The 144,179-nt window shown below is 39.1% G+C and overlaps 1 protein-coding gene across 1 annotated transcript; it reads left to right on the top strand.

Moving 5' to 3' along the window:
- The first annotated feature begins 27,660 nt into the window (after window positions 1–27,660).
- Window positions 27,661–112,899, top strand: PRKG2 (protein kinase cGMP-dependent 2). Its single transcript, XM_022599532.2, has 19 exons — window positions 27,661–27,986; window positions 28,266–28,739; window positions 50,529–50,695; window positions 54,515–54,628; window positions 56,050–56,155; window positions 59,671–59,734; window positions 67,052–67,129; window positions 68,743–68,837; window positions 71,810–71,878; window positions 76,152–76,250; window positions 77,592–77,745; window positions 79,624–79,760; window positions 80,715–80,804; window positions 82,879–83,020; window positions 98,770–98,933; window positions 102,401–102,523; window positions 103,516–103,578; window positions 110,579–110,645; window positions 112,657–112,899. Exons 1-19 carry the CDS (start codon window positions 27,910–27,912, stop codon window positions 112,750–112,752), a joined length of 2,379 nt encoding a protein of 792 aa, XP_022455240.1. The 5' UTR covers window positions 27,661–27,909; the 3' UTR covers window positions 112,753–112,899.
- The last annotated feature ends 31,280 nt before the right edge of the window (window positions 112,900–144,179 follow it).

Here is a 144,179-nt window from a genome sequence, read left to right as displayed (position 1 = left end):
AAATGTGCTGAAGGTAACACATATAGAAGGAGACAAAGTCTAGAGATAAGCAGGAGTAAACACATCCAAGGCTTTGTAGGTCATGTTATGGAGTTGGGACCTTGTTTGGCAGGCTGTGAGGCAGGGGGCAGGGAAAGGTTTTAGTGTGGATAAGCTGAGTCTCAGTAATATGAGATTGCTAAGTCTCACAGCAATAGGATCAGACTTGCATTCTGCAAAGAGCACTCCGGCTGTGTCATTGGAGTGAGTTCAAGTGCACCGGGGGATTGACTTGGTAAAAGGTGCTGCGACAATGACGCAGATGGGAGTGAACTAGAACCTTCAGTAAAGCAGACGCCATGGAAATGAAGAGGCCAGGTCAATTCAAGAGATGTATAAGATGATGCAAGACTTGATGACTAGATATGAGGATCTGGGGAGAGGGAGGTAACAGATTCATGGCTTAAGAGACAGGTAAATGATGGTGCTACCTACCAAGGTAGGGAATACAGGACTGTTTGTGGGGGAATGGGGCAAGTTGATAGTAAAGGGGACAAATCAATCCTTTGGGTCATTTTGAGTGTGGGGTAACTGCGGACCTTTAGAGTAGAGGACACTGCACCTCAGTGTCCTTGCATAACTGCCCAGGCAAAGGCAGTTTTTCACAAATATTTTTAATAACATTCATGCCTTTGTTATCCCTGTATAGCACCCTCTATATTGCATTGTTATTCACTTCACTTTTTAGAAAATCTGCATTTTCTCCTGTGCTTTCCATCCCCATTAATGGTGACATATTCTCCCCACTTAGCCAAGCTCATCACCTCAGAGTCGATCTCAATTCTTCTGTCTTTCTTACTAGTCACATCCAACATGCCACTCAGAATGTTCCTAATCACTCCCCTCCTCTCCTCCTTCTGGTCACTGTTTGGTCCAGCATACCTGTCCACTGCCATATACACCCATATCCCCAGCCCTCCCCAGTCAGTTTCTTTCTCCAGACTCTGGCAGTGATTTTCTAATTGCTATTTCTGCCTCTAAGATTTGCCCTGGAAAATTAATCATTACACACTATTGCCAGAGCAACCTTTCTGTAACCAAGTCTACTCATATCACCTTGTTACTTAGAAACATCAATGGCTCCTCAATCCCTAAATGGTTATGTACAAATACCTTGTTATCTCATAATTGGCCCAAACTTATTTTCTAGACATAGCAAATTATTCCTCACTTCACAAATGATACCTAAATTGACTTTAAACATTGTGAGTCAAAGGCACTCTGATATATTAGTTTTATGACTTTGTATTATTTCAGGTAGGTGTTGGACAGGTGAAAGAGGGACTCTGTCTCACTCCACCACCAGTGACACAGACACACACATACACACACACACGCGCGTGCACACACACACACTGTTAGATTCAATTCCAAAATTAATTCACCAAGGATACTGTTATGGGTTGAATTATATTACACTGAAAATGGATGTTTGAAATCCTAATCCCTGGTACCTAGGAATGTGACCCTATGTGGAAACTGGTCTTTGCAGATGGGATCAAGTTAAGATGAGGCCATTAGGGTGGGCTCTAATCCAATATAACTGATGTCCTTATGAAAAGGGGAAATTTGGACAACAGTCGCAAAGGGAGAGTGCTACATGATGATGGAGGTCCTGTAGCTACAAGACGAGGAATGCCAAGGATTGATGACCACCAAAGAAGGATTCTCCCCTTCCAGTTTCAGAGCGAGCATGGGACTGCCAACATCTTGGTGTTAGACTTCTAGTCTCCAAAACTGTGGGACGATATATTTCTGTTGTTTGTGGGACCTGGTTTGTGGTAGTTTTTGAAGGCAGCCCTGGGGAGCTAATACAGATTCGAGATTTCACAGGATGCAGAGTGGCCACAAAGCCTAGCTTCTCCCAGCCTCTAGCATTTCTGGTGGGCACAGCTGCTCTGGCGGCACTGTCCCTGCATGGCAGAGGTGCCTTGGATCTGGAAAAAGTGCCACCACTGCACTTTTATGTGTAAACTTACAGCACCATCCCTGAAGAATTTACAAACTCTGGCCTTCTGTTCAAGAGAATGTTTACAAACGTGGCATTCTACTGGTTCTTGATCCAGATTCAACGTTGACAAAGCCACAGCTTCATCCAAGGGGAGAAATGACAGTGAGTGTCAGGAATCTCTTAATCATATCTTTGCCTCTAGCTCCCTGGAAAGCCCATTTCCATGCAGACTCACTTTTTGATAAAAACTGTAAAATGTTACCTAGGCTTATACTCAGAAAGCTACTCCTATTTGTCTTTTTTCAGCATTGTGATTTACTGTATCAAAGGCTTTTATATCTTATTTTTCTTTGTAGGTGGTGTAGGGAGTGATTTTTGAGCAAAAGCAATGAAATCCTGACCTTACCTCAATAAGGACCTTGTGGCATTTTACTTGACCAACTTTATCAATTTTGTTCTATTTCATTCGTTTCCAGGATACGCTATGCTTTTTTTTACATCTCCTGGCTTTTGCATGTGTCATTTTCCTCACCTAGAACATATGCCTGATTCATTTCCAACTAAAGAATGCCATCACTTCGCTAATTATGATAATCAACACTGTCCTGGGTACTACACAGACATGATCCCATTCGTATTCACAACCTTGTGATTTAGACTGAGAGAGGTTAGAGTGACAAGGAGGTGGCATTGGAACCTGTCTCTTTCAGATCACAGAATCAATGTTCCTGTTTCTTAACCTCTTGCCAAGCCAGAAATCTTCCTTAACTTTCCTAGCCAAATATTCACTTTCTCCTCCAAGTTCCTGGAGAGTTTTGTACTTACTTTTGTTGTGATAAGTCACAATAATTTACATTTTAATTACTTATTTGGGTTTGTAGCCCCAGTTGGTTGAATTCCACAAGACAAGAAATGGCTTTTTGCCCACCTGCTTTAATCATGGCTCATAACAGATGCCCTCCAAATATTTGCCGAATGGATTAGAGCATGCTGAATAAATGCACGCATGGATTATAAGGCCACAGCATCTTCTATTTGACTGTGAATTTCTAGAAGACAGAGACCTTGCCTTTGTAAATTTTGAATCCCCAAAGTTGAATAAAAGTCTTTTGGCAGAATGAATGATTTAGTCAATGAATGATTTGGCTGAATGAATGATTATAGGTGACTAGAAGCCCAGCATGTGGCAGTTTTCCCTCCGTGCTTTATAAGATTTAGGAGCAGGACTTCCCTGGTGGTGCAGTGGTTAAGAATCCGCCTGTCAATTCAGGGGACACGGGTTCAAGCCCTGGTCCGGGAAGATCCCACATGCCACGGAGCAACTAAGCCCCTGTGCCACAACTACTGAGCCTGCGCTCTAGAGCCTGCGAGCACAACTACTGAGCCCGTGCGCCACAACTACTGAAGCCCGCATGCCTAGAAGCGCGTGCTCCACAACAAGAGAAGCCACCACAACCAAGAGTAGCCCTTGCTTGCCGCAACTAGAGAAAGCCCACGCACAGCAATGAAGACCCAAAACAGCCAAAAATAAATAAATAAATAAAAATTAAAGATTTAGGAGCAAGTGATGTAAGATCATACAAAAAGGCAAAAATTTGTCTAATCTCTGTTAATCTCAGATTGAATGCAGCTAATCCAGCTTCATGATGGGGACTATAATCTGATTTTAAGATCAAGAAAATGAAAGTACTAAAAATGAGGAACAGTTTCATTATTTCATTCATTTATTCATTCATTCACTTACTCACTTACACTTGGGAATTGAAAAAGCACCCGAGAGCTGAGTAATTCACATCCTTCTTTTTTTTTTTTTTTTTTTTTTTTGTCCAATTGTTGGAAGCCTGAGCTTGGGAAGCCAATTGAGCTGAATCCCAAAGACAGCCACTGTGGTAAGATGCCTTTGGGACCATCCATGACATATAAAGGAGTATGGGGCTTATAAATTAGAACAGTGGTTCTCAAAGTGTGGCCTGGCAACCCATGGGAGTCCCCAAGAGCTTTTCAGGGAGTTACAGATCAGAATCATTAGGACAATACTGAGCTCTTATCTGCCTTTTTAATTCCCATTCAGTGGACTTTCCCAGGCACTACATGGTATGTGGTATAACACCAGACTGAATGTAGAGGTCAGTATGCAAATCTAGCTATCTTCTATTAAGTCAAACATTAAAAAGATTTGCAAAACCATAAGACAATGCTTCTCTTCACTGTGTTTTGGAAACAGCTGTTTCTCATAAAATGATGTCATTTATGTTAATATTTAATGATATATACCAGTTATTTTAAGATAAATACTTACAAACATTTTCTCAGTTTTACTTTTGAACATGATGAATGTTGATAGCTATAACCCACATAAACAAAAGTATGTTGGGGTCCTTTAAGACTGTAAAACTCATCTGAGACCAAAAATGTGAGAACCACTGACTTAGACAAACGCGGGCTCATAAGAAGTTTCAGACCCACTGCCCTCTCAGGAAGCATTGCCTAGAGTGTGCTTCCTTCTAGCTGGTGTGTAGGTGGGGTGTGAAGGCAGAAGGTGAATCATTTACAAGGATCTGGACACCCACCCCCTTCACAACTTCATTCCTCTGAACCTACTCTCTCCACAAGGGCAATGTTATTTCTGCTTCATCAGGGATCTGCAACTGGAACCAGATATTTACTCTCTGGTCTGAGGCCAAACTCTGACGTCCATTCTCCCTACTGCAAGTCCCTCAAAGCCATCTTCTTCCAGCACCAGGGAGCCTCAACTCCTACAGAAAATCTGTTCAAGGGCGAGTCATTACAATCAGCTCCTGGAGAGTGGGCTAATTATGTACTTTCTGAAATGTTCTCTCAATAAAGGAGCCATTCAGTGATGGGGCAAAATAAAATAACTCTTAATCACAGTTGCAGAATTTCTAATAAAAATCTATAATTAAAAAAGAAATTGATCCTCAAGCATTTTTACTTTTATTAAATTGCAGGAAAACAAAGTCGTGTTCACCTCTGGTCTTACAGGAAGGAGCCTAGCAACATGTATACATCCACTCAAGAAATAATGATGGACCACCCATTCTGTGTTAGGGATACTGGGAATGTTTGCAAATACCTGGCTGAGAAGATACTGTGTATCCTATGGCCAGCCCCTGATAAATAGTTACGGAACCTTGGCCTTTATAAAATGAAATAGAGATCAGAACAAACGTAGGAACCTGTTTTAAATGGACCACACCGACAATTAAATTGGTGGTTTACTCCCAATTCGGGTCTCCAAAGGGAAGCTGGACATGTAAATTGCCAAGTCGGTAACAAAGAATAGCATGGTCAGAGAAAAGGAGAGGGTCACGTAGCTTAGGTTAATCTGTGGTGATCCCGATTGGCCAGATCATGAAATAAACAGTAACAGCTGACAGTATGCTAAGACAGAAGACTACGTAGTCTTGTTTTACCGGCTTCTTCATGCAACATGCCGGCTTGATACAGGCCTGGAGACGATTTATTATTTGCTTTCCTTGAGCAGCTGATTCTGCCTGGCATTATGGCATCCAATAAGCTCACTTAGCGGCACACTGTTTACACACACTGAGCAAAATCTGAAAAACAACTTGACCCTCTGAAGTACTGAAACTAAACAGGGATCTCAGTTACGCTTCTTTCAGGGAAGTGTTATTGCTGGCTGATTAAAAGAAACCTTCTGTGTCTGGAGGACTTTCTGAGAGGAAGCAGCAGTTACAGACAGTCTGGGTTTGGGAAATAGGACAACTTTATATCTCCACTGAGGTCCTAATGGCTTTAGTTCCTCTTGAATGGTTACATGGAAAGATAAATATAGTTCAAGCCAGGTTTTTGCTGTTTAAATGACAGGGTGAGCAAATAATAGCCCATATCCACATGGCACAATACTCTAAAAGAGCCAAATGAAAAACAATAACACTCAAGTTGTCTTTATCTATCTTTCATTACTTTGGAAGTTGTCACTATGTCTAATACAATTAACGTATTATATCTTTTTTTTTTTGCGGTATGCGGGCCTCTCACTGTTGTGGCCTCTCCCGTTGCGGAGCACAGGCTCCAGACGCGCAGGCTCAACGACCATGGCTCACGGGCCCAGCCGCTCCGCGGCATGTGGGATCTTCCCGGACCGGGGCATGAACCTGTGTCCCCTGCATCAGCAGGCGGACTCTCAACCACTGCTCCAACAGGGAAGTCCCAATTAACGTATTAATGACAACGACATAAACAACAAATGGAACAAACCAATAACAAAACTCAGCTACTATTAAGAAACAGTTTATGATATCCCAGTGTAACTGAAAGTGCAGTCTGGCTGCTTGTTACTCAAAAGCCAATAGAGAGGCAAGGTTGGTGGAAAGGAAAGTTTGCTTTATTTTGGATGCTGGCAGCCAGGGAGGGGGGAGGGTGGACGCCTGTCCAAAGGCCGACTCCCCACTTCCTACAACCAGTGGGCAAGAGTTTTATAGACGGAGGGAGGGGGCTACATGCAGAAACAGTACAGTTGGCTGTGACAGTCATCTTGAAATTGGTCACTGTTGGTCTGACCAGCATCATCTTGATTGCTTCAGGTACGGTTAATCTTCAGGTCGGTTTGTTTCCATTTCTTTGAGGCCAGTTCTCGGAATTGTGGCAGCTTATGTCATGGCTACAGCCTGCTCATGTAGTTAACTTCTTCCACCTGGTGCGGGCTTCAGTATCTTTAAGACAGCTCACAGGACATGGCTCAGAATATTACCTGTATCCCTTAAGGAGGAACTAAAGGTCCTTGACTATGTTTAATGACTAAACTATTATTATTTGGTCTCCTTTGACTGTTTTCCTTTGTTTCTCTACTATTTCACTTCTCTGATTAAACTTATTCTTTGGCTAAAGTTTTTCCACAGACAAAAGGCAGGCTGAGGACATGGGGTGCATAGACCACAGGGTCCTGCTCCATTTCACTAGATATTACTAGGTAGGCATGGGTGTTCTTTTTAAATTTATAGCAAGGGCTACCATTTATAGAGCTGTTGCTATTTCCATTTGTTGGGCATTTGGCAACTGAACGTCAAAACAGCCAACACATCTCTAGTTACTGTACCCAAGGTTGTCCTGTGAGATGGAATTATTTCCCAGCATTCCAGAACAATGTTGCCTTCTGGCTGGAAGTTATACTTGAGTGGGGATTTAACGTCCTTCTTTTATTAATGGACTTCTACTGAATGATTACCTCGAAGAAGAACTCATCTGGGCTGCATAGGAGTTTACAGTTTAATCCTAAAACAGGTACATAAACAGAGGATTATAAAACTGTTTGATAAAAGCTGTGACACAGGCAAAGCCTCAGTCAGATCCTAGCATTAGGGAAACAGGCTTAGGGGCAGACCCAGGGCTGTGTGAATGTCCACAGCACAAGCACACACAAAGGTAAGTGTATTTGCTTCTCCTGCTATCTCTCCCCTCACATTCAGCTCCAGTACTGCATACAGGAAAGTGTCGTGGTCTCTCAGCTTCTAATCCTTAAAATCACCTTCTTCTTCCACAAAACTTTTCCATCAGGTTACAAGCGTGTCCCAGCCCTTGAACCTCCAAACCAGTTGAGACGCTATGGAGCTCTTAGCATTACTGGAGTGGCCAGCAGAAGGAGGCAAGGCTGCCCTCGGGGGTCTTTCCACTCTAAGTGTGATTCGTGGACCAGCAGCAGCGGTGTCACCTGGGAGCTTATGAAAAATGCAATGCAGCATCTCAGCCTCCTCCCAGATCTACCGAGTCAGAACCTGCATTTGAACAAGCTCCTCGGGTGATCAGATGCACTGGTCTAGGGATGCCTAGGAGGCCAGTGTATTCCTTCAATATGGACACCTCCCAAGGCAAGCTACATAATTCAGCCTGACGTGCTGGAAAGCCACATTTGAGACTTTATAGTAAGCGCAGTGGGAAGGCCTTGGAGGTAGAAATGTTTGGGGATTTTTATAGGCCCTATGTACTCTGACTTTTGGAGGCTCCACTTCCACAGCATATTAAGCAAATATATTGGCATCACGAAAATGCAGACATATTTTTTTTTTAAAATAAAAAAATTTAATAATTTTTAAAGTTGTGTTTTTATATGGCTAAATTATTCCTTTTGTTTTCTGCTTTAAAATTGATAATATATATGCATATACTCACACGTACACTTGAATTGCTAGTTAGCATAATGTCATCCTTTGTAGATATTTAACTCAACACTTTGTATTTTTCTCTTTTGTAGCACGGGGGGCAATGATTTCTTTCCAGGTTCCATATAATTCCACAGGTCCTTGCTAACATATGGCTCTAAGCACTGTGGCTATATGCCTATTAGATTAATGGGCTTTGAGCAGAGAAGTGGCAAAGTCTGCTTTATGGTCTAAAAAGATCACTTGGACAACAGAGAGGGAATGGGCTAGGGCTTGGTGTGGGAACAGGGGTAGCCGCTGAGGAACGATGAGGTGACTCTCTCGGCAGCTCAGGCAAGAGAAGATGTTGATGGTGGTGACAGAGGGAATCTCCTGAATATTAGAGAGATGCGTGTGGCAGAATTTTCAGGACCTTGGGACACATTTCTTATGGGGAGTGAGGGAAAGAAGGAGACAGGGATGACTCTCTAAATTCCAAACTAAGAAATCTAACTGGAAAACAGCTTATTCGTATAAGAGACACTGAAGGAGTCATTAGTTCTTGGGGACAAGTTGTTCCTTTACTTTTGGACATGTTGATATCGAGTGACTTGTATCTTGGTCCCTGAGTGGAAATATCACAAAGGTAGCTGAACAATCTGCTCTGGATCATGGAAGAGAAGTGCCACGTGGAAATGTTGATTCGGGAGTCACCAGCACGCAAATAGGGAGGGAAACGAGGCGTTCTCTATGCTTCTCTGTCTTTACTGCAGAACTGAAAGGGGGCGCTACTTTTAAGAGGTCGGTCACTGACAAAGAGGAAAGACAACCTTGCTTAGGGGAGCAAGGACTTTCAACATTTACGGTTAGAGACAGAGTCATTGGCAAGGGAGACTGGGAAGGCAAGTCTACTGTTGTGAAGAAGGAAAGAAACTTGGGAGAATACATGGTCACTGAGGCCACTCCTGTGAGAAGTACCTGCATTCAATGCTGCTGAGAGGTCAACTAAGACACACGTATTTCTAAGGAAACTAGAAATTGGTGACCTCTGGGAAAGTATCTTCGGTAGGGTGGTGGGAAGCCAGATTACTGAGTGCAGTAGGCAAAAGGACACCTCCCCCAAAGTACACGCCCTAATCTCTAGAACCTGTGAAGATATTACACTTGCTAAAAAGGACTCTGCAGATGTGATTAAGGTAGGGACCTTGAGATGACGAGATTATCCTGGATTATCTGAGTGGGCCGAACGTAATGACAAGGGTCCTTATAAGTGAAAGAGGGAGCCAGGAAGGTCAGAGTCAGAGAGAGCTTTGAAGATGCTAACATGCCAGCCTTGATGATGGAGGGGACCACGAGCCAAGCAACATAAACTTCCAGAAGCCACAAGAGGCCACAGGCAACAGATTCTCTTCCACGGCCTCCAGAAGGAACACGGCCCTGACGACACCTTGATTTTAGCCCAGTGAGACCCATTTCAGAGTTCTGACCTCAAGAACTGTAAGGAAATAAGTGTGTGTTGTTGCTTGGTTTAAGCCACTAAGTTTGTGGTAATTTGTTACAGCAGCATTAAGAAACTGATACACTGAAGGTCAAAGGAAAAACAGAGGAAATGAAGACAGTGAGTGTGGATGCTGGGAAACTTGAGGAGGAGCTGTATAAGATATAACAACAGAAGGAGCCTTTGCTTAAGGTGGGAGAAACTTATAAGCCATAAGCTGAGAGAGACTTAAATTCCTAATGTATATAAATTAGCATATATATATATACACTAATGGAAAGATATCAGTAAGAACAGGAAGATGAAAGATTCAGAAGTAGAATCACGAGGTTGAGGAACAAGGAGGGGCAGGGAGGGATAAAGAGCACAGGTGGGAGCACAGACGGGATGAAGGATACATCATGCCAAGAGGAAGTGAGGGAGGAAAGGACACATCCTGGTGCAGATGGGTTTCTAAATCTGATGTGGGAATACTGGGGTAGCGCCTAACTAATGAGTTATACTTATTCTCTCTGTGCCTCAGTTTCCTTATTTCAAATAATAATAATAAGTAATAATGATAATAATAGTATCTCATAGGGTCTTCATGAGGATTAACTGCCTTAGCACATGTCAAGTGCAGTGCTCATATGCATTGTATGGGTTCCACACCTGTTAGTTATTATTATTATATTCGTTTTTCTAGGGCTGATGTAAAAAAGCACCACAAACCGGGTAGCTTAACAACCACCCGGGAGCTTTACTGTCTCCCAGTTCTGGAGGCTGGAAATTTGAAACCAAGGTGTTGGCAGGGTTCGTTCCTCCTGAGGACTGTGAGGGAAGGGTCTGTTCCAGGCTTCTGTCTTTGGTTTGTAGATGGCCATCTCCCTGGGTCACTTTACATCATCTTCCCTGTATGTGTGTCTGTCTCTGTGTCCAAATTTCCCCTTTTTATAAAGACATCAGTCGTATTACATTAGGGTCCACACTGTAGACCTCATATTAATTAACCACATCTACAATGACCCTATTTCCAAATAAGGTCATGTTCTGAGGTACTGGGAGTTAGGACTGCAACATACGAATTTGGAGCGGGGGGTGCGGGGCGCACGATTCATTTCATGACAATTATTATTACTCTTTTCTGTGCGAAGAGTCAGTGAGGCTACCTGCCATGAGTAAGAGTGGTGAGAAGAAGGTTTAAAGAAAGAGGAAAAAGTTGGCCATTTTTATTATAATAGAGAGAAAGAGCTGACCAAGTAAATTTAGCAGGATTGCTAGGGAGTCTTTAGCAACCAGAAGTGGTTGGTATCAAGAATTTACAGTGGCCAAAAACCCTAACTTTTTATTAGTGCCTCCAGGGCCTTGTGCAATCTGACTCCAAGCTTTGCCCCACTGACTTATCCTGCATCACACTCCTCCAAGCTCACATGTTCCAGCCACCGTGGCCTTCTTCCTGCCCCTGCACCTCATCAAGCTCCTTCTGGCCTCCTGGCCTTTGCTCTTCCCTCTGCTCTGCATGCACTTCCCCTGGAGCATCCTATGGTAGGTTTTATCTCATCACTTAGGCTTCACTCAAATGCTCCCTCCTCAGGGAGGTCTCCTCTGACCACCTCTTGGAAGTCGTCTTCCAAATCCAACCTATGTTCTGTTTTATGGTCTTTATAACACTTGTCAATATTGGAAAATATGTCTCTTAATTCTTTTTTTCTATTCTATCTCTCCTTCTCCAGAGTTTTTTTCTTTTTGCCTTATTCTTTCCTTTGTTCAAATATTCTACTCCCATTCCCCTTCTCCCACAGAGGCAAACGTTCCAATGTGCTAATTTTATATCTTTTTATTTGTATGTGTTTTTGCAAATTATTTTGTGCATATTTTTGATGTATGCAAAGAGTATCGTGTTATATATATACATATCTCAATTTCTTTCATTTTTCTATTAGATACTATATATTTAAGGTATATCATTTTCCCTTGTGAATATCAAATCTGTTGTTTTAAGTACTGTATAATATTCTACGGCATATCTCCATGAACAATTTACATATCCATTCTCTTGGAGATGGATACCTAAGTACCTTCCCTAACCACAATAACACAAAAGAAGCTTCAATAAATGTCCTTGTACGTGTCCCCATAGGGACCTGTGTGAGAATTTTTCTGGGCTATATAGTATACTCAGAAGCAGAATTGCAAGTGAGCTGTACTTAATCTTAATTTGAGTAAAGATGGCTCTCCAGAATGGCTTGACCAGTCTAATATACTACCATTGACCCAGAACTTCAGTTCCATGAGGACAGGGCTTATATTTACCTTGTTCCACTAGCACTCACTGTCCAAGTATAAGAAAACGAAGATTAAAAAAGAAAAAAAAAAGAAAAAGAAGGTGAGAAGTGGGATTCCTCCAGGATGGGGGCTTCATCTGGCTGTTGCAGAATACATCGTTGGGGAGAAATACCAAGAGTGTGACATAATGGACTGCACACTAAACTGAGTAAGAAGCAGCGTAAAGACAGGGAGGAAGAAAACAGAGGGTCAAAGAACTAGAGGTCACTTTAAGGTCAAACACACATGAAGAGAAAATAACTGAGCAAATAAGCTTGAAGGATGGAAAGTTGTGGTCACAGAGTATAAGGGCTTATCTTAGCCTGGGTTCTCTAGGAAACAGAGCCTGAGGCAAAGCTCACATGCTAATTCTTAATGGGGGGGGTGTTATCCTAAGGAAACAGGAGTGAGGGAGAAAGAGAAAATGATGGAGAGGAGAGAAAGCAGATTCAAGGTGATGCATTACCAATCTGTCACAGCTTCTCTAGAAAATAAAGCTGGTTGCTGAGTCATGCCTGATTAGCCAGAAGTACAGAACCATTGCATCTCTGAACAGCTCCTGGATGGGCAGGAAGGGTGAGCAATTACCTGCTGGCTTCTTCCTTGCTGTTGTCTCTCAATGGTCAGAGTCAGCTCCACAGCACATTAATTCCACTATATCTCTAGGGTGAGTTTTGGGCCCCTCCAGGCAGCAGCTAGGGAAGCCAGAACGTCTGTGGGTCCAGCCAGGTCAGACCTGGGAGCTGGAACCACTGAGGCTCCCTCTCCGGTGGGTGTTATGGAGGCCATGCTGGTCTGGTCCTGACTCCAGAGGAGGCTGAGGTCGGTGACAGGATTCACCGGGGCTTTACAACCCCGGGAAAGGCATGAGCCCCTGCTGAGGCCACTGTGTCTAAGAAGAAAAGCAAAGGGCTAAAGCCTTGGGGGCAGGCAGGGCCAAGATGTTCTGGGGTGCACAAGCCTCCATGATTTTCGAGAAGATTCCAGGTCTAACTGTGGCAGTGAATGCCTGAAGCTGAGTGGACACGAAGATTATTGGATACGAGGTCTAAGGAGTTGAGAGGCCAAAGTGCTGGATGGATGGTCCACATGGATTTTGAAATAGTACAGGATATGGGATGCCAAACACTGTGAGCCTAGTGCATAGTTAGTGCACATTGGCTACACCCATAACTAGAAAAAAAAATCACTATTTAGGAACGTCAGTGCACTAGGGACTAAAACTCAGTATGTGCAGGTAGAAACAGAACATAAAATGTATTTGTATATTGGTCTTTTGTAGTAAAATTTACTATTACCTGCTTGCTAATTGGGCATATTATTAATTTCTAAATTGTGTCATTATTCCAAACAATTGTCTTTATTCCAGAAGGAAAATCAAGAACACATTTCAAATTCTTTCTACAGAATTTCAGAAACTTAAATACAATTCTTCTAGGTAGTAAGTCATAACTCTCTCTATCCCTAGGATTTGGACCTTCAGTGGGTGCTGTGAGAGACACAGGGGAGATGAATCAGATGTGAACCATGCCCTCCAGGTATTTACGGTCAAGTAGAGGAGATAAGCAATGTAGATAGATAACAATAATACAAAGTAGAATGTGATAAATACCACCAGAAGGGCTGAGATAAAGTGCAGCTCTGAAAAAAGGAAGTAACACTGAGAAGTGATAATTGAAGCTATGAGGAGAGGGGGGTGGTGGGTGGGGGGAGAGAGAGAGAGAGAGAGAGAGAGAGGGAGGAAAGGAAGGGAGGGAGGAAAGGAGGAAGGAAGGGGCTAAGGACAGAATCCTGGGAAAATTTAGAACGCGTAGGAGTGGGGTAGAGGAGGAAGGTCTTTCAAGGAGAACGTGGGCAAGAGACTGGTCAATTTAAAATGGGAGGCACTTGTAGGCTCCGGCTGCTGCCTGGAAGGGCCAGGAGACTACCCTAATGCGCTGTGAGTTAATGCGCACAGGGCTCACCCTTCTCCCCATCAGGGATCAGCAGGGAGGGATTTGGCAAATGGGAAGCCATTGTCCCCTTGGAGACACAAAAGTGGGATGGAGAACTCAGCACTAGGCCCAGAAGATTGTGTGATGTGTGTAATGGGCTCCCATAGGTTTCTTTCTCAAGTCTCTAGTATCCTGGCAAATAGTTTTTGTGCTTTTTGTTTGTTTTTTAAGAAAACAGAGACAGTAGATTAAAGAGTGGAATTGGGGGGGGGGGTTGTTTTTCGCATTATGAAAAGACTTCAGCTATGTATGTTCTGAAGATATAAGAGTTAAAACAACAACGTCCCTGATCTGATGTCCAGTAAAGGATGGAGACAAGCTGACGAGCCTTTGAGACTTGGGGCAGCACGCTCCTGTGGGGTCACAGAACCACCACTCTGCAGAATCAGGGAGACTTCATGGAAGGAATAAATGGTTCTGAAGTGAAGAAAGGGATGGTGGGCTGCAGGGAGGTTAGACAGCAGGAACACGGTGGTGGAATCAATTGGTCCTGTTTCATAAGCATATTGAGGATGCCGGCCCCTGGACAGCAGGAATGCCAACAGCAAATGGTAGTATTTCTCCTGGGTTAAGGTTTGGCAAAGCTGAAGTGAAAGAAGGGCACAGTGACCTAAGGTTCTGGCTTTAGAAATTGAAATGGCTTCTCACGAGGTCAGTCTGGTGAGATAAATAAGCATGCAGACAAATGAAAGAAGACAAGAGAGAAGGGAGCAGAACCAGAGAGACAGGGAGAAAAAACTGGGAACCAGGATGGTGGATGTGCCCCTCTCGTGTCCTTAGAAGAGCTTCTTCTGGTGACACAACAGAGAGAGCTCAGCTTGCACCCCGGGGTGCTCTGAGCTGGGCTCAAACGTTGTGAGCACAAAGGCTGATCTAATGGGGCAGCCAAGTGCAAGGGCAACTACAGAGTCTCCTGTGAGGGCATTTATCCCCAAAGAATAGTATTCCATCTAGGTGAACGTGAACCAGAACTCAGTTAGGCAGGGCCTTGGGAGTCTGAGGTCAGGGGAAGCAACCTGTTCCCAGCTTAGTCCCTCAGATGCATGTCCATGTGAGAAAGAAAGTACGAGAAACAGATTTCTCTAAAACACCAAGGCTGCTTAAGGGTTTCTTAACACAAAGATGGGCATTTTACTCTCCACATCTCCACAAGCCATCTCTGAGCTTTGACACCATGAGAGCGCTAGCGCTCTGGTGACAGTGCTTGGTGGGGACCATGACACCCAGTGGAGCAAGGGAACACCCAGTACTAGACGATTTATTCATGAACACGGGTCCTGCACTACCAGTGGGCCCAGAGAAACCTTGCAGAGGGGGCCTGGAGGTGGCGCTCTGTTCCTCAGTCAGTGGCCGGGAAAGGCCAGTGAATTCTGGCTTCTCACCATCTCCGTAGAGGCAGAAGCCAAGATTTTAGTCTCTGGGATTAGATTGATTGGCTCTGTGACTTATAAGCTCTGTAAACTGGATCACGTTATTTAACCCTTTGAGCTTGCTTCCTCAGGTACACTTACCTTTATGGGTCGACGTAGTAAATGAGGAATTTCATGTACACCTTTAACAGGTGGCGCGGTCAGACCACACACGCGACTCCCTCTGCCTGAAGGTGCGTCCTCCTTACTTCTTGCTGTTACTCATCTTAAGTTTAAATGTCATTTATTTCAGAGGCGTCATCCCTGAGCTCCTGTAGCAGACTCTGGATTGGCTACCCAGCATCCACTGCCGCCTTCTCCTTTTTTGTTTAAGTATAGACTCCTCAAAGAATGCAATCCTGAAAAATTCAAGGGCAAATCCTGAAGAGCCTTGACCAATTACGGTAATCCTCAACTCCCCGCCTCCGCGGCCCTCCTTCCCAGCATTTAGACATGCGTGGGTATGTGACTTAGTTTGGACTGATGACGGGTGAGAAGTCTGCTAGAAGCTTCTGAGAAAGATTTCCCCACTCTGGAAAAAGGACATACTCTGCTACCATGGGGCATTGTCAGGATTGTCTGTCCTATAGGGAGCTGCTCTGCCTTCCTGGGACCGTGGGTGGGGCAGACCCAGTACCATGCTGGCACGCTGGAGATGGCAGGGGGAATAACGGAACCGGCCCTGGGCCTTCCCTGACAGCACTGAGCTGCTCAATTCACTAGATAGAGCCTCTTGACCTTGGGACTTCTTGCCATATGCAACAATAAATTTCCTTATCATTGAAGACATTTTAAATTGGGTTACTTATTAATTGTAGCCTCCCTCATCTAAATTATGACACCATCATTTTTGCTCTCATATCATATTTTCCTTCATAGCATTTATCACATATATAGTTACTTTTGTGTTTAGTTGATTGATGTCTGTTTCCCCCAACGGATTCTAAAGTGCCGAGATCACATGTTGACTTTGCTCACCATTAAATTCCCAGATTTTAGCACCAGGCCTAAGGCATAGAAGCTCCTCAAGCACATTTGTGGGAAGAATGAATAAAGAGCTCAAACATGGTCCCTTTTCTTCTCCTCTTTCTCACCCTCCTCCTTGTTCTCTATAACTCTGCCCTGTTGACAGAGCACAGGATCCCTAGGAAGGAACCTAAGTTCTCCCTCAAACTCTGACTCTGGGCAGCAGCCTGCACTACATCCATGCCTTTCGAGTTTTACCTCAAGGAACAGTAAGAAAATACATATTACACGGTTGACCCAGTACACACACATTTACCTATTTAACCGAAGAGAAAGGTTTATAGAGCATATTTACTTGTACTATGTGTAAATGTCTCTGACATTTTTATCCTATTCTATTTCATTAAAAAAATGCAAGTTCTGGCCCAATACATCAATTTTTGGACCCATTAATTAGTTACCCACAGCACCACCCCCATGTACTAAATTAAATGTAAGGACTTTGAAAATCTCTGATTTTCTCTTTTTTTTGTTGCTTAACTGTCCATAAGGCCATTGACTTAAATGTCCATTATTACAGTGACTTAACAATGACTTAATTATTTTCCCTTTTCCTGTGGAATTCTTCTCCATCCCCATCTCCTCTAGTTGGGCTATTTCGAAGGCCTGCGTAAAATGGAAAGACTCTCTCATGTGTTCATGAAAAAGTACTTTGTACTTTTGCCGATGTTTTTCCAGTTAGCACACACACACAAAAACCAGGACTACATTTTCCCTTCTTTGAAATTTAATGGCCCTATTCAACATATTTTACGTGGGCCTAACTTCTATGTAAGTTTATATATGTACTAGTGCAGACCGGCGTTACATGAGTCCCACTGCCACCCAGTGGTTTAAAACCCAAGGGAGCTGGGTTCTAACATTCTCTAGAGGCACAGTGAATAGACCCTCACTGTAGTTCCCATTCCTCCGCACAGAAACTGCCCTTGTCTTCCGAGGATTTACCAGTGAAATTCCTCTGGAGGCAGGAGAAAAGGGGACAAGCCACACGGAGATCTCACAACTCCAGGGCACAGCAAATAATGCGGTGGGGTATATATATATTTAGAAAACCATAATGCGAGCCTCAGGGAAAAACATATAATCAGAAGGCGACGGGGAGAGGATTACCAGCTTGGGTGATCAAGAAAGCTCCCTGCCAGAGGACCTACAGATTCCGAAGGTCCCTTGAAACTCGGTTCAAACCACTGCCCCCAGCATCATGTGAACTGGCAAACTCGATGCAAGTTATGGCTCCAGAGTCCGGGAAGAGCGCGTCGCCAAGCTACTCCAGGGTCACATGTCTTCTAGAAGGGGACCGGTGTGACAGAGGAGAGCACGTCCGGGGTACGTGCGCCTGTTTGCGCTCTGGGAGTGAAGGCGAGGTGGGAGAGAGCCTGCAGTGAAAACGGACCTGGGGGCGGGGGCGGGGGGAGAGAAGGAGGGGAAGGAAAAGACGAACACCTCCCTGAACTTTCCTCTAGCCTCGTCCCACACACTTGAAATAGAAACAATAACATGAAAAAAAAAATGCTTACAACCACGACGCTATCTCCCTACTTAAGTTGTCTCACTCTGGGCGATGCTGTTGCCGCTAGCGTGTCTCGGGAGTAAAGGCTGGGGCCGGTGTGGGTGCGCGGGCGGGTGACCCCACCTTTAGGGAAGCCGGCTCCCTGTTCTTCCACGCCATCGCCCCGACTGACCCCCGCCCCCTCCCTTTCGTCCTCGCCTCTCCTCCCTCCTTCCCCCCTCCCTCCCTGCCTCTCTCCCTCTCTCCCAGCGCGTCTCCTCTGCACCGGCCCCCGCGGAGAAGCCAGGCGGCAGCACCGGAGTCGCCGCAGCCTCTGCGCGCAACGCCCTCGCCCGTGCCCCCCGGTCCCACGTAGCCCGAGCGGCGGCGCCGGCAGCCCCGGGCCCGCGCTACGCGCCCCGCGCCCGGCCTGGCTAAACTGACCTGCGCCCGGCTGGGGCGCCGTGGGAGGCTGGGGAGGGAGGGAGGCGAGAAAGCGGGCACGGACACGCAGGGGCGGCGGTGCCGAGGGGACGAGCTGCGCACCTGGAAAGTTACCGGCTGTCTGGTGAGGCTCGCGGGCTGGGGGCTCGGGCACCGAGGGGCGCCGGGGGTCCGCGGCCGGGTCCGCGCGGGTGTCGGCTGGGCGTGCAGTGCGTGCGGTGCGCCTCCGTTCCACACCCAGCCGCTCTCGTGCCTGTGCTGCTGGCGTGTGGACGTGTGCACGCGGTGCGTTCGCTCGGGGTGGCAGCCAGCAGGGAGCTCCGGGAGGCAGGGGGAGGCTACTGGATTTCCAGAAGCTCGGCTCGGGGCGGGAGGGGCGAGCTCAGCCCGGGTGGGGAGACGTCAGGTTCTCGTTCCTTTAGCCCCGGCGGCCGGGGAGACTGCTGCTCCGGGCTAGGGACTTGGCAATGCTCTCAGGGCGTGCGCTCCCGGCTTCGCTTCGCCAAGCTACGGGGAGCTGCTAGGAGACGAGGACTTGGGCGAGGACTTGTAAACTTGTGTGGGTGTCCTGTGTCACTCTCGGCACCGTGAGGCGCTTTCACATTTCTCGCTCTGTTTTTCTTGGTGAAGAAGCAAGAGTAAACAAACAAACAAAAACCAATCCGTCACTTTGGGGATGAGAGAAAAAGCAAGGGGTTCAAGTTTGAGAAGAACTAGGGTACGGATGCATAGCAGTTGAGACCCTGCAAAGGTACAACGCAGGCAGAATGAACAGGTAGAAAGGATGAAGCTCTGGTCTTCATCTCGTCGCTGCAGTTCCCAGGGGCTTCTCTATAAAGGAAGAGAGCAACAGACACCTGCCTGCGCTCCCCACCCCGAACGGTGCCTTAGAAATTGTTGTCTCTTTTCTTTGCAAGTTTCCATTTAACTCTTGGAGAAGACGATTACCTACATAACACACAGCAGGTGTTGCCAGTACTACTGTTCAGTTTTACACAGGAGGATAGGCGCTAATATGGTGGAGAATTATCTTTGGAGAATTAGAGGCCATCGTCTCCATTGGAACACTGTGTAACTAAGAATAAATGACATAAAAAGATGGTACATAGAGATCTTTCTCTTTTACCTGAAATGTTCCATTTCAGTCCTCTGAAATCCTTACAAGTGAGGGCTAATTCACCTCACAGTGAAGGCGTATGTTGCCTGGATGCTGCCCAAGTCTTTTGAGCCCATATTGTCTTGCTTCCTCTAGGCTATTTTCCTATCAATTATCCCCTCTTCTCCTATGTTTTCATTTTCTCTATATTCACTGATTCATTATTTGGGGCTTACAAATACTCTCAAGTTTTCACTATTCTAAAAATCCACTGCATGAACCATGGTACCATGTTGAAGTCTCCGCTCTCAGTGTCAGCTCTTCTCACCGTCCTTTGTAATCCGGTTTCTATCCCAACTCTTCTGTGAAAGGCTAAATTCAGTATATTTCCCTCATGTGCTTTGATATGTCTCTGGGATGTGAACTGCAGCTTGCTCACCTCTTGAAAATCTTATCTTTATGGTTTCCAATGTACTTCTAGATCTCTTATTGTACAACTGTTCCTTCACTGCTTTTATTTGCATCTCCTCCCCCTCTTCTCCTATAAATAATATCCACAGGTACCATCTAAATGTACATACGTAACCATAGAGGCATTCCTTTCTTTTTTTCCCTCAGTGATCTCATCTACTAGTGGGACTTCAGTTCTTACCTATGAAGTGTTCACTTGCCTTGACCTTTCTTCTTTGCTGCCATGTGTTAGACATTTCCACCTTGATGACTCATAGGCACCACAAACTCAACAAATATAAATCCAGATTCATGACTTTTTCCATAAAGCTTGCTTATTCTCTTGACTGTGGTCAGTGTCACAGTGCCTAACCCAACGATGGTGCTCTATTCATTTTTAATGAATGAATGAGTTCATAGTACTGCCTTCCTTCCTCCCCGCCTGCCAAGATCAAAACATTGGAATCTTTTTTGACTCCCCTTTTGTGTGCACCCACTTAATTACCACATTTAGAGATTCTGCCTCTGCAGTATTACTCCCACCATCTTGTCTTATACAGTTAATCCCTCCACATCCTTTCTCTAACACGATAGCTTCTTCTATAGAAACGATAGTTTTTCTCTCAAACTTCATATAGACCTAAACACTTTTCTTCTCTTCATTACCAATCTAATGGGCACTTTTATCTACTTCTTCAGCTTCAACCTTTACTTATGATTGCTAGGTATTTTCAGCTCCCCCTTTTTGATTTTCTAGTCCCTTGTTTCTTACTGCCTACTGAACTTCTTGACCTTAAACTTTCCACAGTTTCCTCAAACTGTCCAAAATTAAACTCACTGTCATATCCCTCAAACCTGCTCCTCAGTTTGGTTAATGACATCTTCTCTTACCCAGTTGCCACAGTGGAAACTTCCAGATCTTTATCTTTCTTCTTAACATCACTCAAATTCCATCAGCTACCATCTCTGGACCTACACCTATATAATTACATTTCTGTGTGTTTGCCTCCTTATCTGCTACTATGGCACCCCAAAATAGCTGAATGGAATGCCACTACATTTGGCAGTGAACATATGGGATATGTGGCATTTATAAGACTCCCTGTAAACATTCTGCGGGGTGTGTGTGTTAGGGCGCCATTACAAGGAGATAGCCTCGGGAGTAGCTGAAACTTTGGTACAATAAAAGCTCATATGACTGCCTGACAAGAGAGAATTACTCCACAAATTAAAATGCCATAGACAGAGAAAACAAGCAGTAGATTCAAAACTGAGCCCGAGGTCAACAGTCACAAGGTCAGATGGACAGACGCTTTCAATTGTAGAATCAATATGAAATGGAGCTGTTTCTCACAAGGACAACTCTTTGTGGTTGCTTCAGGGAGGAGCAGCAGGGGTTTATATACTCAATGATGGTTAATTATTTTCTAAAAGACATTTGGTGAGACAAAGTTAAGAGTAACACCAGATGCATCGGTTTCATATGTACTTAGAAAACTATCTTGAGAAGGCTGTGTCATTCATTTGACTTCAAGCTAACCTGCCCATATCATGAAAAAGAATCTATTCTACTTTTCATGATTTATTGAAGGGAAGGAAATTGCAGAGTTGCCTATAGCCATAGCTTTTGCCAGATGCCCTATGATATTTTTCTCTTTTGGCTACCATGGAAATGGTTCATTTTTTCTTGAGTTCAAGATATTAGAACAGGGTTGGGACGCTTTCTGATGTTAACCCTGTTCTCATCCTCTCTTACTTGGATTGGTGCAGTAGCCTCTTATAGCCTCTTATTTTGTCTTTCTTCCTCTAAGCTCTTTTCACTCCATTCCATATTTATTGCCAAAAAAAGTTGTTTATTTTTCCAAAGGACAGATCTGACCATATAACTTGAAAACAACTTGACCTACACTAAAATCCAGATACCGTAAATGGCAAATGAAATTTTTCAGTATCTCATTCTATTATCTTACTTTTTTAGCTTCACTTCTCATCACTCTCCTTCACCCATCATACATTTCAGCCTGTTCCTTAAATATGCCATCAGCTTTCTTGTGTTCACTCCTCGTACATGTTTTGTTTTGTTTTTAATTAATAGAATTTCTTTTTTCGAGCAGTTTTAGGTTTACAGAAAAATAAGGTGAAAACTATGGAGAGGTTCCATAGTCTCCCCTTCCCTTCCCTATTCTTAACATCTTGCATCAATGTGATACATTGATGGGCCAATATGGAAAAATTATTAACTGAAGTCCATAGCTTACATTAGAGATCACTTTTTTTGTTGTTCAGTTCTATGGGCTTGGACAAATATATAATGACATGTATCCACCATAACAGTATCATACAACATAGCTTCACTGCCCCCAAATTCCCCTGTACTCCACCTATTCATTCCTTTCTCCCTCTCCCCAATCTCCTGGAAACCACTAACCTTTTTACTGTCTCCAAGTTTTGTCTTTTCCAGAATGTCATATAGTTGGAATCACAAAGGATGTAGGTTTTACAGATTGGCTTCTTTCACTTTGCAATATACGTTTAAAGTCCCTCCATGTCTTTTCAGGGCTTGATAGTTATTGCTTCTCATCACCAAATAATATTCCATTGTCTGGATGTGTCACAGTTTGTTTATCCAGCCGTCCACTGAAGGATGTCTTAGTTGCTTCCAAGTTTTGGCAATTATGAGTAAAACTGCTGTAAACCTCTGTGTGGGCCTGTGTTTTCATATCAGTTGGATAAATACCAAGGAGCATGGTATCTCATTGCTTTAATTTGAGATTCTCTAATGACATAGGATATTAAGCATCATTTCATATCCTTGTATGTCATGTGTGTATCTTTTCGGTGAGGTGCTTGTTTAGATCTTTTGCCCATTTTGCAGCTGGATTGTTCTTGTTGTTGAATATTAAAGAGTTCCTTGTATATTTTGGATAGTAGTCCTTTATTAGATATGTGTTTTGCAGATTCTTTCTTCCAGTCTGTGTCTTGTTGTTTCATTTTCTTAACAGTGCCTTTTACAGAGCAGAAGTTTTTAGTTTTACTGAAGTCCGACTTATCGATTTTTCCCTTCATGGATTGTGCTTTCGGTGTTTTATCTCAAAAGTCATCACCAAACTCAAGATCACTTCCATTTTTTCCTGTATTGTCTACTAGCAGTTTTATAGTTTGTGTTTTACATTTAGGACCTTGATTCATTTTGAACTAATTTTTGTGAAAGATGTAAAGTCTGTTTCTAGATTCTTTTTTTTGCATATGGATTCCCAGTTGTTCCAATACAATTTGTTCAAAAGGCTATCTTTTCCCCATTGAATAGTATTTGCTCCTTTGTAAAAGAACAGTTGACTAAATTTTTGTGGGTCTCTTTTTGGTCTCTATTCTGTACCATTGATCTATTTGTCTATTCTTTCACCAGTACCACGTTTTCTTGATTGTTGAAGCTTTATGGTAAGTCTTGAAGTCTGGTAGTATCAGCACTCTAACTTTGTTCTCCTATAATGTCCTGTTACTTTAGTACATATTTTTTGATCAATAAGTTTTTCCACTAAAATGAGTTGTTTTATTGGCTAAATAATGTTAACAGTAATAACAATAATATTTAATATATATTGAACACATACTATACGTCAAGCCCTGTGCTAAATGCTTATCATGGTTTATCTCATTTAACCCTTTAACAATTCTAAATTATATGCAACATTATTTTATCTATCTGTCAGTCTATCTATGTGTCTATCCACCTCTTCTATTATTCACATTCACGCCCAATGTCAAGGCCTAGGGCTTATAAATACTAAGTGAAAGTGCTTGGATTGGGACTCTGGCTCTATAACATTAGCCAGCACTATACCATCTCCTGTATTTATAGATATATATATATCAGAATCCAGACGGGTAGAGAGAAAAATAGATACTATCTAGATCAGAGCCAAGATTTTGGTTTCAAACTACTTTAGAGCTGGAGGAAAAACAGACAACAAAGGCTAATTCCTCCCACATTGGCTGTCAGGCGTTAGTCTGCCTGCAAGAGCGTCCACAGTCAGTTTTGCTTTTCCTGTGTCTTTTCTAGTTACCTCTTGTATATGACATTTCCTAAATTGTGATTAAATTAATGTAACTTTATACAATTTTCCTCTCTTTTGCTAGATGCCACTGCTCATTGTATTCCTCGCTCCTGTCCCTGGCTGCAGAAGAATATCCCCTTCAAAGTGAACCATGTTTTTTGTTGCCTTTGAAGATAATTAGGTGGGCCCTTTTGGTTTAAGGATTTCAGTGTAATATGTGTAAATAGATAGAGGCTACATGAGGGAATGACAAAGGAGGAGTCCTTGCAGTCCTGGAACCTGGGCTGCGTTGCTTATGAAACTTTCTGGTCTTTATCTATTGGTGGGGCTTCGCTTAACTGGGAGGGTTTCCCAGGTTGTTAGTCCCAGAATGACTTTTTGTCTTAATGAAGACAGAGTAAGGATACCCCTGTCCCCTGCCCCCAATAATTTTCATCTTTAAAGACCTCTTGTCCGGAAGACATCCAGTCTACTAGACTTCTTCCCCACCCAGTAATGATGCCCTCTGGGCATTTCCTCATACCAAGTCATTTAGTGCCTTGTTAGTCACACACTATAAACGCTACTTGGTGTGTACTACATGCCTGACAATGCACAGGATACCTTACAAACATAATCTTCATAATAAATCTATGAGATGGGCATAATTATATCCACTTTCTAGATTAGAAAACCGAGGATTCTAAGTAATTTATAGAAGGTAACACAGCTGGGAAAAGGCAGATTGTTTTTCTACCCTGGCTGGCTTGACTCCATTGCTTATGTCAAATCCTGATCTTCGTCTCCATGCTCATTTCTTATTACTTCACTATACTTTGAAAACAAACAAACAAACTCATAGAAAAAGAGGTCAGATTTGTGGTTACCAGAGGTGGTGGTGGTAGGGGGGATTGGATACAGGCAGCCAAAAGGTACAGATGTCCAGTTATAAGATAAATATTAGGGATGTCAAGTATAGTATGATACATATAATTAACACTGCTGTGTGTTATATACGAAAGCTGCTAAGAGAGTAAATCCTGAGCTCTCATCACAAGGAACAATTTTTTTTCTATTTCTTAAATTTTGTATCTATATGAGATGATGAACGTTCACTAAACTTATGGTAATCGTTTCATGATGTGTATACATCAAATTATTTTGCTGTACACCTTAAACTTATACAGTGCTGTATGTCAATTATATTTCAATAAAACTGGAAGGAAAAATATCCTGACCTTTATCTCCAAGCTCATTTCTTATTACTTTGCATGCTGTTCTCTGATTACAAGAATGATTCTAAGAACCTATAGTTGCTAGATTGATGGAACAAAATCCTGTGGTTCAGTTGTGACTGGCAATACATATTTGAGAAATAGCTTGTCTCTCTTAGTGACTGATGCAGACAGGAAACAGAGGGAGTCTAATTAGGTTTTATGAAGCCAGACACTCGAAGCCTTGGCTTGAGGGACACCAGAATTGAAAGGGGTGAACTAAGTAAGAAATCAGACTTAGTATTGAGTCATTCAGTAGTCCTTACATATCTTAAATTAGTGACTTGAAAGATGGGTTAGTTAGTCTCATTTCATCCCTCTTTAGAATTCTAAATAGCTCGAAAGATGTATTCAGCTTCCAAACTGACTTCATTAAAGCCAGAGAATAGCTGTTGTTTTGGGAGAATTTAACCACCTCTGCCTAATTGTGTTTCAGGTTTGTAAAATTATTGGATTGGTACAGAATGTTTTGACTACCATACATAGAGCAAAAATGATTCTAAGCCTTTTCATATTTAGAATGCTAGAACTCTTCTCTGTGTCGAATTTGACTGCAAATTCATGGAGCTATGCCCCTGGTATAGTACGTGACACTTAGTTTAGTCTTAGTAAACAATTGTTCTATGAATAAAGAATGAGTTGTTAGTTTAATATTAGATTTTAAAATGTTTGTGCTTACTTTTGTTCTTTATAAGGCAATTTCTTTTCTTCCACCCATTCCCCTCCCTCTATCCTGCCTTGGATTAGGAATGCTTGTCCATGAACCAAAAAAGCACATCTAGGAGATGTCTCATTGCTGCATGTTAAAACTTGTGCGCACATGAATTTAAGATCCCATTGGGGGTACCCTTCTCATGCCTGTCATTCAGAATCTCATTCAAGTTTATTCTCAGGTCCCAATCTAACATCTTCTGAATTGCTTATTCAGGTTGCCACAGTGTCCTGGGCCACTTCTTTGAATCCTAGTCTCCTTAACCTTTTTATATATTCCTAATATATAAGAATAGTAAATGCTGCCGAGTCAACAGAAACTTAAAGGTTAAACCTGCCACATCTCTGCAACATATTACGGCAGTTCCCTGGAGGCTAATGTTTATTAACGACTACTTTGAACCTGAATTCTATGAAGAATGTCTGGGTATTGCAAGATTACTTTTATAAGTGCATTTATTTTCTGTTTCTACCATCCATCTTAGGTGACCTGCATTGACTATTTGGTTGCATCAGTTTGAAACTTAGAGGCTGTTTATGTCTCTGTCTTGGTTGTAAAGGTTCATGATGATTCCGGTAGAGCTAGTGAAATCAGTCTAAGCTTTTATTTGTCTCAGAGTTTGAAATTTGGGAAGAGAGAGAGGGCCAAGAATGTGTGAGATTTATAACTTCAAACTTCCATCTATCTCTTATTAGATAATAAGTGGTCATTCAAACTTAGTTTACAAGTTTCTTGGGTTATGGCTGTCAAAAATTACACGTGCAAAGGTATGAAATTTAAGTAGCTAGCTTAAAAAGGCTTAAACCTTATGATAATTAATCAAAGCGGTATTTTCCAAACTTCAGCCTTTCAAGTTCTTTTGGATTTTGCTCGTATGTGCTTATTAACTGCAGATGGTTTCTTCTCTATTTTCACTGAATTGACTCAGTAAATCTAACTATCTTACTGAACCTCAAAATTTTGTGGTGCCAATTATTTATATTTCTAATGAATGTTAAAATAAATACATAGCTATTGAACTAAAAAACATTTTAAAAAAAATAAATTTTATTTATTTATTTATTTATTTTTGGCTGCGTGGGGTCTTTGTTGCTGCGTGCGGGCTTTCTCTAGTTGCAGCGAGCAGGGGCCACTCTTCATTGCGGTGCGCGGGCTTCTCATTGCGGTGGCTTCTCTTGTTGCGGAGCACGGGCTTTAGGCGCGTGGGCTTCAGTAGTTGTGGCTCGCGGGCTCTAGAGCACAGGCTCAGTAGCTGTGGCGCACAGGCTTAGTTGCTCCGCAGCATGTGGGATCGTCCCGGACCAGGGCTCGAACCCATGTCCCCTGCATTGGCAGGCAGATTCTTTTTTCTTTTTTCTTGCGGTACGCGGGCCTCTCACTGTTGTGGCCTCTCCCATTGCGGAGCACAGGCTCCAGACGCTCAGGCTCAGCGGCCATGGCTTACGGGCCCAGCCGCTCTGCGGCACGTGGGATCCTCCTGGACCTGGGCACGAACCCGTGTCCCCTGCATCGTCAGGCGGACTCTCAACCACTGCGCCACCAGGGAAGCCCTGGCAGGCAGATTCTTAACCACTGCACCAGGGAAATCCCTAAAAAACATTTCTGAATCAACTAAAATCATGCCTCATATTCCCCAGGCTGCCTGTTACATCCTGAGACTCACTGGATTAGTAACTACTTTGGGGCCTACACTGAGGATATTCTTTACAGGAAAATAATAGAGTATTGTACCATAGGTTGTCATTTTTTGGACAATCTTGGCTTTAGGATATAAAGTAAAGGATGTAGAAGAACCCCCATGCCTCTGTTTTACCTTCTGGTAACTGCCATCCAGAAGTTTGCAACAGCGAGCGTTGTCAGAAAAGCCAAACTTAATAGGCACACACGGCTGGAGAAAAGTGCTAATACAGCAACACCAACTGTGCCTCCTCCGCCCGAAGTGCAGATGTGTTATTTTCTAAACCAGGGGGAGGTTTCTTAGTGTAGCCACTCAGGGAGCTGTGAGAGTTGTGACATTAACAAGCCTCTGCTGCGGTAGCTGCAGCTGCTCGTTGGTGTTTTATCTTTGCCATGCTGACATCCGAATCGCAGTTGTGTTGTGATGCTTTTGACAGCTGTCCGGAGAGAACGACCAAAGAGAAGAGCAGGTGACGCAGGCCGTTTGTGCAAAATGCTTTTTAGGTGGGATGCTTGGGCCAGCAAAGGGATGGGGAAGAACGAAACCAAGTGCCAGCTCCTCCTCATTGAGGGACAAAGGGAATCAATCCGTTGCTTTTCTTCTGGAAGCATGGGGGAATTTATTGTTTACCCAACAGCGATGAGCGCTGTGTTTCTCTTTATGAAACAGAGCGGATCGAGAGGGGTGGCGGTGGCGGTTGGGAAGTGAAACTCCGCTAGGGAATCCCCAATTCTCTGCCCTCTCTCAGGTCCTTGAGCAAAATGGGAAATGGTTCCGTGAAACCCAAACATTCCAAGAATCCAGATGGCCACTCCGGGAATCTCACTACCAGTGCCCTCCGGAGCAAGGTGACAGAGCTGGAGAGAGAGCTGAGGAGGAAGGATGCCGAGATCCAGGAGCGGGAGTACCATTTGAAGGAGCTACGGGAGCAGCTGTCCAAGCAGACTGTGGCCATTGCAGAGCTCACGGAGGAGCTCCAGAACAAGTGCATCCAGCTGAACAAGCTTCAGGATGTGGTACACGTGCAGGGAGGAAGCCCGCGCCAGGCGTCTCCGGATAAAGTGCCTCTTGAGGTCCACCGCAAGACCTCGGGATTGGTCTCCCTCCATAGCAGGAGGGGAGCGAAGGCTGGTGTGTCTGCTGAGCCCACCACCCGAACCTATGACCGCAACAAACCCCCTGAATTTTCCTTTGAGAAAGCGAGAGTCAGAAAGGACTCCAGGTAAGTTCCCACCCGCTTTTGGACTCAGGTGGCCTTAAATATTATGAAACATTAGAACGCTATTTATTGAGTCTCCTCAATGGAGAAGCGCATATTAACCCTTTCAGATTTTGGGATAGAGGGGCTTCTGAAAGGGTTTTGTTTTGCAACAGGGTCTCCCTTTAAGTAGAACTTCTCTTTAAAGCAGGACTCCTGCTTTACCTGGACTTTGATTTGTGATTTGCATAACTGAGGAACCGAGTTTACAAAAGTCATTTCTGTTATCTTGAAAACCCTAGGGGAGTGCAGAGGTGGTTGTAGGGAGTCTGCCCATCTCTCTTCCAAAGAAGTAGACTTAACGGGTGTACACAAATCACGCTGAATTATGAATATGTATAGCAAAAGCCACTTCTTAGCACTTAGTCTGCAAGTGTCATGAAAAAGGGATAAGCTGATGCCTCTGAGGGGGGTGCATTCATTCATTCATCCCACAGTTTTAGTTAAGCACTGCCTTCTCCCAGCCACTGTGTTAGATGCTAAGTATATATCAGTGAATAAATAGACACAGAGCATTTCCTGTGGGAAGATAGTATACACGGAAACAAGTAAACATTGTGTAATTATTAATTAAGATAAATGATATGATGAAACTGACAGTAGAGTGGGTGGTGTCTGGGATTAAGGGGGAGAGAAGGTCAAGGAGGGGACAGAATTGGGATTGTCATGGAGACCTGGTTGAGGAGGTGACCTTTAACTGAGACCCAAAGGAGAAAAAGGAGGATAGACCAGGTAGAAAGGGCACTTACTTCAGGCAGAGGGAACAATTAAAAGCTAGAATTAATTTTAAAAATAAGGATTTTTAAAAGAACATGTAAATATTTCCCACAGTATTCTTGTGTGTGTGTGTGTGTGTGTATGGGTACATTTCTTTTCTGGCTCAAGTTTGAATTTCCTAACCAGGAAAGATCGATTAGAAACATTATGAGTTAGGGTCTCTTTTCTGCAGTATTTTTAAATGAGTAAATATTTATTAGTTGAAATTAGATCTTTTGCCTTGATAATGTCTTGGCTGAGCCTGGGTCCTTCTTGCAAAATCCAAGATTTGTGAAATTAAAACAACTTTAATTTATTCACACACATAAATAAATCAAGATAAAACATCTGACTTAAACAAATAAATGATTAATTTTGGTAGCAGGATTATAAAGGGAAGTTTAATTCATCAATTTGTTGACAGTGCTTGGCACATAGTGAATGAGCAATCAATGTTTGTTAAGGAAACAAGTCATGCCGGATTATAAACGTATAATACTCTGTGGTTGAAAGAATCTGATTGACGTTAGAGTTCAGAAGACTTTTTTTAAGCCAAGAGTTTATTTATTAGTTGGCTTAGAAAGGTCTTCTGTATTCCCATTGCAAAAATAATAATTATTTATTTTTAATGGTGTGAATTCAGAAATTATAAATGTTGCTTACAAACTTACGCTTGTTTTTCAAAAATTGAACATCATAGTGTTCTCTTTTGATGTATAAGAGATATATGCACATATAATAATTGTATTATGCATTCTCTCTATATACGTACTATACACATACATATGTTATACATACTATATGTGTATACATAAGACAATATATTATTTACCCACAAAAATTCTTTCAATAACAATGCGCTTATATATCTAGGAGAAGTGCGAGAGAATTTAATAGTAATTCCTCTTCTTTGACCCTCTTCCTACATATTCCACCAGATTTCTCCTCTTGAATGAAGATTATTTTCAATTATTTTTTCCAAAGACTTATGCCCGTCTTGAGGCAAAACACTATTCTCCTGGTGCTAGGTAACAGAACAATCCAAGATAAGTACATTCTACTGTATTTTTTATTAGCTCTATTATAACGAGGTAAAGGAAATCAATAGCTAAGCACAGTTAGTTTTTGGGCCAAACCATCTGTCTGTAGTGAGTGGGACACAGGAGAGGAAAGACATTACAGCCCTTAGAAGGATGGATGAATAAGGATGAGCAATGATTCCCCTCATCCATCATAAAGGCAGGCCCAGTGGGTACAAGTTTGTGTTGGGGATACGATGAAGAAATGGGATAACTGATTCCTTAATGATTAAATCCTAAAGAGACCAAATTAGATTATTTATGCCTTCATAATCCCTTTATGCTTTCATAGAGCCTTTTAGTTCTAAATTGAAAAATTAATTAGAATATGGGAACCACTCTTTTGTCATTGACTGGTTTATATCTTATTTCCCCTTGCAGACATTTGTACCTGAATTTTCCCTGCAATTTCCCTTACAAAATGTCTTTCCCCTTAAGTCTGGAATAAGTGGCTAAACGCAGATAGCTAACATCAATTCAGAGATTTAAAAATGTCCAGTTCTCTGAAAGTGCTCAATATTACAATTCATTTTCCATCTTCAAATAGTTCCAGTCTTAGAGAAAGTCTGTAAGTAAAGTTTGGATAATTTATCCAAATATAAATTTTATACAGTCTTTATATAGTCTATCAAAAATTTTGGAAGAAAAAACTTTCTGGAAGTTAGAACATTAGAAAAGATGAGAGCACCATTCACTGATAAAAGGATAATGGACAGTGTCCATTGGTTTGGCTACTTTTCCAAGCAGTTCCCGTTAGATAGATATTAGAGAATTTAAGGTAACAGTCAAAATGGAGCCTTCATTTAGTTTTAGGTTCTCATGATTTACTTGTTGAACTTTATAAAGTTTCCTGGCTGACTTTATGAATAAATTTGTTTTTACTAATACGTGTCAACTACATTTTGGATCAGGGTCCCCCTCCACACTGGATCAGAAAGTCATTGAATGGTTTTTTAGTCTTTTTGTCAAACAGTATGTCTCTGATGAGTACTTACCAATGAGAAAGAAAGTGGGGGGAGATTCCAGCCCTCCTGCAATCAACAGCGTGGGGGAGATATGAAGTACTGAGATAAACCAGAGAATAACATTTGGGGGGATGATAGATTTCGAATTTGAGGATTCAGATTCGGTAATTCATGAGAGACTCCCAAGCCCATGCCACCGCAGTCTGTGAATTTGCTGAGGCCCCTGTGTTCAAATGTATTGTAAATGGCAAGTGAACCTCAGCAACTGCCAGGAAGCCCACTCATGCCATCTTTGTTGTCTTGTACCCAGCAAGTGTACTTGTAAGGTAGGAAGGGGGAGCTTAAATAGTATAGTTGCACCTCCCTGCTTTATTTGGAGGAACTTGTATGCTCTAATGGCATTGGAGAACTCTTTTAATTTGTCTCTTGCAAAATTCAAGGGGCTACTTTTTAAGATCAGGTTCTAGAATAACTCAGTGCTGTTCAAGAGAATTTTCTGCAATGATGGAAATATTCTATAATCTGTGTTGTCTGGTATGGTAGCCAACAGCAGAATGTAGCTGTTGAGCACTGGAAATGTGACTAGTGCCACTGAGGAATTGAATTTTTAATTTCAAGTTATTTTAAAATTAAATAGCCACATGTGTCTAATGGCCACTGTATTGGATGCTGCAGTTCTAGATTATGTGGTTTTGACTGTAACCGCTATCTTTTGAGGTGGGAATTGTGACTGTAGTGAAGTTTGAGAGAACTTACAGACAAAATAAGACCTGTGTTCGGTATTAGGACAATGTCACAGAAAATGAAAATGAGCCTGTCAGATTGAGGTGGGCGCAATGTGGAATCCCTCTTCAGCTGAATGGAACCTGCAGTCTATCATAGCCTTTTGTAGGGACTTGGCTTTGTGCCCACTGACCATTTTAGATCTTCAGAAGCATACAACCATGTGGGCATGTAGCCCGTTTTATTATAGGTACTCAGCCTTTCTGAAGTATCATAAATCATGATTAGTCAGAGCATTCCAGGATATCAAATACTCTGATCCCTGATTTAATCTATTATAGTAACGACCAGAAGACTTTACGGCTGGAAGAACCTTAGAGATTGTTTCACGCTTCTCCCCTATTGGAGGAGTGAGGAAACAGGTGCAGGGGAGTTGCAGAATAGGCCATGGTAAGTGGCAGAGCTAAGATTAGAACCCAAGATTGACTTTGAAACCAGTTCTTTCCCTCTACAATCCCAAAAACAGTTGCACAAAGACTGGATTTGCCTCTGGGTAGGTGTCAAGCCAAAAGACACTACCAAACCAAAGAGCAGGAGAAGGAAGGATTTATTACCTCCAGCAAGTAAAGAGAACACCGAAGATATTTCCCAAAGTAGTATGTCCCTGAACAGCAAAATTGGGAAAGTTTTAAGCTAAGGGTACATGCATATTTATGAAGGGGCTTGGGCATTGTATGCATATTCATGGAGGAGAATTCAGTGTAGAAGTGGGGCAAAGACTGACAGAGTCCTGGCTCTAGTTGACTGAAATCAATAAAGGTCAGCATGATCATTCCTTAGGTTCCAGTTAGTCGGGTGGTTGAGTGCTTGAGGGAGTTTTGGATCCTGCAGAATAGCTCAAGAATATGCTTCAGACTGATCTTTATCTTTGAAATAGAACTGGGAGTCTTTACAACTGACTTATTGTCTCCAATATGGTTATTTTCTGGCCCGATCAAGAGCAAGCATTGTGGCCAGACTTAGATCACAAAATGGCTTAGGCCTAAAATGGCTTCTCTTATGTCAAGAAAGATATGTCTGGTTCTCTTCCTCTGGGGGTCCCCCACCCTATCTACCTATACCAGTGTTCTTAACCCACAAAGATCAAAGGGCTCAAGTCAGGTTAGTTTGGGCACCAGTCTGCTTTATTTTGATACACTGTATTGGTTGGTAGGAAGAACAATGCTGCTTCCCCACTTCTTCCAAGCAGAGTTGAGCAGAGCTTACCCATTTCATTAATATTCACCAAGTGCTACATCCTCAGAGCTCAGGCCTGTGTGAAAAGGACACAGAGAATGGATTTGATCCATCTGATGGTACAGACTGATATACATGGAGGGGCACGAATGGGTTCTGAAACAAGTACAGAGCTTCTCAGGGCCGAGAACTGAATATCAGTGGCAAAGGTGGGTGAGAAAGAGCTCAGATCGCATTTCTGTCCATGTCTGACCTGCCTTGAGCACCAAGACAACCATGCCTGCAGAGGTCAGACCTTTTACTGAAATTAAATTTTCTGTTGATGTAGACATTGTTTAACAAACTTCAGCACCAGCAGAACAAAATTATGAGCTCGTGCAGAATGTCTGGTGGAACACAGGCAAATTAATCAGAGACATCTGGCAAGTCGCTGGTATGACTTCCTTTCACGGAGAACGCTTTAATTATCATCTGAAAGTATTGTTCTTCTTTGAAAAGGAGGAGGTAAAACAAAGACTTGCCATCAGACTTCAGATGTTGACTCTAGTTTTAGGAAGGACAATGAGTCTCATTTGTCACTCCCACCCAGAATAGGAGCAGAACAGGTAAAAGTGGAAAATGCTAGTGAATAACGCATTTAAACAAGATGTGGAAAAGCAGCCAGGAAGAAAGAGTATGTTTGTTATTATTTGTTCTTCCTTTCGAAAGCAGTGCCGAGCATTTGAATGTGCGTTACAGAAATACAACTCTTTTACTGAGCAGAAGTGTTTTCATGGAATGATAATGATAATAGTAATAACAACATTTACACATCGCTAATGATGTGCCAGGCACCACTCTGAGTGCTTCACAAATATTGGATTATTTAATCCTCACAACAAACGCATGAAATAGATATTATTATCACCATCATAATAGATGTGATTATGTATCATTTTATATATGAAGAAACTGAGGCTTACAGAATTAAATAACTTGCCTAAGGTTACGCAGCTTTTAATATTGGAACTGGGATTCAAAACCAAGAAATCTGCCATCTAAAGTCTGTTCTAAATAAGGACCGACTGTCTAGCACAGGGAACTGTATTCATTATCTTGTAATAACCTATAATGGAAAATAATCTGAAAAAGAATACATATATATAACTGAATCACTTTGCTGTATACCTGAAACTAACACAATGTTTAAACCAAGTATACGTCAATAAAAAGTCTCTTGTAACAACTGCAATGTCCCACTATACCAAAATGAAAATTAGAGGAGGATTCTTCATATTTTAGTTGGGAAGCCTCATAAAAAATTAAATAAATAATTAGAAATAGATACGTTTCTAATTTTTTTTTTCATATGGTTACAAACAGCTCCCTGCTGTTGATGTTAGGATGTTGGAAATCAGAATGTTTTATAGTAATAACGTGCATTTAGACACCCAGATCAGAGCTGGCTACTCAGGGATGGGGTGAGAAAACCAAGCGTTTGGGCAACTGCTAGACGTCTGTTGTTTTCTGTGTATTATCTCATGGAGACTTGCCTGGTGAGGTAGGTGTTACTTTAACCTTGGACCAAAGGTGAAACGAAGGCTCAGAGGCGTTCAACAGCTTGCTCAAGGTCCTCTGCTGAACCAGGTTTCCAGTGTGAGTCTGCCTGATGTGAGAAGTGTGTTCTCTACCGTTGTGTGCACGACTCTTAGAGCCAGAGCAGCCTGCAAAGTGAATGGCTCCCCCTTGGGGTTGGTGAGGGGTGTAGAGGGGATAGGCAGTGCTGTTAAACTTCAGAAAAAGGAGAGGTTAGGAGCACGGAGGAATTGAAGAACCTGCCTAGAATTCATTGGCAGCTGCCTTGACACCTCAGAGAAGTGAGATAGATTTTGGCAGATTTTCCAGAGTCTTGGCACCCAGTGCCCGGGACTTCCTGCCCCTGCCTTTTCTTCTTTCTCTCTAGAAGCCAAAGGGCCTGGGCTCTCCTCACTCTGCACCCCACCTAAGCCCTCTCTCAACCTCTCAAATTACCCTCTGCTTGGTTTATAGCCGTCCTCTGTTCCTTCTCACTTTATCCTCACATCTTCCAGTCTGTCAGTTGCTAGGTGTTAGGAAAAATGTGTAATTAAGCCTCAGGAAACACTCAGGACTCAAGGACTAATCGTTGTGAAAATCAAAAATCGAAGTGCTGACTTGGAACCACCTTTCCCTTGCCTGGTGGTCAGCGTTCCTGAGTTACAGCATGTTCTGTGATGTGTTTATACTACTGCACAATAACCACAGCCATTTTTGACCCCATAGGCTTGGCTAGAAACATTCCCTTTATGCCTTCAGATGAACACATTCAGTTCAACAAATGTTTATCGAATATTGAATTCTTTAGTTTTGTTTTCTTTCCTTTCTTTTCTGTAGTTCTTTCTGTCTCCTCTCCCCCATTTCTTTCACTTATATGTTTATTTTGTTTGCTCCTAATTTTCCTCCTCTCTCAGCATCAGACTAGTCAAGGGCCATCAGTACCAATTTCTAGTACCTAGTATAGGCCAGACACTGAGTTATCTCATTTATTTTCATAACAAACCTACCGGGTGAATATTATTGTATGAGGCTTACCAAGAGTAAGTAACTAGCCCATGGTGGTCCTCAGTAGTGCCTAAAGCTGGGCAACCTCACCTAGATCCCGAGACGGCTACCACTTAATTGGAACAACTCTGAAACCTACACTTATTATATTTTGCCTGCTCTCTTACTACTTTATGGGATATTTATAGCAGTTTGTGGATCTGCTTGCCTCTAAGTAAGTTACTCCAGGTGAATATAGCAGGGCTGGCTTTGAACAGCTGTCCTGAGAACTTGGGCAGAGCCTCCAGCTCTTCTTACTTATGGCTTTTAAGTGTCCCCTGAAATGGGTTACTCTTTCCTGACCCATTTTTTCCCTCACACACATTTCATGCCATTCTGGACACTGCCCATTTCCTTGCTAGATTCCCAGGAAACAGTGTAGTAGAAATAGTATGGCTGAGAAGACAGTGACCTTTTCTCCTTGCTTGTCCATTCAGAGGGAAGCATCATCACTGACCTCTGCCAGTGCAGTCAGTTTCCAGGGAGCCCCCCCTTTCTTTGCAAAGCCTGAGCAGCTCAGCTCATCACCTGACTTTTTCTGGGGTTTAAACTGCTTCTCAAGAAGGGGGAAAAAAATCTAAAGCCAAGGAAAAGCTTCTCAGTTTTTAGACTCTGGAAGTACCTTCTGTGTGAAAGATATATTTGTTGTAATGATCCTTTAACTAAACCTGATTTCGTTCTTTAAAATCTCATTTTAAAATAATTTGCTCTCCTCCATGCGGACTTTCCTTAGACACATTTGTGAGTTGTAGATTTTTCAGTGCAGTCTTGTTTGACAGGTTTTTGGTTTTGTTTTGAGATCTATGGCCAAGAATCCCTAATTTCCTTTGAATCGTTCCAGGAGTGTTTGTTTGTCATGACAAATTAATTTGAATTAGTAAATTTTAAGCATCAACTTTCGTAGTCTTTTTGGGGTTTACAAATCAAGCTCTGAGAAATATGAAGGAAAGAAAGATCTGTAGCTTCCAGTCTCTTCTCTCCAGGTAAGGTGAGAAAAAGGGAGGTAAAAAGGGATAGCCCTTGGAACCAGAAACTCAGGGAAGCCCAGGTGTGTTTGTTTTCTATTGTTGGATAACAAGTTACCACAAACTTAGCAGCTTGAAACAATGCATATTTGTTATCTCGGCATTTCTGTGGGTCAGGAGTATGGGTGAGGCTATTTAGGTCATCTGCTCAGGGTTTCAGCAGGTTGCAGTCAAGGTGTCAGCCGGCTGTGTTCCTTTCTAGAGCTTTCTAGTGGAAGAGGTCCTCCTCTAATCTCAAGTGATTGTTGGCAGAATTCAGTTCCTTGTGGTGGTAGGACTGAGGTCCCCATTTTCTTGCTGGCTGTCAGCCAGGGGCTGCTGTCAGCTCCTAGAAGTCTGCCCAGAGTTCCCTGTCATATGTCCCCCTCATATGACAGGGGCCCTCTCACAACATGGCTGCTTACTGCTTCAGGGCCAGCTGGAGAATCTCTTTAGTGTTGACTAAGATGAAGTCTTATATAACATACGCTGGGTGACCCTCCCATCACAGTTGCTATATTGTGTTGTCAAGGAGCAAGTCCCAGGTTCCATCTCCACTCAGGGAGAGGGGATTATATAAGAGCCTGACACCAGGTGGGTAGAGACAGTGGGGCCATCTTAGACTTCTGCACACCATACCGGCCCCTTTGCATCTCTGGTATGAGATTCTCTGACTAAGAATCTGGCCATGCTAGATATGTAAAGCCATATATAAAAAGCCCAGAGTCTTGTACATGCATATTCATAGCATATTCACAAGATGCAAACACTCACTAATGGATGAAAGGGTAAATAAAATGCAGTATATACATACAATGAGATACTATTCAGACTTAAAAAGGAGGGAAAGCCCTTCCTTTTTCATGCTACAATATGAATGAATCTTGATGACTTTATGCTAAGTGAAATAAGTCAGACTCAAATTATTCCACTTTATATTAGGTACCTAGAGCAATCAAATTTCTAGACACATCAAGTAGAATGGAAGTTTCCAGGGGCTGGGAGGAGCAGGGAATGGGGAATTATTGTTTAATGGGTACAGAGTTTTAGTTTGGGAAGATTAGAAAAGTTCTGGAGATGGGTGGTGGCGATAGGTGCAAAATAATGGGAATATACTTAATGCCACTGAGCTGTGCACTTAACAGTAGTTAAGATGGTACAGTTTGTGTTGTGCATTTTACCACAATTGAAAAAAAAAGCCCTGGGGCTGAGTTGACAGCATACCTCTAAGTGCCAGGCTGTTTCAAGTTCCATACAGGATGCTGGAAGGAGGTAGAGTGATGATTTTCTCATTTTTTTTTTTCTCTTATTGGTTATCTTGTAAAGGAGAATAAGATACAGCAAAGTCATGTGACAAACGAACATCAATTGATTATTGTTAATTAATCAGCCATTAATTACTTAATAGTAATTAATTGATTGCTTGTTGAGCCTTCAATGGAGGCTTGTTCCCAGTGCTGTGGGAAAATAGAGGGAATGAACAACTTCAAACTCCCTTGTGTTTTCTTGTTTACAGCTGTAATTCTTAAGCTTAAGTGCACATTGTAATCACCAGGGAAGTATTAAAAAATATTGATGTCCTGGTACGACCCCGAGGGAGTCTGATTAAATTGGTTTGAGGTAAAGGCCCTGGGTATCAGGATTTACAGAAGGTCCCTTGATGATTCTAATGTGCAGTGACAATTGAGAACCATTTTTTTTATAGGAACAGGCTTCCCTGCAGCTGACTCTAGAAATATGCAGTTTGACTCTCTAAGAGTAATGCTCATTACAGGCATCTAAGAGAACTATTTACCATTTCTACCTAATTACCATGCAGCGCAACGATGATTATGCATATCACTGAGTGTGTCAGATTAACTTCCTTATATGTTTTGGTTTTCAACATTTCATTATTAAGCTCTGTTCTTTGATGCTCCCGGAAATTGGATCATCTGCACACATTTAAGAAAGGGAGAGAGAAATGTTTGCTGTAAGCATGAAGTAACAGTAAACATGATTCAATTACAACTGTACTTAATTATGTGGGCAATAGGGTAAGAGAGTTGACAGGACAAAGTCATGCTCATTTTCTGATTATTCATGGAATGACCTCATCTTTTCATGCTGGTTTCTCAAATTATAAACGTGTGCGTTTATTAGCTATTTTTTTCTTGCTGGTTTATTACTCAAGAAATTTGGGGGAAAAGTAAATAGATGTTTATCGTGCTTATTTTCTGTGCCTGTTTAGTGGATGATGGACATTTCCCACCTCCACTCTTGTCTCTGTACCCAGGATTTTTAAACTAGGAGAAAGAACTTGAATGTCCTTTAGTATTAATTTTGTTGAGTCCCTATTTTGTGCCAGGTGCAATTCTGATTTTAGGTAAGAGGATGAAGAAAGTGTTGTCACCCTTGAAGATCTCGGTCTCTTTGGGGAAATTAAAATGTATTGCAGTCTTGTGTGATTGACATTCTAAGAGACGGGTGTACAAAGGACGGAGGGAGCATCCTGTGCTTGGTGGGATCAGGGACAACTCCATAGATGAGCCGATGTTGAGCTGGGTTTTGAGGAGATATGGATGGCTGGGAGACCAAGTGGCCTGACACATTTGGGGACCTGCAAGCAGTTCAGTGGGCCTGGGGTACCCCGAGCACAGGGAGGCTGGCCAGGTGGGGGACCTGGATTGTCAGGAGTTTTACTCACATTGTGAAGGAGTCTCCCTTAATAAATAGTGGCGGTTCACAAGTATAGAGTTTTTAGAGCTATTTTAACTCGAAGATTTTAAAGTTGCTGGTAATTTGCTGACATATAATAGTACAGCTATTCCTTCTGTAATATATTTTATGTGCCAGGCCATGTTCTTAGTGCTCAGTATTGTTAACTAACTTAATTCTCATAGAAATCCTATGACCTGTGGACTGTGTTTATTGTCATTTTATAGCTGAGAAAACTTGAGATTAAGTGACTTGCCCAGAGTTCCACCGTTCGTAAGTGGCAGAATTAGGAATCAGACCCTGGCATTCCAGCTTTAGATCTTGGGCCCTCGACAAATATGCCTTCTAATATACTTCCTATTTGTATATATAATTAAGTTATGATATGCCACACAAGTAAAGTTGCCTCGGCCTTTGTGCTCACAAGAAATTCTTGACAGATAAGAAAGTAGGTGGAGGCCCCTGGTCCCTGCTTGGCACTGAACCTTGTGCAAAGAAGTTTGCAAGACACATGCTTTGTCTGACCTGACAAAAAACAGTGAGAACACAGGCTTCTAGCAAACAGTTCCAGAGAAGGAAGATCGAGGGCCCAGCTTACCAAGAACCATCAGTGGACTTTGACAAATTAAACTTCCTGAAGCAACTGAGAGGACAGGAATTTATTGCTTCAAAGAATATTGATTATGTAAGTAGGGGGTGTAAAAGGATTATGGCACACTGCCACTGATGTACATACATTCGAGATCCAACCCTACTGGAGGAACTTTGAACTAAGCAGAGAGTCTTGGCAGTGCCTCTTTCTTTCTTCGTGGTTTCTAGAACTTTTCATACCCTTCCCCACAAAAAGCATACCATAACCACTACTATTGCCAACTACTACTATCACTGCCATTTATTAGGCATATATTAGCACCTTATCTGAGTTAATGTGCATAGTATCCTTATGATGCAGGTATGATTACTCAGCTCTATTCACAAAGAAGAAATCTGAGGTTCAGAAAGGTTAAGATCACACAGCTAGGAAGTGGCAGAGCTGGGATTTGAACCTAGGATCTTCTGCCTCCAAAGCTATGTACACATTTTATTTATTAAATGAATTTTTTATTGATGTGAACAAATCATAAAGTGAACACGCCCATGTAACCACCAAACAGATCAGGAAATCAGAAGCCCCTTCTGCTCCCTTCCAATCCCTATCCCTTATCTACTTCTAAGGTAGCCACTATTTGCACTAGTATTATCATAGATTACTATGCCCATTTTTGAACTTTATGTTAGTGGAATTATAGAGTATGGACTCTACAGACTCTGGCTCCTTTAGTTTATATAGTGAGAGTCATTTATGATATCGTGTGTAGCGATGGTTCATGAATTATCGTTGCTCTGTAGTGTTTGTTGTGACTATGCTACAACTTATCAGTTCTACTGTTGATGGACATTTGGTTGATTCTGGTGTTTAGCAATTTTGAATAATGCTGCCATGAATATTTTTGCACTTTTGATTTATATATCATTTATGATAGGTATATAACTAGGAATGGAATGGCTGGGTGGTACATTTTATCTAAGTTCACGTTTTTGTTTTATAAATTTATTTGTTTTTTACTTATCTATTTTTGGCTGCATGGGGTCTTCGTTGCTGAGCACGGGCTTTCTCTAGTTGAGGCGAGTGGGGGCTACTCTTTGTTGCGGTGAGCGGGCTTCTCATTGCGGTGGCTTCTCTTGTTGTGGAGCACGGCCTCTATGCACATGGGCCTCAGTAGTTGCGGCACGTGACCTCAGTAGTTGTGGCTCGTGGGCTCTAGAGCACAGGCTCAATAGTTGGGGCACATGGGCTTAGTTGCTCCACGGCATGTGGGATCTTCCCAGACCAGGAATTGAACCCATGTCCCCTGCATTGGCAGGCGGATTCCCAACCACTGTGCCACCAGGGAAGTCCCTAAGTTCACATTTAATATAGATTGCCAAATAGTTTTCCAAAATGGCTGGACAAATATATACCCCCCACCAACAGTGTATGAGTATTGCTACTCTCCATCCTCACCAGCATTTAGCACTGTCAGTCTTTTTCATTTTAGCCATTCTGGTGGGTATGTTTATGTTGTGGTATCTCATTGTGGTTTTGACTTTCTTTTCCTTGATAATTAACAGGGTGAACACTTTTTAATTTATGTGTTTTCCATTGATGTCTGCTTTCCCTCTGTAGCTCTGTAGTACAACCGTTGTCATAAGTCAAGTATCTATATATGTTTAGGTGGGTTTTAGTTCTTTCTATTCAGGTCCAAAGGTCTTTTTTGTGCCTCCTTGTGCCAAGAGTATAGTCTCTCAATTATTTTGATTAATAATAATTTTTTTTTTGGCCATGCCGTGCAGCTTGTGGGATCTTAGTTCCCCAACCAGGGATTGAACCCAGGCTCTCGGCAGTGAAAGCGCAGAGTCCTAACCACTGGACCGCCGGGGAATTCCCAATAATAATCTTGATATCCATTACCTTAAGTCTTCTAGTTTTGTTATTGTTCTTCAATGTTGTGATGGCTATTCTTGGGCCTTCTTATGATTGTAAGAATTTTAGAATTAGCTTGTCAATTTTCATAAAAAATTTTTTAGAATGTCGATTGAGATTTCATTGAACCTGATCAATTTGAATAGAATTGACATCATTAAAAAACTGTCTTCTCATTCATGACTCTGCTATATGCCTCCATTTATTTAGCTATTCTTTCATTTCTCTTAATATTTTGTAATATTGTTTGTAGAGGTTTTACACATTTTTGTTATATATAATCTTATATAGTTGATATTTTTGATCTTTTTAAAATGATGTCATTTAAAAATTAGCATTTTCACTTTGATACTGAGATATAGAAATATGATTGAGTTTGTTTACTGACCTTGAATCCAGTGAGATTATTGAAATCACCTATTAATTTTGATGGTTTTACCCTGTCCATTCTTTTGAGTTTTCAATTTACATAACCATGTCTTTTGGAAAGAATGACAATTTTATTTCTTCTTTTACTGTGTTTATATCTTTGATATATTTTTTCCCTTTTGTTTCTTTTTTTCTCAATTTATTAAGTTTGCTCAGACTTTTTATTCAGGGTGGAATTGAAGTGTCCCATTTCTGATATCTGGAGGAAAGCTTTCAATATTTCACATGTGATATGATACTTTCTGTTTTTGTTTTGTTTTATAGATTTTTTTATCAGATTAAGGAAATTCCCTTCTATTTCTAATTTACTAAGTGTTTTTTTTAAAATTTAAAACTCATATACAGGTGTTTAATTTTATCAAATACTTTTTCCTCATACAATAAGATTTTGCTATGTATTTTTCTCCCTTATTCTTTTCATGTGGTTAATTACATTAATTTTCAATCTGGTCTAGACTTGTTTGTTTTTGACTTTTGTACCTATCTTCATTAGGAATATTAACCTTTAGTTTGTCTTTGTTGTAATATGGGTTTTTGTTATTAGGCTATTCTGACACTCTAAAATAAGTTGGGAAAAATTTCTTTTTTCTATTTTCTGGAAAAGATTATGTAAAATTAATAATTTTTATCCTTGGGCTTCCCTGGTGGCACAGTGGTTGAGAGTCCGCCTGCTGATGCAGGGGACATGGGTTCATGCCCCAGTCCGGGAGGATCCCACATGCCGCAGAGCGGCTGGGCCCGTGAGCCATGGCCGCTGAGCCTGCGTGTCCGGAGCCTGTGCTCTGCAATGGGAGAGGCCACAGCAGTGAGAGGCCCACGTACCTCAAGGAGAAAAGAAAAAATAATAATAATTTTTATCCTTAAATGTCTGGAAAACTTAATGGTAATGTCACCTGGGTCTAGTATTTTCTTTGTGGGATAGTTTTTATTTCTTTATTGCTAATCCAATTTTCTATTTTTTTCTTATATAAGATTTGATATGCATATTTTTCTAGGAAATTTTCATTTAATCTAAATTTTTAAAATAGTTATTCATACTGTCCACTCATTTTTCCTATCTGTAATATCTATAGTGATATCCCTTTTCTCATTTCCAACACTGTTAATTATCCTTTCTCCTCAACCCCCCATTTGCCATGAATTTTTTGGTTCTATTTGACTCTTTAAATAACCTATTTAGGGCTCTCTTGATCTTCTTCATTGCACTTTTTTCTTTCTGTGTTATCTGTTTCTATTTTGTTATTTCCTTTTCCCTTTTTTGAGCTCAATTGCTTTTCTTTTTCTAGCTCTTTGAGATAGACACTTAGTCTTTCATTTTTAATCTGTTTTCTTTTGTGATGTATCTATTTAATACTGTAAGTTTTCCTCTTAGTATTGATTTAACTGCATCCCACAAGTTTTGATAATCACATTTTTATCATTTATTTCAAAATATTATCTGACTTCCCTATGATTTAATCTTCCTTTGATCAATGAGCTGTTCAGAAATATATTACTCAGTTCTCAAACATTTGAGGATTTTCTGATTATTTTTGTTACTGATTTTGTTATTGATTTCTAGCTTAAATTTTTAGCTTCTATTGTTTGCAAAGAATATACTCTGTATTATGCAATCCTGTGAAATTTGTTAGGTTTGATTTACAGTCCCCATAAGGTCAGTTTTCGTGACGGTTCCACGTGTACTTGAAAAGAATGTGTATTCTGAATTGGTTGAATACAACCTTTAAAATAGCTATTAGGTTAAGAGATTAAGTAAAGTTTGATAATCAAGAGTTTAGATCTTCTATCTTCTAGCTAATTTTTGTCTGCTTATTCTATTATTTCTTAGAGAGATATTTTAAATCTCTCAAAGTGATTGTGGATTTGTCTATTTCTTCTTTTAATTTTGTCAGTTGTTTTTTTGTCAAGTTGATGGTATCTAACTAGATGGATACACATTTAGAATATATGTATTTTCCTGAACATATCAATATAAAATATTCCTCTTCATTTCTAGAAATAACGTCTTTCTTTAAAGCCTACTTTCCTGTATCAAGGAAAATTTTCTTTATACAGGCATACCTTGTTTTGTTGTGCTTCACTTTACTGCACTTTTTTTTTTTTTTTGTGGTACGCGGCCCTTTCACTGTTGTGGCCTCTCCCATTGCGGAGCACAGGCTCCGGACACGTAGGCTCAGCGGCCGTGGCTCATGGGCCCAGCCGCTCCGTGGCATGTGGGATCTTCCCGGACTGGGGCACGAACCCGTGTCCCCTGCATCGGCAGGCGGACTCTCAACCGCTGCGCCACCAGGGAAGCCCTACTGCACTTTAAGATATTGCATTTTTTACAAATTGAAGGTTTGTGGCAACCCTATGTCCAGCAGATCTATAGGCACCCCATTTTTCTGACAGCATTTGCTCACTTCATGTCTTTGTGTCATGTTTTTGTAATTCTCACAATATTTTAAACATTTTCCATTTTTACTGTATTTGTTATGGTGATCTGTGATCAGTGATCTTTGATGTTACTACTATGACTTGCTGAAGACTCAGATGATGGTTAGCATTTTTTAGCAAAAAAGTATTTTTTAATTAAGGAGTGTACATTGCTTTTTAGACATAATGCTATTTCACACTTAATAGTCTACAGTATAGTGTAAACATAACTTTTATATGCATCTGAGAAACCAAAAAATTTGTGTGACTCACTTTATTATAATATTTGCTGTATTGTTGGGATCTGGAACTGAACCCAAAATATCTCTGAGGTATGCCTGTAATTGGTGTTTACATAGTATATCTTTTTCTGCCTTTTTACTTTGAACTTTTCTATATCATTATCTTTAAGGCATACCTCCTATAAGCAACATATACTTGGTATTTTCTTTTTTATTTATTTATTTTATCAGTCTGACAATCTGGTCTTTTAATTGGGGTATTTATTACATTTATATTTAATGTAAATACAAAATATTTGGGTTTAACATTAACATCTTACTATTTGTTTCTTATTTGTTTCATTTCTTTGGTTTCTTTTTCTCTATTTTCTTTCCATTTTCTTGAATTAATTAAGTACATACTATTATTCCATTTTCTCTTCTAGTTAAACATTCTATGTCTAATCTTGTAGGGGTTACCCTAAATTGTAACATGCATCCTTAACTTGTTCAATTTCCAATATAGATTAGTGCTTTTAAATTATGTTAACTAACTCCATTTACTGACCATGCAATTTTGGCTGTTTGTTTTCATACATTTTGTTTATCACATATTTCAAACTGTACAAGGTATTATTATTACACTTTTATAAAGACGAGCTTCCTTTAGTCACCCAGATATTTACTTTTCCCATTCTTTCTTTCTTCTAACATCTACTAGTTTCCATCCAGGATCATTTTCCTTCTCTGTTAAGTCTGTTGCCAACGGAATAACATTTTGAAAATGTATTCATTTTGCTCTCATTTTTGAAGGCTGTTTTCACTGGGTAAAGATATTGGAATAGGCACTCTGAAGCACTTTGAAGATATTCCACTGCCTTCTGGTTTCCATTATTTCTGTTGAAGAGTAAGTCAGTCCTGTTGTTGGTTGTTTGAAGGTAATATATCTGTTTTCTCCAGCTGCTTCATAGATTTTTCTTTTTGTATTTCAATAATTTGACTATGATGGGACTAAATAATTTTTAATGTATATATTTTGTTTGGAGTTTATTGTCTATGGCTTGATACATTTTCATTGATTTAAGAAAATTCTTGAATATGTTACCTTCATGTATTGTTTCAGGCCAATTCTTTCCCTTTCTTTGGTGGTCCAGATTACATATATGCTCAACTTCTCTATCATGCCATATGTGTCTCCTGTGTTTTGTTTTGTTTTTGTTTTTATTGTTCTATTTTCTGTCCTAGATTTTCTCCAGTCTTCTATCTGGATATATTCTACCTGCCCGTATTCAGTTTGTAATCATTTTCAGCTGTGTCTTATCAGATTTTAAACCCATCTATTGAGGTCCAAGCTTCAGATATTGTATGTTTCAATTCTAGAATATCTACTTGATTTTTAAAGAGGTTCATGTTCTCTGTTGACATTTTCTATTTTATCCTTGATTTTCTTAAACCTATTATAGTTGTACTAAAGTTTGTGCTTGATACGTACAATTTTTTTAATCTACTGTGGGTCTGTTCCTATTGTTTTTTTTCCTCTTGGTCTTCAGTCATTTGATCTTTTCTCCTGGTATGCCTGGTAGTTTTTGATATCATGCCAGATACTCCTTATGGAAAAATTATAGAGAAAATTTGAGTCCTAGATTTTGTGAACATCCTACAGAAAATATTCACCTTTGCTTCTCACAGGCAGTTAAGCAGGGGCAAATAATTTTAGCCAAAATAGGAATAGTTTCAAAGTTGGTTTGGGACTCTTTTTGCCTGTTTTTTGTTAGTCTTTACTTCTAGTTTACAGCCCTTTAGATGTCCCATCTGAAATTCTGAGTGTTTACCAGGATCCTCTTTCCTGGTGTGTCTTGAACACTGACCTGTGTCTTCCCAATCCTTTGAGACTGCCAAAACTCTGCTTCATGCTGCCTACAAATCAATAAATGCCTTGAAGGAAAAAGCAGAGGTGAATGTCAAATCATGTTCTCTTGTTGATCATCATTCATCAAGCTGTTGCTAAGTTGATAGGCCTCCAATGCCATCAAACAGATTTGTAAATATATATTTTAATCAACTTTTATACTTGTTTTGTGTAAGCAGGGAGAGTTGTGCTTATAATAGCTGACCTATATCATAGTTATAGGAGAAGTTGCAAACTTCATACTCTTAATCACTGCTGTATGCGGCTTTGTAAACAGAAAATTCCAGACAACACCCACTCCTCTAAGTATTTATGATTTAGTTTGGAGAAAACCTCATAGAGAGAACTCTTTTCTTTCTTTATTTTTTTAAATATATTTATTTATTTATTTATTTGGCTGAGTTGGGTCTTCATTGCTGCACACGGGCTTTTCTCTAGTTGTGGCGAGTGTTGTTGTGGTGTGTGGGCTTCTCATTGTCATGGCTTCTCTTGTTGCAGAGAGACTCTAGGCATGCGGGCTTCAGTAGTTGTGGCACGTGGGCTCAGTAGTTGTGGCTCATGGGCTCAGTAGTTGTGGCTCGTGGGCTCTAGAGTGCAGACTCAGTAGTTGTGGTGCATGAGCTTGTTGTTCCACGGCATGTGGGATCTTCCCAGACCATGGCTCAAACCCATGTCCCCTGCACTGGCAGGTGGATTCTTAACCACCATGCCACCAGGGAAGTACCAAGCACTCTTTTCTAATAGAATATTACAATGTGTTTATGGACTAAACTAAATTAAGAGGATCTGGGAAATCTTTGAGGCTATGGGCCATGCTTTACTAATTTTTAAGTCTTAAGTATTTGCTAGATAGATTTGGTGAGTTGGATGGACATGAAAACGAGTACTCTAGGAGTTTAGGGTAGAACAGAAGGATTGTGTGAGCTACAGTATCCAGGTAGGGTTGAGTAGGTCATAAGGGGTTTCTTGGTAGATGTCTAATGTTTGGGTAGGTTGAGGGGAAAAGAAGCTAAATTCAAGGAGAAAACATGTGCCAAGCCTGAAGGTAAAGCTGGCAAGCATAGGAGACAATGCGGAGACCAGTCTATCTGTAACAAAGGATTTGTGTTAAGGAGTAAGTGCTAGATGGATAGAGTGGAGGCATATGGTGGGAAATGGGGAATCCAGATTGTGGGAAGTTGTTTGTCTTCCATGGCAAAAGGGTTTTCATAATACTTCCATGGAATGTTAATAGAAGTTAAGCCAAAAAAAAAGAAATAAATAAAAAAGACACTGAGGTTTGGGAAACATTGGTTTAAACAGATTTGTTTACTGCAAGATTTCTTTGAACCGTTAAACTGTGCATGCGGAATTTCCAAAATTGTTTAAACTCAGCAAACTTTTGATTATAAAGGAACAGTGATTCTTGGAACATATTTTGGGAAATTGGGATATGTGGGCATTGAGGAAACTCTTGCTGGAATGTTACACTCGCATGAAAGACTCGTGAAATCTGGAACTTTTATGATATTGTTCACAGTTCTACCCTTGAGAAGAGTATCTTGCAAAAGTATTTTTTCGGTATATCTTAATTGAATGAATTGTTGGTTTTAGTGGATGAAGGAAGAATGAGATCAGGGTGAAGTCAAGATGAATTTACCAATGTGAATCTGATAGTGTGGTATAGGATGGACTGCAGGGGGAAGAGACTAGAAGCTGAAAAACCAAAAAGGAAGCTGTTAAAATTATCCAGACCTAAGATTTTTTTCTTGGATGTGGTGACCCTTGAAAATAGAAACTAAAATGGATAACAGTGATACTTTGCAAAGAGAATTGACAAGACATAGTGATAGATTAGATGAAGGAGGAAGGAAGTTCTCAAGGAACCCAGAGAGTTCAGATGGCTCTGAGGTTGATGGAGTAGGGAAGAAGGAATTTCTGTACAAGACTTTGCTCTGTTTCCTTCATGAAGCCTAATGATTTGATAGATAGGATCATAAAGTATCTAATTCCATGAACTTTTACCTTGTGTTTGAGAACTTTCTTTTTTTTTTTTTTTAATTTAGCCACGCCACCTGGCTTAGTTCCCCAACCAGAGGTCGAACCCAGACCCCAACAGTGAAAGCGCTGAGTTCTGAGTCCTAACCACTGGACCACCAGGGAATTCCCTTGAACACTTTCTGTGTAGAAAAGATCACAAGTTTTTAAACAGCAAAGCTATGTATGGGAGAGTTTGAATGAAAATTACAGGAAAATACCCATATTTTAAAAGAATCATACTGAATTTGAGTGAAAGCAAATATATTGTGCAAAGATTCTGACTTAGGCAACTTTTCTTCCAGCTCGTAATTCTATGATATCTACATATAAAGTATGCTAATTAGAACGTTAGAAATTTAAGGTGATGCAGATTAGGCAATTATTTTGAGCTACTTCTTTTCCAAAAGAAACTAGAGTGTTCTAGGATTACCAACAAGTGGGCTTCTGATTTGGGGAGTGAATAGGCTGGGAGGTTGGAAATGTAGGTTCTGTCTAGTCTAGACGTACTAAGAGTCAAAACACAGGCAAACCTGAACTATCACCATCACCCGCTATGTCTGATCAAACCTTATGAGTCCCAAGGGAGCTGACTTCTCCACCTCAGAAGGAGCAACAGATGGAATGGAAGCAGCACAGACTTCAGACTCACAGACTTAGATTTAAATCCTAGCGGAGGATAAGTTGCTTCTTAGCTTTTACTCTACTTATCTATAAAGTCGGAATAGTCATCTCACAGGATAGTAGTGAGGATTAAATAAGATATAAAAGGACTAGCACCGTAGGAATTAGGCACGCGTGTATACATCAGTGAATGAATACTGTGTTATAGTCCCTTAGATACACCTTCTACCTACCAACCAGACCTGCTTCCCATCTAAAAACCATATGTCCATTAGTATTGCACCTAGGGACCTTGAAGGATGCCACCTTTGTGATGATGACAATTAGGAGTGATGATAAAATTGGTTTAATAATGATTTTACTAGAAAAAAATATTCAAAACTGTTTTCAAAGGATTTCCAAGTAAAGCATGGTAGTTCTAAGGGTCAGATGTTGGTGGGGCTAGAAAAAAAATTTTTCCTTGCTGGGAAAGTTGTAAATACATAGGTAGTAATATCAAGAATAAAAATGAAGTGACTCTAAACAGCAAATCATGGTTTTCACTAATTGTAACTAACATCTTCTTTCCATTATACCAGTGAGAAGAAGCTCATTACAGATGCCCTTAATAAAAATCAATTTCTGAAGAGACTGGATCCTCAGCAGATCAAAGACATGGTGGAATGCATGTATGGGAGAAACTACCAGCAAGGGAGTTACATTATTAAGCAAGGAGAACCAGGAAACCATATCTTTGTACTGGCAGGTGGGCTTCACAGATTTTTCCAGTCACCATGTAATAAATATTTGCCTATAGTTTAATGATTTTTTGCAAACATTTACAAAAATGCAAAATTGGTTGCTCTATTTGTAGAAAACATAACAGATTGAGCTCATGGAATAGTAACCTTGTTGATCATGTTGCTAATACTCAATATTTACAGAATGCTTTCTCTATGTCCAGCATCCTACTGAGAACTTAATAGAAAGATCTCATTTCAACTCACCGACTCTGTTAGGCAAGTGCTACTATCTTCATGTTACTATGTGGACTGTGTCACAGAGAGGTTAAGTAACTTACCCAAGGCCACACAGCCCATTAGTGGTGGAGGTAGAATGCAAATTTAAACAATCTGATTAGAGAGTCCATACTTTTAATCACAGTGCCACTCACTCAACATATACAAGAAGGTGTTTCAGAGTATTCAAAACACTGCTGCTTGTGTTGACCTTTTTCCCTTGTTGTACCATGGAAAAGAAAATAATTATTTTTGTGACTTTGTAAAATATTTTCGTTATATACCAATGATTTCAAAAGACAATTCAGGTACATTTAACCAACAGATAAGTCAAATGGAATGCCTTAAGGTTAAAGCTGGTGTTTTTAGAACCATTTAAATGGCTTCCTCCATACATGATCCCTTGAACATGCTTCCATGCTGGGTAGATTATAATGGTTAGATAGGAAAAGGATTTATTTCTCAAATGCTTATCAAATACATAAATCTTATACTGGAATTCAACAATTTTTTTTTTAGATATAGAAGCAAGAAATCATCTGAACAAGGCTTACGGTTATTGAATGCCCTGTCAAATTCTGAATTGCCCCCAATTTTTGAGTTTTAGGGAAAAAAGTTAACTGGCTTGCTCAGAGGTAGTGGTAACCTGGGATGTGCTGTGGCCTTTTATTTTGCACTGTAGGTCCTGACGATCTAAGCAATGCTTTATAAACTTTATAATTTTTTTTCTTTCTTTTTTTTTTTTTTTTTGTGGTACACGGGCCTCTCACTGTTGTGGCCTCTCCCGTTGCGGAGCACAGGCTCAGCGGCCATGGCTCACGGGCCTAGCGGCTCCGCGGCATGTGGGATCCTCCCAGACCAGGGCACGAACCCACGTCCCCTGCATCGGCAGGCGGACCCTCAACCACTGTGCCACCAGGGAAGCCCATAAACTTTATAATTTTTTATTGATGGCCAACTATGGTCAAAGCCCAGTGCTGAGTTCTGAGAGAGACACAGGTGAGTAAGACAAATCCTTGTATAGCAAGGAGGGGTAAAAAGAACCACAGAAACTAAGAAACAAATTTAAGCAATGCTTAACTTTGTTTCCTTGAGACCTTAGGTGTGGAGCAGAAGTTGCCTCTCCAAACAAATTAATACACATCTATTGACAGCGTATAAAAGATTGTTTTCTCTATTTTGATTCATTAAACATGGCAGTTGCATAATTATTAGTGTATTATTTGCCACATACGTCTTTGTAGACGGCCTTAAAACTATAGTCATCCTCAAGTAATTATTCTCCCCAAGAAGTGAATTACAGTCTTAATTTAGCCAGCCTTCAAGTTTTAGGGACAGGTGACCCAGAGCAATTTCCCCCTCTTTCAACTTTTCTCTTGGCTCTTTCACTTCTACTTTAGCAACACTAGAACATTCTGGCAAGAGAAGATAGGGCATTAAGTCAACCAATATTTAGGAAACCTGTAAGGAAGGATGAGAAACTCATGTCAGCTCATCTTGTTCTTTGCCAGCAACTCTGATGAAAGGCTTGGGGAGAGAAGGGTTTGAACAGAAGTCAGTATCAATATAGTTATGGAAGTCAGGGCTATAGCACACATGGAAATGAAAATTGGATGCTTTCTTATTTGAATTATGATGTTATCTAAGAATTGAATTGTGTGATATAATTGATGGAGCAAATTAGTTTGTTAATTCAAAATCTCTCCTTTATAAAATAGAGCAAGAATAGCAAATAGTAAAAGCATATTTAGCTTAAACTTTTGGTATTCCATATAATTGTTCAGTGTTGCTCAAGTCCCATGTGCCATAACGAATTAGAAAAAAACTTGAAATGCATAAAGTTCCATGGTACTAACTCAATAGTGAAGCTAAGTAGTTTTGATGGAATAGAATTTAGTTATAATGAGAAATTATTAAATTGCATAGCTAATATATAAGATTCGGAGCCAAAACAGAATTTATTTCTTACTAGAATATAAGTTCTAACAGGATAAATATCTTTTCTGTTTTGTCTACCCTGTCTTTCTTTCACCTGGGCTAGTTCCTGGCACAGCATAGGTATTCATATCAGATGCACTGAATGAGTGGTTGGACGGAGATGACCCAGAGCTACTTAGTGGTGAATTAGGAGAAGGAAAGACCAGTTCTTCAAGGGAAAGAGAAATAACCCCACCATTTTCTTCCTCTAAGAATATAGGTCTTTTTTGCAAAGCTTTTGATTAGCTAAGCTTTTATTTGCATTTGTTTGAAGGGAAAAGAGAAGAGAATTGCCAGGGCAGAAGCATGTTGAGGAAGTTGCCTCTCCCTTCCCCCAAACTCTGCTTAGCCAAAGATTGCTGTCAAGCACTCTTCTTTTTCTTTTTTATGAATTTAATTTTTAGAGCAGTTTTAGGTTTACAGCAAAATTGATAGGGTGGAACAGAGATTTCCCATGTACCCCTGCCTCCCCACATCCACAGCCTCTCCTGTTATCAGCATCACTCACCAGCAAGCTACAGTTTTTTTGTTTTTGTTTTTGTTTTTTGCGGTACGTGGGCCTCTCACTGTTGTGGCCTCTCCCATTGCGAGGCACAGGCTCCGGACGCGCAGGCTCAGCGGCCATGGCTCACGGGCGCAGCCGCTTCGCGGCATGTGGGATCTTCCCGGACCGGGGCACGAACCCGTGTCCCCTGCATCGACAGGCGGACTCTCAACCACTGCGCCACCAGGGGAGCCCTGTGGCTTGTCTTTTAATTCTCTTCTTAATGACTTCATTTATTAATGCATTTCAATGAATGAGGGGTTAGGCAACAAGCAAGGCATGGTGAAGTAACGTACCCAAGGTCACATGGTCAAGGACTCGTCAGAGCCAGGCGGCCTGACTCCAGGGCCAGCATACTTCTCAGTTATGACAAGTTAGTCCTTCCGCCAGTGTGAACACCTGTGCTGTGTTTTCAAGACGTACAGTGATTGTTGTGTTCCTTGTGCAAGAGAAGTAGTTTCATGTGCTACATTTTTCATGGGGTAGAATGAATTTTAAATGAACCACTTGCCATCCACTGCTTCAGGAAAGAGCTTTGTAACAATCACAATAATAATAATATGGGATTTCGTTTGTTTGTTTTTGTTTTTTGTGGGTTTTTTTTGGCTGCACTGCACAGCACGCGGGATGTTAGTTCCCCGACCAGGGATAGAACCTGTGCCCGCCTGCAGTGGAAGCGCAGAATCTTAGTCACTGGACCGCTAGGGAATTCCCAATAGCTAACACTTACATGGCATCTACTATGTGCTAGCCATGATCTGTGATCTTACCTGTAGTAACTTATTTACTTCTCACAACTATATGAAGTAAATATTGTTAATATTATCCCCATTGTTCATGAGGAACCCAGGCAGAGTGGGTAAGTCTTCAGGCTAATCAGCTAATAGAGAGTGGGCTTCAGTCTGCATTCTTAACCACTTTATTATAATGAGAATCATAATATATCTTACCTGTATGCTTTGTATACCTTCTGATTGTTTTTTTTTAACTTATGGAATCCAGGTGGATTTTGATTACTTGTGTTTTCTTACATTCTACTTGATAGAGGGTCGACTAGAGGTGTTCCAAGGGGAGAAATGGCTATCATCCATTCCTATATGGACAACGTTTGGGGAACTAGCCATTTTATACAACTGTACAAGAACTGCCTCTGTGAAAGGTAACAGGAGATGAAATGCTGTATTTTTAAAATTGTTACACAACGTTAAAGATAACCTAAGACACTGTTGCATCCTGAGTCTTTTTGTCTCCCATTGTGCCCCATATGCTCTTATTAATAGAAAGGCTATGCTTATAAAAGGATTTATATTGAAGCCCTTGTCTAAATGATTCAAGCTTAAAAAGATCTTTCCGTCAGATACCTGTATATAAAATATGAGTGTGGATTTAAACAGAATTGATTCCAGTATTTGCTATCGTTGCCACTTCAATTTTGTATTATGTAGACATTTGCCTTTGGCTCATCCAGCATGTTTGCTTTCTATTCTCCATAAGGTTCTGACCATATTACAAACCAGAAAATTTAATTAAACCAATAAATGTGTATAAATATCAAAAAGGATATGAATTAATTAATGAGAGTTTTCATGAGTGACTTTTGGGATTAGTTCAGTTGCTTCTCCTTAGGGTTCTTGTTTTTATCGACTTTACTCATGGTAATATCAGGTTTTCTTCTGAATTACTTAGATGTGGTGTTTCTCAGAGTTTGGGACGAGGTTATGTGTGTCAGCATTGTTGCAGTATTTGATAAAAATGCGGATTCTGAGGCTCCACTCCAAATAATCTCTGACAATGGGTCCCAGGGATCTCTATTTTTAACAAGAATGTCACAATAATTCTAATTCACTCTAAAGTTTAGTAAACCAGAGATTTTGATTTTGATCTCTTCTGTAGGCTCTCATCACTCCTTTAAAAAATATCTTACTACCATAATTTCATACAGATTTTTTAGAGCTGCTACTTCTGTTCTTCTTCCTTTTTAGATTTTATTCTTGATTTTAATGTCTTTCCTATGAAAACGTTGTCCCAAAAGCTGTCTTGCATAATTTCTTTGAAAATGATTTTATATATTTTATGTAAAAGTAACCATAGAGATTCTTAAAATATATTGGCTCCCGTTAGCAACAGTGTCTAAACAACATAAAAAGACATAAAAACAGACTCACACGCAGAGATCTTTAACTCTCAGTTCTCTGCTTGTGAATTCTTCACTCTCTGGATTAGCTACAGGCTGGCTGGCTTTCTTTTGTATCACAGCACAAATCTAAAATACCTCCTGATGATGTAGTGTGTAATTAGGGATTGCAAACTAATTTTAATATCATCCTAGGCAAAACATAATTAGAATGGAAATCTTTTGCTGCTCACTTTCAAATCATCATTTATTTCAAAGCCAAAAATGATTTTATAAAATTACACTCTTTACATCACTACTTCCTTCCATTTGCATGCTTAAATAATGCATTGTCCAAGAAATATCATTTTATGAGAGTACATGAAAAATTTATTGATTAACATGTTGGAATGTTTTCTTAATCTAAGAGCTAAACAATATTTTATTATTTTCTTGATTTTCTAAAGCTATTACCAATGTTAAAACATGGGCACTAGATCGAGAGGTATTCCAGAATATAATGAGAAGGACAGCTCAAGCCAGAGATGAACAGTACAGAAACTTCCTCAGAAGGTAAGAATGTTGGTGGCAGAAAGAGCAGAAGGTGGTGTAGCCATATTGTGGATGTGTTGGTTTTATCAGAGTAATTATTTTACTACAATCTTTCTTATTTAAACATTTTCCATATGATTAAGCCAAAGGAACAAAAGAATTCTCTTGCAGTAAATGACACTATATATATGAAGAATTATGTTTCATTCCCATTAGCCTTGTTCACTGATTTATTTCTCTTGCTAATTTTGCCCTTGTGTTGATGGAGTCATTGCACATAGTATAGAATAATGTGCATAAAATCCTAAAATATTCACTTGGGTTGCTCAGTTGACTTTGAAAGATGTCCTATAATTTGGAAGTAGATAACAAAAGATAATAATGCTTTGCTTAGAATAATATTAAAATAAATGATTTTACTATCCTTACTTGCTTTACCTGAGACATTTTTTCTCATTGGCATAGCCACGCCATCTTCCAAATTACTATTATTTGCAGCAAATTAACTTGCCAAAAATGTTATTATGCTTGCTATCACGACATGGATCCTTGGAACATACACATTTTTCAACTGTTCTGAACCCCCAACAACTTGGACACATCAAATTACAGAGAAACAAGTACCTATGTAACTGAAAAGGTCAGCTACACATTAAAAACATTGTTTTTGGAAAGTATAAGTTCCTTATTTAAACTATTTCTGTGTCTTTTGTGGGAGATTTGACAGTCTCTGAAACTGCTATACATACTGTAATGAAATGTAACCTTTGATAAGTGGTAATAACAATAAAATATCCTGTGGTTTCCAAAAATAAATTCCAAGTTCTTTTTAAGTATAGTGACTTTATCTTGCATAACTAGCCTGCAAAGTCAATGATTTTAGGGCCCTGCTGTGCCTAGCATATAGTGAGGACTCAGTGAATATTGAATGAAGGCATTGTTAATCAGTAGAACATTGCAGGCATTGAGGTTTTTCTTAGGGACGCTTGCTGATTTACTTTCCCGGAAACAATAATGACTCCTGGAAGAGAGCTGCAGTAATGACAAGAAGGTGCCTTACCTATACGACAATCAGTGCCTTAGCCATCATGTTGTGGGGTCTACCTGAGTATGGGTAATCTCAAAATCCAGCAACTGAGCAATGCAGATCAGTATTTAAAGCTAATAAACTGCACTTACGCAAGGGCCAAAAAAGGATACATAAATAAACCGGTGCCCATGGGTTGCATCATGTCTGAGATAAAACCTGAGCCACTAGGTTTTCCCTTGGAGTCTAGTGCGTTCTGCCTTAGTGGAGGGAGCTCAGAGAATTTACTAGTACAGGTTCCTTCCCTCCTTTTCTTCTTTTTGGTATCTCATTCATGCATTCATTCATGCATTATTGCCAGGGGTAAACATTGTGGATTCAGTGGTGAACAAGATAAACCTGATCTCTGCCTTCATAGAGGAGAGACAGACAAAAGATTTTTTCTCATATCAATTTCCTCAACAATCCCCAAAGGTGATAGGCTTACAGGAGAGAATTTTCACTAACGCTACAGCGCCCAGTTTGGACCCGAAGTAGAACTTTCATGACGGGCATGTGTTACTCAATTAAACCAAAGGAACAAAAAGTATTCCCTTTTCTTCTATATGCCACTATATAGAAAAAAGTTCTGGTTAACCCTTTTACCTTTTCATCCATAAGGAGACACATTAGAGAAATACATTTCTCTTTGTTTCATAATATACAGTAAGCTCTTTTCCATTTACATCTTTTTATTATGAAGTATCTGACATGTATCAAATGATACATAGTACATATGTAAGTTTTAATAACATAATAACAAAGTGAGCCCCATCAAGCTACGGGCCCAGCCTAAGTAGAAAGTTAGCAATGTTGTTGGCATTCTCATTTGCTCCCCTATGTCATTTTCTAGCCTTCCTTGGGGTACCTCCTCTCCTTGGAGTAGTCTGTATTCTGAAGTTTGGTAATCGTAACCTTGCTATTCTTTATTATTCTGCCTGTAGCTTGGTTTAACCTTTTTTTTTTTTTTTTTTTTTTTTTTGCGGCACGCGGGCCTCTCACTGCTGTGGCCTCTCCCGTTGCGGAGCACAGGCACCGGACGCGCAGGCTCAGCTGCCATTGCTCACGGGCCCAGCCGCTCCGCGGCACGTGGGATCTTCCCGGACCGGGGCACGAACCCGTGTCCCCTACATCGGCAGGCGGACTCTCAACCACTGCGCCACCAGGGAAACCCCGGTTTAGCCTATTTTTGAACTTTACAAAATTGGTGTTATTTTTGCAAGTCAATTTTTTCACTCAATACATTTTTTAAGGTTCATCTACTTGGTTAGTGCAGTCATTTCTCCTGTTGTAGAGTTCTTTTATCTGACTCGACCACAGTTCATATATCTGCTCTCCCATTGGGCATGTTCCAGTGTTTTGCAATTACAAATGATTCAGATGCAGACATTCTTAGACCCAGCTCCTGGCTACATGCCTCCTGGTCCTTGTGTTCAAGAATGAGTCTAGAGCTCTCTTTTCAAAACTCAGATCCAATCATGTATTTATGGAGGAGCATCATTTTTTCCTTAGGAGTGTCAAATATTAGATGGTAAGAAAGAAGTATCTCTCTTATAGAAATTATATCAACAGTCCTGAGTGAAAATGGGTAAAGTAGAAATTTCTTTAAAAGAACAATTTAATCATACTGATGGGTTAATCATACTGAGTGGAATTTTTTTTTTTTGCGGTACGCGGGCCTCTCACTGCTGTGGCCTCTCCCGTTGCGGAGCACAGGCTCCGGACGCGCAGGCTCGGCGGCCATGGCTCACGGGCCCAGCCGCTCCACGGCATGTGGGATCCTCCCGGACCGGGGCACGAACCCGTGTCCCCTGCATCGGCAGGCGGACTCTCAACCACTGTGCCACCAGGGAAGCCCCTGAGTGGAATTAAAAAATTTTTTTTCAAACAATTTCAGTATTCTGTCATTCTCTGTATATTATTATTATCTGTAATAATGTTCCCATTACATGCCTCTGACTACCATTAATTTTAAAAGACAGTACAATATGACTAATAATCAAGATCATTTCCGTGTTAATTCCTACATTCCCCCCTGGATTCAGTCTTTACTTAATTACAAGGATTTAGATGAAAATCTGATTGTCCTCTGGAAGCAGAGGTCCTCATCCATGCTAATAAAAGAGATATTGAGATGTGGAACACATTTCTGGATGTGATTCACTTCGTAAGCCAACAACAAATGTAATTTTTTTTTTCTCCAAAGAAACAAAATTTGATTTTTTTCCTTTCATGGGGTCTTACTATTTTTATTTATTTACCTGTGATAAATATCTGCTGTTATGTGTGATTATATAATTTCAGCGTATCTGAAATTCAGTTATTTATGTGTGATACATTTGGAGGTTTACTTTGGAAAAATTAAAGTGCATTATATTTTTTAAATGCATGCATGAATCTATGTAGAGGTGTATATTTATAGTTTAATTCATGATGATAATTAAATAAAGGTTTCTTTTTAATTTTGCAGCGTATCCTTGCTGAAGAATTTACCTGAAGATAAGTTAACCAAGATCATAGACTGCTTGGAAGTGGTAAGAAATTTTAAAGTAAAAACTATATTTCATTAAAAGATTATATGATCTAGTCATTATTAGCACTGTAAATGATTAAAAAGGAAAAGATGGTGATCACCAGTCCACAGAGACCAGGAGCCTTTTTCTATTGTGAAAACTCACACTGAATTAAGGGGCTGGGGTGGGGTTCGGGGACTCTTCTGAAATATATGAAAGAAAATTGGATTTGCATGTGTAAAGTGACATTTGATTTACATATTTTAATCTTTTTAGTATATTTTATAAAACTAATCTGCCTCACTCAAGAGGCATTTGATTTTCTGCAATTAACATCACAATCCCTTACAGAGTTTTCGTAGTATGAATGAGTCAGTGAAGCGTAATTAGGTAATGGAGTAGAGAAAGGGTATATTGGGACTTTCGTGAACAGGCTTCTGAATCAAGCTATGAAACATTCCATACTTGAAAACTCTAGGCTATGAAGACTTTAAAGAAAAAAAAAACATAAAAAACCCCCTGTACTTAAGAAGCACTTTACCTATTTTAACATCTAGGGAAAAATGGCGTATTGGAACGTGTTCAAAAATTCATATTAGGCATCACGCCGATAGGTGGTTCTTGTCCAAGACTAGTCAAGTCTTTTTGTGAATAATGCTTTTATGATATGTACCTTGGATTCTAATAATTTTCATTATATGAAAACCTCTTCAGAGATTAATATTCAAAGTAAATAACCTCTGTCTAACTTTTTTTTGGTGTGCGTCGGTCAATTTCATTGAAACCAAATGGCTTTTCGGGAATTTAAAGGAGGTAAGGAATAGTAAAGGAGTCAGATGTAGACTTTAAGATTTTATAAAGCTATTCTCGGTGGGAGACAAAAAATACCCTGCAAGACTGATTGTTGACAGATTCATGCCTCTGTCAATCTCAATATACAATGTAAACTAATACCTGTTGAGAAGGGAGCACCAACCATTTTATCCTTAAGTGTAAGTGACACCAGTAATGTTTCCATTTACAATTCATGGAACCCATCCAGCAGTTTATCAAGGACAGGCCATGATGACACAGTGCCTGGCCTTGTGTCCCCAGAGCATTCAGATATGAAGTCATTTTCAAGAGGACTGCTTGCCCTGCATCTCTTGGGATTTTCTCAGTGTAACATAACCCAATCACAGATGTTACAAATTAATAATTCATCCTAATTTCTGAGTGTTTTTTTTTAAAGCTGGAGAGGCCCTATATTTTTTTGTTAACCGAGGAAATCTGTTTTTAATATAACACTAATAGAGTAGATTCACCAGAGGGGAATTCCATGCTGACAGAAAATGTTAAAATTTAGTATCATTAAAAATAAATGGTAAATTACACATATTTATAGTAGCCACAGGCAATAGCTACAGAATATACAGATGGAGGCTCCAACCTAGTATTAATTAACACACAGTTCGAATTTGAAAGTCTCATCTTTTAAAACACCCTAGAAGGCTTTATTATATATTAGCACTTGCAGACAGCAGCGTGGTTTATAAAGGGCTCTTTATTCATACCTGGCAAACAAATGTGTCTCTGTAATGTGTGAGAATTCACAAATTCGAAAGTGATTAACAAGGGAGTAATGGGATCTATTTAGCGCTAAGAAAAGCACATAATTTACCAGCATAGCTTGGACTAATGACCCATCAACTGGGTCCTGACCACAGCCAATCACTAATGCATTGGAGTTATGACAGAGCACCTGCTGAGTTCCAGGGCCAGCTGTCCCACAAACTGGCTCCATAATCTTTGAGAAAAACAGGCTGAATCTGGCATGCTATTTAGGAGTTGATTTGGGGTGGTTTTAAGTTTTTGTGCAGGGGGCGGGGAGGGAGTATCAGAATTTCCCATCACCAAGCAGTTGTTCTGATGTGTTTGTTAAGACTTTAGTTTGTTGAAGTCCTAGACCACATGGCCTGAATGTGCAGTGTTCCAACAGCATTTCTTGCTTTAGCATAAATCACCCAAAGTATTCAGTTCTGGAGGCAGACATTGCCTTTAAACCTCTTCTCGTGGTCTAATGGGAAAAAGAGGGTGGGAAAAGTAGCAACACATTCACTGGTGTGCTTTAAGAGTTAACTAATGAACACCCTGGAGCACGACACAGATTCCAAATGCAGTGTGACTATTAATGATAATGAAAATGACGATGTGACTTCTGTACCTGGCAGTTGGGTAGTACGGAAGACAAGAGTGGGAAGAGTTTCTGTTCCTACTCTCGGTGAGAGATCCGGGAAGCCTGGGATTTGACTGTGTGGTGGATCGAAAAGTTACGGAACTCTTTGTTACAGAGATTTCGTATTTGACCCAGTGACCCTCTGCACTGCCACTCTGACGTGGCATCTTCCATGAAACTGGAGCTCTAGTGGGAGTGGGACTGGGGTGGGGAATGTGAAATGTCCTTGTCCTTGATCAGATCACCAGTGATGCTGCTTAAAAGGCAGATTTCCAGGTACTACCTCACACTTACTGAATCAGGAACTCTGGGGTAGGGACCCAGAAATCCACATTTTAACAACACGATTCTTTTTTTTTTTTTTTTTTTTTTTTTTTTTTTGTGGTACGCGGGCCTCTCACTGCTGTGGCCTCTCCCATTGCGGAGCACAGGCACCGGACGCGCAGGCCCAGCAGCCATGGCTCACGGGCCCAGCCGCTCCGCGGCATGCGGGATCTTCCCGGACTGGGGCACGAACCCGTGTCCCCTGCATCGGCAGGCGGACTCTCAACCACTGCGCCACCCGGGAAGCCCAACAACACGATTCTTAAAGTTTAAAGTTATGAATTGAATACATATATTTAGGGTTTGCCATAGTCTGCCTCTTTAGTCACAAGTTTTCCATTTTTCATCATTTTTTTGAAAGTCTAGTCTTCCTTTCTTATAGTTCCTGCTAACACTTGCATAAGCCAGAGGGTTTTTCCCATTTTAATGGTTACATCTAGAACCATAAGAAAGTTGAGATAATCGTGGATTTTGCAGCTAGGTGTCCTAGAAAGTTAGCTAGTCCAAAGTCTGGAGATTAAGGTTTATGGTCAAGCCTCTGTCCCTCGCAGCTGTCAGTTAATTGTAGTGGGCATCAGGGTCACCTCATCTATAAAATAAGGGGGTGCTGGGTCACATCTGTACGGGCTGTCTCAGTGTTTCAGTTACAAAATTCTATACAGTTGGCTCACCCAAATGGAGGAATTTCTGTTGATTTTCATTTTGTAGGCTCCAGCTCCTTGGAGATAAGCAATCAGACGCTAAAATTATGCTGGAATGGCTGATAGGGTCCACCTGATCCAGGTGTGTTTGCTTTAAAATTTCTAAGGTGTCTTAACTACTCTACTTGGACAAAAAAAAAATAGCTGGTGGCAAACCCCCAATAAATGTATACGGCTTTTTAAATAATCAACTTAGGGACACGGCCACATGATGCAGGGTTTGTGTGTGTGTGTGTGTGTGTGATCATACTTCTGACTGTGTATCATCAATTCTCCTTTGTGATGAAGATTTCTAGGTGCACACTAAGGAAACTAAGGAAATCGTAGGCTTGCTTGTCTTTATCCTCTATCACCTTAGATTTTAATTCTGGTTTCATATATTCTATTTACAGGCACTCAGGCTCTATCTATCATTTTGCTAGCTATCACAGAATGAGCATTTTCTTTACATGAAAAACTCTTGCCATCTTTAGCAGTTTCTGATGTATGGTTTTCTTCTTCTTCTTTTTTTTTCCAGTGTATGGTTTACCTTTAACCTCTATCTCTCAGTCTGCCCTGGAATTGATTTCCTAAGTTTCCTTTTGGCCATATACTAAGTACCTACTCTCAGTGTTTCTAGATATCTTCTTTTAAATCATCTTTTTCAGACTGTGGGACACAACTCATTAGTAGGTCATAAAATCAATTTAGAGGAACACTTTAAAAATATATCAGGGTAGTAAGCATCAGTATTGTTCAGATATGTTTCAGATTTATACAAATGTGTGTGTGCATGCTCACATGTGTGTATGTGGGTGTATATGTAAAATATGTTTCTTACTGTAGGTCAGGGTAAAAAGTGCTTGAAAACCATCACCTCACAGGGTAGGGTCTATGGCTTCTTGGTCCTCTAAGGGACCCCTTTGCAATGTAACCACAGGACAATAAACCACACTGTTTGAAGTTCTCTTTTTGGTCTTGGTGACCACCCTGGCTAGACTGGCTGCACTCCCCAGTTGACAAACACTGGCTAGTGTGGCATCGTAGCCAGTACTTACCACTATATATTTTTGGTCTGATCTACATCCACAGCCTTTTCTGATCTATGAAGTTACTGTCAACACACTGGGAGGTATTATTTATCTTCCTCCCATGGTTTTGGGTGACAAAGACTCACCCCTGGGAAAAATACCACTAGGAAGCTTGCCCCTTAAGAAACAACAAAGCACTTTCTCAGTGTTCCATTTCCAGCTTCTGCCTTTTGGCTTATCCGACTGACAGAAATTAAAGCTGCACATCTGCACAGACCAGAGGCTGTATAATAACTGAAGAACAGCCTATAAGCAGTTCAGAAATTCTCCAGATTCCTTCTGCTCTGTCTGGGTAATGGGGACTGAGATTGAGATAGGAACAGGAGAGTCTGAGACCGCCTGAAACAGGAACGTCCACCGTGACACTAGCAGTTCTAGTAAAGAGAATTGAACATTAACTATATCATGAAGACCCCTGCACTGCAGTGTCATGGTCACTCACTTAACCTTTGTGGGTCACAGTCATCTGAATGGTAAGATCACACTTGAATCGAGTGAAGGTTTGTGATAGAGCCATAATGAGAAAAAATAGAGAGTTGGAGTAAGCAGCTTGTGACGTAAAAACTCAAAATATTATTTTCCGGGTAGAACAGAAGCATGTTTCTTGCTCACATAACAGTCCAGGGAGGATGGTCCTAAGTGGCTATGCAGAATCCTTCAGGAACCCAAGCTGATGGCTACTCTGCCATCTTCCACATGGTCCCTCTCCCAGGATTTCTCTGGGACATGCCGTTACAAATGGGGCACAAGTATGAAGGCGTGTGTCTGGAATGGTTCATGGGCCTGGCATGGAAGTGGCATACGTTGCTTCTACTCAGACCCTTTTAGCTGGACGTTAACCACATGGCCACAGCTAACAGCAGGGAGGCTGGGGAATGCAGTTTACCTGTGGAAGACATTGATGACCAGCTCACAGACTCTTTGGCAGGAATTAACAGTCGCCAGGTGACTATCTCACTTAGTCCTCACACATCCTTAAGTGTGGTAGGTCATACCACCTTAATTTTACAGAATAGGAAACTGAGGTCCAGAAGATTTAAGTAACATCTAAGCAAACTGTTCTTAGCCTCCCCCTTAACATGGCAATCATTAATTGAGTATTTACTCCATTTCAGGTGCTTTTAATGCATGAAAAATTGTCTTTAATTGACTTATGGTGGTAGGCAAAAATGGACCCCCTCCAAAGTATCCACATCCTAAACCCTGGAATGCATAAATACGTTATGTTACATGGCAAAAGGAACTTTGCAGATGTAATTAAGGTTTGGGACCTTAAAATAAGGGAGATTATCTTGGACTATCTAGGTGGGTCAAGTATTATTACACGGGCCCTTAAAAGCAGAGAATTTTCTCTGGCTGGAATCAGAGAGATGCAGCAGAAGTGGAAGTCAGAGAGATTCCAAGTGCATGAAGAATTTCATGTGCACTTACTGGTTCTGAAATATCGGGGGCTCTGTGCAAGGACAGGAGAGAAGTCTCTGGGAGCTAAGGGGGCAGCCCCCAGCTCACAGCCATCAGGGAAATGGGACCTTATCCTACAGCCGCAAGGAGCTGAATTCTGCCAAACAACCTGATTACGCTTGAAAGCAGTCTTTTCCCCGGAGCCTCCAGAAAGGAACACAGCCCTACTGACACCTTGACTTCAGCCTCAAGAGACCCTGAACGGAGAAATTCAGGTGAACCACACCGTGCCTGGGCTCTCTGTCCCACGGAAACTCAGATAATAAATGGGGGTAGTTTCAAGCCACTAAGTGTGTGTGGTTATTTGTTACAGCAGCAATAGAAAACGAATGTGCTTATCTTCTCTCAGTCTTTGAGTATAAATGTTCTTATTTGAATTTTCTGGATTGATGAAAGTGAAATTCAAAGCAGAACTGAGATTTGAATCTAGATTTCTGTGGCTTCAAAGTGCCTTTTCCCCTGAGATATTCTGCTTCCTTCCATGAGATGTTGAATGCCTTGTAAAATGTACATAGTGCTATGTAAATAAAAGGTAAGTTTACTAGTATTAGGAGTAATGTTTATTCCATTAATGTAAATATGTTTTAAGAGTAAATGACCAAAAAAGATACTGAACTATAGCAGACGCAAAAGTAGTTTGTTTGGATTTTATCTTCAAGTCTAAAATAAAAATAAGAGAGAGCTATTGTGTTGTTCTTTTTGCCTTTTACGAAAATTAAACAAGCCCATTTTTGTTTGTATAAATAATTAAGAGATCCATTTTCGTTCTATGACTTCGTGGCAATATCAGATTAAAGCAAAGTAGGGATGGGAAGTTTAATCCATCTTTTATTTTCTAAGACTCTGAAGTACTTTTTTGATCTGGCAGGTGGAAGAATTACTTTCCCCCGACAAGAATTCTCTGACTACACTCACCTATATGAGGGAAACAAAGAAATAAGTGACAGTTTAGGATTTCATGAGGTTAAACTTTGTTGAAAAACAGGATTTACATGTAAAAATTCTAATGTCAACCTTTCATGATGATAAATCTTTGGAAAGAATCCATATGAAAGAGCTCCTTACTGTGTATGTAGAATTTTCCCAACCTTTGCTCCGAAAGAAATTAGGAATTGAGGCTGATATGCCTCATATCCATTGAGGATAATATTTTCAATATATTAGATAATATTTGTCCTCTTTCTAAACTCTAGCGCCAGTTTCAGACTGTTGCAGATCACTGAACCGTTTGTATTTAGATTATTTGGGTGAAGCCCACCTGCGGATTGGTGATAATTGCCTTGCTCTCATTTCTTTGTGTCTTCAGTGTTCATGCTTGAAATTCAGTGTTCCAGGTGAATTTTTTTTTTCCATGAAAGATAAACATAAATGCAGATAAACAAGCAAAGTCTCCTTACTTTTTCATGGTTTAAGACTACAATATTTAAGAAGATTACAATTACAATAAGCAAAAAAATAGAAACAGGTGTGGAATGCTCATTTCTAAGACACCAGGAGTTCTATTTCATTTGTGTCATCTGAACGTCTCCGCGGCATCTAACTTTTTCTTTTTCTCTCATCCCCATAGGAATACTATGACAAAGGAGATTACATTATTAGAGAGGGCGAGGAAGGAAGTACCTTTTTCATTTTAGCAAAAGGAAAGGTAACTATTAGTTAAAGCTTATTTAAAGTAAATCAAAGAATCGTATCAAATCTGTTGGCCATAAATGCAGCAGTGTTCTGCATTGCAGCCTAAGTCCTCTGTCTGCAGTGAGCAGTTAAAGGACCTTCTGCTCAGAAGAGTCCTGGGGAAGCAGCGGGGGGCAGTCTGAGCACTGGCTTTGGGCCCACAGGAGACTTGTCTTGGGTTCCAGCTGATTTAGTAATTTCTTAGCGACCTTAGTCAGGTCACTTGGCTTTCTTTGGATGTCGTTTCATTGTGTATAAAATGACTGGATTATTTCTAATAATCCAATGAGTGTGTGATTCTCAGCCCAGGGGTCTAAGATCAAGGGCTGGAACATTTCCCCAGCCCACTGATAAGACAAACAACAGGTGGAAGAGAATGAACTAGACAATTGAGGACAGAATGATCAGGCATCAAGCTGTAGAACAATATGGCTCAGAACTTCAATTCGTACACAGTTGCTCAAGTTGATTTAGATGCTGATGAAAATTTTACGCTAATATAGACAACAAATCTTTTTTTTAACTAGATGTTGAGTGGATAACATGTTGCCGGTTATTCCCAGCTTGACTCTTTACAATGTTCCTCAGAGACAAAAAGCATTTGTGGAATATAGATGGAAAGGATAAAATCTTGAGCACCTGTGTCTATAAACTGTCAGATTTTCACATATGCTCTTTCTTCCATGGAAGAGTTTATCATCAGAGAATCAGACACTGCCCTTTGTAAACTGGTTTTGTGGTTGAACTTTGAACTGGGCCCCCAGTGACGGAAAAAAAAATTTTAACATAATAGTTTCAGAAACTCTTTAACACTCAGAACCACTTTTTATCATTTCTCCTCAACCTGGACCTCATACTTTGAAAGAATACTGGTTAATAAACAAACTGCATTTATCATTTAAAAATTTTTAAATTTATTGTGATTTCCATAAGTGCTAACCAGAATTTCTAATCAGAATGGTGCAGTCCTTCTTACCATGTTGAACTGGAATAATTCTAGCCACAAAAAGGAATATTGAAGTTTTTGTTTGGCTCTGCTATGGGGGTTCTTGAACCTACCTGGGCTGTGGATCGCATTGGGACTGTCATGAAAGTTGTGGACCCTCCTCTATATCCACATTTTGCATTCAGTTTTAGAGGGTACACAGGAATCAACAAGTCAGTCATGGACATGAGATTTAGAACTCTTGATACTCAGTCTTATTCGTGATTGATTTGTCAACTCCATTTGGCTTTTTGAAAAAATAAAGTTCCCACAGGACCATTATTATTTGCTTTGAGCATCCTTAGGAAGGAATAACTGGATTCATGTAAAAAATTATAACTTTGAGTCGTGAGGTTTGGATGGAGAAGCTTCCTCTTATAAAAGGTGGATTGTGTTCAATCACAGGATTTTCTAGTCCATCCAAATGAGGTGACTATAGTTAGATTGTCATAACTACTGCAAAATTAAAGCAAAGGCTTTGATTTTTCCTTATTGAGTCAAGTTTATACAGAACAGGAGGGTCTGGTTGAATGGATATGTGTTCAGATTTTCCTTATTTTCTTCTCTCTCTCTCTCCTCTTAAATTATTTGACATCATTTAGGTAAAAGTCACCCAGAGTACTGAGGGCCATGATCAACCACAACTGATAAAAACTCTGCAGAAAGGAGAATATTTTGGAGAAAAAGCTCTTATCAGGTGAATCCATGAATTTATATTCCATACTTAAATAATTCTTTGGTTGTTTTGCATGTGCACCTACCCACTGAGAGTTGTCAAACTGAGCTACCAAATTAATGGCAGCCATTATCCAGGAAATAAACAAATTTTTAAACGAATTCTAAAAAATTCATTGTTAAGCAGGAAATAAGTCTACTAATTTTGCACGGGAAATAATTTAGAAAGTCTTGTCTACTAGTGAAAATAAAATTGGTCTTCTCTTAGAATTTTTAGTTTAAAAGAGAAAGAAATTAAAGGCATGAAATTTTAAATTTTCCCATAAGAATGAGTTTTTATATTTTCAAGGTTTGAAATATTGTCCTGTTTTACCCTTTAAGAAATGATCAAATAATAACTTTACGTATTTTTTGTGTCTTTAAATCATTATGTCAAAGGTAATATTTTCTTAAGAATTTTTATTGGCTCATTTTGCAAGCTTTGGAAACAACTCAAAATAGTGTATTTGACATTTCTACCTGAACCTTAGGCCTTTTGAGATATGAGTTTATTTACTGTTGATCTAAGTTATGGAAGAAACATTTGTAAAGATTAATCAAATTGCTCAGGAGACACTATGTGCTTCCTGGAACTCAGAAAACAATTTCAAGTCTAAAGAAAACTTTTCTTAAATATAAATAACTTTATAAAAATTCAAGTTAGAATTTTGAGCAACACACTCTTTTTTGGAGTTACATATGTTTTTAAATGAATACTTGAAATTAATTAAGAAAGAATTTAAAATTTATGTTATTACTAAATGCTTTATTTCATATTTATGCTTATAAAAATGAGTAGTGTGCTCATTTTTCTTCCTTTTTAATTTTTGTCTGTGAAGCCCTAGTTCTGCTGATTTACATGTCAGGATTACATTAAGTACAGAGCAAAGAAAAAGTGTTCATATATTACCTGAAGGCAAATTTGATTCTTTAAAAATCATAAAGCTCTTATTTTTTAAAGAAAATTAAACTACTTAATCCTAGTAAGTTATGGCTATTTTGTAAACAATTTAAAAATTGAATTTAAAGACAAGTTGAATTTTTATTTCCCATTTTCTAGCTGGTAATGAACTTGTTTCAATAACAGGGAAATTGTCCTCTTTTGTTTGCTTATTTGTGACAATATGAATTTGTTCATGTAATGCAATCATGTAATACCATTATTCAAGACTTCAATGTATTTGTTCTTAACATTAACACATTATTTTTCCCATACCTTCAAGCAAAACTATTAAAGTTTGAAAGTGCAGAGAAATTATTTATAAATGCACTACAGACTCAAGATAGCTCTGGAAAGGAAATATGCTGTCTGGTTATGCTGTATCTGAAATAATTTGTGCTCTATGTTGCAACCAGCCAATTACAGTGTTTTCCCATGAGAAACATGGGGATTTATATTTAATAAAGACACAACTCCCCAAAGCATTTAAAATGTAAAGCTAAAATCAATGAGGAGGAGAGTTGGATACAAATATTTTTACATTTTTGTGCATTTTTATGCTATCACTTTTTAGGGCCACTGACTGTGGCTCAATGTTCCTCATATTCTGTGTATTTTCCATGTATTTCCATTAAATAGTCCCAGGAGTTCTTTCAGCATTTTATGTGCAAAAATAAATCCGTGGCACTTACACAGTTATTATGAAAGAAACAGTGTGTATTTGTAAACATCTAATACTTGTGCACTGTTTGCAGAGAATATTCCTAGTCAAAATCATGACCCTGTCAAGTGAAAGGATGCCATACCTCTTTTTTTTTGAACTAACAAAGCAAATAGTTTACCCATATCCAAGATCATATCATATAGATATCTACACACATGCAAGTTGAGTGTAAACTACCCAGCTCCCAACTCAAAAGCATATCAAGCTGAAAGGTTTCACCAGTGTCTTCTAGCAAGGATCCTGTAAACTTGGGAGGGACTGTGGGTTATGTCAGAAGGTTTTTGGATGCCAGCTATGTGGATGGGGGACCTCTGTGGAATGAGAGATGGGCTGCCAGGGTTTTCCCTGTCCCATCGCTAAAGGAAGATGAAAGAACTATACTCTTTGTGATGCTGTTTTTGATGAAGTTGCTTAGAGCCATCTTAATATGATTGCTGTTCCAAGTTACCTTAAATAAATCTCAGAGCACTGAGTACCATATGGATGTACCTTCCTTTCAGGGTCTTTAGTTTGTAACTAATAGAGGGAGACAACTAACATAAACAAAGGTCTCTAAAGAAATACTTTACCTGGTGCTTGATCCATTGGTATTCATTAGGTAATTAAATTTACCATCATTAGATCATATGCTATAATTCATTGTATCTAAGGGGATTATTGTGAGATGCACTATTATATTATGTACCCCTGAGAAAGAAAGACAGTGCTGTTAATTACACTGTGACTCATCGTCAATTGTAAGGCATGCTCTGATTTCAGAGATTTTAATGGAAAACGTACATCTTAGACTATGAAATGAAAGATTTTAGTATTTCTTTAATTCACTGGGTGATATGACACTAAAAACACTTTCTTTAGGTTTTATTCCTGACTGGTTTGTTAGAAGTTACTTACTTCAATGTTTCTTTTATAAATTTCTTTGATCGGTTCATTTCACTTTTGGCTGCTTATTAATTAGCAATTCCTGTTTGATCAGAGTAGGGCTATCTTATCTGGGCTGACACAGAGCGCAGAATGAAATTCCACGCACAGTTGCACTCACTGATTCCTTCACATTCTTAGTGCATTTAGCTTCTTCTCCTCTGTATTCCTTGTGTGCGTGCCCTTTATTAGGACACATTTCAAATCCTTTCTTGGGGGGAGGGGTAGAGTATAAATTATGATTTTTTAAGAAAAGCGTAATCTGTGGAAGGTTTAAGTGACGGTGTTTCATGCCAGTAGCAGATTTCCCTGATAAAAATGGATGTGTAAGTTCTCACCAGAAGGCTGACATTCCTGTTTCTATCTGCAGTGAAGACGTCAGATCAGCTAACGTTATTGCTGAAGAAGATGATGTCGCATGCCTGGTTATGGACCGTGAGTAAGTATACTGATGTTGTCGGAGGATGCAGGCTACTGCCACCTTTGAAGACTTGGCCTTCTGTTACTACAAGGGCCCATCTGTCTTCCCTTTCATCAGCACTTGGAAACGCTGGCCAATCCTCAGCTGCGAGTACATTCGATTAAAATTCACGGGAAGGAACTGGGCCTTCTGATCTGAATCTGCCTGCGGCAGTGGCAGATGCTGGCAGGCTAAATATTTTGTGTGCAGAGTTTGTACATAAATATCAACAAGAGACTGGTTTAAATTCTGCATCTTACAGAGAAATAAGCTTATTAGTACTCTCATGGATTTTTCCCCATACAAGGTAGTGAACAATTTCATGATTTATTGCTAAAATGCTCTAAGCCGTCAAAAACCTCTCTCTCTCAAAATATAAAATGCTCATTAGCTAGATGTATTCCCAGAGAAGTTTTAGTTTAATGCTTGTAGTAATTTGCAGAAGATGTGTGTCAATATTAATCTCTAAATGTCTGAGGTTATTTCTCAGAATATTTCATTTTGTGTCCTTAACTCACTTCAAATCAAATTTAAATCTGACTCCTTGGATCTCTCATGAATCAGTTGAATATTTATTGACTATCTAGATATAAAAAAGGAAATTCAAATATACCAAAACTAGGCCATTGTCTGACAAAAGCTATGTATAGTCAAAAGAAATAGGGCATACTCATATGAAATATTAACAAAAAATAGTAAAATGACAATAGGTACCACAAGAGTATGTAGATGATTGCTAATTGAATACAACATTTATTGAACATAGAATCATAGAGATTTAGAGCTGGAAAGAACTTTGGAATATTTTACAAAATCTTTTTATTATGGAAAATTTCAAACATATTAAAAAATAGGATGATATTATGGACCCCATCATGCAAGCTCAAGAATTATCAATTAAAGCCTTTTCTGTACCACTTTGCCATCCTCTCCCTGCCTTCTACACACTATTTTCAAGCAAATTCCAAACATAAAATTATTTCATCTATGAATTTTAGTAGCATCTCTAAAAGCTAAGTATTATTTATAATACATGACCACAATAACATAACATGCCTAAAAAGTTACCAATTCCTTCTTTCTTTATTATTTTTTAATTGAGGTATAATTGACACATAACATTATATTAGTGTCAGGTGTACAACATAATGATCCAATATATGGATACATTGCAAAATGGTCACTACAATAAGTCTAGTTAGCATCCATCACCACACATAGGACAATAATTCTTAGTATCACTTTGAGTTACTTTAATCTTTCCCTTACAGATTAAAAAAAAGTAAGTCCAGGTCAGTTAAAGAATTGCCCCCGGGCTTCCCTGGTGGTGCAGTGGTTGAGAGTCCGCCTGCCGATGCAGGGGACACGGGTTCGTGCCCCGGGCCGGGAAGATCCCACATGCCGCGGAGCGGCTGGGCCCGTGAGCCATGGCCGCTGAGCCTGCGCGTCCGGAACCGAGAGGCCATGACAGCGAGAGGCCCGCGTACCGCAAAAAAAAAAAAAAAAAAAGAATTGCCCCAACAGTGTCATCTGTGATGGAACAGGGGCTTCTGCCCAGGTCTTCCAGTGCCTTTCAGCAGTCTTTCCACCATGCCATTTGATTCCCATAGCATGTGTTCAGAAGGGAAGCAATCCCAATACTGTGAAGTGGGAAAAGTTTTACTTTATTGTTTAAGTGTGGAAATGGGGCTTAAAATTCACAGGAGTTTTCTAGGCAAAGAGGAAGTGTGGAAATCCCTCCAGGTGAAGTAAACCTTAAAAACAAAGGCATAGGGCTAGGAAGTGCAAATCATGTTCAGATGAAGGTAATCTTTGGTGGCAGCTCTCAAATGGAAAATATATCGATATGGTATTGCCCTGACAATGCATTGTTTTGTATATGAGTTCCTTAAAAATATATGCATGCGCTAAATAGCACTAGCGGTGTGGTAAAATCTTATAAATTGCTCCAAAATGCAAGGACTAAAAACAGGATAGAAAGGAAGAACTCCTCCCCCTTTTCTTTATTATAATCACATAACCAAATATTTATACAATATCTCATGGATTCATAATCCATGTAAAGCATGCAATGGTTTTTATAGAGCTTATAAATTATTTGGAAGTTTATAATTTTAAAACGCTTAATTTACATGTGCCTAGTTGAGATTCTTATAACATAGAGAGTACTGTCCTGTTAGACACAATGAGACATTAAAAGTTACATGAATTTATTCTGTGCATAAGAGAAACTGAATATCAGGTATGACTGGGTTGACCTACCTCCTGGATTTCCTGGGACAGTTCTGGTTATTCCAACATGTTTATGATTGGCACTCCCCTTCACTCTGGAAAGCATTCAGTTTGAATGATAAATTATATGATCATCGTAGCTATCACTTATAAAGCTAGATTAAGATCCCGTAATAATTCTCCCATAGTACCCTTACATCATTGTTCACACTTTATTTGATTGCTTTATTTAACATCTGTCTTCCCACTCTTCTGTTTCTTCATGAGGACAGAAACATTTACTTTGTTCGCTGCTGTTGCTGTGCCAGCATTTGACATAGTCCTTGGCATAACAGGAAGCGATCCAGATGTTGGCTGAATAAAGCACACCATCCTTGCAATGAAATATAGTGGCTGAAAGCCTATGGCTCTTTATTTCTTCTTTCCTAATTCATCATTTTAAAAATGCATACTTGAATGTTACAGCTAGAATGTTGTAGCCGTTTAAACTTTAGTTTGTGGAGAATTTCTATAGACCTGTGACACCAGTGTCACATTTAAAAAATCAAATTTCTTTACAACAATACTTCAATTAGTTTCATAGCAAGCAAGATAATGGTGACATGTAGAATAAATAAAATCAATGGGATAGGGAGGGTGGGAGGGAGACGCAAGAGGGAGGGGATATGGGGATGTATGTATACCTATAGCTGATTCACTTTGTTATACAGCAGAAACTAACACAACATTGTAAAGCAATTATACTCCAATAAAGATGTTAAAAAAAATAAATAAAAACAAAAAAATAAAAGAGACCCCCCCCCCAAGAAAAAGCAAAGTACAAGAAGTATTTCCTTTTACTTGAAAATTTCGACCATTGGGAATTTGAAATTGCATGGCAATACTCTTTTGTTTCTCACTACTGTACAGTCAGCAAAGGACGGTCCACAGAACAGGGCAGAAAAGAGTGCAGAGTAGATCTGAAGGGGGAAATGGAAAATACCCAGCACAGTGCATAAGGTATACTTAATAATGTAAGTGTATGTTGGTGGTCAGTTAAATGTGGGTAGAGGTCTTCAGGGCTAGGCAGGCAGTAAGTGGCAACAGTACACTAATGAGGTGAATTCTGGCTTATTGGTTTCAGTTTTAGGTGTTTTGAGGTAAATTTTCATTCCTTTCATTTCTTTATGTCCAGGAGCTTAAGATTTACTGAGGTGATTAAAGCATGGTTTCTAGAAGGATACTGTTTTGTAGTAGGGAAGAGAACTACCCTGAAAATCACGAATCCAGGTAGACTGTCAAGTGTGGGGTGGGGGAAGCATTGGAAGGATAATCCAGAAAATAGGTTTATTTGGTGAGGAAGGGGATTCTTTTTTTCTCATGGGCAGTGCCCTATGTAAGAATTCCAAGAGATAAGGGACCGGGGACAGGCAGATGAGATGGGACACGTAACAAACCTGTGATCCGTGAGGGTGAGGGAGGTAACGGGAAGATGCTGGCTGAGCCTCAGACAGGGAACTACTAAGTTAAGGTAAACGATTTGGATTTAATTATGAAGGAATGTGAAATGAGTAGCATTATCTACGGACAAAGAAGAGATAAATTGTATCCTTGACTTTAAAAATAAATAGCTTAATTAATTTGGTTAAGCAAAGTTAGAAAAATCTGGAACCCATGTAACCTGTTGATTTAGTAAACAGATCATGTAGCCTATTTCCTTTTCACTGTCTTCTTTAAAAAAAAAAAAAAAAAAAAGAACAATATCGGTAAACCTGAACCACAGGGGGGAAGATTACAGAAATGGTGTCTCTTCTCATTGATAGCCTCTTTGCTTTCAGAAGCTCAAAGGATCAATTATATAGCTTCCAATAACTATTCTACATGTGACAGCAATTTTAATGTAACATAAATTATTGAAAAACAATTTGCAAAGCTGTGAATAACCATACAAATAGTCTTTTATGAGCTTAAGAAGAATGACAAGTTGCAATGGTAACTCTCAGCGCTGAGCTTTTTATTTTATCTTATTTTATTCATTTAGAACATTCAACCAAACAGTCGGGACTTTTGAAGAACTCCAAAAATACCTTGAAGGGTATGTGGCAAACCTGAATCGTGATGATGAAAAAAGACATGCGAAGTAAGTGGAGGAATATTTTCCTAAGCTGGATGTGGCAGTTGATAAAGAAGGGGACTGAAGGGTGTGGTTTGCTGTGGCATAACTTTTAGTGTGTTGCCATTCGAAAATTTGGGAGAGTTCTTTTAAATTGTTCTTCCACAAAGAGGATACCATTTGCCTGGTATCCTCTACCAGGATAATAATAGTATGGCTATTATTTTAGTCAATAAATAGTTTCTTATTTTCAGTGATGGGTAGTAATGTTAGGAAGAAATTTCCTGATAGAAAACCTTGGGAAAGGGATTCTTTACATTGACTGGTGACTTAGTTCAAAAGGACATTAATTCAGAAAGGAAGGCTCTCTTGCCCATGGAAATCAAACAGGAGTACCAAGGCATAGCGTAGCCCATTCATTCTGATTCCAGGTAAAGAGCTAGGGCTAGAGTCTGGGTTATTTCAAAATATAAGGGAGCTATTGCCCACGGTGTTGCGTGTTGGGTTCTAAATGTAGTAATACTGATGAAAATGTTTTTTTGTTTAATAGAAACAATACTTTGTAAAATTAAAATTATTTGAAAATCCTTTGCTAAAACATTTTGTAGAATGAATACTTAAGCATATATTCACCAGATAGTACCATTACAATTGAAGAGTCAAAAGTTCTAGAAGACTGACCTTTGAGTTAAATTAGAGCATTCAGTCAGGACTGCATAAGTTTGTTTTTGTTTTTTTTTCTTGCAGGGAGTATACTTGCAGTTTTTATGCCAAAGGCCTTTTGTAGTGAGAACAATTTATAAATACGTAACCCAGAACAGTAAACTCTAATTAAAAGAGAATTGAGTATTTCCCAGTAACAATACTTAGACATAAAATATGAACTGTATTTTTCATGTTTCACAAAGCAGTTATTCTGGTTCAGCCAGAGAAATCTTCAAGATCTGACAAAAATAGCAAAATATGGCAAAGATTCTCAGTGTGGAATCCTCCTGTATGTGCAACAAAGGAAGTGGCTCTCTTTTCTGGTTTTATTTCCTCTCACTGATTCTTTGTTTTTTAAACAGCTTTATTGAGATGTATTTCAAATACCACACAATTCACCTGTTTTTACCTCTCATTGATTCAGTTTGACTTTTGTCTATTTTTTATTGTGTGTGAGTATATCTGTTTTTTATTTGTATAGTCTATTGTTTTTCTCCCCAGATGTAACTGAATCTGACCCTATAAAAGTTGAGATAAGCTCTATGATAACTATGGGCAGTAATTACTGGCAGAAATAAGACTGTTGTGAGGGTGGAATTTATGTGTGCCGTGACCCCTGCTTACCCAAGGGAGCGTATGTAAAGTTTCTCTTATCTCCTACAGGAGATCCATGTCTAGCTGGAAGCTGTCCAAAGCACTCTCTTTGGAGATGATTCAGCTGAAGGAGAAAGTGGCCAGATTTTCCTCATCATCCCCATTCCAGAACCTTGAGATTATCACAACACTGGGCGTTGGTGGGTTCGGAAGAGTTGAGCTTGTAAGGGGTTTACGTTTCAAGCATCTGAGAGAAGCCTTTTGACTATTTTTTGTTTTGTATTCCAGTGTATGTCGGAGGAATATATGCATTGTTATTGCTATCTAAACATTGCTTTGAACAGAAATTGAGAAAGTACACTTTTCACTCTTTATGTTGTGTAATAGCAGGTCTGTGCTAGTAACTTATAATAATATAGCTGCAATTTCAAGCCTCTTACATCACATCCTTTTGTGATTTTTTTTTTTTCTTGAGGGCAGTTAGTTATTGGAGAATGTACCAGTAACCATACCCAAAGGCTACAAAACATAAAATGTGTTTCCTAACAGCAAAATGTATGTATACATACGTTCACGATGCATTAACTGTATGCTAAAGCAAAGAAGAATGTGTCCAGTGAAAGTGTCATAGAAATGAAATCTTTAATATCATAGCTCCATTTCTTAAACAACTCCCCTGCCATGTCTGTATTTGGCTTTCATTATTCTATTTTGGGGTTGCCAAATTTTCTATCAAAAAAATAAAAAAGCTGAATGCAAGGAGATGTTTGAAGAGCAGCCTTCTGTAGTGCTGGTCAGGACAGCTGGGAACTTATGGCCTGATTTCGGCTGCATCTTCCATATCACCACCTCTCTGAGCTTTATAATCAGCTTCCAAAGAGTAGCAGAGAGGTGCTGTCAGATCAAGTGCTCTGAGGAAACGGTAGAATGGAGATCTGTGACCTTACTGGGTAGACATGGCTCTGAACCCTGGGCAATTACCAAGCCCTTCTTTGCCCAGCAGATTTGTAACAATTCACTGTACATTAACCTTGGGAACTATGCTGACACTTCCATCTGATGGGTGGCCTGGGTGTGAGCAGATCTGAAATGCTGCCAGGAGACTCTGGATAGTAAACTTTACATCCAGTCAATTCTTGGGTAAGGGGGGAAGAAACGATTTCTTAATAGGCCAAAGAGTATTTGTAGTGTTTCTTCTGCCATATGGAGAGATAAGGGAGAGATCCATCTGCTGTATTTTTCATCAAAATCTTGGCAAAAGGATTGAATTAACAATGATGAGGTTTCCTTTTTATATAGTTAGATAATAATAATTGAAACAATAATTCCACCATTGATTTAAAAGTCATAGGCAGCACTAATGGCAACTGTGAGCAAAATGTGGGGTGCAACCATTTCTGCACAGTTTCATTACTTGTCAAATATAGTCTGCTAATGGAGTTTTAAAAGTCTATCTGAATGCTTATTAAATTTTAAAAATTTCCTTTTAAGGGAAAATCCTGTTTGTCCATCTAGAGCATGGTCTCCAACAGAGCTTTCTGCGCTGATGGAAATGTTCAGTATTTGTGTGTCCAGTAGGGTAGCCACTGGCTATATGTGGCTGGAGAGCTTTTGGATCACGCAACTGAGGAACTGAATTTTTAATTTTAATCAATTTAAAATTAACCTTATGTGACTAGTGGCTATTATATTGGATCGTGCAGATATGAATCTTGATTTAATATGTTTTGTTTTGAAACTCAAAGAAGTGACTATTAAGAAAAAACAGTTTTTGGCAATTCTGGCCAAAGTTTTTCATGTCACATACTCAAAACTGAAGAGATTTCTAAACGTTCAATCTTCTAACTAGAGTGTTTTTCTTGTTTCAATACAAGCATTCTAGAGCCATGTTCCAGATACGTGAACTCTTTTGGAAATTACAGTGAAAAGGAAGTGTGTACACCTGGATAAAATTCAGTTCCTGGAGGGATAAGTGGTTAAAAGCTTACATGCTATTTAAATGTGAAAGAATTCGAACTCTCATTAGTTAACATGTTTTACCTAGATATTGCGAATCTTTCCTAGTAAGTTCATTTTGAGGGCTTGTTCTCTTCTTCCCTAGGTTAAGGTAAAAAATGAGAATGTTGCTTTTGCAATGAAGTGTATAAGGAAAAAGCACATAGTTGACACGAAACAGCAGGAGCATGTCTACGCAGAAAAGAGGATCCTGGAAGAGCTGTGCTCCCCCTTCATCGTGAAGTAAGTGAGCATCTCGCTCCCAGAACTTAGCATCTTAGGCTCTCCTTTTGAGTGTTTCCATGCAAGAGGACAGAGGAGGAAGAGAAGGCCCCACCCTGAATTCTCCAGCTCAGTCACAGCGATGATACATAAAATGTTAGAAGTTTGAGATCTGAAGTCAAGAGTCCAGATTTTTTTATTCTTGGATAAATCTCAGGAAAGCATGTGGGGTGTATGTGTGTGTTTGTATGTGTGTGTGTGAATATAAAATTATTGTGGCAATAATTTGAACTGCTTATTTAACTCAGACCCAATGCAGAATTTGGGAAGCAAGAATTCATTCAGAACCCTTCAGGGGACGTGCTGCTGTTGAATTTCGACAAGAAGTGACATCTGGATGTATTTAGGTTGTTGAGGAGCTGGTCCTAGCAGTGCCTAGGTGCCAGAAGATCCACCACCTTTACAGTTACTGCTTTCTTTAGCTATCACCAGAGTTTGCAAGAGAAATGTATTATTCTAGGCCATGGCTCTCTTGTGAATTCATGGGTTAGTGGTGTAGGCCAGTTAAGGCATATTTTTTCCTTCCTGTCTTAATGCTCCTGGAGTGTAGCTCCTGGAGTGTAGCTCCTGGGTGATGTAAAGTGCCTCTATAATGAGTAGCATCTATGCTTTTTTTTTTTTTTTTTTTTTTGCGGTACGTAGGCCTCTCACTGTTGTGGCCTCTCCCATTGCGAAGCACAGGCTCCGGACGCGCAGGCTCAGCGGCCATGGCTCACGGGCCCAGCCGCTCCACGGCATGCGGGATCTTCCCGGACTGGGGCACAAATCCGTGTCCCCTGCATCGGCAGGCGGACTCTCAACCACTGCGCCACCAGGGAAGCCCCCAAAGTGTTATTGATGATGCTCTTAAGCAACTTGGGAGACGTTTTAAAACTGGGTTTCTAATAATAACTGTGCTTTTCTTTATCTTTACAGATTATATCGCACTTTCAAGGACAATAAGTATGTATACATGCTTCTGGAGGCCTGCTTAGGTGGGGAGCTATGGAGTATATTAAGAGACAGGTAATGAAAAAGAATAATAAACAATAACTTTTGTCTCCTCCTGTGTCATCTAAAAGATGCTATGTTCATGATCATTTAAAGAGGCATGAAGAAAGTTATTAAGAAATGAGTCTAAGAACGTATTATCACTTGATAAAAAAGTAGTAATAGTGATATTTTCTTAGCTAATGTTATAATCATGTAATAGGCACCCTGTAAAGCAGTTATTGTCATTCTCATATTAGGGATTAAAGAAGCCCAGGCTTAGAGTGTGAACCATCCATGTCACATGGTTAGTATGAGGCAGAGTAAGTATAAACCCAGATGTTACTGATTCCGAATCTTGAGAAGAGAGATGATGAAAGGGGTGGAGAGTGGGGAAGCCTGGACTGAAAGGCAGAGTGAAATGTCTGCAAAGATTCAGTTTTACAAAAGGGGTGATTTCCACACAATCAAAACCACAGGTATTTACTAAGCTCCACCTATGTATAAGGCTCCATAGTAGACAGTGTGGGAGTTTTCTAAACAAAGTAAACTGTTCTAACCCCTCAAAGTATAACGTTTTCCTCCAATGAGTTTAGATTTTATTTTGGGAGATAATGTAATGTGCAATTCTAAAACATTTCATTATTTAACGTGAAAACTAAATATGACAAAGAAGTTGGCAGTTTGTGACTAAATGTCCAATGAGTTTTGTGGATAGTGAGCTTGGAGAAGAGGAAAGATAGAAAAATGTGATGGTCAAGGAAGGACTTGAGCTAAACTCTAAAGACAAAATTTGGAAAGGCAGAGAGGAAGGTAAACCGCAGGAATATTAGGATAGGATTAAGTGTCTTAACTTGCTGAGTAAGAGCAGAATTTGAATAGAGGACAAGGGCAGCAGAAAAGGAGATGGGAAGGTGGCTTTGCATTAGGCTGTGGAGGTTAATGCCAGGCCAAACATTTAGACAGCATTCCCTGGCTTAGTGGTTCTCAGCCCTGGCTTCACGTCACAGTCTCATGGGTAGCTTTTACAAAGTAAAAGTGCTGGGCCCTAATGCCAAAGGCTTTGATTTGGTTCAGTTGCAATGGGTCCAGAAAATGACTTTTAACTGCCTTTCAGGCAATTCTAATGTGCATTCATGGTCAAGAATCACTGACCTAGGTAATAAGAGACTTTTGAGCATCTGAGTAGAGATTCATGTGTTGTACTAGGAACATATTGTTGGATGGATCTGAATGGGGGAAACCTGGAAGGGTTGAGGACACTTGCATGATACCTGCAGAAGCATTTGTGTCTTCCATCTTTGCTTCCATAGGCAAATCTTTTTAGAAAATATAAATCTATTTAGAGGTGGGAGTTCCTACTCTAGTGTTAGGCACTTTACCTGATCCATAAAACAGCCTTGTTAAGTCAGTAGTAAACCCATTTTACAGATACGAATCTGAGGCTCAGAACAGCAGAACAACTTGCCTAAGGACGCAGTTAGTGGAAGAAGAAGGAGTCAAAACCAGTTTCTCTCGTTCCAAAGCCACAGCCTTCTATTATACCATGCAGCAAATCACCACCACATTTTAATAATTCAGTATGTAAACCTACACACAGTGCTGACACAGGGCAACTCTAGTATCATCAAGGTGCACTAAATAGGAAAGAGTTATGACCCCGTTTCTACATGGGTTATTGTTACAAGCTATACAAACAGGAAATGAAAATGATCACTTGAGTCGTTTTTAGTCAAGCAATCAAATGGAGAAGTCTGGTTCAAGCGCTCCATTGAAATAGTTGCATTTTCCCCAGAGTTTGCCAGAGATGTCTTTGAAAAGTTTTATTTTCTTGTCTTTCCATTTTATATGTTCATATATGATTGCCAGAAACAATTGTTTGGATGTAGACACTTTAATTTTAGTGAAGTGGTTCTTGTTTGCATCAAGTATCCCCCTAAATTTCTTTATAATCAGTGGTCTAATTCATTGGCAGCATGAAGTATTTTTTAGTGCTAATGCCATACAAAACGTTTATATTGCATAAATTTACTGTATAATAATTGACGCCTAGAATCTAGAACAAGGATGTGTGTCTAGAGTATTAAGAGGGAAAATGATTTCATTGCAGAGGCAGCTTTGATGAACCCACCTCCAAGTTCTGCGTTGCTTGTGTGACAGAAGCATTCGATTACCTGCATCGACTAGGTATTATCTACAGAGACCTGAAACCAGAAAACTTAATTCTAGATGCTGAGGGCTATCTTAAATTGGTAAGACAAATTCTGCAACTTACAGTATCGTATGAGATATTTCTAAACACAAAGCTGTATTACAGTTGCAATTCTCTTTTAATTTTGGTACATTTGTTATTGTCACTCTGGGGGATATGGGCTTTGAAATCAGCACACCTAACACAGGGAGCTGTGCTACAAGTACATTCTTTTTGGCCTAGGCGTTGAAGGTTTCAACCATATTTGTGACTCCTACTAAGGATTCAAATAATAGAAAGCCTTTAAAATTGGATTTTGTTAGCATTTTTATATAATTTCAGGTAGGTTTTAATAAATTCCTGCTACATATAGGGATTAGCTCTGAGGAATAAGGAAAGAAGATAGTACGGTTTCTGTCCCAAGACAGCCACTGTCTGTAGAGGGGGAAAAGATACACATATGAATGTTGGTAGTTTAAAAAAATATTTGTGATGATTCTAAGGTACAACCAGTTTTGAGAATCAGAACACAAGACTGTAGTTTCCTTGAGGACAGAGACTTTCTTTGCCATGCATCTTTGTAATGGATAGCATGCCTAACATGAATCCCCTTGCATGTCGCACAACAGAAAAAAATGCTACCAGTCATGTAAACTGCTTCTGGTGCAAAACTGTAAGAGAAATGGGCAGTCATAATAGTAGAAAGCAGGCATTTTGGATCTCAGGAGGGAACCTCATCAGGATGGGGAACCCAGGATGAATTTTCCCTGAGTCCCTTTTGTCAGGAGCTCAAGGACATTAAACCATCTCTGAACTTAACATTTACAAAGGTATTAGAAGTTTCTAATAACAGAACTTTTTTTATATGGAAATAATAATAGCTACCATTTAAAGTGTAAAGCTGTGCTAAATAAACATTTTGCAGTTAATATATTTAACAATTGATGAGATGGGTTTTATCATCCACATGTTATAGTGTTCAATTTAACCTTTGGAATTAAATTCACGATGTGTAATTGCTAGGTGATTTCTCTCCATAGTGAAGGAGTAAAGTAAATCCTTTCATGTGAAATCTGGCTGACTTCCAAGAAACATTTTGATGCATTCAAGCTTTATTTTATCCATGAAAGACAGCTTTGGGAACTGGTGAGGTACTAACACAAGGCCTTAATCACTTGTCTCCTTCACAATTCCTTCATTGGCTATGCCTCTTATAACTCTTTAGAAAAACCTTTTGGAATATTCTAGAAGTAAAGCCATCATGAAGGATGTAGATTATCCATTAAATTCATTCTTTTTTTTCTATTCAATTTTTTTTTTATTGGAGTATAGTTACTTTACAATGGTGTGTTAGTTTCTGCTGTACAATGAAGTGAATCAGCTATACGTATACATATATCCCCTCCCTCTTGGACCTCCCTCCCACCCCACACCCATCCCACCCATCTAGGTCATCACAGAGCACTGAGCTGAGCTCCCTGTGCTATACAGCAGGTTCCCACTAGCTATCTGTTTTACATATGGTAGTGTATACATGTCAATGCTGATCTCCCAATTCGTCCCACCCTCCCCTTCCCCACTGTGTCCACATGTCTGTTCTCTACTTCTGCATCTGTGTTCCTGTCCTGCAAATAAGTTCATCTGTACCATTTGTCTAGATTCCACATATATGCATTAAAGTATGATATTTGTTTTCTTCTTTTCATACCTATTTTTAAGAAATCAGGTAGTATATTCAGTATTTATAGGCATAGACATCCATAACCATCTCTTTTGTTAGCCATTGTTATCCATTAGCTAACTCATTTGACAACCAGCTAAATGAAGAGTAATAACTAAAGCCTTTAGAAATTAAAAAGTAAATGTTGAGTATTTCCATTTCTAGCTATATTTCAAACCAGACATATTGAAATTCTCTTACTACAAAATGTCTCAAGTACTGGAGGAAACATGAAAAGCAGTATTATATGCCTGGCTGACTTTATAAGACAGCACTGGGAGCCCCCTGAGGCCGAGAACCAAACTTGGGCAGTAGTGAAGGGTGGAACTCAAACATTGAAGCTGCTGTCTTGTGGGCACCCAGCAATCCTAGGTGGCCTAGAGGTTTTATTTTAATTGCTGTACCTTCTGGGAACAGGAGACCAAGTTTTGGACCTGGGCAGTGTGGAAAGTTGAATCAGAGAACATTGTCAAGAGCCAGGAATCATACAGATTGTACTTTCAGAGAAAAAGAAAACAGGGGAAAAATCTAATGTCTAAAGGCAGAGTACATGCAAGAAAACATGCTTTTCTCATTATTGGGCTCTTGGTAGAGGAACAAAAGAGTCTAAGAATACTTGGCCACAGGCTGGTCTTCATGGGGTTTTGGATGTCCAGTCTTCAAGGATGGAGAACCCCAAGAAAAAATTTAAATGAAAATGGATCCATGTTGGTAGCATGCCCACGTTTCCACGAATCAATGTATATTCTCTCTGGAAGAATGTTCTCTCAACTTAGGATACAGAGAACTCCCAGAGATAAACTTCCAGGGAATATAAGCTCACATTAAAAAATAATGTTTATACGCATGAGGAAAAAAGGTGCCAGGAGCATTATTTGGCAGGCACATAAAAGTCTCATATATTGCAGTAATCAGATACAAAATATAAAATAAATACATCTAAGCCTTTTAAAAGTAAGAGAGGGACTAACAAATGAGTAAGGAACAGAGACTCTCAAAAAGGATCTAACATGTTTAGAAAAAAAAATAACAAATAAAACTTCTATTAAGAAATTAAGAATATAATAATTGAAATTAAATATTCAATGGAAGTTTTCATTAATGGTGGAGTAGCTTGCATTGGACTAATCTCCTTGCTGAGGTTAATTATAATATATGTATAAAAATGTGTGAAAGCATTGGAGAACAACAAGAAATAGACATTCAAACCTTGAAAATAGGGAACCACACTGGGTGAAATCCATATTAATACAGCTGTTCATTTCAAAGCACTCTTTATTGTATAAGGTATGAAGAATAAACTTTAGTTAACATCATACCTGAAAGTGAAATATTGAGTATTTTCCATTTAGATTATGAACAAGATTATTTTCTTTCACTACGTTTTTTCAAAATCGTAACAGAGGTCTTAGCAAAAGACATAGAAGACAAAAAAGCAATGAAAGGCCAAAGATTAGAAAGGAAGAAGTTACCTGTCTTTATTTGCAGACAACATGATTGTTTATGTAGAAAAGAATGAAGAATCTACCAACAAGTTCTGGAAAGAATAAGTAAATTAAGCACAATTACAGGTACAAAGTCAATATACAAATAAAAATTTAATTTTTATATGCTAGCAGTAAATATTTATAAATGAAATTAAAATGCCATTTGTAATATCAAAACATAAAATAAATTAAATGTGTAAAAATGTGTAAGACCTCTACATTGAAAACTACAAAGTTTTATTGACAGAAAAATGACTAAATGGTAAAATACACTATGTTCATAAATCATATAACTCAGTATTTCATAAGATGTTCAGTCTTGTCCAGTTGATCTACAGATTTAAGGCCAATGCAATAAAAATTGGAGCAGCCATTTTTAGAAACTGAGATGTTAATTCTAAAATTTACACAGAAACGCAGTTTAGAAGAGTCAATAACCACTTTGAAAAAAGAAGAACAAAATTGAGGAATTTATAATATCTGATGTCAGACTCACTATAAAGCTATAGTAATCAAGGCAGTGTGATAATGGTATAAGGACAAATTACTTAATCTAACAGAATAAAGTCCAGAAATAGACATACACAGTCAAATGATTTTTAGAAAAAATGGAAGGGCTAGTCTTCTCAACAGATATTGCTGAAACAATTGGATATATATGGTCAAAAAAAGGAACATGACTCCCACCCCACACCATATAAAAAAATTAATTTGAGATGGATCATGGACCTATAAAGCACCCAGAAGTAAGCATAGAGTAATATCTTCACAACATGGGCTAGGCAGAGATTTCTTAGAACACAAGTAGTAGTAAGCTTGAAAAGTTCGGGCTACTATAACAAAAATACTATAGACTAGGTGGCTTAAACAACAATTTATTTAGTTCTAGAAGCTGGAAAGTTCAAGGTCACAGTGCTGGCTGATCTGGTGTCTGGTCAGGGCCAACTTCCTGGCTTATAGAGAGCTGTCTCCTCTTTTCTTCACATGGGAGAGAGACACACAGAGAGAGGGCTCTCTACTATCTCTTCTTATAAGGGTACTAATTCTATCATGGGGGTTTCACCCTCATGACCTAATTATCTCCCAAAGGCTTTACCTCCAAATTCCATCACACCGGGGATTAGGGTTTCAACATATAAATTTGGGGAGGGGAGATACAAACATGCAGTCCACAATTGGACTTCATCAAAATTAAAACATTCTCATCATCAGAATACACTGTTAAGAAAATGAATAGCCATGCCATAAACCAGTAGAAAATATTTGCAATATATCATTACATGACAAAGGACTTGTTTCCAGAAATATATAAAGAACTCAGTAAGAAAAGACAAACAACCCAGTTTTTAAAAATGATCAAAGATCTTGAAAAATCACTTTACAAGAGAAGACATAGGCGTGATCAATAGACAATATCAATAGTTATTAGGAAACACAAATAAAAACCACAAAGATGTGACATTTCACATCCACTAGAGTGACTGTAATTTAAAAGATTGACAATACCAAGTGTAGGTGGGGAAACTTTCCTAAATTTCGAGTGGGAAAGCAAAATTATAAACTGTTTGAAGAATAATTTGTCAGTTTCTCATAGAGTCAAACATACCCCTATTCTACAACAAGAAATTCCACTTCTTAGTAGAAATTCCACTCCTTGTTATTTATCCAGGAAAATTGAAATCGTGTTTTCAAAATTCTTGGACAAGAATCTTCATAACAACTTTTTCCTGAAAGCCCCCAAATCAGAAGGAGCCCAAATACCCATCATCAATTCAATGTATAAACGTATAGTAGTATATTCATCAATAGAACTCTCCTCAACAGTATAAAGCAATGAATTACTACAGGCAACAACATGAACGAAGTTTAAAAACTATGTGGAGCAAAAGGAAGACAGACACAGAAGACTATCCCTCTTTATGATTGCATCTATTGTAGAATAGATGGTAGAAATTAATGCAACGGTTGCCTCTGGGAGGAGCATTTGACTGGGAAGGGGCATGAGGGAACTTTCTGAGATAATGCAAGTGTCTGTCTCTTGACTATATATGGTGGTTGTGGTTACGTGAGTATAATCTGCGTCAAAATTCAATGAACTGTACACCAAAAATCTGTGCATTGTATGGCTTATAAATTATACATCAATTTGAAAAATGTAATGGAAAGGTTAAATAGTGGATGATTCACAAGTGAACAGAAAAATCAGTGAATTGAAAGATAAACTAATTTACACAGAATGAAGCATAGAGACACAAAAAGATGGAAAATAAAAGAAATTAAGAAACTTGGGGAATAGAGTGAGAAGTTCTTAAAATGTTCAATTGGAGTCCAAGATAAAAATATAGAGAATGAGAGAAAAGTATTTAAAGAAATAATGGCTGAGAATTTTCCAGAAGTTATAGAAAATACCAATCATCAGGTAAAGGAACCCCAACAAATCCCAACTGAGACAAATTGTATTTATTGTAGCTTCTGTCTTTGTGTAACAAATCACTCCAAAATTTAATGGCTTAAAATAACAAGGATCGTGGACGATCTCTCACAGTTTCTGTGGGTCAGAGGTTTGGGAGTAGTTCGATTGGTTGGTTCTGACTCAGGGTCTCTCAGGAAGTTCTGTCAAGTGTCGGCTAGGGCTGCAGATCCACATTCAAGGTGACTCACCCCTCTGGCTGGCAAACTGGTGCTAGCTGTTAGTTGGAGGTCTTAATTCTTTTTCATACGAGTCTCTTTCCGGGTTGAACGTCCTCATGGCGTGGCGGCTTGGCTTCCCTCAGAATGAGTCATTCAAGAGACCGAGGAATAGCTACACTGCCTTCTAAGACTTACTCTCAGTCCCACACTGTACTCTGTACTCTGTCGGCCACACGGGGCCAGCCCTGATTTGAGAGAGGACACCTCTGAATACCAGGACAAGGGAATCATTTAGGCTGTCTTGGATGTTGGCTATTGTAGTGGTAAAAGTGCAGAACAAAAGCAAAGTCTTGAAAGCTACCAAAGAGAAAGGACAGTTTACATATAAAGGAGTAAAAATTAGGCTTTCAGTTGACATCTCAACAGCAACCATAGAAACCAGAATGCAGTGGAATAATAGCTTTAAAATTCCGAGAGAAAATAACAACAAACTTGAATTATAAATCCAGAGAAATTATCTTTCAAGAAGGTGAAATAAAGGCATTTTTAAACAAAGATAAAGAGTGTTAACCACCTACAAAAGGATGTGCTTAAGGGAGATGAAAAATCCCTGATGAAGGGTTTGAGATGCAACAGGGAGTGGTGACTATAGAAAAATGGTAAACATGTGGTTAAATCTTTCAAAATTATGGTATAAAGTAATAATTCTCACTCTACTATGTAGTATTAAAAGTGAGAAAATGCTAAATAACTGAACAACAGCAGCAGGTAGACTGAGAGTAGGTGTAATTGGAATAAAAGTGGGAGAAGATGTCAATCATTTTAAAAGAAGGCAGCAAAGGAGAACAGGAAACCTAGAAAAAAAATCAAAGAGAAAACACAAATTGAAAGTAGAAAGAAATTTAACATATGTAAACAGACTTAACTCTTCAGATAAAAGCCAAACACTGTCAAATAGATTTCAAAAATAAAAATGATGTTTACAAGAGACAGACCTAAAACATGAGGATGCAGAAAGGTGGAAATTAAAAGGATAGAAAAGAATGTGTCTGGGAAATATTCAGCAAATTGAAATGCAGGTTTCATTATGTTGGTATCAGGGAAGAAGTATTGCTAAAGATAGAGAGGTAACCATATGACGATGGAAGGTTCATTTTACCAAGATAATGTAACAATCCTGATCTTTTATTTACCGACCAAAATGCTTCAAAAATAAGAAGCAGAATTTGACAGAACTAGTAAGGAGAAATGGACAACTGTTGGAAATTTTAATACTCCTCTTGCAGAAATTGATAGAACATTCCGACCAAAAATTCACTAAAACCTTAGAAGATGAGCACAACACAATTTATAAACTTGATATAATTGGCATGTAGGATATTCCCAATATTTAGAGAATGCACATGAACAAAATTTGATCATATACTAGGTCATTAAGCAAGTTTCAGCAAATATAAAAAAAATAGGAATTGGGCTGGCAGCTGGCAGCCTAACAGTGCTGCTGCCTTTGAAGGTTCCTGAGGGGGTCCCAGTAGAAGTGAGGGCAGTAAGGATGCCTGGTCCAGCACATCAGGAATGCACGTCTGGGTGATGGACACTGGGCAGTCCAGACTTGGACATGAATGTCCTTGAGGATGAAAGACTCCTTGAAAGGATGACCTTGGTCTCATTCTTCAAATTTTCATAAGTGGTGTTTTCATCTTCCTTTATCATTTCTTGGCAATATCAGTGAGAGGTCAGACATCTAAGGACAACGATAAGGAAAGGCTTTTTTCCCCTCAGCAAAAGCCTGGAAAAAAAGACCTAAGTAGGAGAAAGGTCTGCATTTTGAAAGTGTCTCTCTAGAAGCTATAGAGGTTTGCTCTTTAGTGATCATTACAGAAGATGTGTTTGTAGTGAGGGATGACGACTTGATTCTACTCTTCTTCCCCAATTCATGATCGAGAGTGCAGACTGGTTCAGTCCCACATGGAGCCCACCTGGTCTAAGCCGTCTCCATCAGGAAACATAGTAGGTGGAGACGAAGCATTAGCAGATACTACTAAAGGACAATGGATATTCTCACATTACCATCTCTCTTCTGCCCATCCAATAATTTCCTAATTTTTTCTTCACTTTCAAGGCCAGGGGGAGCTGATGAAGGCAGCCATGGTTATGAGTCCTCCTTCTGGTTATAATGAATGAATCTGGGGTGATATTAAGATGTAGGACAGTACTTAAAGAGTTAAAAACTGACCTTGTTCTCAACCCAAGCAGAATTTATATAGTAGCTAGCCTTCTTGGGGTTGCACAGGAGAAAACTTGGTTGTAATCCAGTAAATCTCAGCTGTCACTCATCAATAAATGTTCTATATGACTGTGCTATTAATTCATGTGAGCAATACACCTCATGTGATAACAGAACACCTCAATCTTACATTGAGTATTGTTTAAGAAAATACATTAAATGTTGATATTATTGCCTGCTTCTTTATGATCTCTGTGCCCGTCTGTACTGATAGCCCCATAATGGCAGCAACTGTGCTATGGTATTTACTGCTGGACGTTAACACACTGCTTAGCACAGAAGAATGAATGAAAGGTCGATGAGGGGACTTCCCTGGTGGTCTGGATAAAACTTTGTGCCCCCAATGCAAGGGGTGCGGGTTCAATCCTTGGTCGGGGAACTAAGATCCCATATGCTGCACAGCACAGCCAAAAAATAAATAAATAAAAAATATAAAATAACTGAGTAAACAATTTGTTAAAAAAGAAAAAAGTCATTGAGGTCACTTCCTCTTCACTCCCAAAATATTTAGGAACATAAAGGTTTTGTTCAGTGACATCAAAGTATGTAAGGTAGAAATCAATAACAAAATTTAAAAAACAGGACTCCAATAAAGATGTTAAAAAAAAAAAAAAAGAACTGTACGGCTGACTTAAAAATTGCTTCAAAATTTAAAAGGCTAGATCTCATGTTAAGTGTTCTTACCATAATAAAAATTTAAAGTAAAAAAAATAAAATAAAATAACCAAGAAATCACTAAAAATGTTTGAATTCATCTCATTGGAATTTAAAGGATATTTCAAAATAACTCAAAGGATCAATGAAGAAGAAATTTTAATGAATATCATAAAACAGAGTTGCATAGTAGAAAACACTACATATCAACACGTGGGTTGCAACTAAAATGACAGTGAGAATAATGTTTATAGCTTTGAATGTTTCAACTAGGAAATAAAGAAGGCTAAAAATTAATAAGTATTCAACTTAAGAATATGGAAAAGGGGGAAAAACAAAGAAAAGAGAAGGAAGAAACAAAGTTAAGAACATGAATTTATAAAATATAAAAGGATATGAAGTCAGGATGTTTTGAAAAACTAATGAAACTAACAAACTGAAAATACTGATCAAAAGAAAAAGAGAAGCAGTACAGATAAATGCTATAATGAGTGAACACAACTACAGTCATAGTAGAGAGTTACATGATTAGAAAGTATTTGGGCAACTCTACTACTACATATAATATAGTATATAGTATATTATATATATAAATGGTTGGGCTTGGGTGAGAGCTCTCTTCCTGGTTTGCAGGAGGTTCAGTATTTTATAGGAGGCTCTACCCAATGCAGAAAGATACAGGTAAAATTAAAAGAAAGATTGGAACATAAACAACAAAACCTATTTTCCCATGTGATACGATTAACTCTATAGAAATCCAGAATGTAACAGCAAATTATTAGAATTTACTAGAGAGTTCAGTATGGTTGCTGGATGATAAGGTTAAATACCAGAAACATAATTGATAAATAGGAATACAACTGCCATTTACAAAAAGCATAAATATATAATCTATATATTTATATAATATAAATATAATCTATCTAGGAATAAATCTGACAAAAATATGTGAAAGCTTTACTGAGAAACATACAAATTTATAGAAAGATATTAGAAAGACCTAAATTAGTAGGTTCATTCTCATTTCTTTTGGGCACAGAGCCAGAAAACTTACCCCAGCCTTCTTTGTGGCTAGTTGTGACCATGTGACACAGTTCTAGCTCGTGAAATGTGAGGTGACACGCTTTGTACCGCTGTCAGACCTGGTCTGATGGTGATCTGTGCAGCTAATTTCTATGCCGTCTTTCTGGCTTGTGGCCGATGAACACAGCCAATTTGAGGTTGGCAGAACCCTAAGATGGAAGGATCCCGCGTCCCTGAACCACTACTTGGAGATTTCCCTGCTGCTCAGGAAAACCCATTATGTGAAGAAGAAGTAAATTAATGGAGAGTGTAAGCTTCTGTACTTTCTTGGAGATCTTTGTTGCAGTAGCTAGCATTACTCTAATTAACTCAGAAAAATGTATTAGGTTTAAAAATAGAAAGACTCAACATCCTAAAGGTATCGATACTTTGCAAAATGATCTTCAGATTTGATCCATTTCCAGTGGAATTCCAGCAGAGCTTTCCATGAAGCTTGACAAGCTGATTCTAAAGTTTATACAGACTGATCAAAGGCCAAGAATAGCCAAGACATTTATGAGGGCAAACAAGAACATGGGAGGGAACTCTCTCAGATATCAGAACTAATTATAATGCTGTAGCTCAAAATAATTGCTAATGGGAGGTTGCAAGTTAAAACCACAGTGATTTAATACTTACAGGTGGCAAAAAATAAAAGTTGATGTCACTCAAGGATGGTGAGGATGTAGAACAATAGGAACTCTACCACTGCTGTTGGTGAAGGGGTTGGTAATATAGGACCTAAGGAAAATAATTTGACAATAAGCAATGAAGTTGAACATACCATGTCTTTGACCCAGAAATTCTACCTTCTTACACATGTCCAGTAGGCAAGATGGGAAATGATGTTAATAGAAGCTTTTTGTGTGATAACACGCTATTAGATATAAGATAAATTTCCATCAACGGCGTAAAGGACAAAAACTTTACACCACTTACAGCATGTTCTTTCACCGGTGTATGATCAGCAATGTAAGTGTACTGAAAAATGGATTAAATTCGAAAATACAATTTTAAGTGAAAAAAGGCAGTTTGCCCAAGAATAGATAAGATTTATCTAAAAATTTTTTAAATGAGAACTATATATCATATAAGGATATTAGATATGTGGGAAAATTAGAAATGAAGGCAAGCAAATTGATAAACACAAAAAGTCAGGGTAATGGTGACCTCTTGGCAAGGGGTAGAAGGACAGTGTGGAAGGAGCACAGAGGGCTTCTGCATTGGTGCTGTTCTAATTATTAAACTGGTGGTGGATACTGGGGTGTTTTTATTCTCATACTTTATAACTTGCATGTATGTCACATTATTTTACATGTGTCAAGTATTTCTTAACTTGAAAAATAAAAGTAATCATTGACTCTAACCATATTCTTTTTGACAGACCGTTATTAGCTGTACTTATTAAGTGACAATTAAACTTTTCCCACTAACATGCTTTTTATGTTGCTTTTTCCCTTAAAAATCTACTTACTAATGAATTTACCTGTAATGTGAAGGTTCCTTTGGAACCCGGTTTCAGTCTCATCTTAAGTCTCCATGACCTTGCTAGACTTTAATTTTGTCTTCAACATTGAGATAAAGTCCCTAACTCATAAAGTTGTTGTGAAGATTATACATGTACATCTTATTGAAATGGATGTTAACAGTTATGTCTTCATTCAGGTTCTTTCACATGAATTCTTTTACATGGTCACACATGTTGACCATCTGCTGTGCTACAGATGCTGTAGGGGGTACAAAATGGATAGGATGTAATGTCTCTCCTCCAGGAGCTAGATTTATTCACACACAACTAGACAGTGCTGCCGTAGGGGAGGTCATTGTGGAATAGAAACTGTTAAAGAACCTCATAAGAGAAAGGAATTGATCCTGTAAATTCAAGGGAGGCTTCAAGGAGGCGGCGGCCTGTGAGTTGAGCCCCCGATGATCTGATTTTTTTTGTTTGCTCTCATGTATGCAAAGCTCCCCATCATCGTTCCCACTTTCCACGAAACACTCTAAGTATTTCAGGTGAGTCACCACAGTCACCTAAAGAATGGGGTGTGTCTGTGAAGGCCTCGTCCGTACCATACCTTTGCCTCTCTCACTTGCTCTTGCCTCCCGTGGAAGCCATCCACAGTTGTCCGTTTTAGTAGATGGACCTTAGTATCACAGGGACGTGAAATCCTCCTTAGTTGTTGGTGGATAGGTTAAATAGATTCACTTTACCTTTGTCTAGACTCGGGCAAAGTAAGGGCCCTAAAAATGCCACATAAATATTTTTTGGGGGGAATGTTATGTCTCCATGAATCATCTGGCTTAATTAGACTGGTCCTTTTGTATCCTTTTGTATGTGACCAAGAGAACCAGTAGCTGACAAATTTACTGACCCAGAGAGAAACTTCTGGGAAAAAGCTAATACTTACTGGATACCAGCTCCAGCAAGCCACAGTGCTAATTTTTCTTTCTGAATGAACCAATCATTACTTCAGATATAGAAGCATCTTATAACCTTCTGGTGTGTTAAAATCTTTGGAGACAATGTTTTTAAGCTTTCAGCATAATGTAAACTGTCTTTCATAATGGGAATTTACTAGAGACACGGGAAAACCTGTGTGCAGCTTCTCCAGAGATTCTTCTTGAAAGCTCAGTTCTTCTAGGAAAAAAAATTTTTAAAGGGAAGGTGTCTATTTTCTTATCTTCTAGAATGAGCCCTTTGAAACATTAGCCAAGCCATGCATACCCCTTCTCTACCGCTGGAGGCTACCCCTCCAATGGCCTCCTAGAAAACAAATCTGAAACTCTTTCTGTGGTTTACTAGACCACTCCACAATCTGCCCTCACTTCCTGCCACTTCCCGTCACACACTAGGGCCCAGACACAGTGGCCTTCTTGCCAATCCTTGATCTTCACCTCGCATGTTCCCGAAGGTTAGGGCCTTTGTGCTAGCTCTTTATCTGTCAGAATCATCCTTGCTCAGATTTTTACAGAGCTTTCATTCTTATTTCATGCAGATTTCTGCTCCAATCTGCTCAAATGCTACCTCCTCAGAGAGACTTTTCTGATCACCCCATTTAAAGTATAATTCCTGTTGATCTCAGTACCTAACTGCTGTATGTTTCTCCATTGCATATATCACTATTTGGCAATATTACATATGCTATGATATATTTTTTTATTTTTTTATTGAAGTATAGTTGATTTACGATGTGTTACTTTCAGGTGTACAACAAAGTCATTCAGTTATATATATACATAGGTATACATGTATATATATACACACACACACACACACACATATATATATATATATATATATATATATATACATTCTTTTTCAGATTCTTTTCCCCATGGGTTATTACAAAATATCGAGTATAGTTCCCTGTGCTACACAGTAGGTCCTTGTTGGTTATATGATATTATATTTTTTATGCATGTTCTCCTCTTTCTCTTAAATGTAAGCTCTAAGAAGACTGGGGACTTTGTCTGTACCCTGGTGCTTGGTACATAATGGTTTTCAATAAATATTCATTGAATGAACAAAGGAAAGAACTTACATTTCTATTGACTAGAAGATAAAGGGTTAAAGAAAAGATTGAGGCTTCGTGGTGGTATCCATGCTGGTACAAGACAGAGGAAGTGTGAATTTTTATAGAAAATACACAGAACTTCACATCAGAAGATCTGGGACCTTCTATATTTGGCACATGACTTTGAATAGGTCTGAGCATCAATTTCCTCCAACCAAATGGATTAGACTAAAGTTGATAAGATCAAAGGAGATAAATGAAGTGGTAAGTTTTCATAAATCTTAAAATCTTAATATAATTATTGCCATCTCTTTGGGTCAATATGTAAATACAAAAGCAAAATCAGGTACTCAGATTAAAATTTCTTACTTTCAGAACTGGAAAAGCTCTCCTAAACATCTAATGAACTTCCAGTCATCCTTACATGGGAAACTTAAGTGCAGTTTAAAAAATGAGTTGAAGGGCTGTTACAGAACTACAAAATATAATATTTCCATACATGCATGGATGCAAATGAAATTATAAGCATTGCTTTCTTGTTTCTTAAATTTCAGTCATTATAAAATTAGCTAAGATTTTCATATTGGTTCTTTATCTGAGGAATAAGTAGATATGCTAATTTCAGCTAGTTACAAATTTTACTTTCATAATATTCCCAGCCATCTCTTAGGTACAATCTTTGCGAGTCATTCTGTGTAGATAAAAGAAAAGAGCAAAAGCCCACTTCAAATTAGGTTGTTTAAATTCCCTTTTTTCTAATAAGGATATCCTTGCTATTATGTGATAAATACCAAAAAGCCTTAGTAAAAAGGTAAATTGCTAAGAGATTTTTAAACATATGACAAATGTTTTAAATATTAATATTTGAATAAATAAATGAGGGCTAGATTTTATAGTTCACTGATTCATATTTTTTTAGGTGAGGACCTATTTTGATGTGTTAACCTGATTTATTTAATTTTTTTAGCCAAGATTATTGCCATATTATTGAGATAGTCCACGTATAATGAATCTATTAAAATGTGCATGTTGAAGCCCAGCTATAATTTATGTGTCTGTTTACTTGGAGGTGGAGGGTGGTTTTACTAAAATAATATCTTTATGTATGGGAGATGAAAAGTACATGCTAAATCGCCCCTGTGGAAGGAAACCAACTTTGTTTTGCAGGGCAGGACTTCAGTCATATACACTGCCTCGATTTAATGAGCAGGTCTTCTGTTGCTCCAGCTTTCTTTCCTGTCTTTATTCAGTTCACGGAGTTCATTGAATAGAGTCTCAGAGAAGTGGAAGGGCCTATCCTGAAAAGACAGAAGAGGGTAGCACCCATTCATCACGCTGGGAGAGTTCCTAATCCTCTGTCAGTGCTGAGTTCAGATGTCACTTCTTTTTTTTTTTTTTTTTTGCGGTACGCGGGCCTCTCACCGCTGTGGCCTCTCCCGTTGCGGAGCACAGGCTCCGGACGCGCAGGCCCAGCGGCCGTGGCTCACGGGCCCAGCCGCTCCGCGGCATGTGGGATCTTCCCAGACCGGGGCACGAACCCGTGTCCCCTGAATCGGCAGGCGGACTCCCAACCACTGCACCACCAGGGAAGCCCCAGATGTCACTTCTTAACGACGTCTTTCCCCACCATCTTCTCCCTAATGTTCCAGAATTCTATGTCTTTTGGCTCTTTGAGTTTATACTTTGCATAATCTTCTACTATATCCTGTCTCACATGGCAGTTTTTTAATCACATCTGTTTAAGTATTCCCAGTACTCTGAGCTTCTCCTAGTCAACACTGTATCTGTAGCACAGAGCCTGGCCTATTGTGAGTGCTGACAGTATTTTTGCAGAATAAATAAGTTAATGCAAGTGCTGCCACCCTGAGAGAGACTGAGGGTGTACAGAGTTCAGCCAAAGTTGAGATGGGATGATCCTTGCTTTTACTTTGGACTGCCAACATTTAGAGGGTGCAGACATTGTGCATAAAGGTTTTTAAAGACTGTCCAGAATTTTAAGCCCCTCTTCTTCTCAACAACGGTCCCTTTCCCAAACTCTCAATTCTGCTATCATTTTTCCTTTTATGATGAAGCTCAAAGGGCGCAAGTGTCTATCACTTCCCCCTTCTCTCTTCTTGCCAATGAATACCACTATTGATTTGCAAGTTACTTGTCTGCTTGCCCTGAACTTCACCTTGGCTGTAAGGGTCTCTCCTTGCTAAACCATCCCTCTCGTCCTCGTGGGCATAGAGGTGTGTGCATGGAATTTTCTCCAATGTAACGAGATTTACACCTGGCCCTGCAAAAGAATAAATGAGAGGGTCAGTGGAGTGTGTGTGTGTGTGTGTGTGTGTGTTTGTGTGTGGTGTGAAGGGGAGGGTGGAGGTGTTGAAAGAAGATTGAAGAAGTTAGAGGAAGACAAAGAAGAATGTGAGTTTTACGGTCTCTGAAAATTTCTTTGATCTTCTTTTCCAGGTTGACTTTGGATTTGCTAAGAAAATAGGATCTGGACAGAAAACATGGACGTTCTGTGGAACTCCCGAGTACGTAGCTCCTGAAGTCATTCTCAACAAAGGACATGACTTCAGTGTGGATTTTTGGTCCCTGGGAATTCTAGTGTATGAGCTCCTCACGGGCAAGTAAGTACCTTGTGTTTTGTCTCTTCTTTAGAGAAGTGCAAAAATAACTTACTACTGATAAAAAATATATGATTTAAGAATTTAACATTTTGGAAGTGTTTTTGATTAAGCATGATGCCTTTTCCTCTTCACATTATGTCATATATAACATGCTTTCTAGCTTGTAACATGGTGAAAAGATTCAGGAAGTTGCAGGAAAGGAGTACAAAATTGCTATGGTTTACCTAGAATGGCAAGGCCTGTTATTATGGATAATATATCAAGTGTGTGAAGGTTTGGGGAATCCATCATAAAAATGAGAAAGGAAATTGAAGTTGTGGGCTGTTATTATTTCCTCATATTTTTTTTTGTAGTTGAGAAAATAGCAATCATAATTCCATTAAATCCATTGATCAATTAAATTTAGCCGTGTTCTTCCATTTTCCCAATAAATCATTAACCAGAAATGCTGAAAGAAGGCAACATTGCTGGATTTAAATTTTAATCCCCTTGTCAACTGATTTCTAGAGGTGCTAATGAACAGAGACAAGACACAGCAAGAGTTTTACAAGTTAAAATTGGATTGCCATTCCTGAAGCGATTAAAGGGCTGTATTAATGAATCCAGGATCCCAAATATTCAACCTGCCTGCACACACATACACACTTATACACACACATGTACACACACATATTACCTCACATCTGTAAAGCCCTTGACAGCTTACAAAGCACTTACATGTGTATTATCTAATTTTGTTTTCACAAGCTTGTATGGAAGTTAAAGCAGGAATTGTTTATTATCTTATGATGTATTATGATTATTTTATGATTTAAATCTTATAGATTAGAAAACTGTGTCAGAGAGCTACTTGCCTAAGATCAAGGATTTAATCTCAGGTCTTCTGACTCTAAATATGACACACTTTTCATTAAACACATGTGCCTTATACATAAGAGTTTTTTAATATAATGCATGGCTGTGTAGACAGGATTCAGATCAGGTAGTTTTCTTTCCGGTTTTCTACCTCCATTTCTCATTAACTGATTTGGTCATTCTTTTAAGCCTTTACAACCAAATATTCTCAGTCTTGATGTCAGGGAGGATTTGCATTTGAAATGGCATAAGAAATGCTGGAATGAGCCCAGTGACGGGGATTCCAGTCTCAACACCTGCGTTACAAAAGGAGAGTTTTGTAGAATCTTCTTGAACTTTTTACACTGCAGATTTCAATGTTGGGTTACCCATGGCTCCATTCTTTTTCCTTGTCCACATGAAAGATTATTTGAGGGCTTCCCTGGTGGCGCAGTGGTTGAGAGTCCGCCTGCCAATGCAGGGGACACGGTTTCATTCCCCGGTCCGGGAAGATCCCACATGCCGCGGAGCGGCTGGGCCCGTGAGCCATGGCCGCTGAGCCTGCGCATCCAGAGCCTGTGCTCCGCAACGGGAGAGAGGCCACAACAATGAGAGGCCCGTGTACCGCAAAAAAAAAAAAAAAAATTATTTGATATCTGTAATCATTTTCAAATATTCATTCTTAAGATTTTGAAGTAAAAAAGAGAAAAATTTCCAGGTAGTCATTCAGAGATAAAGTTGATTAAGGTCTCAGGACACAAGGATTTCTATTTCAAGAGTTTGTTTCCTCATCCCTGGAAAATTTGTCAGCTGCATTTCTAAGACATTCATGATGGCTCTTGTAGGTAACTGGAGAATATGCATTTCAGTCTTCATCAGCTGGAATAAATTGTCACAAGAAGTAGGGAAATAAAGTGAGAGAATAAGGAAGGGGAAAAAAATCCTCAATAACTTGGAGTTGCTGAAGTGACCTTGAGCTGTCATGAAGAAGGTGCAAAATTGCTGTTATAAAGGCTCTCGGGGTGGGGCGTGAGAAAAGTTCATTTTAAATGCCCTAAAGTCAGGAGGTAAAACAAAAGAACTAAAAAACCAAAACAAAACAAAACACAACCTACTTGTAAATATATAAATAAGTTGAAGGAATTGTAGCAATGGTTTTTGTTTTCTACCTCATTTTCTTTTCAAGTGAAACATAGATTATTGAAAAGTTGGTGCACCAAACTTGTTTCAGGTTCATTACCAAGAGTGGGAACTCTCGGTATCCAAAGGTCTCAAGCGTGACCAAGGTACAACAGAGTCATTCATGAAAATCATCTTTAATTTTCAAAAATTAAATGACACAATAGAATAGGTATGAAAGTGTTTTTAAAAGCAGAGTCCATGCATGGACATGTTATCCAAATCCAGTGGTTAATTTCCAGTGCTTTCTTACTCGTCTTAGCAACAGTTGCCTTGAAATTCTCTCTTCGTGGTTTCTAGGACCTGCCTTTCTCTCATTTCTCTTCCCATGCTAGAGGCTCCAGCTCAGTGTCTGTTGCTGGATTCTTCTTGTCATCCTGACCTTCTTCAGTGGTCATCGGGCCACTTCAGTCCTTGACCTCTTTCCTACCCACTCACTCCTTGGGTGATAACATCAAGCCCCATGCCCCATAGATACTGTCTGATGACTCCCCGGAATCATACCTCCAGCCCTAAACTCTTCCCTGAATGTCAGACTCATAAATGCAACTGTCTGCTTAGCATCTCTACTTGGATGTTCAAGATGCAACTCGATTCTCTTCCTCAGAACCTGCTCTGAACCTGCGCACCCACAGCCTAACCTCCACACCAGTCTTAGTAAACAGTAGCTCCGTTCCATAGGTCAAAACACTTCAGTATCCTTCTTGAATCCTTTCTTTCTCCTGCGTACCACGTTCACCCCAGTAGCAAATCCTGTTGACTTTATGCCATCGAAATAATCCAGAATCCCACCATTTCTCACCACCTTCACCACTACCGTTCGAGTCCAGGCTACCAGGCCTGCCTTCCCCCACCGCTAGTACCATCACAGTTTATTTTGAACACATTTTTAAAAAGCTTACTCTGACTTCTGTAAATTAGATCACTTGACCTGAGCGTATCCCCAGGTCCTTCCCGTAGCCCGCTAGATCGAGATGACCATGCTGCCCTCACCTCTTATACTCTCTCCTGCTTCCTCACTCCACCAGCAACACTGCCCTCCTTTCTGTTCCAAGAACGACCCATGTCCACTCCTAACTCCTGGCCTTTGTACTTGCTGTCTTGGAATCTCTTGCCTGTGTGGCTCATTCACTCCCACCTCTGCTCAACTGCCAACATATGAGAGATGCTTTTCCTATCCACTGTGTCTAAAAAAAACACACCTCCTCTCTCTCACTCTCTGTCCTCCCCTTTATTTTTGTTTTTAGTGATTATCACCACTTGACAGATTACCTCTGTGTGTATGTGTGTGTGTGTATTTTGTTAAGTGATATGAAATTATTTTCTAGCATATATCCAGATTTGCTATAAAACAACTCATGAGAGGGAGGGAGGGAGGGAAAAAAAGAAAAGAAATTTAGTTGTAAATGTGTCTCAGATGCTGGTCCTAGTGTCCTATTTTGGCTTTTCTCTAGCCCACCCTTTTCTGGGATTGACCAAATGATGACCTACAATTTGATTCTCAAAGGAATTGAAAAAATGGATTTTCCCAGAAAGATAACCAGACGACCTGAGGATTTGATTCGGAGGCTTTGCAGGTGAGAATGACTATTAAAAACCCCTTGTTCTTGGGGGAAGGTGTGAAGGCTTCTCATTTCTGCTGCCACACATTTTAAAGTTAGGTGTATATTTACTTTTTGTACTTTTCTATGTAGTTAAACTATATTTAATGAAAATCATGTTCTATTTTGCCGTCTGTGCTAGAAGTTTGAGTTTCCTTCATGTAATACACAGTACCTACTTATAGTTTAAAAGAGATGCAGATTGTTCAGGTTATCTTTGAGAATCATCTTTGTCTGTTAGAGAAAAATAGAACCACAAAACTTAGCTTAATAAAGGAGTAGTTTACAGCCTTGTTATTTTGAGAGAAAATTAGTGGCGATGATAAAGTGTTACTGTATGTCCTCTTTCAATCTTCATTTAAAAAAAAGTACTCCTATTTTAAATTACTCCAAATTTCTACTAACCACTAAAAATAATTTATTGGAGAAAAGAAGACTTCTAGAATTTTGTTTAAGCTTCATTTTGTTGCAGTTTTCTTGCACACTTGAACTTTTTAAAAAGCTTTAAAATTTAATAAATTTAGAACATGAAACCTAGCTGTGAGTTGCCCACAGAAATTTCTGCATGCTTCTAAAATTTCAGCTCTGTTGTAAATGATTCTCTAAAGCTTTCCCTGGTTCCCTTAGCAGACTTGGTAAGGTGGCATCATCCTGTTCTTTTAAGCATTTATTCATAGCTCATTTAAAGCACTGGGAGATACCTATATCTATATATCCATATGTATATACCTATATCTATATATTGGGATATATAGATATTGAATACATATATTCATATTCCTGACTGTAATTTGACTGTGGCTCCCCCAGAGGGGGCATGTGTTTTCCATCTCCTTTATACTCAGATGTGCCTGGTCTATGAATATTGTTGACAAAATGAATGAATGAATAAAGAAAAATTGTTAACTTTTAATGTAAAATTCACTCAAACATAGTTATTGTAAATTGACTTAAAATTTTTATTTTAGGCAAAATCCAACAGAAAGACTAGGAAATCTGAAGAATGGAATCAATGACCTTAAGAAACACAGGTACATAGTTACTTCTTTGCCCAGAAAAATCTAGAAATTTATTTTTAAAGTGTGGTAATCTTGAAGCTTCTCTCAGTCTGTAAAGATCCCTACACAGATGATCAAGTTTTCCTTTTTGGTGCTTTATTTTTAATTTGTGTTTTACTAGCTGCGATGAAGTTATAAAACAAATTACAAAATCACATATTCAAGTTATAGCAACTTAGCTTTTTATCTGCTGCAATCTCCATTATTATTTTTTAATATGAACTTGGATTCTATAAAGGAATCAAGTTCTAATTTTGACGTTTCATTTACAGTTAAAGTAGTATAGCTATTGTTCTCAATATTCTAGAGAATGGGTCAGCTAAACCAACTGTTAAATAGTATTCTACTTCAGTTTTAATTAATATTATATATTTATTTAAAATATAACTTTCCTTTGACCAGCCCTCCACATTTTGAAGCTTCCTATCGTATATTACTTTTGGAGTAAAGTACATTGATTTCCACAAAACCTCAAACAGTGTTTTATCCTTATGTAATAATCTAAAAAGCACCTTTTTCAGGTCTGTGAATTTCTAAAGCTGGTCTTTAAAACCATCAATAACTTCCATAATATAAACTCTCTGATTTCGTTCCATATGTGGAAGTTCAGGCCTTGGAGTTTTTTTTTTTTTTTTTTTTTTTATCTATGCCTAGCTAAATCCTGCAATCCTTGAGATGTTTTGATTTTGCTTATGATTTACAGAAGTGAAACATCACCTATTGATAGTACAAAAAATAAATTTGAGAATTTCATTACTGAAAACCTTTGAGCACACTGCTGTGTTCACTTTCAGAAAGAAAAACACCTCTCAGCATTTTATTCCTCTCTGGATATTTGTACTGAAGAATTAGGGGCACATCAACACAGTGTGAAAATAAAGGGAGAGATGCTGCTGAATAGAAACACTATTCATTTTTCTGAACAGAAGTGGTGCAGCTCAAAAAAAAAAAAAAAAAATCCCCAAGCTGCCAGCCCTGCTCTATCTATTCATGAACTTTCTTGAAATAAAGCCATGTATTCAACATTGTAAATTCATATCGGACTCTGCCATAAGGATATATCAGGATGGGGATGGGGAAGCAGGGAGGGAGGAGGAGATGGAGACAGACACATCTGTGGATTTTATAGACATCAAAATACGTATTTTATTGTTCTTCGTCATCTTTTGGATTGTCTTTAGTATAAAGCTCATTATTTGTCTTAGATTCCAATTTATCTCTCTTCCTATGTGCTGTTATCACAGTTTCTTTTCTCATGATAAAATGACACATAAACACACCATTCATATTGAACAAACAAGTGTCCAGTCAGTTAAAGTCCCCCCTTCCAATGTATTTCCTCTTTTATCTCATTAAAGAAGCACCTTCATGTTTGCTCTGGGGTAGTTGGGAAATAGAAGTGATATAATTGTTAACAGGTTCCTGTTTTATCTCTTACTTCTTATTTACCTGAGGCTCATTTAAATATAGCTGTCAAATTGTGATTAGATGTACATGCAGATTCATGCTAAAGGATTTTCTCACTTCAGCATGGTAATGAAGAATTTTGAATTTCCTTCCCCATAGGGATTAATTTGCCCACTCTTCTTAACAGACAGGGTGTTCTTTGCCAAGTAGCTGAAGCATACAGCTGAAGCTGCTGTGTGTAGGGCAGAGTTCACTAATAAGATGTACCAAATTTACACAGTGCCTTCCGGTGAGCTCAGGGAGATCAAAAACATTATTTCATCTGATTTTCATAGTGCTTCTTAGCATACAAAGATGGGGCACGGGGGTCTGAAAAATAGAACTCTCTTTGCTTTCCAATAGGAGTGTTCTATAACCTTCCGTAAGTCTCCAAGGCACATATAGCTTCACTACCCAGTATATTCTTGGAATGTTTTTTAAAAAAAACATTCTTTCTAAAATTTGCCATCAGATTTTCCCACTCCTCTCTAAAGTAAAACATCTTTTTTCCTTGGAGAGCCATTTACTTCAATATTGTATTTAACAACAATAGTTAAACGTGGCATATTTTTATATGTTTGTCCAGTCTGTGTTAAATCATCTTTCTTAAAAATAGAGTTCCTCCCTCTCCTATTTGTAAGTTAACTTATAAACTAGGTACCAATCATGTCTCCCAACACCTCTCTGAAAAGAGGGATAATATAGTTGTAGGGTACAATTAAGTCTTTCCTGCTAGGTAGAGGAGTAATTTGTTTCAGGTCTCTTAATGTTACCTTTAATATTTCCAGTCTCTAGAATTTTACTCTCAAGAATAGCTACTACTCTTCTAAAAATGAAGAAGCAATTTATGTACAGTTGCTGCTAATATTTCTTTAGTGAATATTTTTCACACACGACTGCATGCTGGCACTTGGATTACTTAAAATGTGGTTAGTGTCAAAAAGGCCAGGTGTTAAGTGAATAACCACTCATGTTAAGTAAATATTGCCATAAGTCAAATTGTAACAAGTACTCAGCAAGAAGTGCATAGGCTCTTTGATTCAGTAGAGTAACAGTAATGATTTTTATTAATATTTATGGAGTAGCATCTGGGTAGAGAGCATTGTAAAATATGTGAAAAGGAATTGTGTCAGTCATCGGTGGCAAAAGAAAAGAATCCACAGAACTGTGTGTCTAGAAATCCCTAAAAATGGAGCCTCGGTCTGTGCAAAGAAGGTGATGGGTGGATCATGGAGAGGACTTCTGTGGTTTTGCAGCAAGGACAAGGGAAGTCATACATCTAGGATTGCTGTCTGACTCTCACTCCTTGCTTAGAGACTCAACAGTGTAGACCCAAATGGCACTTTGGGTTAAGAATGGCATCTGAAATGGAATGTACTAAGAGCCCGCCCTCTCTGTTTTTAGTACTTTTTCTCTTGCTAAGCTTAGACTTGGAATGAGAAATCCAGTCAAGGAGTGACCCAAAACCAACTCCATGAGAGGGAGGAGATTGAAAAAGGTAGAAAAGGGTAACTTCGGATACGGTTGACAGACTGATGAATACGAGGGCCTCCCAAAATCTCCCAGCCTTCATTCTGATACCTCCCACCACCACCCTGACCTATCACGCCCCCACTGCGGTCATTCTTCACATAGCAGCCAGAATCGTCTTCTGAAAACATATTTAGATTGCATCACTTCCTTACAACCTTCTACTGGCTTCCCGATAAGCATAAAATCTTGACTCCTTGTTGTGTTCTACAAGACCCTATAAGATCTGGCCTCTGGCTGGTTCTCAGACATAATATTTTTCTCTCGTTTCCCCTCCACTCACCACACTTCAGCTCATTCCTATCACTTTCTTCCATTCAGAAGGTCATTGCCACACATCTTCCCATGGCTTCTCCCTTCTCTTCATTCTGGCCTCAATTCAAATATCACTTCTTCAGATAGCACCCTAGCTAAAAGCAGCACCTCCCAAGCTATCCGTATCCCAGTCATCATCCACCATTTTATTCTCTTTTATCTTCCTAGTACGTATTAGTATATGAAATTAATGTCAATGTTCGTACTGTTTTTTTTGTTTGATTACTTGTCACCTCCTGCCAAAATAAAAATATCTTGAAAGCAGGGTCTTTGTTGTTTTTGATGCCTGGGACCAAGTTGACTTTCCATAAATTTTTGTTGGCTGGCAGACCTGACCTCAGTGTCCCAATAGAAAAGATCAGTGGATTTAAGCAGTATTATTCCAGGTTCTTTATAAGATTCTGAGAGACACAGTACATTGTTTCTGTCTGAGAGGAGCAAGTCCTCCTCATTTCTGGTGTTGCATTTCCAGCTCACCAAGCCTGATACGCATCCTAAAGACCAGATCAGTCCTTCCTTTTAGATTAATAGTTTGGAAGCAATAAATGAAAGAACTTCATCTGGCCATCAGCCTCCTCTCATTACAGATAACTGTAAAATACTTTTTATCTTGGAGCCTCTTCTATACATTTCACCAATAGCATCACCACCATGGCAGTGTGTTACTGTAAGACATGATAGTTAGAGGTCCTATGTAAGGGTGTTCTCTTGTAGAGTCATTCAGTTATTCAACAGACATTTATTGGAGTCCCTGTTTTGTGTCAAGTACTGTTGCAAGTGTTAGGGACACAGAAGGAAAGGAAACAGACAAAAACCCCTACTCTCATGGAGCTTGCATTCTAGTTGGAGAGAAAGAAAATAAAGAAAATAATTAAGTGTATAGTAGGTATATTAGAAGGCAGTAACTTATAAGGAGAGAAAATAAAGTATGGAAGGAGGATGGGAAGTACATGGGGGTGGGGTTGGGGAGGGGTTGCCATGTTAGACTGGATGGCCAACGAAGGCCTCTCTAAGAAGATGACCTTCGAGAAAATACCTGATGGTGTTGAGGAGACAGACCATGTGGAAATCTGGAGAAAGGACAATTCAGCTACAGGGGCTCAAGTGCAAAGGTCTTGAAGTGGGAACATCCCATGCTTGTTGGAAGAATGTTGAGGAGACAAAGGAGCAAAGAGAGAGAGAAAGAGAAAGGTAGGGCAGTGGCAGGGTGGGGGAAGGGTGGTGGTGGAAAGGGTGATAAGGCCTGTGGGTTTTAATAAAGACATGGTAAAGACTTTGCCTTTTACACTGAGTGAAATTGGAAGCATTGGACAGTTTTGAACAAAGGCATGACGTGAACAAAGGCTGCAATGGCTGATGGCTTCAGGCAGGCAACATTTAGTGTTTACTGGAATGGCAGGCAACAGGTTTTTTTGTCCACAGTTGATACAGTGATTAGATTACTCTTTCAAGTTTTCCTCCAAACTTAAAATGTTGGAGGAAACATTTCCTCCAAATGACTTGCATTTTAAATGATCACCCTTGCTGGGCTGTTTCCCATGGACAAAAGCAGGAGGACCCGTTAGGATGTTATTATACTAATACAGGCAAGAAATAACTGTGGCTTGGCCCATGCTGGTAGAGTAGAGGTGTTGAGTATTGGCCAGGTTCTGAATACCAACGTATTTTGAACGTAACAGACTAGATTTACATATGGAGTGAGATAGGATGTGAGAGAAAGGATAACTCCAAAGTCTTTGGTTTGAGCAACTGGAAGAGTTGAGGGAAGTTCGTTGCGGAAAATTTGGAGCTTCAATGTGGACCTGATACAGCTAGATGCCCGTTAGACATCCAGTGGGGAGATGGTGAATAGCACTTGTAGCTAGCAGCCTGTTAAGCAGTGTGTGTGTGTGTGTGTGTGTGTGTGTGTGTGTGTGTGTGTGGAGGGGGGCAGGGTGGTGGTGGAAATAGCAGTTGGGGAGTAATCAGTTTATACATGCTATTTAAAGCCACAAGACTGAATGAGATTTCCTAGAAAGTGGGAGTAGTTGGAAGAAGAAGAGGTCCAAGGACTGAGCCCCAGAGCATGCCAACTTCCTATGGAAATAGCAATGGAAAATGAGAGAAAGCACCCAAGATGGTAGGAAGAAAGCCAGGACAAGGGCATGTCTCTGGCGCCAAGTGAAGAAAGTGTTTTGGGAAGTGTGAGTGATGAGCTGTGCTAAGAGTAAGATGAAAACTGAGAATTGAGGGAATTCGCCGGAGTGGAGAGGGTGAAGCCTGATTGCGGTGTGCCCAGGAGAAAATGGGTAGTGTCGACTGAAGAAAAACACACAACCTAAAAGTTGCAAGTTATGTTTTATTTGGAGACCTTACTGAGGACTATAGCCCAGGAGACAACCTCTCAGCTCTGAGGAACTGCTGCAAAGAGGTTAAAGGAGGAATCAGGATGTATAAGAGTTTTTGCTTTAAAAACAAAACCATGTAGTACAACATTGGAAGATTACTGCTGAAGTGGGGAAGGGCCCTATAGGGGTTGGGGAGTAAGAGGTACAAACTATTAGGTATAGAATGAGCTACGAGGATATATTGTACAACACAGGAAATATAGCCAATATTTTGTAATAACTATAAATGGAGTATAAGTTTTAAAAATTGTGCATCACTATATTGTACACCTGTAACTTACATACTGCTGTACAGCAACTATACTTCAATTTTAAAAAGAAAAAAAATTACCGCTAATCACAAATAGAAGACATCTCAAGTCAACGATTTTACTGCTTTTCTATATATGGGAAGATGTAAGAGTTTGGGCTCCTTGAAATTACCCCTTAGATATGCATCTTAACTATCTAGGGCCAGTATTCAGTTTTCCTCCATCCTGAATCCCCCATCAGGTGGCTGCAATGGCTGACGGCTTCAGGGCAGGCAACATTTAGTGTTTACTGGAGTGGCAGGCAACAGTTTTTTTTGTTCACAGTTGATACAGTGATTAGTTTACTCTTTCAAGTTTTCCTCCAATGGGAAGAGAGAAATGGAATGAGAGTTGGAGGGGAGTTCGGGTCAAGGGAGATTGCTTTGTGGTTGGAAGAATTTAAATGTTTCCATACTGATTCGAATGCCCCAGGAGAGACGGTGTTAAAGATTCAGGAGAGAGGAGAATTTAAGGAGCATGTCTGAATAGAGAATGTCTACAAGATCAAATACACAGCAGAGGAGCTGACCTTAGTGAGAAGCAAGGGCAGTTCATTCATGGTGCAGTAGAGAAAGGGAACACACAGATGTGCCTACACAGGCAGGTTTGCTGGTGGAAAATTGTAGAAGTTCTCTTTTCTGCTCCTGGTTTCTTAGTGAAATAAGAAGTCAGGCCATCATTTGGGAGGGAAGATGGATAGGAGGTCTGAAAGTTTGAGGAGAGAGGACGAAGTATGGATTATGAGTCTAAGGGAGTGTGATGAGGGGAACAACAGGGAAACCTAGACTGACTGCTGGGCAGCATTAAAGGCCCCCCTGAGGGTAGTGGGCACGGATTTAATGTGAGAGACACACGTGTGTGGGCATGGTTGGTATTTTCCTCTGATCACTTGCAGCTATACTGTTGCAGGCAGGGAGCAGGCAACAAAATGGGTGGACAGATGACTTGACATGCTAATAGTTTATCAGATAAGTAATATTTCTCTGTACTTTTCTGATTTCTCAGGTGGTTAAATGGTTTTAATTGGGAAGGACTGAAAGCACGGAACCTTCCATCACCTTTACAAAGAGAGGTATGGTATCTACTATATTACTCTCTTGATTTTTTTCCAAGTATTTGTTTTTGTAAACAGGTTTTAGGGGTGTGTGTGTGTGTGTGTGTGTGTGTGTGTGTAGAATAGATTAAAAAAATTCTAACAGTTTTTAAATTTAAGTGAAAATGTCTTTGCAATTGTGACTATATGGTCTAAATAGTATTACGTATTCAATGGTCCTTAGCTCAGCTCTTAATAATGGATTACATGTAAATCTAAATCCCAAGGTAGCCAGTGTTGGTCAGGCTGACAGATGGTTCTAAAAATATAATATGAACCTATATGTAATTTAAAATTTTCCAGTAGCCGTATTAAAAAAGGTAAAAGAAATGGGTGAAATTAATTTTAATTATCATAATACATTAAAATATTATTTCAACAGGTAACAAACACAGAATATTAATATATTAATAAAGATGTTACATTTATTTTTTTCATACTAAATTTTCAAAAATCCCAAGTGGTTTTTCCACTTTCAGCCGTCTCAGTTCCGACTAGCTATATTTCCAGTGCTCAGTCCCCATTGCTGGTTGGACAGCACAGCTCCAGAGAAAGCAGAACATCTGCTAAGTTGGGGAGGGAGGGGGATGGCTCAGGAATAATCTAGTCAACACCCTACAAATGTTATGTTGTGTTCTCTGTAAAGGAATTTTGAGGATCTTTGTCTTTCTTTGTACCTTTTTAGATTGACATCTGAATTTTTTCATTACTCGTCTAAGTCATTGTGGAAAATGTAATTTCGAGTTGTAAATATTGACATTTTACAGTAAAACATTACTCTTACTTTGCCCCTTTAAATATATCCAGTGTAATCTAAATGCCATTGAGGTGTGAAACCCATAAGCCATTTAAAAAATAGAAATATTACATGACTACTTTTTCTCTCTAAACTCCTATTTTCATGTTTCCATTAGGTTTTCTCTATAAAATTTCACCCTAATGTAAAAGATTTTTATACTGGATGGTCTTCTATTAATCATTCTTTAAGTGTCTTTCAATTTTAGTTTTTATAAAATTAAAAATTTTTGTGAGGATAAAGATTTCGCTGGCAACACAAATATTTCTTCTGGATTCAGTTATAATTACATTTTTGTAGCATGCAGTATCAAACAACATACATATATTATAAATTTTAAAATAATTATTAAACGAAAATGTTTTGAAAAGAAATTATTAATGTACTTGTGGATGAATATTATTTACTAAAAAATGGGATCAGATTCCACATCAATTCTATTTCTTTTTAAAATTATTTTTCTGTAGATGAAAGTGCTAAGAATTGTGTTCACATAAATAAGTAAATGAGAGTGGAGGATTTTATAATAGCAATGTCACTTTGAGCACCTTCTGAGTAGTCTCCTTATGCCCCCAAAAAACTCATTATGATGGATCATAAATAGTATTTTTAGTGATCTATCAGCTGATAATTCAATTAGGTACTAATGAAGATTGTTTGAAAGCAAAGAATTGGAAACCACTTGATTTGCAAAGTAATTTAATACCAGAGTCATTTCACTCTTTCAACAAGGTCACTAGTATTTTGAATTGTCCCTTTGTTTGACATTCTGGAGAATTTATATGGGTCAATTAACCCTATAAAAATTCAAGATCAGTGAGAAACTTTATTATAAAGTGGAAGAAGGATTCTGGCAAATTTTGATATTTTTAATATTTCCTTTTAAAATATTTTCCAATTTGAAAAAAAAAAAGAGACATCATTTCTGTCACCTTTTCTTTCAGAAATAACTCTTTAAGCCAGGTAGCTCCTACTGCATGTAATTCTGGGACCCGATCCATTTGTTCTAAAGGGGAGATCTCATGGGGCTGAGAGTGTGACTCAAAAATGATAACTGGTTATCTTTTCCTTATATGTACATTACAAGTGGTTGCAGTAGAAAATCAGTGTTCAGATACAGAAAGCATTCCCCATATGTTCTAGCATGCTTCGTCAACGTTATCCTCACCTTTGGTTTCATCCTTTTTCTACTAGCTAAGTGGACCCACAGATCACAGCTACTTTGACAAGTATCCTCCCGAGAAGGGGGTGCCTCCTGATGAGCTGTCAGGCTGGGATAAAGACTTCTGACAGAAGAAAAGATGATTACTGCCCTACATACACAAAAGGACTATAAGGACCAACAATCCAACACTGATTATTTCTCTTCAGAGTATTATACTATCTTTTAGAAGACCATTAGAGAAAAGAAATCCCTGCCCATGAGCTGGGGGTGGGAAATAGTAGGTGCGGAGGTGGTTCTGAATGATAATGTCTCATTTAGATGTTGTGAATTATTCGTGTGTTCTGTTCTTTGCTTTTCTCAAATGTTGAAGGCTATCCTATTCCCCTCTTCAAAGTCAGAACCATTTTTGTCAAAGGGACATCATTTTCTCTGCAATCTGTTGCTCCGTCCCAATCATATTTGTCTCCTTTGAGTCCTAGTAAGGTTTAAAAAGTGTCTTGCCCTTGAGCAACTAAGTCATTCAAATAGAAGGAAGAACAAGGGTGAATTTTGGAAGATTTCCCCCGTTCTCAACAATCCCACGTAAGCATTATGGCATCTTGAAGTCATGGCTTGCGGTAAACTTGGTAGTCAACAGAAGTTCTTGATTTTCACCTGTGTTCAACCTAGAAATATATTGATAGGCTTCTGAACCTAGTCTGGGGAAAGGCAGATTTGAGTATTAGTCATTGGTACCACTTTCTAACACAGATGAGTTAATGAATCCAGCCAGGTAATTATATTCTATTGGGGAACTTAGAAACAATAAACAAAGCAAAAAATATTTTTATTCTCCTGTGACCAGCTGTGATACCTCAGAGACTTTTCAAAAGTCTTGTTAAAAATGGTTATAATGTGTGGTTAATTGATGGGCCTTTGGAAAGGTTTTATCTTATATATTAAATATTTTCACAATCAAATTAGAAAACACGCAGGAACTACATTGTGAAGGCTTTTCCTTCCCATTACATATGGAGGAGAAAAAATTCTAAAAGGTATAAATGCTGACTCTTTGAAACTCTGAGATATTTTGGCCAGTTCTGTGATTGTTGCTATTAATAAACCAAGAGTATAGAAATAACCACAGTTAATTTTTAATGGAAATCCCATTGGCAAATATTGATGCACGCCTAATCACTGCTGCATTAATAACTTTAAGGAGACATCTGAGTCATGGGAGTGTTTATAATTTTAGATTGTTAAGGCAGGCAAGCCACTGGAGAAGTGATGGGATGGTAAAAGGGGCATCCAGCATCTGTCCCCCTCCTGGCTCCTCCCTGCAGTCTTCCAAATAGCAAATAGATTTGTTTCAATAGCATTGGACACCAGTAACCTAAGAACTTTACTAGTAGAATGTTTTATGTACCGATCATGATCATTCTCCCACCCTCCTTCCCAAATGGATGGGAAACAGATTTTCTTTTTATCTTTTTGATCTGGCAGAGTAAAAATAACGTCAAAGTTCCTGCATTATTCAAGCTTCTGGTTATACTTTCATATGCTAATGTTCTATAGGAAAAGCATCGCTATCCACATCCACCCATATTTTCAGCATTCAGAGAGTCATCTATCTGCTTCTGAAGTGTTAAACCAGATAAGTGAGGCCCAACCCAGGAAGGTGCATCCTTAACAAATTAAATTTCCACATTTAGAATCCTTTTGCTGAACCAAAGAATTTTTGTTTCCTGTAGTAGTATTTTTAAAGTTTATGTATTGTACATAGAAGAACCATTTTTAATAGGATCAACATAACCCGCTTAATGAATTTCTAAGATTTTTTAAAGATTTTTATTTGAATTTGGTTTGTAAGCACTGTATGTTTTTCCATGTATATATTTTTAAATTACCCACCTATAAATGTAGGGAATTTATGTATTGGGTGGATATTAGAACTGTACAGTTATACTAGCAATGATATTCTCAAAGGTGATCAATAGTTGTAATTCAAAAAAGACTTACATATATACAAATAAAAACCAACTTAGGGTACTACAAGTTTATTTTGGCTATGACTGGCCATGTCAATATATAATCTCCACATGTGATTTTATTGTGTTTACTTTGGAGTACTTTATAAAGATGGAGAAATGAGAGACTGAACCATTAATACAATCCCATTTCTATTTTGTAGCTGGGTGACTTTGGAAAAATGACTTCACTTTTTTGAGTACTAGCTTTCTCACCTGTAGAAAAAGCACAGTAAAATAATACCTACTTTAGGTGCCTGTTTTGGGGAGTAAATTGATACCTAGACAGTCCTTTGCCAATTTCAATGAAATAATCAATGCTGCATAGATGGGAGCTACTGTTACTATCTCTATTAGAATTAAAGGGGCCTTAATAACCGTTTAGTCCTGGACCTTATGTATCATTGGTATCTGTATGCACAATTGTACCAATTAAATCCAGTATCAATCTTTTCTTTTCCTTTTAAATCATGAAGTAAAGATGGTTAATCAAATTTTAATGCATGTGATGAAGAGTTAACCCTCACCAAAATGAAGTGCTTTATTAAGAGTTCACTGCTCATCTAAGTTTCTAAGTTTTAACTTTTTATAAATTAAGGATATATATGTATATGTACATATATATTCTTAGAAAATACAGAAAATTATCCCCCTATATACAGACCCATCATATTCCTAATCATTAAGTCATTCCTGATCTGTCTTTTCTGGGTGCAAAGTTAATTTTTCATTCTTGAGCCTCTTCTCTGCAGGGCCAACTTTTCATGATGGTAGTTTCCTAATATGTTCTCTATTAAAATGTCTGGAGGGAGGAGAATGTAGTGGTGAAAAGTAAGACTTGGAGTCAAAAATTATGGGCTTGAATTCTTGCTCTGTCCAGGTTTGTGTGACATTGAATAACAAACCACATCTTTATTCACCTATAACTTAGAGATGGTACAGATAAAGCTTTGGAACACTGGGCCAGAATATTATTACTTGTAGGTCATTGATAATAATCATTTGGAAATACATCTGTTTCTTTTTGGTATAATAATAAATCCTTGTTTTTTTTATTGCCAGGTATTGTACTAGGAGCATTTGCATCCATTATCTCATACACACAAGATTCTAAAATAATTATAAACACACTGACTGTTGACTGCCTTCAAAGCTAAATATTGGCCTCAAATATGCCTTTCATTCTCAATTTAGCTGTGCTGGTTTTACATAGCTTAGATCCAGTTGCTATAACAATATAACAAATTAACCCACAACTTAGTTGCTTGGAACACCATTTTATTCTTCGGGATTCTGTGGGTCAGGAATTCAGACAGCACATGGCAAAGATGGCTTGTCTCTGCACCACAGAATCTGGGGCATCAGGTGGAAAGATTCAAAGACTGGGGTGACTCAACGCCTGGGAGCTAGAATCACCTGAAGCCTTGTTCACTCATGTATCTGGAGCCTGGGCTGGGACAACTCAAGGACTAGGACTGCTGTTCAGTGTGCCCACATGTGTTCTCAACATGGTTTGAATTCCTCACATTATGGCATCGTTAAAGTAGTCAGACTCCTTTCATGGTGGCTTGAGACTTTAAGAGCAAGTATTTCAGCCAACAGGGAGAAGCTGCACTAAACTTATTAACCAGCCTTGGAATCACATCACTTCGCTTCTGCCATACTCTGTGGGTAGAAGCACAAGCCCACCCAGATTTGTGGGGAGGGAACATAGGCTCCATTTCTTAATGAAGAGAGTTTCAAAGAATTTGCAAGCAAGTTTTAAAACTGCCACACTTTCTGTCCACAGACTACTTACATTATTGCCATATGCAAAATAAATTCATTCCGTCTCAAGAGTCTCCCTAAAAATATCATCTCATTACATCAGACTCAGGGTCAAGGTCTGGGATCTTGTCATCTAAGTTCAATTCAGGTGTGGATAAAGACTCCTCGGGTGTAATTCCTTGGATACATTCTTTTAGGTCAGAAAGCCTGTAAACTTAGTTAACAAGTCATCTGTCATCACACTCACAACACTGAATGGCGAGACGACCAGTGGATAACCACAACAGATTCTTGCATTCTGAGAGGGAGAAGATGAGAGGCACAAAGCAGCACCGGTCCGTAGAATTCTGAAATTTGGTGTGATTCGTGTTACCATTTCACTGCTCACGGCTCAGTCCTACTCCCTGTGAGTTGTTCTCTTCAGCTCTTGGCCCCACCATGTAGAATCTGGGTTCTGCCTCTGAGTTAGCCTTTTCGTTTGTTTGTTTTTTCTATAAGATATGGCTGGTATTTGCAACTGAGTAGACTTCTTAGCCTGTTTCCTGCCTGTAAATGTTAGGTGGTAGAGATGCCTTTTTAAAATTTGTCTCTCTCTCCATTGCAAGCTGATACATTTCTTTTAAAAACTTTGTGAATTTCCAATGTATAATTTCATGATCCACTCCATTAGGCAAAAGCTACACCCACAAATCTTTTCTGTGAAGATGCTGTGGAAATAATGATTCTTAGAAGTTCTGTTTTCTTAAAAGTGAGGGTGTGTACAGCACATGCTTAAGATGCTTGGAAGGTCTTTTGCCTTTTGAAAGGCTCTGGTAGTCAGTTTCAAAGATGCCTTCCAATGATCCTTGCTTATGGTGTCCATGCCCTTTTATAATCCTCTCCTCTTGAGTGTTGACTGAATCTAGTGACTTCCTTCTAACAAATAGAATATAATAAAAGTGATGGGAAGTCACTTCTGAGATTATGTTACAAAGTGAATCTGCTTCTGTCCTGTTCACCTTCTCTTGCTCTCTCATTTGCTTGCTCTGATAGAAGCCAGCTGCCATGATGTGAACTTCTCTATGGAGAGGCTCATGTGGCAAATAACTAAAGGAACCTCTAGCCAACAGCCAATGAGGAAATGAGGCCCCCAGTCCCTCAACCTGTGATGAACTGAATCCTGCCAACAACCGCAGGAGTGAGCTTGGAAGTAGATCCTCCTTCACTTGAGCCTCCAGATGAGACTGTAACCTTAGCCAATACTTGGTCAAAGCCCAGTGAGAATCCATGAGCCAGAGGAGCTAGATAAACAACTCCCAGATTCCTGACCTGCAGAGACTGTAAGATAAGAAATGCGTGTTGAATTAAAGTACTAGGTTGGGAAGGAAAGACGGACATGAAGTAAGGGAAACAAGAACAAAATGGACACAAGAGAACAAACTGGCAAGCTAGAACCCAAGAAGACAAACTTTTGAATCTGTGTCTTTCATGGTTGCCAACCTTGGCCATATGGGTGGCTTGCAGGATAAGCTGGCACCTTTTACGTGTACCTGGCTCGGGATGTGCAGATGCCAAAGGAGCAATCTGGCTGGAGCTAAAGGAACCACAAGCCTGAATGCTGCCCTTCACCACCAAGGTGAGGCAGCAAATCAACAAAAATGTGCATGAGCTCCAACTGTGCTTGGTCTTGTGCCGACGTCTGGAGTATAAATATGGCTGCTATTCACTTTGGCATTTCAGGTCTTATGCAGATTTCTCTTGTGGCAAGGCCAAACTCAGAACCACAAAGAGAAGGAAAATCTGGGAACATATTTCTGGCTTAGCTGAATTGACACAGTACCAAGTCACTCAATTTCAAACCTATATATGTCATTATTTTTATGTAGTTTACTTAGAAATTTTAACTAATGAGATTTGCTTTCTGTCTTTCTACCCACTTTCACTTATCAAAGTGCACCTAGAGCACAGGCCACATTACTCAACTGAAACCAGCAATATCAATTTATCTCAGGTGATTTACAGGCAAGCTCTAAATTGAGTTAGAGCTCGAGCATTTTCAGTTTTGGAAAGTACAAAACCAAGATATTTTTGTTTATTTAATTGTTTGTTATAAATTTAAAATGGTGTAATAAAAAGTAACATGAAATTTGTTTTGACAAATACAAACTTCCTCAGTGAGGAAAAACCAAGTGGGCGTGCATTGGGAAAATAAAAAGCAGAAGAAAATATGATGAGATCAAGGAAGAATACCAGCAATGCATCAATCCTTGAAACCAAGTAGAGCAAATGGGGCAAGGAGAGTTAAAATATTAAGGTATGCCTAGAAATACTTAAAAATTCGATCCATGAGTCAAGGCCAAAGAAAGAAAAGAAAGGCTAGTAAAAATATTAATATATATATATTTTTTTCTTTATCAAAGGGAGTAAGTGGAATCATTCTAAGGAATAGTGAATGTGAAGAAAAATATTTAATGCATGTCTTAGTAGATTCATTCAACAATTATTCATTGAACACTGTTCCAGGCACTCTTCTAAGTGCTGAGGATACAGCAGGAGGACAAAGATCACAGTCCTAATATATATTCATACTTATTGGCTGACTAGGTGATGACCTCCAGGTGGTGTGATCATGGATATTTTCTTCTATCTCTAAGTTTTATACATTGAACTTATATCTTATAATAAAGAACATTCACTTTAAAACATATACTTGCATCAGAGAGATAGGATAGATACCAGAAAAATTATTGGAAAAAAAAGAGGGACTGGGGAACATCAAGTACAGATTTCACTGTATCAAATCACTTTAAAGGCAGGTGACAGATATACCCTCTCAGGCCTCTCCAGCATTAAGCTCTTATTTACATAAATCTTTGCATCAAACTTTTACAGACTCTTTGTTCCTTAACTCTAAATTCTGACCTATTTCTACAGATCCAAATTGAGGCTTTCACTTGTTAGCAACAGGTGATTTACTTCACTGTGTGTTTTTAGCTGTTTTTGAAAAATATCTAGTTCTGCTTCTGCCAGATCTCCTATGCCTTGTTCCCCCATCTTCTCTATCATCCCCAGGCAGAGTGTCTTCTGACACCAAATTCTCTCCACTACATGCATATGCATAAATTCATTAACTAGCTAATTAACCAACTGATTGATTGATTCCCTCCACAAATACTTGTGTGACTACTCTGTACCAGACCTGGCGTTTAGCAGTGAACAACATAAAGACCCCTTCCATCGTGAAACATATGTTCTAATTCCAAGAGGATGACAGGAAATTGTTAAACAAATGGAGGGCATTAAAAAATTTAACTCAACATAAAATCTGGATGTGCATAGATAAAATATAACTTAAAAAATGATGATGTTTATCTCATCTCCTTTGGGCTTCCACCTACTGGTTAGAGGGAGAGACATGAAAAGTCTCATCTAGTTTAAAGTTAATCCAATGAAGTAATTTAAACCGTCCTTTTAGGGCAGTGGTTCTCAGGTTTTGGTGGATATCAACTTTTGATGGGAACTAATACAAGTATAAAGGCCTGGGCCCCACTCCACTTCAAGGAGCCTGGGTCACTGTGGGCTTTTTAAGCTCCCCAGGAAGTTCTGATAAACCACAGAGTTTGAGAACCATTGCTCTACAAAAGGTTCAGCCTCTCTTAGACAAAATTTCTCAGATTCTCCTTTAGAGAGAATCTAATTACGTCCCTGAGCAAGATGGAGGATGAGTCAAAGCTCTAAGGCCAGATATCTACTTGGTTGCTGTGTGTTTGACTGATGTTCATGGCAGAAGTTTATGGCTGGAGAAGCTCATCACTTGTCCTCTCTGGGCTGAGACAGGGCCCAAGCCCTCCCTCGATGACTCAGCTTCCCCGTGGTTACTACTGGCACTAAAGACCTTTGGGGATTGACTGTGGTCCCTTCCAGCTCTAGCTGAGACCTGCTCACTGCAAAGCCACCTACTCCCTACTAAGGTGATGCCCTCTGATGAGCGACCTAGCAGACCTTCAGAATTATACGTCCTGTTTTTACAATGCAGAAGCCAAGGGGACTTAGGATGAAATAGCTCAGAGTCTCGTACTGCAGGCTACGCTGTGTCCCCAAAGTTACTATGCTGACGTTTATTCTAGAGCAGCCTGTCATGAGTCCCAAACATGGGAAGGAGCGCCTTCCTCTCCTCCCTCTTTCCTTCCACAGTTCCCTGAGGCTAGAAAAGGGCAGGCTTCCTCCTCTTTCTCTTCTGTCTGGACTTTCCTTACGTACATAAAATTCTGTGGTCTCTTCCACAAAGCCTGATCCTTTATAAGCTAAAGGACATAGAGGAATTTAGATAATCCTTTCTCAGAACCAAAGCTTGGCTTTTGAATTCCAAAAGCATAATGTCACCTAAGGCTTTCTCAGTTCTACCCTACTGGAACTAATCCCAATCAGCAGGTGGATGGTTCTAGAAAAGAACCAAGATGTATTCTCAGGAAGCCAAAAACAAGATCACATTAATAATTCAAAAGTAGAATTATTCCCTCTTTGCAAAAATAAATTAGAAATTTTCATCACAGCAATAAACTCTATTAATACAATTAAGTAGGTTAATATGACAGAGTGAGGCTGAAGAGAGGTGAGAATGGCTTTGAATAAGTGGTAAGGAAATGCTTTCCTGAGTAAGTGACATTTGAGATGAGATTTGAATGGTACAAAGGAAACAACCTTGAGACTGTCTAGGAAAAAGTGTTCCAGGCAAAGAAATTAAATGCAAAAGCTGTTGGGGGTATTAATGAATTTGGCATGTTGGAGAAACAGAAGTCTTGTAAGTTTCCAGAATAGTGACAGCTCAGAAAGGTAGGCAGGGCCAGAGTAGGAGAACCTCATGGACCACAGGCAAGTGTTTGTTTTTTATCCCAAGAGAAATGTGAAGCCTTTTTTTTTTTTTTTTCCTGTAGAGCAGGAGAATGACTTGCGCTGATCTATGTTTTCAAAAGATCACTCTGGTGACTGTGCTATCTTCATAGCACCTAGCATAGATGGGGGAGTAAAGGAAGCAGGCAGATCAGTTAGCAGGCAGTTGAAGTGTTTAATTCAGAGGAAAACTAATGGGAACTGGTTCAGACTAGAAGGTCAAATGGGTCACATACAAGGAGTGATACTGAGGTTGTGTTTTGGAAAGAGGTGACAGGTGAAAGGACTGGTTGCAAAGAATGAGATAACAAGAAGAAGCAACAAGAACGATTCTTGGGATTTTCAACATTCTAGGTGAGTAAATAGATGTATACCGGTATATCTATATGTGTGTATATACGTATATGTAAGTATATGTGTATATGTATATGTAATTTTTAAAAAAATATTCTTTCTTCTTCTAAGAACCGCTTGTGGTCTCAGTTATTTTTCAAGTAGTGTTGCCAGATATTGGTGATTACATTGTTCAAGTTAAAAATAAAAAATAAGGAAAGAGATTAACATCTTAAGCACTTATGTGACAGGCAGTGTGCTAAGTCCATTACAAATTTTATCTCAGTTGAACTTTATGCCTCAACTTTATGAAGTAATAGTTTCTACTACTTAATAGACGAGGATATTTTACTCTGGAGGGAAAAGAAACTTACACACTTCAAACATGTATTCAACCAACATTTTTAAAGAAACTTCTGTGTGCATTTTATTCATAGTTGAAGGCCAGCATGGATAAATAACAGTATTCCCATTACTATGACCATTTACTAGGGGAAAAAAAAGGTCTTAAATCCTACTCATAGTGTGGTATATTTTCTGGGTGCAAAACTAGTTAAAATGAAAGACCTTGCCTTTCATGTACTAATTTAAACCAGACATAACAGTAGTGCTCAAAAATACTATCAAGCATATGCTGTTCCAGGGTGTCAGTCAAAATATGTATATTATATACAAGTAATGTTGCAGTGGTTTTAGATGGCGGAGTGTTTCAGCTTTTTATCCCTCTTCATGCTAACTTCAACTTCTACTATCTTTTTAGTTTTTCTTGGAACGAAGCAGAGTTGGGCTTCCAGCTGCTCTAACAATCCTCTTTACTTCTTGGATTCATCACTTCTTTCTTTTGTAGGAGTCTACATTCCTCTCTTCTATGGAATAGATCCAATCCACAGACTCCAGTGCAGCTTTCTTAGTTCTCCTTGGTTAGTTTTCTAATTTTTTTCCAACTCAAGCTCAATTCTGGTTATTCCTAGCAGGGTTGTCCCATCAAATTTATCTTCTGGCTTTCACATAAGACTTTATTTATTTATTTATTTTTTGCTTCTATGACTTGCATTCATGATACGCAAGTATGAAAATAAGGAACGAGATTATTTTTAGTGGGAAGAAGTATATATTCAAACGATTCTTGGCTATTCAGGGAAGTCACCTATAGAATCATGCTATGAATCAATTTATCCTTTACTCCAACTTCTCTCTAAATGGAAAAGGCAACCTAAAGATATACGGAAACACATCAGAAATCCATGCCAGCCAAGTGTAAAAATATAGACTAATAGGAATGATAAGCAATACCATTTTGGTTCAGAATAATGTGTTGCTATCAAGAGAAGAAATGTACTTTCTTGTAACCCAGGAGATTGCCAAAATTTTTGGAGTGTGTAGCCTCCCAAGGAAATGTCTTTAGGCATGGAGTGAAGTTCTAATATGCTTGCTAAATATTAGGTCACACCACCTTATTCACACCTTCCTCTTCCACTTGCCAGGTTTTATTCATCTTTTAATTTTTCTTACTACCTGAATTAAAGCTCACTGCTACTTCTACTCTTTAGTCAGACTCTGGACATTTATTTATTGTATTAGTTTTTGTACTGGTTGCTGAACATATCTAAAACACAATTCCTCTTCTTTCATCCCCCAAATCCTGCTCTTCTTCCCACATCTCTCAAGAGAGGGTCAAAGAGCTGTCAGACGTGGCCTCCGTGGCCTATACAGGCCAACTAGCCTATATAAAGATACAACTACCAATTCAACACTTTGGACTTAATCCTCTATTCAGGACTCTGGTATTCACTTTCTCTTCATTCCTCACAACTGCTCTCTATCAAATCAAATCTTCGCCACTTTTCTCAATTCCTTTGGCCCCTTACTCCTTACAAATGGCTCCACTTCCTACTTTATTTTTTACTATTATCTGTGTAACTGTAACTCCAATTTCCTACCTCTAGACCAGACCTTACAGCTGAGCTTCAGGCCAACAGGACTCTGATCATATCCCCTAAATTTTCTAGCTATCACAAACTCAGTTCAAAACATAACTCCTCATTCTACATCTCTCATCTCTGTTCAGCCTTGTTAAATCTCATCTCTTGCTGAGATTATTTGAACTCTTTAGGATTGTTCTCCTTTCTTCCACTCTACATCTGAGTAACCATTTGTACTTCTGTTAGAGTATTTTTTTCCAAGGCACAAATTTAATGACAGAAAATTACTTTGTCTAAATTCATTTTTCTTAAAAACACTACATCCAAATTAAAATTGTTATATATTAAATTAAATTTGAGATAAAGGATCTTTAGATTTATCAAAGATGTACTTATTGTGTTCAAAAGTAGATCGGGGGGCTTCCTGGTGGCACAGTGGTTGAGAGTCCGCCTGCCGATGCAGGGCACGCGGGTTCGTGCCCCAGTCTGGGAAGATCCCACATGTCGCGGAGCGGCTGGGCCTGTGAGCCATGGCCGCTGAGCCTGCGCGTCCGGAGCATGTGCTCCGCAACGGGAGAGGCCACAACAGTGAGAGGCCCGCGTACCGAAAAAAAAAAAAAAAAAAGTAGATCAGAAAAAACAACCAAGCGTGCAAGGCAATAAAACTAGAACCAATAATAGGATAGCTCCCAAACAACTATCGAGTAGGAAATTGCTTTTTTTCCAAATGACTCTACGTTTTAAAGGTGACTTTAAAATATAAAATTTCAAGGTAGAAATTAAGAAGAACATGAGCAATACATTTCAAAAACTTGTGAGATATAGTTAAATAGTACTCAGAGGAAAATGTTTATTCTTACGTGAGCTTACTAATCCACTGTAAGAACTGAAAATAAGTAAACTCCATATTCCCCATAAGAGGGTAGAAAAATAAATAAATAAATCCAAGGAAATTAGAAGAAAATATTTTGTTGATTAAAGCACTACCTAATGAAAGGGGGAAAAAGCTGATTTTTTTTAAAAGATCATTATAATAGGAAAAATATGTAATATCAACATGGGGGAAAGAGAGAAAACATAAATAAATGATGGTAGGAATAAGAAAAGGAAAAACTACAGATGTGGATTAATTTAAATGATAAAATAAATTACAGGGCTTCCCTGGTGGCGCAGTGGCTGAGGCTCCGCCTGCCAATGCAGGGGACACGGGTTCGTGCCCTGGTCCGGGAGGATCCCACATGCCACGGAGCGGCTGGGCCCATGAGCCGTGGCCGCTGGGCCTGCGCGTCCGGAGCCTGTGCTCTGCGACGGGAGAGGCCGCAACGGGAGAGGCCACAACAGCGAGAGGCCCGCGTACCGCAAAAAAAAAAGAAAAGAAAAAAATAAATAAATTACAAATGTAGATAAAAGGATAATTTCCAAGAGCATGTAAATCACTAAAAATCAACTCATGTAGAGTTATAACATCTGAATAGATGGAAATGAAATAACTCCCTACACCCACAAAGAAATCAGCCCAGATCCTTTACTAGCGTTCAGACCATTCTTTTGATACTTAAACTTTCTGCACAAAGAAAGAAAAGTACTTCCAAATTCATTCTCTTAGCTAGTAAAACCATGATATCCAATTCTATCAATACTATATAACAACAACAAAAAAAGTGCACCAATCCTATTTATAAAAATAGTTGCAAAGTCTTAAAAACATCAGCAAATCAAATCCAAAACTATATCACAAGAGTCATTCACTGTAACCAGGTAGAGTTTAACTCTTAACTATTTGGAAATGCATTAATGGAATTTATAAGATAAATAGATTAAGGAAAATATATTTAATCATACTGATAAATCATTTTATAAAGATAAAATTTAAGATCCAATTTGGAAAAATCTCTTTGTAAGAGAAGCTATATATATTTCTAATGAACTTGATAAAATGTTTCTGAAGTTGATCTGGAATAGTATATGAAAAAGAATAGTCAAAAACTTTAAAAACAAGAACATGATACCTATCATATATTTGTGAAGAAATTTACAACTTCCCAATCATTGTCATCTGAATTATTAAATTTGATTGATTTGAGATGCCGATAGCACAGGTACTGCTGCCCTCCCTGTTCAAGCCACCATTATCTTTTACGTAGATTATTGAAATAGTCACATTGCTGGTCTCACAGCTTCTACTTCTGCCCCCATTTTATTAATTCCCAATATGGCAGCCCAAGCGATCCAGTCAAATATAAGCCAGACAATATCACTTCTCTCTGCAAAACCCCATGATGACTTCTCATCGCATTCAGAGGAAGAACCCAAATCACTCATTTCCTATAGTCTAACTCACTCCACCCCCATCTCTGCAATCTCCCTGACTTCCAGCCCCACTTCTTTCTCCCACTCACTCCACTCCAGTCACACCAGCCTTCTTGCTCTTCCTCAAACATGGCAGTTCCACTCCCACCTCGCGCTCTTTACACTGGCTCCTCCCTCTGCCGGCAATGTCTTCCCCCCCCACATTTGCCTTCTTTGATTTTGACTCAAATCTCACCTTCCAGTGTGCTTTTTCTTGATGACCCTACTTAGCATTGCAAATGCCTTGCTATTGTTTATCCCTATTCCTCTTGTTACTTTATTCCACAGCACTTACCATTTTCTAATATAATCTACATTTAATATATTTACCTATGTATTTTGCTGATTTTCTGTTTTCCTCCAGTAGAATATAAACTTGATGAAGACAGAGTGCTCTACCTGGTGTCTAGAATAGTGCTTGGCATATGTAGGCATTTCTTGGATGAATGAATGAATGAATGAATGAATTGTGGGTGAGGTAACTGAGCCCAGAAGATTTATGTAACTTCACTGGTGTCAGCGAAACTATTAGTGCCTCAGTCTTCTGATTCCCTAATCCAATATATTTTTCCAGTATACTCTTTTACCACTATGATATTCATATATTGAATTAAATTTGAATTTGTTTGGTTGTCTGTTACCTTTAAATACTTCCCAATGAATAGGGCTTGTTTTCATTCACAAAAATCTCAGAATTTAAAGCATGGCTTGAATCTGTTGATTTCACAAATATTTTCTTTTTAGAATTTAACTGCTTTTTTAAAGAAAAACCAAAGCTATAACCTAACACAGATCCTAAAATGTTCAGATTAGTATGTTAAATAAAAGAGCATATTAGACAGAGTTGTACAAATATGCCAAATTATATTTTTATGAATGCAATGAGATGTTGATACATTATCCAGAAATGCCAACATTTATAGTAAATTCAGGGGATGTCATCTTTAAATTTTTGTGGACATTATCCAACATTCTGACCTTCACATCAAGCTGCAAGACCTAATCCATCCTCATACATTTTTGCTTCAGAATGTTAGTGTTTGTCAGAGAACTAGGAAGAGAGAAAATAGACATGAGATTACTTTTCTGCCTGAACGGTATATTGTACATTAAGAGAAAACCTACAGAGATAGGAAATAATATATATTATATATATATATATATATATATATTAAATAATATATATATTTTAAAGTATCAAAAATATACCAGGGAGTTTTGTTTTAACCCGAAATCTTCCTCTGTCTTGTAAGTCATATTTATGGTGCTCTGTTACTGTCTGGTTAAAAGGTTGATTATTTTCCCAAGCCTCTTTTAAATGTCTCAATCATTCTCAAGGTAAGTAATGTGAATGTTGATGAAGGGGCGGCTCTGTCACATTTGTTACCCAGCTTGAGCTGTTTAGAGGGGAACAATATTAGACATACTAGTATAAACCTGTAAGGAGTTATTTTCTCTATTTCTAAATGAGGACTAACTTAACTGATGGTAAGCCTCCTAGGGAAGCTGGGGCAATTCGTTTTCATACAAATGAAGTGGAATGATTTTGAATTTTAAAAAGCGCGAGTGCTCAGGGTTAGAACTGCCACTTGGGGTTTTGTTTGCCCTACTTTCAGCCATGTCTGATTTGTGTTTATATTTGATAGGCCAGGGAAATGCAGGTGGCTTTTAAAAACTCTGCAAATTTAAGCAGTATTCAAAGCTTAGAAAAGGATGGCAATTGCAAAATTTGCCATGTCCTCTCTGAAAACTGATCAAACAATAATGTGACAAAAGGCACTCCTAAGTATCATTTTCTGAAAAAGTTGTAATTGAACATGTGCTCAAGAGGAATTCCATTCCAGATCATGTGGCATTTAATCCTTTAGATTCAATGAGGAGGTGAAACTATTTCTTGATTTTTTTTTTTCTTATTCCAGTGCAGCAATATTATCTCACAAGGCAAATCTAATAACTCAGAATGCTTTGGGAGCAGAAATATTTGACCGAGGACAGATATCTGCCTGAGGGATGCACAAAATACTCTTTCTCTTTAAAAACAATAAAAAAGAAAGGAGAGAGAAGGAGGAGGAGAGGGAGAGGAAGTGGGAGTCTACGAACATTTAAATGCAAACTCGAAATTCTGCTGAAGAGCCTCACAAAAGGATAATTAATTCACAACAAAGAGAAAGACAAAACACTTTGATCTCCGGACTTATCTAGAATTGTCCCGTTCGGAAGCAAGGGCTGTCACAGAGCCTTCTGCACGGTGGCAGGTCACTTTCTGGGTGACCATGGAAGCTGGGATGCCCTTCAACATGCAGTGTTGTCTCGTTCAGACTAATAACTGGACTCCATCTAGTGGTCATAATAACAAAACGGGATCTAGCTGCTTCCAGAAAGAGACTTTACACCAAAGCAAATCAGTCCTCATCTTGAGATTTGACTTGCTGCTGTTGTCCGAGGGGGCTGTCATGACCGAATAAAACAACGGCAACACACAAAGCACAAAGCCTTAGGCCTCTGTGTCAGACATTCTGCTACCCTCCTTTTGCAGGTAGGAGACCGTGTGGCTGAGGCCCTGTTGGCCGTGCAGCGCTTTTCCTCCCTCTGATGGTTTGTGTGACGTATTTTATTATTATGTGAAACATGGGAGGTTGGTGGGCACAGTACTGGGTGAAGCATCAGGAGCATCATTTCTGCTATGTGACTTCAGGCAGATCCTGGGGCTAAACCTCTGTGGGACAGATTCTGCAAGTCTAGGGTGACAGCGTGAGATGCACAGCTTTTCTCCACTCGTCTGTTTAGTACCAGCCAGATCCTCTGCTGAGTACTCTGTGGGACTCAAAAATTTTAAAGTTCGAGAAAGAAATAAGTGTTTAAAGTAAATATTGAAATATATTCTAGAAGGTACTAAATTCCATAGCAGAATGCCACAAGAGAGTTCCATGTAGATGTCTGAGGGTTAGATAATTACTCATAGGTGTAGGAATGAGGAGGTGCCATAGAATATTAAACTGTACCTGTGTCTGTGACTGTCCTTGGCTATATCCTTGTCCATATCTGTTCTCTGTGTGTGTATACATATGTAAATATATACACATATAAATATATACACACATACCTCACAGTCGATTTTTTTTTTTTTTTTTTTTTTTTTGCGGTACACGGGCCTCTCACTGTTGTGGCCTCTCCCGTTGCGGAGCACAGGCTCCGGACGCGCAGGCTCAGCGGCCATGGCTCACGGGCCCAGCCGCTCCGCGGCGTGTGGGATCTTCCCGGACCGGGGCACGAACCCGCATCCCCTGCATCGGCAGGCGGACTCTCAACCACTGCGCCACCAGGGAAGCCCTTACAGTCGATTTTAAAAATTCACAATCAGCCAAAGACAGATGACCACTCAGGGAAAACATTTGGAACATGAACAACATAAAAATTTTACATCATTCGTGTATGAAGAATTTTTACCAATGAATAGCAATAAAAAAAAAAAAACCTCCTTAGAGAAAAGAGGAGCAAAGTACATAAACAGGTCATTCTCAGAAGAGAACTACAGACAGTCAAAAATCCATTAAAAATGCATTTAAGCTTACCAAGCAAATAGATAAATTAAATCAACTTTTAAGTAGTGAAATTAGTTTTAATTACTATTTAATTATGCAGTTAACTAAAATTAACTGTTAATAACAATCTTTTATTATCTTTTATTATAAGACTTTGTGCTTTCAATCAAGATGGAAAAGATTCCACTTTTAGTATATCTAAAAGAAACAACTGGATGGACAGCTACACAGAAATGTATTTCTAATAACCTTCGTTGTAGCATTTTGTATAATAGCAAAGGAAATAGAAAAGAACCAGCAACAAGCAACCAACCCTAAATATTTCGCTATTTAGGAATGGTTAAATAATTGGGTTAGAGCCACATATTAAACTGTTATACTATAATGAAAATTTTTATAGATCTACATTTATAGCATAAAATATTTATAATACATTAAGGACATCTAGCTTACAAAAGAATATATGTATGTCACAATTTTATTAAAATAGTGAATTGTCTATGCACATGAATTACCATGGAAAAATATCCAGCAAGATATAAATTAAAACACTACAAGTAGTTGTCGTTTGGTGGTGAAATTACAGACAATTTTCACTTTCTTTTTATACCTTTCTCTGTTGTTTGTATTTCTCACAAGTATGATAAATTACTTCTATTATCAGATAGATTAAGCAACTTTTATTGAAGATGGGAATAAAGCCTGAGCAACTGGGGCAGATTTCCACAAAAATCTCTAACTACGCCTTCCACAGTGTTTCCTAATCTCAATGTATAATTTCCTGTTTCAGTTTATTGCACTACAGAGCTAAATAAAGGAACTAACAAGAGAGATGTATCTTTCACAGACCATAAAAGTTCCATTTCACTGGTAAAAAAATTCTCTCTTCTCATATCCCTTAGGCATGATATTAAGGCTCCATATGGGAGGAGGTAAAAAGGAAACTTGCAAACACAGAAAGACGGTCTCTGCAGGAGGCAGGGTAACAAAGAGCTTGCATGGTCAGGACACATCCCTTCCGCCCGCAGTCATCACCCCACGCGGTGGTGTGTGTGCTGTGGTCAGAATCAGGTGTCAGAGCTGAAGAAATGGCCAGTGAGAGATGAGCGTAGACAAGGGGGTGGTGGGGATGACTGAGGATACAGGCCTTTCCTGGGCTCACTGGTGACCACAGTGGTGACCATCCTGTCTCTATACTTATGGGCCAGGTCCGGATTGTCTCCCACCTAAGCTTCTCTGAGGACAGGCTTCCTCTTTAGTCCTTAATATTGCTGTCAAACTTACTCCATCGGCTGCTACAATGAGCCCAACAGCACTTGTGTTTAAATCCTGGCATTACCATTTAATATCTCTGTGATGCTTGGACAAGTAACTGAACTCTCCAAAATTTTAGTTTTCTCATCTGGAGAGCAGGGGTAATACCACTGCATCTAATTCTTGTGATGGGTTAGGTGGCGATAGCTGCAAGAACTATGATTGCACATAGTCAGTGTTCCAGAAATGAAAATTAAGCCATTCACTGTGTATTAAAACAAAACAAATATTAACCTCCATTAGACATAAGGTGGGCAACCATATAATTTATGAGAGTAAAAGGAGGTGCTTAATTAAGCCAACGCAAGATGCAATTTGGGAACTGACCTGGGCAAATTAAGATGGATGATCATTCTGGTTATAAGGTTCTTAATTTGATTCCCTCGAACTGTACAGCATTCACAATGGCTGGTGTTTTATTATCAGCACCGAATCTGCATGGTTTCCTTATGGGACCTGGGTTGGGAGGATCCGATGGTGCCCTGAGTCCACGTCTATGGTGCACGGATGCCGCATTCCTATCATTTGCTTGCACGTCAGTGTCCCCGTGATGTATTATGTGACTTTTCATCCCTGGTGCCTAGCATATTGTACATGCTCAATAAATGTTTATTGAATTTATGACCAGATGCCCTGGAACAATTAGTCTCAGATGCCAGGAAATGGCTTCTGCATTTTCTGGGTGGTTCTTGGCTGTAAGCCCAGCTTTCTAGCAGTTGGATAATTGTACTGTGATGGCCAGCCTGAGGCAGCAACAATCATCTCTACTGCCTGTCAGGTCAAGAATAGAGGTTGCTGACTGCTGCTCTCCATATGATGTGCTAGGAATTTTTGAGGGGGTAGGACACCACCTGGTCTTCTTGGCATCCTGGCATGTCCTTCTGCTTTGCCGGCTGAATCACCTGCCCACTGGACTGTGGGCACTTTGAGAGCAAGCACCAAGATAATCTTGTCTAAGCTTGTATTCCCAACTTTGACAGAGTGCCTGGCACAATGCTCACTAAATAACTGGGGAATAGATAAATAAATATGGTAATAATGAAATAATTACAAAGTAAGAGAATCAAAAACTAAAAGGTGGAAAGAGTACCGTAACTTGCCGTATACATTTAGAAAATATTATCTTTGAGTCTCACTTTTACTATTTATAGAATTGGAGTAATCGTATCTCATAGAATGGCATTCTCTTTGTCAGTTGTCATAAATTGGAAACACTATTAATAGAGCAAGTCTGTCAGTCATAATGGCTATGCTGTTAGCTTTGCATTCAGATTCAATCAGAGTTCAAATGGAATCTATCTACCTTTTCTTAACTGTAAGGTCTTTAACATTTACTTACCTTTTCCAAGTCTTGGGTTCTGCTGTTGTAAAGATTAAACTAGATGTTACGAAAAGAAATTAGTATTGTCCATTGCTTAAAAAATGAAAGATACTATGAATATTATTATTCATACTGAGGATCTTAGAATTTTATGACTTTTGTTTCTATCATCTACGTAACACCTGTAAAATAAAAGAGTATTCTTAGCATTCTTATTCACACTTAGAAAGTCAGGAAGATTTATTAGGTTTAGATTATTGGGAATTGAGAATGAATTGATAGATACAATGCATAGAAACCCATAATAACTACAAGTTATATTGTATTTTAGGGTGCACAAAGTATTCCACAATAAAAAGATTCACAACGCTGGAATAAACTATGGGCTGTTGATAGGTTTCCATGAATTACTGTGGATTGCAGTTATTCTTCTCCATATTATTTGGGAATTCCCATGAACACTAAAAGCCACGTGTAACTCATTTACCTGGCTGATTTAAGTGGCGTCTGTTAGTTTCCGAACGTTTCCACTCTCTCTTTCCTAGCCAGAAAATCAGAATGCAGGTGCATCAGAGAGACGGGAGAGAGTTTAATGTAGATTTGTTGAGTGGGGGAGAGTAGTTGGAAAAACACTTTTTGTAACTGTATGTGTGTGGGTGTGTATGTGTGCATAAACACACTCTGTCTACACACCACAAAAGAGAAAGAATAATGGCAGGGGAAGAGCTCTTCCTGCATGAAATGAGAGAGACTATGATAAAGAGAAGCATAACAGATTTGTTCTGAGCCATGGAAGAATTTCATAGCAAGTTCTTTCCTCTCCAGTCTTTCTAAAACTCTCATTTAAATCTATTCAGCTTTGTAAGTAAATAAGTATACTAATTTATGGATTTCTCAATCAGAATTTATGAACACTTCTCAACCTTAACACTTTATCTATCCACGTTATTATATTATCATCTTGATTACCTATCATTGCTCAGCTTCCACTTCAAAAATCTGACTTCAGTTATGAACTTTTTCTCTAAACTGACTTGTAAGCAAGAATGAAAAAATTCAGTGCTCATCTTCATTTATCCATTCATCTCTGTAGATGGGATGCTGAGGAAAAAATCCTAGAGCTACCCACACATTTTGAAAACATAACTAAGATATATTTTACACACATGATCCCATTCTTAGTCCAGAAACATTAACACTTGCAGTCAGTTGACACAGCCTTGTGTACCCTGGAAAGTTAAAAACAATTTTTAAAAAGGGTTTTAGAGGGACATAAGTCCTTCAGAAAACAGAAAGCAAGTATATTCTCTCTGGGTTATAGAGACTGAAGATTTCCCCTCTGGGCAAAGACCCAACATCACACGGAAAAGAAACTGGCAAGTCTGAAACTGACTGCTTTTGTCTAGTTTATACCCACAACTTTCTATTTTAGCCTGGAAAATGGCTACCTTTAGGACATAATTATTTTTAAATATTTATTACTTATTTTAATAGCAATCAATCTGTCTCAAAGGAAGGAGGACAGACAAGAAATTTGGAGAACCATTTCACCTTTTTATAAGATGTAACTATATAATTTTAACAATACTGTGATTTTTTTGTGGGGAGTAGTGTAAGGCCAGAAAGAGTAGCACAGCTGGGTTTGGTAATTAACATCTGTATCATAAATAGCAGGTGAGTGAAAACTGGATCCAGTGCCAGGAGAAATGACCTGAGGCAGATTTTAGGTTAGAGGGTGATTAACATAGAATCTTAAATAAGTACGGGTTATAAACTACACATTGTAATAGTTTTTTTTTTTTTTTAATGTTAGTTAGCCAGGGGGGCCCTGCATCTTTTACCACGTTTCAGAGCCTGCATATTGGCCGAGGATCTCTGTCTTTGATAGTGCACCTTGTCCAAATGAGAGACATAAAACAGATAACATTTTTCTGAAGAGTCAAAGTGAAACTACTTCCTGTTTATCCCTTAGATTAGCGCTATCCAAGAGAACTTTCTGTGATGATGAAAATGTTCTATATCTGTGCTGTTCAATAAAGTAGCCACTAGTCACATATGACTAGTGGGCACTTGAAATGTGGTTTGTTGGATTGAGGAACTGAATTTTTAATTTTATTCAGTTTTAATTAACTTGAAGTTAAACAGCCCCGTATGGCTAGTGACTACCGTATTTGTGCAGCCTTAGATTCAAGCTCTCCTAACTCTTTGGTCCACTGAGGGAATTTTTCTGAATGGTTTAGTATCAGATGCTAGACCTTTAAAACCTGGGCCAAAACTAAAATTTAAGTTTCCTATCATTCAAACTACTGAAGAGCCTCTTATTTAGGGTCCCTCCACTTTCGGCCACTACTATTTATATGGATTAATGAATACATTACTACTTAAGACTGCTTGTCATTGGTCATGTAACACGTTTCAAATTCCCAGTGGTTCAAAACAGACATTTTTATTTTCTTTTTTTGAGTAAGAGGCTTTATAAGCAAAATAATTATTTTTCATCAGTCATAAATGTCTAGGACTTGATGCTGTCATTTTCCCAGAAATACAATAACTGTAAAACAAAATCCTTTCAATCAGTAAATATTGAATGTGTAGATTCAATCATTCCATTTTGCACTTATTTGTTTCTGTGTATCCTAATTCAGGTTTGTAGACCATCATCTATATGTGCCTGGTAACAATTCTTGGGGCTATTGAACCTTCTCACAAATTCAGATTTTATTCCAGAAAGCTGCAAGTGGCCTAAGAAAGAATAATAACACAGTCCAATATTCTTTAAGCTTTTTAAAAATATAAATAAAATACAGCATTTTAATTTAAATCAATATACTCATGTTTGGGTGATTTCTCCCTTGTTCTCAAACCATGGGGTCATTTTCTTCCATGTCTAATAGGTAGTTCAAAGCAGAATGTAGTAGAGGAGTCTGCCTTCTGCAAGACGGAAATATCTCATCTCAATGATGAGTTCTAGACCTTAATTCTGTAACTAGTTGGAGTGGGATAGAATTTAAAACAACTCCTAAACATAATAGTTTGCATCTGCTAATCCCAAACTTCTAATATAGAATGGATAAACAACAAAGTCCTACTGCGTAGCCCAAGGAACTATACTCCATATCCTGGGGTAAGCCATAATGGAAAAGAATATAAAAAAGAATGTATATGTATGTATAACTGAATCACTTTGCTGTACAGCAGAAATTGACACAACATTGTAAATCAACTATACTTTAATAAAAACAAAAACAAAAAATCAAACCGACAAACAAAAAGCAACTCCTATACGACTCTGCTAGCAGAATGGGAACTACTGATGACTTTAGCAACTTCAAAGTGCTCTCGGCCCAATCTATGAAATCTTAAACTTCGTAATATTTGTTGTTGTCCCTTGGAAGTGTTACAAAGTGAGCTTCAGATCAAAGGAAGTAGAAAGCACAGCTCCCAAGGGCTCAGTTATCTCCTGATGCATGTTCACTTGCCAGGCAGGCTAGCCACCTCTGCATTGTAAACTCCTCCAAACACTACCAACAGCTCCAAGTTTCCCAACTCATGTTATTGACACCAGAGTGTGGGCTCCAGTTTCCATATAGCGTTTGTCTATGTGACTGTTTCGACTGCCAAAATTTTGATATTGTGTCATTAATTTCTCCCATTTCTAACAAATAAGATGACTTAATGAAATTACATCGGCTGGACCCAATTTTAAAAGTCCATGCACGTTCATATGTATGTATGTCAGTGTTTATAGTGATGGAAAATCTCCAGAAAGCAGAGCTGAAGTCCTATAAACACCAAAATGTTTCTCTTAAGTAAGTCCATTTTGGAAAAAGCTCTGTCACATGGTTCTTGCACATAACTGCCTCACCTCTGAACTGCTGCATTCACATCTGCTGAGCCCCCATGAGGTGGGGCTTGGTTTTGACTGGAACCTGATGGCAGTTTGCCTGTGTTTTGAGCCTGAAAATGCAGTTGGCTACCATTTTGAGTCAAGGGGTTGGAATATAACCATACCTCCCTCCCTGCTTCAGCGACACTGCAGTGGAGCTAGCATCTGTGTGTGTGTGTGTGTGTGTGTGTGTGTGTGTGTGTGTGTGAGAGAGAGAGAGAGAGAGAGAGAGAGAGAGAGAGCAAAAGATACTGGGCAAGGGCTGGGATGAAGGGAATGGGGGGGGAAGGAAAAACACCTGCTATTCTCCAGTTCAACTTTCTGTGGGACTGGATTTCTTATTGCCCTCACAGCAGTGTTTCAATGCCCCAGATGGAAATGAGGACAAAATGAAAACAAAGTTGTCACAAACTAAAATCGACACCCTTAAGGGTGGGGGGAGGAGTATGCTTCATATTCTCACCTTGTGAATTATCAGCAGCCTCCAATTGTCTCACAGGATAGACGTCTCTCTCCCTACAAGGCTAGAGCTCAAATACCCAGACAACCTTGGCCTTGAGGCAAATCAAAGATGGGTTTTCTTTTCACATCCTCTGATGGGCCTGGAAAAAATCGGCATAGGGGCTTCCCTGGTGGCGCAGTGGTTGAGAGTCCACCTGCTGATGTAGGGGACACGGGTTCGTGCCCCTGTCCGGGAGGATCCCACATGCCGCAGAGCGGCTGGGCCCGTGAGCCATGGCTGCTGAGCCTGCGCGTCTGGAGCCTGTGCTCCGCAACGGGAGAGGCCACAACCGTGAGAGGCCCGCGTACCGCAAAATCGGCATAATAAACAGGGTAGGGGAATTCTTTGTCTTTCTTTATTTTTTGGCTGCCTTGGGTCTTTGTTGCTGCACATGGCTTTCTCTAGTTGCGGCGTCTACTCTTCATTGCGGTGCGCGGGCTTTTCATCGCGGTGACTTCTCTTGCTGCGGATCATGGGCTCTAGGCGTGCAGGCTTCAGTAGTTGCAGCACGCGGGCTCAGTAGTTGTGGTGCACAGACTTAGTTGCTCCGCGGAATGTGCGATCTTCCCGGACCAGGGCTCGAACCCGTGTCCCCTGCATTGGCAGGCGGATTCTTAACTACTGCACCGCCAGGGAAGTCCCCAGGGGGATTCTTAAAAAACAAATCCTAACAGCTACCTGAAATGATTGCTGTATATTGTGTTTGCTCCTTTTAGGTTGATGACAAACGTTCATTATAATTGAAAAAGTGATAGAAGACAGTTTGGATCACAAGGTATGTTAGAAGAGGCACTTTACCCCCCCCCCATTCCTAACTTTTCCATAAATGGGGCTTTACTTCTACCCCACTTGGCAAGAGGGAACATAGCAGAAGACACGTCCTGGGGAGGAGTGGCTTCCCCAGGGGAAGAGGAGTAACGATCCTAGTGGTGACAGAGTCAGAACCGGCCATTCGCCAATTGGTCCCTATTTCTCAGTGGGGACATGTTAAGATTAAAGATTCCAGTCACTTGTGCTCTTGTTCTCTTGGGCTCTCTGAGCTGAATGGGATGTAAGGAAGTGCCTCACTTCCCACGTGACCGTGTTATGGGAATTGGAGAAGGAGGCTCTGAGTAACACCCCACCTCCCTCTTGTGTCCCACACAGGAAGTGACGGGTCCTTTGTCCTCTCTGTGAGGGAACAGTGTGGGAGCACCCTTTTTAGTTCCTGTCTCCATCTTTTCTTTGTAAAGGGAGCAACTGATCTGATTGATGTTGTGAAGAAATGGAGACTGAAAGTACACAGTTCAGTCCCTCTCTGACTTTCCCGTTTTCAGAATTATCTGTTTGAAATACACATTTTTCCATGTTCCAGGATCTCAGCTCATGGGACAGTCTCTACACCACTTGGAGCTGGGCAGAGAAGTTCAGCTCCAGGGGAAAGGCCTCAGATCCAAACACTAGTCAAGCAAAACTTATTTTTTGCTCCCTATCCAATCCCCTTTTTTCCCCCCAATTTTTCAGAACTCCAAGGGAATACATATTCTGATGGCTTTTTTAAAGTAGAGGCGTCTGAAGCAAAGTGGAAAAGAAAAGGACAGGGTGAGTCAACCACTGCTTGAATCTCAGCTCTGAAGCTACCATGGTTCTGACTTCAGTTAAACCAGTGATTCCCCTTGATCAGTAAAATGAGGATAATCCCTGCGATCCTACATCTCAGGGTCAAATGAAGACTCATTCATGGAAATGTATAAAATGCATTTAATAAATCAAAAAACTAACATTCTAGGACATTTACTTTGTGCTGTCAACATTTCTAAGTGTTGCATGTGTAATAACTCAAGTAATCCTCACAACTCTGTGAGGTAGGTTCTGTGTTTTGTTCTTGTTTTACACATGAGGACATGAAGCACAGAGAGGGTTAATAACTTGTCCCAGGTCACACAGCTAATAAGAGACAGAGTTGGGATTCTAATGCAAATAGTCTGGCTCCAAGCCTGAGCCCCTAACTCCCATGCTATCCTCTCTAATTAATGACAGATGAATCTAGTTTAAAAAAATTATTTTCCTATTAAAATGAGAGAATGAGTGCTTTAAGTTAAATACAGGCATGAAGGGTAGAGGCGTCTCAAAAGCACCATCATATGATAGAAGTGCAGTAGAATCTCTGATCACCTAAGTTGAGGGCAGGTTGACCCCCTTTCCTAGTCCTTTCTCACCTGCTTTCCACTCTCCCTTTCATCAGTACTTTGGCTGTTTCTTCCTAAGACATGATCAGGACAAAAATTCTTGGAAGTTGTGATTTAGTAAGAATGTCTGGATCATAGAATCTGGTACACTTGAGAAGGAGGGGATTTTAAAGACCACTGAAGAGAAAATTAAGGCCACCAGGTGGTGAAGGAACATAAAGCACACAAGCCCAGAGCTTAGCAATGCCAGGGCCAGAATCCAGGGTTACACCAAATACAGCTTAAAAAAATGAATATTATAACCCAATTTAAGTGTGAAAACTCATACCATGAGAAGATCCTTTTTTTGTGAACATAAGTGCATGAAGAGAAGACCTGTGGATCCTTAAATTTTGTGCTGTGGATCTAAATGTATAACCCTGTGGCATTGTGGTTTTGCCCACTGTGATAATGTTTTAGCATTACTTGTTGATATTCATTTGATAATAGTTACATATACCTAATTTCCAGTTCTGAGACTGTGGACAACTTAGACATTGATGTTCTATATCATCAAGCACATCTCTGCTAACTAAGATAGGGTTTGTTTTTTTGTTGTTGTTTGTTTGTTTGTTTTTGCAGGGACAATATCATATTTATTTTTACATCCTCTAAACATCTGGCATAGGACCTTCTTCGCACTGAATAGATGCTTACTAGGTGTTTTCTGTTTTATTTTTTCAGTTATATCTATATGCATATAAATGAATAAGCAATATTGCCAAATATGTATAACATTTTACAATGTTCAAAGACCTCTCCCACCCATTAGCTTGTTTGATTCCTGCAACATTACAAAGGTAACTGGTTTTGTGACTTGGCAGCAAGCAAGCCAAAAGTAACTTTATTCCAACTCACCACTGTCCCTTTAAACCTAACGCTGTAGAATCAGTCTTCTCTGTCGCTGGATAAAATCCCAGAGTTCTCGTAGCTTTTCCCACCACTTCAAGATTTTGAAAGCCCCAGTCCAGTCTAATATTAAAGTTTCAGACCCTCATTCAATATCTAATTTCTCCCCTCCCCGAGCTTGGGTTAGTGCCAGGCTCAAAAACCTACATCGGGGAGTTGTAGGAGCGTGGACAATTCAGCTCTGGTTTCGCTTTGCCTTCTTTGGCACTGACCGTTTCTGGCCTCTCCAAAGTCAGGTAAACGGAAGGAAAAAGAGATAAGAAGGCCAAGGAAAGGTCTCTCTTGTTAGGCACAGGAGTAATCTGGTGTTACGGCCCCTCCCTGGGTGTGGCAGTTGTCCACACGTGGACTTGAGTCTTTCTCTTCCGTGACCCCCTTTTTTAAAACTTTTTATTTTATATTGGGGTAGAGCCGATTAACAATGTTGTGATAGTTTCAGCTGCACAGCAAAGCAACTCAGCCCTACATGTACACGTATCCATTCTCCCTCAAACTCCCTTCCCATCCAGGCTGCCACCCAAGGGATTAGTCTCCAAAATTTAAAAACAGCTCATGCGGCTTAAGATAGGGTTTTGTACAAGCTGAACAGTCTTTAGGAATACAAACATCCCATATCTTTACGCTTCGCAGATACTGTGTTTTTTACAAATTGAAATTTTGGGCAACCGTATCAAGAAAGTCTGTCGGCACCATTTTCCCAAAAGCTTCTGTTTACTCTGTGTCTCTGTGTCACATTTTGGTGATTCTAACAATATTTCAAAGTTTTTCATTCTTATTATGTTTGTTATGGTGATCCGTGTTCAGTCAACTTTGATGTTACTACTGCAAAAAGATCACGACTCGATGAAGGCTCAGATGACAGTTAGCATTTTTTAGCAATAAAGTATTTTTTAATTAAGTTCTGTACATTTTTTTAGAAATAATACCAGCGCACACTTAATAGACTACAGTAGAATGTAAACATAACTTTTATATGTACTGGAACGCCAAAAAATTTGTATGACTCACTTTATTGCAGTATTTGCTTTATCGTGGTGCTCTGGAACTGACCCCATCTCTGAGGTGTGCCTGTACTAAGTGATTTATAGGATGATATGGATTTGTACTCAGAGTTCTTATTCTCAACCCTTACCTCCACCATATCTTCTGCTGATAGCTACAAAGTCTTATCCTAAGAGGAATTTCAAGGCAATTCCTCTGGCATGAGAACTGAGTCAATGAATTACAGCAGTGACCCTTTTGGAAGTCTTCATGAGTCACAGAACTGACCACCCTGATGGCATGATGACCTGGTTATTATTCCTCAAGGGCACATGTCACCCTGATAGTAACTGGCGGTGCCAGGATTCTAATGTAAAGTTTTTTTGACCTCAAAGACATTGCTCTCTCATGATGCTCTCTCCCTCATTCATGATGTTACGAAGGGTCCTAACACCAGTTTTCCTAGTAGTTTGTCAGATAACACTGAGCATACTCAACAACTCGATACAGTGTAGTCAAGATTCTTTTGGCTGCAACTTAGACATGGGTTCAAACCTGCTTATGTAAGAGTTAGCCCGTTACTGAGTTTGCAGGGATATCTCACGTCATCCAAGGACAGAAACTGCAGTTTCTGAGAGACAGGATCAGAAACAGGAATATCATCAGGAACAAGGCAGCTATTCTCCTTACTCTGTAAGGCTCAGTGTCCTACCTGCGCCAGATTCATTCTTCTCTCTCTGAATTGTCAGATGCCCATCTTTGTTAATGTCAAGGGACCCATGTCTGTTGGTGGGAGCCAGTTTTCAGAAGAGGGCATGATGAGTAGACAACCAAATAGGTGTAAACCACAGCATGTCTACATTTCCTTATTTGGAAAATGAGAAGACTGGATTAGATAATAATAATAATTGATAGTAACTAAATCTTTATTCTGCTTCAGGCGCTTGGCAACATAATTTATGTGTATAATCTCTTTAAACCTTGTAACAACCCTATAGGCAAGTTTATTTTAGATAAGTGAGGCATGGAGAGATTAAGGAACTTGTTCAACGTGATCTTCAGAGTGCCTGGTAGTTACAAAATGCTATGGTTTTTAATTAAACAACACAGTCTGAATAAATGTAACAGAGATAGATTAAATGAGTGAAAATAATATGAAAGTATATTTTGTTTCTTAACCTCAGGTCATTTTTCTTCTTAAAGAGAAAGGTATAGCCTAAACAAAAATGGTGAAATACATCACAATGATCAGATTAATTAAATTAGATGCTTATCATCCTAAAATGGACAGGACATGGTAACAATGACAGATGAAATAAAGTTATTGTCAAACAGCAGGCATCCAGAAAAAAATTTTCTAAGTGGAGTTTGTGGTTAAACAAGAAATGCCGAGAGAGAGAAAGAGAAAGAGAAGGAAAATATGAAACAATTCAAATTGAGTTTCTCAAGTTCGGAAGACATAAGAGTTTTCCCCTGATGGGTATATTTCAATATTGTCTCACAGTGTTAATTATGTTTCATGTTATGTTGTTTGTAGGTTATGATGCTCCATTCATGATACCATTTGAAAATGTTCAACTCTGTGCCCAAACTTTATTATCTCTTTTCAAATGCAGCACAGTTTTTCAACTTTTTCAAGTTTTGAAAATGTAGTCTTTCCCAATGATAAGTAGAAGAGAATGGGGAGGAGTTCAGTTAAGCAATTTTATTTCCAAACTGTATAGTGAAAAGCTCTCCATTACTGGAGGAAAGTGATACAAAGCCAGCAAAGCTCACACATCAGTAGTGAAGCGTCCTTCACAGTTTCACTGCAATACGCCCCTTTAGCAAATGTACTGAAGAACCAAATGTCATTTTGCACATAATAATTGTAGTAAAAAGAACCTTTTCTCACCATCTAAGTACGAAAATTATTACCATTGTAGATAGGAAGGCAACAGTCATTAAATAAATTAAAAGCATCTTTAAAGTTTTTCCATATACATATATAATATATATTTTCAAAATTGCCATCGACTGTACAAGCATTCAGTTCTCAACTAAAACATTTACAGAAACTACTGTAGAAAGCCGAAGGGAAAGCTTGGTTTTTAGGAAAAGGGGATCATTTAAGCACCTATAAACTACATTAAAATACAATTCTCAAGGGAAAAAAGATATACAGAGAAGTCAGACTTAACCAAGGTATCGTATTTAATCTCATATTTAATTTTACACATCAGGTGTGCAAAACTATTTTTTAACCCAGCCTTGATTCAACCAAATCAATATTCAGGCATTTCTTACTTGCTAGCACAGAGAAAAGTGAAGGACTAAAACTGAATAATGTAATTATATAAAAAAATTTTATAAGCCAGACTGATAATAGTATTATACACATATGATTGTCTATGAAAATAATAAATGGGCAAAAAGGGTTTTTTTTCTTTAGAAATGTTAAAGTAAAAAAATCTTAGCTTAATGAATAAATGATCATCAGGTAATATATAGCTAGGTGAGTGTCAAAATTGATCTGGAATATTGTAGTCCTGAGATCTGGGGAGTCCAATTTCCAGTTTAAATTCTACAACCCCAAATCCTGTAAATTGCATATTATTTACACAAGTTACAACAAAAACCTTTGAAAATACTATATTGACATCAGCAGTCCCTGAATTTGAATTCAAGAGGACAGTTACTGAAAAAAAATTCATTTTTAACTGTGTGTGTGTGTCTCATATGTAGGAATGGGGGTGGGAGGGTGGTTGGAAGAGAAAGAGGCATGATTTAGGAAATGGCATTATAAATATAATTTCCCTTCTCATTAATGCCACTTTAATATCAAGACATTTATAAAAAGTTTATATAGTAACTATATAGATACTAGTACCTAACAAATTGTGAAATAATCAATTTTCCAACTATTTCATGTAAATTTTTATTAATTAAAATATTAACTCATTTATTTCAACCCCTTCAACCCCTTGAAAAGTAATCTTCCTTTACTTTGGGGGACTAAACATTTTCCCATTTAAACTGTAATATTTGCTCAATACGGTAGAAAATGATGGTTACAAGGTCACCGAGAAATAACTACTGCTCAAACTCCTTCATTATGTTGTAATTTTGTCATATCAATTGTTCTTAAAGATAAAATACTATTTAGATAATTTTTTTTTGGCCATTGTAGGATTTAATCTGTAACAAGTGGGCATCAATTTAAATGAAGAAAGGTAACAGACAGACATCACGATAGAAAAAGGCTGAGAAGTACAACTGGACATTGCTAGAGGTTTTGGTTGATACATTTCTAGAAAAAACTAAATTAAGAATTTCATTTCAATCTACCAATGAAAGTAAAGTTTTCTTTATTGAAAGACACTATGACGAGGATAGGGCAGCCACACACTGCCTCACTTCTACTACATAATTTTGCTTTCAAATTTTTGACAAAATTTAGTAAAAAATAATTTAATCCCTTGTCTCATTTTGAGTCTTTAACTTTATGCTCCCAGAACAAAAAATGACTGGAAGAAACCATAGTAACTCAGGCACCAAGACTTAATTCATTATTTAGAACAGGTGTGTCTCATTCACGGCGTCAACACACACTCCAGAAGTGTCAAAAACTTCTTTTCATGGCACTTTTTTAATGGGTTTCCAGT

Source organism: Delphinapterus leucas, chromosome 5 (genome assembly GCF_059928025.1).
Source record: "Delphinapterus leucas isolate spDelLeu-1000000601 "Yukka" chromosome 5, BTC_Dleu_Yukka2, whole genome shotgun sequence".
In the NCBI taxonomy this organism is placed as follows: domain Eukaryota; kingdom Metazoa; phylum Chordata; class Mammalia; order Artiodactyla; family Monodontidae; genus Delphinapterus; species Delphinapterus leucas.
This window is presented reverse-complemented; position numbering and strand designations above follow the sequence as displayed.

Coding starts and splice junctions, on each gene's coding strand:
- PRKG2 (XM_022599532.2), top strand. CDS start 27,910: ATGCTGACATCCGAATCGCAGTTGTGTTGTGATGCTTTTGACAGCTGT. Junction 50,696..54,514: donor CCATATCTTTGTACTGGCAG/GTGGGCTTCACA, acceptor TCTACTTGATAG/AGGGTCGACTAGAGGTGTTC. Junction 103,579..110,578: donor AATGACCTTAAGAAACACAG/GTACATAGTTAC, acceptor CTGATTTCTCAG/GTGGTTAAATGGTTTTAATT.